The sequence below is a fragment of the Sphaerodactylus townsendi genome, linkage group LG08, assembly GCF_021028975.2.
Source record: "Sphaerodactylus townsendi isolate TG3544 linkage group LG08, MPM_Stown_v2.3, whole genome shotgun sequence".
NCBI classification, from domain to species: Eukaryota; Metazoa; Chordata; class Lepidosauria; order Squamata; family Sphaerodactylidae; genus Sphaerodactylus; species Sphaerodactylus townsendi.
The window spans coordinates 69,318,282-69,458,157 of NC_059432.1; the positions used below are offsets into that span (position 1 = coordinate 69,318,282).

At 42.9% G+C, this 139,876-nt stretch overlaps 4 protein-coding genes and 1 long non-coding RNA gene across 16 annotated transcripts; 1 reads left to right on the forward strand and 4 right to left on the reverse strand.

Moving 5' to 3' along the window:
* Window positions 1–280: 280 nt before the first annotated feature.
* On the reverse strand, window positions 281–8,008 carry TMEM41A (transmembrane protein 41A). Of its 4 annotated transcripts, none has more exons than XM_048505001.1 (5): window positions 7,932–8,008; window positions 5,872–6,025; window positions 5,067–5,228; window positions 3,413–3,551; window positions 281–1,343 (listed from the first exon to the last, which is right to left on the reverse strand). In XM_048505001.1, the coding sequence occupies exons 1-5, from the start codon at window positions 7,988–7,990 to the stop codon at window positions 1,111–1,113; spliced, it is 747 nt and encodes a 248-aa protein (XP_048360958.1). In that variant the 5' UTR covers window positions 7,991–8,008; the 3' UTR covers window positions 281–1,110. The 4 variants fall into 4 exon arrangements, with proteins under 4 accessions (XP_048360958.1, XP_048360960.1, XP_048360957.1 ...); XM_048505003.1 differs by lacking the exon at window positions 7,932–8,008 and adding an exon at window positions 7,570–7,651; XM_048505000.1 differs by lacking the exon at window positions 7,932–8,008 and adding an exon at window positions 6,946–7,079.
* Window positions 8,009–8,093: 85 nt separating this feature from the next.
* On the forward strand, window positions 8,094–25,169 carry SENP2 (SUMO specific peptidase 2). Of its 3 annotated transcripts, none has more exons than XR_007245296.1 (17): window positions 8,094–8,241; window positions 10,938–10,993; window positions 11,621–11,730; window positions 13,214–13,289; window positions 14,634–14,715; window positions 15,247–15,403; window positions 16,963–17,066; window positions 17,642–17,727; window positions 18,573–18,618; window positions 19,005–19,065; window positions 21,021–21,185; window positions 21,473–21,604; window positions 21,767–21,970; window positions 22,074–22,153; window positions 22,680–22,760; window positions 23,181–23,276; window positions 23,696–23,741. XR_007245296.1 is itself a non-coding variant. In XM_048506380.1 (17 exons), the coding sequence occupies exons 1-17, from the start codon at window positions 8,141–8,143 to the stop codon at window positions 23,756–23,758; spliced, it is 1,704 nt and encodes a 567-aa protein (XP_048362337.1). In that variant the 5' UTR covers window positions 8,094–8,140; the 3' UTR covers window positions 23,759–25,169. The 3 variants fall into 3 exon arrangements, 2 of the variants coding, with proteins under 2 accessions (XP_048362337.1, XP_048362338.1); XM_048506380.1 differs by having other exon boundaries at window positions 22,676–22,760; window positions 23,696–25,169; XM_048506381.1 differs by having other exon boundaries at window positions 17,645–17,727; window positions 22,676–22,760; window positions 23,696–25,169.
* Window positions 25,170–27,888: 2,719 nt separating this feature from the next.
* On the reverse strand, window positions 27,889–103,768 carry IGF2BP2 (insulin like growth factor 2 mRNA binding protein 2). 3 transcript variants are annotated; one of them, XM_048506378.1, is made up of 17 exons: window positions 103,246–103,768; window positions 101,876–101,936; window positions 68,463–68,511; window positions 64,249–64,300; window positions 54,896–54,959; window positions 49,755–50,027; window positions 46,021–46,155; window positions 44,449–44,571; window positions 43,141–43,276; window positions 42,061–42,189; window positions 38,491–38,559; window positions 33,887–34,003; window positions 32,040–32,114; window positions 30,987–31,118; window positions 30,647–30,760; window positions 29,397–29,500; window positions 27,889–28,657 (listed from the first exon to the last, which is right to left on the reverse strand). In XM_048506378.1, exons 1-16 carry the CDS (start codon window positions 103,418–103,420, stop codon window positions 29,405–29,407), a joined length of 1,800 nt encoding a protein of 599 aa, XP_048362335.1. In that variant the 5' UTR covers window positions 103,421–103,768; the 3' UTR covers window positions 27,889–28,657; window positions 29,397–29,404. The 3 variants fall into 3 exon arrangements, with proteins under 3 accessions (XP_048362335.1, XP_048362334.1, XP_048362336.1); XM_048506377.1 differs by having other exon boundaries at window positions 27,889–29,500; window positions 103,246–103,766; XM_048506379.1 differs by lacking the exon at window positions 38,491–38,559 and having other exon boundaries at window positions 27,889–29,500; window positions 103,246–103,762.
* Window positions 88,794–92,010, reverse strand: LOC125438152. The gene is made up of 3 exons (XR_007245297.1): window positions 91,872–92,010; window positions 90,988–91,063; window positions 88,794–90,743 (listed from the first exon to the last, which is right to left on the reverse strand). It is a non-coding gene; the product is annotated as an uncharacterized LOC125438152 (long non-coding RNA).
* Window positions 103,769–113,735: 9,967 nt separating the features above from the next.
* TRA2B (transformer 2 beta homolog) lies at window positions 113,736–137,093 on the reverse strand. 5 transcript variants are annotated; one of them, XM_048505167.1, is made up of 9 exons: window positions 136,943–137,093; window positions 127,721–127,854; window positions 125,629–125,791; window positions 124,034–124,222; window positions 120,404–120,519; window positions 119,779–119,862; window positions 116,007–116,084; window positions 115,070–115,143; window positions 113,736–114,121 (listed from the first exon to the last, which is right to left on the reverse strand). In XM_048505167.1, the coding sequence occupies exons 1-9, from the start codon at window positions 136,976–136,978 to the stop codon at window positions 114,111–114,113; spliced, it is 885 nt and encodes a 294-aa protein (XP_048361124.1). In that variant the 5' UTR covers window positions 136,979–137,093; the 3' UTR covers window positions 113,736–114,110. The 5 variants fall into 5 exon arrangements, with proteins under 5 accessions (XP_048361124.1, XP_048361122.1, XP_048361126.1 ...); XM_048505165.1 differs by having other exon boundaries at window positions 125,590–125,791; XM_048505169.1 differs by lacking the exon at window positions 113,736–114,121 and having other exon boundaries at window positions 115,062–115,143.
* Between the last annotated feature and the right edge of the window lie 2,783 nt (window positions 137,094–139,876).

Consider the following 139,876-nt stretch of genomic DNA (forward strand, 5'->3'; position numbering starts at 1 on the left):
TACCCTTCCTATTTGATTATGAGCATCTCTTCAATTATTTTGGAATCACAAGTAGGGCTGCAGCTAGTGGGAATTAGCAGGGCTGGCTTCCCAATTCCCTATAGAAGAAGAGGATAAGAGTTTGGATTTATACTCCACCTTTTTCTCCTGTAAGGAGACTCAAGGTGGCCTACAAGCTCCTTTCCCTTCCTCTCCTCACATCAGACACCTTGTGAGGTAGGTGGGGCTGAAAGAGTTCAGAAGAACTGTGACTAGCCCAAGGTCACCCAGCAGGAATGTAGGAGTGCACATCTGGTTCACCAGATATGCACTCAGGTGGAGGAGTGGGGAATCAAACCTGATTCTCCAGATTAGAATCCACCTGCCTTTAACCACACTGGCTCTTACATGGTCCTAGCCGTATAAGAAAGGAGAACATATAAAAAATGGTACTCTGGCAGCAGCTGCTGGCCTCCTTTCCTGTGAAGTGACTGCATTTGTTAGCATAGTAAGCACCTTGTTGCTGCCATGACAATATCTAGACTCTACCAAAATCTTTTTACAGTGTACAAGGAAAGGCAAGTTGCTGCCTAGCCTACAAATCTCTCCAGTTCTCTCCCCTTGTCACAAAGTTCTGGAATACTTAACAGGGGGACGGGAATGGTGCATCACAGTCACCTTCATCAGTCGTATTTCCCCATTAGAAGACATATAAGCAAGTAAGTGGGTCCACACTTTTGGCCTGTCCACACATCCTCAGGAATGAGAGTTGCAAATATCAGCACTTGCAATGCTCTCCATGTAGACAGCAGCCTGAAGAGGCACCACTGATTTCACACAGCTGTGCCGTTCAAAATTCCTGAAGGCTTTCAGCATCTCTGTGGCTCAAATGGTTTCTTATTCTCCTTAGCAGCTTTCTGGTGGCAGTACACAACAGACTAGTCAAATGCACCACAGAAAAATGCAGCTTGTCAAGCTCTTTTTAAAAGAAGACAGCATTTAAGAATAATTGTTGTCTGCCACCTATTTTGGATAAGATGCCCAAACCAAATTGAGGTGTTTCAAAAACAAAACAACCAGTAGAAAAAGAATTGCACCTTCCCCATAAGACTCTCAGTATCTGTCCTCCTCCTAGTCTGTTTTATTGTGCTTCCATCCATTGAGTACATGAACGCTCTTGTCACTTTTGTCCAAGTTCAAATGCTTTTGACTGAATTTCTTAATGATACTCCCAGGAATTAATGCCACCATGGCTGTAGCCAGCATCTTGAGCAAAGTACTCCAGGAGAAAATTGCATCAAGGGAGTTGATCTGTGAAAGGATTGAACCTGTCTGGACACAGATGAAATTATATGGCATGAGACCTGCAAGAAAGGGAAAATACTTGAATTAGTAAAATCTTGTACCTCACAAACTCATCTTGGACCTATGTCAAGAGGCCTGCTTAGCTACACAGTCTGACCAATAAATAAAGTTCTGAAACTTACTTACAGCTGAAGACTACAGTGCATAAGGTTAGAAGGGCTTGAATACACGGGTGCCAATGGAGCATATTTGAGGATCATGGAAGAAAATGAGTACATCAAGACTTTGACAGTTCAGCAGAAAGGACTTGAGCTTTTGGCTGAGCAGTTCCAAAGATCTATTTCCCCAAAAAGAAGCTAGAAGTTTTTTGAGGTGCACAAAGAGTTGGACCATTGCCATAATATTTTATGGGTAGGGAATGTCTTGATGTAAGCTTGGATGCCAGTACCCAAACTGTGTCATTGCAGTTCAGGTAGCCTCTATTTATCGTGATCAGGGGGAAAGGGTGTGTGTGTGTGTATCAGAACAGACTTCCTGGCACATAAACACTTGCTCAGTCGATTCCGTATTTATGCTTGCCCCTCCTGGTATTCCTGAACACAATGGGGAGTTTCGGTCATGTCCTTAGCTCACATTATTTCACAATATTTTGCTCTGCAACATGGTATGGGCACATCAATCATTTTTCTGGGCCATGCAGATACTCATGGCATCATACTCAAAGATAGAGTAAGATAGGCCATATGCACAGTTCAAGCTGCTCCATATAATTAACAGCATATTGGCCTCAGAAGTATTTCACAGCAAAACTTGATTACACAGCTAAGAACAGGGGCAGCTAGCAACAGCAGATGCAATCCCTCTTGACCTGCTCTTTCAGAAGCATTCTTGATCTCTTTTTTTCCCTTGAGTTCTTTTAGGAGAACTGATGTGGTTCTGAGATTAGGAAGGAACATTATCCCTGCAGCAGATGAGTATGTCGTACTGTGAGAGAAGTTCAGATTGCATGGACTTTATAGAAGAAGAATTTGTATTTTTTTTCTCAACTGTAAGGAGTCTCAAAACAGCTTATAAACTCCTTTCCTTCCTCTCCCCTCAACAGGCACCTTGTGAGATAGGTAGGGCTGAGAGAGTTCAACAGTGACTAGGCCAAGGTCACCCAGAAGGCTTCATGTGGAGGAGTGGGGAAACCAACCAGGTTCACCAACCAGGTTTAACCGCTGCACCAGGGGTCTTCAAACTATGGCCCTCCAGATGTTCACGGACTACAATTCCCATCAGCCCTGTCATTGGGCCATGCTGGCAGGGGCTGATGGGAATTGTAGTCCATGAACATCTAGAGGACTGTAGTTTGAAGACCCCTGCGCTACACTATTAGACCATACTGTCAGGCAGCCCAATCAAGACTGGGCTTTCCTGCAGCACAGGAAGCCCCCAAAGTTTTTTTTAATCTACCTGAAAATTCCCTAAAGTGGAGATACACCACAGAAAAGGGCATATCTCCAAGCCTTGGCCCGTAGGGGAAAAGGGGGCTAAATGGCTGGTGGAAGCCAACTAAGATCAGTTTCCACCCTGGGAAAACTCTCACCACACCGGCACAGCTTGGGGCAGCGTGGGGGTGAGAGCTGGGCATCCCAGGGCTCTGCAGCAGCTGGGTGCTGGTAGATTTGCTCCTTCACCAGGGTAAGTGTCCTGGAGAGGGCAAATTCGCCAGCATAAGCCCGCACCACCTCCATAAAGGGATTGTGCTGTTAGTCTTCTATTTTTATCTGTATGTAAGTGTATACTATGGTTCTTACTCCCTTTTAAAATTGTGGTTCTTCCTGAGACAGGAAAGGAGGAGAACCCATAGAAACAGTAATCTCTCACTGTTTTACCAGTGACCGATGGATTTGGTAAGAAATGAAATGTTTAAGGGGTTTCCAGCAATTGAACAAGCCTTCAGTGACAAACTGCATTTCAGATTCCACGGTATGACTCTTATCAAATCTGTATACCCAGGATGGCTGTGCAGTGGAGGTGCATGTGGATGGCCAAGTATGCACTACCATGCCACAGCTAACAAGAGGGAAGAGAATGTCTGGCTAATATTTTTACACACAGCCCCCCTTTGCCCCTCTTATCTTACCTAAGAAAACAGAGAAGAAAAACTGAGCCACAGGGATGTTCAGGATTGGAGATGTGAGATTCAGAAACCAATTTGGGGACATAGGAAATAGCCTCAGAAATAACAAGAAGAAAAACAAGGAACTTCTGTTCTCTTCCACCTGCACAAGCAAAAGAAAGGCAGACTCAGCTGAACTGCTTCCCACTTAATTTTAATTTTCAAGTTTTTACAAAGTTTTCATTGCAACCAAACAACTTTGTGGTATTTAAGATACTTTAAAATGACTTCAATGAAAATAAAGACTTTTGATTTGAGGAGCAAACTGCACTTGCACTCAGATTCATGAACAAAGATCAGGGTGAGCCAGGATATCCTTGGCCTCACATATGGAGGTGCAATTGGAGACTTCCTGGTTTGGGAAGAAAACGCAGTTTAATGTTGACACTTGGGTGCTTCAGTAGATTATGGTTTATTTCTAGGCTACAAACAATAATTTTAACCCCAGTATAGAATTCTGATTTGTAGGGGGGGAAACCAAACTGGGGCTGCATGACGCCAAGGATTTCCTGGCATGTGCTCATCCTGAACAAAACAAGAGTGTATTATACCTGAATGTGGCTTACATGAATGTCCTACATACATACAATAAACTGAAAACGAAACAGTAAAGGGATTAAACTCCCTCTCCCCATAACACAATCAAGCAAAATATTTAACAAATAATATTTCCAAAGCTTTCCTCCTATACCGATGGTGGCTGAAAATAAGGAATTCTAAATGGATAGTCTGATTGCAGGCTGTCAGACTGCAATTCTATTAGTGGCCTGTTGGTAGCAGCAAAAAATAAACCATGCTTGTAGAAACGAATGAGACGGAAACTAAATATGATAGTGGCCACAGGTTCATCCCATGGCAGATACTATTTTAGATGTAGCTACAGTTCTCTAAAATGGCTGAGTGTAATCCAAACTGGGCATGTGGCCCAGCAGCCCCAAGAGCTCTGTCCCCCTCCCCACCCCCCAACAGTGCCCTTTCAGATGCAGCACTTGAAAAGCTGGTGGGAGTGGGGACAGAGCCTCTGCATATCCAGTCCAGACTGGGGCCTCATTTCAATTGTTTAAAAACTGCAACAGCTTCTAAAACAGCATCAGCAGCCACATGATGGACCTCTGGCTGCTGTCATGGTTACTTTGGTTCTCAGAGGGCTAAAGCTGGATAAGTGAGTTCTTCATTGTTGTCTACTGACTTGAAACCTGTACCAGCTTGGAAAATTCCTCATTCTCCATGATAAAAGCAAGAATATTTGGGGTTGTTTTACAAAAATCTGGTGATTTGCAGTTGAATAAAATTATATATTGAAACAGATCGAAACAAAAATGGGTCGAGAGTAACTGACTTGCTTGCCATGATTGGAAACTTCTGTATTTGGTGTTTTATTGTAGGTCTGAATTTAGCCAAAGAAAGGCAAAATAACCTTCAAATTCCACTCTTGCTGCAACCTACAACATGATCACACATTCCCTTCCAATGCTACATCTTACTGGAAAGATATTTTCCAATTACAGCTCATGAATGTTAATATTTTGGGTGCAGGTGACAGTAGTCAGGACATGACACTTTGTCACTAAATATTCATGTAGTGACTGAAAGTCAGTTGTGATAGGGGCCTTCTTACCTTTCTTTGAAGCACAGCTACTTTGTCAGGAAAATAATAGATGACAAATTGTTTTCCAAAGATGTTGGACAGTCCATAGCAACAAGTAGCACCCACTGAAGTCAGTACACAACACAGTAGGAGACCCATCCATGGTCCAAAGAGAGCCCCAGCAAGGATGTTCTGTTAGGAAAAAACAGACAATGACCAGCCCACAACAAAACTGCAGAGAAAGCACCCAGTATTCTATGGATCATAACAGCAGTTTGGCCTGATCAGACCACAATGTGCAGTATTTTAATGTGAGGCATAAAACAGCACTTTCGTGAACAGAAGAAGATAACATCTTCACATGTAGTATCACACTTTTCAATCCAGGCGATAAACTTCAATTCATGTCTGGTTAAATACCAGACATAAAGAGATCCCAGCCTTGTGACAATGTTATGTTAGAAACTGTCTACAGAAGGAGAAAAAAAGGATAACAGCGAAAGTTAGCGTTTACAAAGCATACTGGCCTTTTTTCAGGAGTTTTAGGACAACAGTGGAATATGAACTGCAAACCTTTAGAATTTTTTTTTAATTATTAGTTTTATATACCGCCCTCCCCCTGAGGGCTCATTATGTACAACCTGGTTCTAGAAAGATTTCTATTAAAACAGTGACAAGATCACATTATTTATAGATAAGTGATAACCCAGTTCAGGATATTACTGGACAAACCCTTCAGACCTAAGAACAGCAGGGGCAGAGAAACAGATAGATGTCTGATTTGACAGCAAGCTGCAAAACTAGCGTCTTGAAGATTTATGGATTGTATACATACCAGAAAGCTTGAACCAGGAATGGCAAAGCACTGTTTATATAGGTAGGCACTGCAGAACAGCAACAGCACATATGCATGGTGCTCTCTGTTGTAGTATTGTAGAAACTGTGCAAGCTCTCGAAGTTCCTTTAGGTCTGAAGGAAACTTTAAAAACCTGATAAACAGAGAGGGCTATCAGTTCAGAAGGAAATAAATCATGTGCTGCCCATGAAGTGTTTATTCTACAGATAGATCAATGGGTAATTATAAGGTATGACAGGAAAAAGCATTAGGATATCTTAAATTATTAAATTATTTATGGCAACATGGGCTTTCAAATTACAATATACAGTTATGCCTCAGAGATGGGAGCATTTGTTGTCCTCTTGCTAAAAACCTAACATGCCCACTCTTCCAGAATAAAGTTAATGAGAACTATTACACTAGGACTCAGTTTACCCTTTTCTAGAAACTGAAGATTACCTGTTTCTGTATCACTTCAAATCAACCAGTGTACCCGAGGCCCTACAAGAATCATTTTATTTATTGACTGTGGTGTTATTGTGATGCAACAAAAAAAACAAAAACTAATCTCTGGGCATCTTGAAGACTAATTAAAACCTTGTAAAGCTTGCTCAGGTTCACAGGAAACCTGCTAGACTTTTGGGCAGACCCCTTACTGGGAGGAGGCATCAAATCGCTTCTGCTTAAATTGTCAAACGCTTCTCGCGAGGGGGTTTCATGGGTCACCTAAGCTTGCTTTAGATTATACTCGCGACAGCACGTTTTTGCGCACTGACCTTGTCAAGGCCAGCATTCGGTTTCGACGGGGGATGTATTATAGAATCGCAGATGCCCTACTCCTAAGAAGACCCCGCGCGACGCATGCCAAGAGGGCCAGCGCTCTTTGCACTCGCCGGTCCTGCCAAGGCAGCGGCCCTCCCGGGACTGATTTCACCTTGAGGCTGGTTCAGGCAAAGGAAGCCGCCAGTCGGACTTCAACCTCGTCCTCCGCCACCCGCACCTTTCAAATGAAACCTCAACCTAGCTCCGTCGTGCGGTCCAGGTGAAGTTTTGCCCCAAATAGCCACTCACCCACTTCCTGCGCGTGGCTCTCCGGGCAGCCGCAATGACAACCAATAAAGGCTCGCCGTGGCCGTCCCCAAAACCAGCAGGAACCCGACCACCGCCCGCATGGCTTCGCAGCCAGCCTAATAACTGATAGGAACTGAAGGACACGTGGAACGAGCAGCGCGGGACCGGGGAGCTCGGGGACGGCGCACCTGAGCTCACGTGACACGTTGCACACTCACCCACTCACTGTTGAAATCTCTCCCCATATTCTGGATTTCTAGTAAAAACCCAAACTATTGGGCATAGTTCTGTCTTCTGTGGGAACTGTGAGAGGTGCCGTTTCATGGGCTCTAATACTTCATATGGTAGTTTGGATGGGAAACCAGTTCAGTTTCAGATCGGAAGTGCCAATTAGGCGTGTAAGCCAGAGTTTGCTGTGCCCCTTCCCCGATCTTCCGCTTGGGACTTCACATGTGCAACAGAACCAGGTGGTAAACACCGGGCCCAGTAAAACAAACAAAAACAAACAATGCAGACGTGGAATCTCATTTAAAAAATGATTTTCTAAGTTAAAAACTTCATGCAGATGGAAAATTAGCACAATTTACTACAGCATGCTTTCCTGGTGTGTGTGTTTGTCCTTACATGACTTTTTTTTTAAGAGAGCCAGCGTGGTGCAGTGGACTCTAGCCTGCAGAACCCGGCTCAATTCCCCGCTTCTCCACGTGGAGCCAGCTAGCAGGCTGACCTTGGGCCAGTCAGGAAGTGTTTCTATGTTAAGTGCGATTCAGTTGCTTCCGACTAATTGGATGAATGTTCTCCAAAACGTTCTGTCATTAACAGCCTTGCCTCAGGTCTTGCGTCCATTGAAGAGATTAACATGCTTTTGACTCACGAAAAATGTATGCTGGAATAAATGTTGTTAGTGCCACTAAACTCCTGTTTCACCAAGGAGGGTGGTAGTTCTGGATCAGTGTGGTGCTTGTATAACAATATTCAGGACTCACTGTGATGCTTTGACAAATAGCAGCATTCTGAAAGAGCGCCTCCCGCCCTCAGATCCCATGTATAATGTAGGGAGCCACTTCTCGTGACAAAATTAGTTTACTCTGTGCATGCGCCAAAGAAACGCCATCCGGGTCGAAGGCGAGAATCGATGACGTGTTTGACGCGGAAAAGTTAGGTAATTCCGGCCCGGCTGTTGTGGCCGAAGCCTATGTTCAAATGGCTCCCCGAGGGGCTGCGCTCTTGGTGGTCCCCATCTTCCTCTTGCCGCCGGGAAGTGGAGCCTCAGTCGCGGAAAAGACGGTATCCCAGGTCAGGACACGGGGAGGCTCGAGCCGGGGGATCAAATAGTGGGAAGGGACGTTGGGCCTCTTGCGTAGTCCTATAGCGAGGGTTGCCAACCCCCAGGTGGGGTCTGGAGAGCTCTTAGAATTACGGTCCCTCTCTAAACTCCTTCTGCCCCAGGCCGCATCCTGAAATCTGGAGTTGTCAACCCTATCTGCAGCAGGCGTCTTCCGGGTCTTTTTCAGGCAGGGCATTTTTAGACTAGTCAGAACACAGAAATGGGAAATTAATTTAATTCAGTCCCCAGTCATGAGCTTTCTCTGTTTCAGTTCACACAATAAACTTAGTCTGATTTTATTTAATTAATTTCTGAAATCCCAGTTAGAATAATAAAAGTTTAAACATACCTTTAAAAAAAACTGCAAAAACAGAACTGGATCCATAGAGCCGGAAATAGATTCTCGTTTAATTCATAGTCTGCTTTAGAGTTCATTATTTTGCTTAATGTGATGTAAGAAACCTTGGTGTAGTGTATCGGGCAAAGGGCTAAACTTGGGATTTGTGAGCCACTGCAAGCTACATTAGGTTGAGTCTGTGATTTTAGGGAGATTATCTGCACATTAGTGATTCCCTCAATAAAATACTGTTTTGCAGATCAAAATGTTTTGATCAGGTAGCTGGAAATAACTCTTGAGACTTTGGCTAATTTATTTGGCAAGGTGAAGGGGGTCTAAATTTAGTGCTGTGTTCCTGTTAAACTAAGCAATTACTTCAGCCTTGAGCAAAGTTTTTTGTATATGGTAAATCCTGTACATATCTACTTGAGAGGAAGCCACAGAGATTTGACTGGGTTGCAGAAGTGTCACGTAAGTAATTATTTTCCATGTGTGGAGGAAAGAGCCCCACCTCCTTTTTTGTCCTCCTGGCCAGTGTAAGTGCTGCTTATGCCAGCCAGGAGGACTAACATGTCGGTGCAATTCCGTGCAGACTCCAGTGACTGTTCAGCCCCCGCACCCCATCTGGATTGAGTCCAAGTTCTGCTCTAGGAGTAAGTACTATAGAAATTTGATTTTTGGAAGAGTAGGCAGCCACTGTGTGGCACTCTGCATAAGAACAGGTTTCAATTTATTCTGATATTATTTTCAGGATAATTGGGACTGGTATCTTTAATCAAAAATAAACGGGTACTTTGATCTTTAATCAAAATAACCTGAGGCGCTGGATTGTGCACTTCTGATTTGTTTTCCGTGAATTTCTTTTTAATTGAAATCCAAAGCAAAACAAGCTGTGTAATAGATTTAATGATTCATGAAGCTTAATTTAAATAGCCTCTTCAGACTTGCTTTATTTGAACTGTTCTGGTCAAGGATAAGAAAGCTTTGGAAATGCTGTGGGCAAGCAGTAGCTAACCTGTCTACAAGTAACATATAAAAATTAGACTCTCTCAGCTTTGTTACATACCCTGCTCAACAGACCTCCAGATAAATTAGAAAAAGGGGTATGAAAAGGGTGGGGCCTAGTGCTACGTATGTATAAGCCAGGTTTATATATTTGTGCCCTGCTTTCCCATTAAGAAATTTTAAAATGAATACTCTACCGAGAATCATGAAGTATTAAAATGTCCAAGCTTTAAAATAATAAAACATTCAGTTTTATTATGTTCAAACAATTTTTTAAACAGTATAGACTGTTTTACTCTGTTGTGCATAAATATAATAGTAATCGTTAACTATCTGAAGTGCTCTTGCTTTAGCATTCAGAAGTATCCAGTTATTTGCCAGTTTTGGTTATTTTCATTTTTCCCCATTCTCAATATACCTGTGTACTGAAGAATAAGCGACAGTGAGATCTAACTGATATCTGTTTGTGGAGGGATTTTATATTTGTCCTGTAGCAATATTTTAACTCATGAAAAGAAACACAGGAGCAGATATTGCTAAATGAAAACTTTTTTTCTACAGCTACTGCATACTTTCCTTAGTTGGGTGTGTGCATGTGTAAAGTAACACCAAGTCACAGCTGACCTGTGGTGGCCACATAGGGTTTTCAAGGCAAGAGACATGCAGAGGTTTGCCATTGCCCATGTCTACGTCATGACCCTGGTATTCCTTCAAGGTCTACCATACAAATACTTGCCAGGGTTGATCTGCATACCTTCTGAGATCTGACAAGATCAGGCTAACCTGGGCTATCCAGGTCAGGGATCCTTAATTAATAACAATTAGACTTTGACAATCTTTTCTTCCCCCTCTGTAAAATCATACAAGCATCTTGAGTAGATCTCAGTGTAGTGTTCGTTGGGTGTCAGGAATACAGTTGTCACTGCTTACTATTGCTGGTTAAAGCTTGCATGTGCTTGTTACCCTTTGCCAAAACATTGCAGTACTGTAGTAATTTATTGCAAATGGACAAAGCCTGCTCCTGTTTTATCTGAAACAGAGAATACATAAAATGCAATTTTTTGATAGGAAACAATAAAAACAAGTTAGATAAGAAGTGATTATGAAAAGCAGAGGTAGAATTTCCTGTTCTCTTCCCAAAATTCATGAATTGGTATGTATATACATGTGTAACACTTATTTTATGGTCAACAATAAAATGTTGTTTTAAGTGGCTCTTGAGAACTGGTAAATCAAATTTGGGGCAAACAGGGAATGTCTGCTTCCTTACAATATGTTGAAAGTCTTGTTTCTTAAAAATATTTAAATATTTTCTATCCGTAGTACTCAGTTAAACAAAGAAGACCCTGACCAGGAGCAGACGAAACGGCAGAAACTTGGTAATGCTTGTTCAGCCACTTCTCATGTGATTTGTTTAGCTTTGGCTGTATGTCTTGAAATGAAATGAAAATGTATTTCTGAGAGCTTGCGTTCACTTCAGATTACATACAAGTAGATCTTTGAACACATCTCTCTGTACCCACACTCTAAGAGATTTCATATCTGTTTCAAGAAGTGACTATAACTGGTTTGTGTATTAGTATACCACTTATGGAGGATCTCAGTTTATTGTTAATAAAAATCAAAATTGTTCAACTAATTTTGAAAAGTTAGCTTCTGCATGTACAACAGCCAAATTATTTAAATATTATTTTAAAATAAATTGGTACAGCAGCAAGAGAGACCTTATTTTAACTGATTCTGTCCACAGAGGAACCCTTGTTTGTGTCTTGTTGTGAATGGAATTACTTTGGGTAACTCATGGTACTTTGGCAGGATGGGGTAAAATTGTAAATCCATGTGAACATTGTGCTCTGTTAAACAAATAGGCTATAGTTGTAATCTTGTGCTGCATGTGATTTAAGAAGTAAGTTTCATTTTAATTGGAATGCCAGAGTTTCTAGACAGGAGAAATGTCATTTCAATATATTTAAGGAGTTTCAGGGTCATATATTTAACTTCCCTAGGAATTGTCTGTGCAATAACGCAAGGGATTGCCAGTCTACTTAGGCTACCATCCCAGTTGACGGCTATGCATTTTCGGACTGGGAATCAGCGTGTGGAAACTGCAAATGAGGTTGGTAAGGATTTTGGGGAAAAAAACATAAATACATTTAAACCAAATTAATTTAGTAAGATCTTTGCTGTGTTTTCTGCGAAATGGCAGCGTAATGACTGGAAACCCCTTTTACTATGTAGCTGTAGAAGAGGATAGTTTTTTGAGCATCTTAGCTGACCAAAATCCCATCTCATGAAGTGGGCTCAGACACTTAGCCTCAAGTATTTGACACCTGGGTCAGCGTTAAGTTCATTTCCAAGAGAAGACAATGGAGAATCCACTCACATGGGCAGTTCCATCCAAACAGCAGGGCACCTGGCTCCAGTGTCGCAACCAACCGCTCTGCTTCACTGTTCCCAGAAGAGCTTTCTGGCAGCATGGGGAGCCACAAGCAAACCCCACCCCCGCTGGAAAGTCCTCCCTAGGGCTCCCACAGACTTTCTCCACTGAAAAGGTGGTGTAAGCCCAGGAGTCATGCACTGGCATGTCCAGTGGTGAAGTGGGGATGGAAGCTGACTAATTTTGACTCTTCCCCCGGACATGCCCCTAGACTGCTCTTGCATCGGCAGTGGCAAGAGTGCAGGGTTGCTGGTGCCATATCTCCAACTATGATGGGCATAAACTAAAATCCTGGTGCAGCATCCACTGCAGCGTCCCACCACCAGGAAAGGCTGCAGCGGCTGCCCGCCAGTGGATTCACCCCTCCACCAGGGCAAGTGCCCCAGGGGAAGCAAATCTGTCAGCCCAACCTCACACTGCTCCCGCTAGAACAGGGATAGGGAACCTGCGGCTCTCCAGATGTTCAGGAACTACAATTCCCATCAGCCAATTCCCATCAATTCCCTACAATTCCCATCAGCCCCTACCAGCATGGCCAATTGGCTATGCTGACAGAGGCTGATGGGAATTGCAGTTCCTCAACATCTGGAGAGCCGCAGGTTCCCAACCCCTGCGCTAGAAGGTTCCCCGCTTTGAATGGGGCTGTTAATCTTCCATTGTAGGGAAGTTTCCCTCAGTCTGATGCCTTGACTGTATATCCTCCAGGAGACGTTTGCAGTTTCTCCTTGGTGTGATATGTTGCATGAGTAATCCTTATGGCTTATGCAGGCAGCTCGAAATTTTATGCCATAGTCATCAGAATCATAAAAGAGTAGTTGTGGTGGGTTTTCCAGGCTGTGTGGCTGTGGTCTGGTGGATCTTGTTCCTAACGTTTCACCTGCATCAGCGGCTGGCATCTTCAGAGATATATCCCAGAGATAAACCTCTGAAGATGCCAGCCACAGATGCAGGCGAAACGTTAGGAACAAGATCCACCAGACCACAGCCACACAGCGCAGAAAACCCACCACATCCAGTTGAATCCGGCCGTAAAAGCCTTCGACAATACATAAAAGAGTAGAATAATTTGAGTACATTTTGTGTTTAACCGATAGTATTGGGTGTGAGGACAGTGCGGGTGTTGTACATTTGGAATAATGCTTATTTGAATACTTTCTTGAAGGTGGTTCTAAATGCTTCTGATGCTTTGAACGCTGAGCCACTTGAACCTCCCTCTGGGATGCAAAGGGTTGAATCGGGTAAGTTGGACACATACTGTAATTCTATGTAAGGTCGGTTTGTTCTAGCCAACTGTTGCATTTCATTCAGTGTTATATGCTTCACATTAATTGAGGTGATGACATATTCAAAGCTCTGGATTGTGTACTATCTTTTCACAGCAGCTGCATTTTCTCTTCATTGGTAGTTTTTATAACAATTCTTATGAAGTACTTGTGCTTATGTAATGTTTTATATTATGGGATGAACTACAGGAGTGCTAGGCTGTGTCTACATTCAGATTTCACATCTCTATCTCTGAGAGCCAGTGTGGTTTAGGTGTTAACAGCAGGTAAATTCTAATCTGGAGAACCGGGTTTGATTCCCCACTCCTCCAACTGAGTGGTGGAGGCTTATCTGGTGAACTGGATGTGTTTCCGCACTCCTACATTCCTTCTGGGTGACCTTGGGCTAGTCACAGTTCTTCAGAACTCTCTCAACCCCACCTACCTCACAAGGTGTCTGTTGTGGGGAGAGGAAGGGAAAGGAGCTTGTAAGCCACCCTGAGTTTCCTTACAGGAGAGAAAGGTGGGGTATAAATCCAAACTCCTCCTCTTCTTTTATTTGTCTGTGGTGAGAATGACCCAGAGAGTCCTCTGTGTTTTAGGTGCTACCATTTTTCACATGCTATTGAAATATTTTTCCAGACTAGGAAATTCAGAGTGCAGCTGGTTGTGAAGTCTGAATCAGCTAAAATTGCTAAATCTGTGGCTTGCGCTTTTTTGTTGTTGAAATTTTCAGATACCCACCTTTCTCTCGGGCATGTCAAGACTTATGTGTGTGGTAACAATGTAAAAACAATAGCAACAGTTTAAGTACATTTACATTAAAAACAATACATCAAAAACAAAACCATGGCCAGCCAGCAGGCTAGGCTCCAGCTACCCCCAAAACTCACCAAAACACCTTTATTTTGCTGTCTTTCTGGAAGGCTAGCAGGTGGAAGGTCTGCTGCTTTTTCTGGGAGGTTTTTTCCAGAGCCTTGCAGAAAGCTGTAGGATTGTGGAGTTTTCCTTGCAAACCATTCGCTATCTGGAAGAACTTTTGTGCAGCAGACTTCGGCCCTAGTTTGCCTGTTGATGTGTTCCAAAGTAGTACTTTATCCTTCCCTTTGTTGTGGCCAATTAGAGCCCTCCTCCTTATAAGCAGATTTGCTCATAGGTTGACTCACTGTCTTTCCCCTTAAAACAACAGTCTGGTGCTTCTCGTGACAAGCTTAGAGGGCTCAAGTGGTCTCTTCACAGTGGAAGGAAATTCGATGATGCTCTGGGAGCAGTCCAGCAACAGAATTGTTAGTGATTCTTCTTGTTATTTTTTTCCACCAGATAAAAAAGTTGTTTATGGTGCCTGGCGGAATTCAAATGAAGATATGGCTCCTAATGGTAGCAGAATTACACCCTTTCTAAGGTAAACGTCTCTTTTTTGTTCATCACTTTACAATTCAAATTTAGTGGTGGATTAAGCATGTATTTCCAATACTTCTCTTGTAGTTTACAGTTAGTATTTATGTGAACTGCTGATTATTGCTGACAACCTCTCAGGCCTGCTGTGTCCTAGGCAGATGTCCCACAATTCATTCCAGTTCATTTGGGGAGGGACTGTGACTCAGTGGTAGAGCAGCCGCTTGGCTTGCAGAAGGTCACAAGGTTCCGTTCCCAGTGTCTTCCATTTAAAAAGTTCAGGTAATAGACGATGCAAAAGATCTTTGCCAGTGCCAGTCTAAATAGACAGTGTGATGGACTAATGGTCTGATTTGGAATAAGTCAACTTCGTACAGACTGCAACTTTGAAATCTGTTAAATCAGCCATGCAAATAAATTGAATCATGCTACTGTAGTCTGCATAGAAATTCTCAGACTTGTACATTTCCCAGAACACAAACGTGCTGGTACAAGTAGGACATTTAATTCTGCAATTTTTGTTGCTGTTTCTTGCCAGGAATGATTACGGTACCAGAAAGAATAGCAAGACAAATAATAATACTTCTCCAGAGGCCTTGCCATCCTGGGGAATTGCAGTTCACAGATGTTTGTCAGATTCTCCTCCTATAACTGCAGGAAGGCTTTTAAAGAAACCTCACTATACAGTGGAAGAGGTAAGTCCAATTACATGTAACACTTGTATTCTGGTATACTTTTTTTTTAGGGTGTAGTATTTTCTTTTTTATTTACTAGATATCTTGCCTGTCTTCTATCGTGGAAATCAAGGCTGCTTGTATAGGGTTCCTTGGTGGTTTCCCATCCAGACAGTGAACGTACTTAGCAGTGTTTCTGTGTCTGGTGTCTTTAAATGATCCCTGGGACAAAGTGATATACCTCCCACTGAGCATTTAAGATGTGGTGCGTAAATCTATGCTGCTTGGCTGGAGTAATTGACTTCTGACAAAATTAGTGTCATGATTCCGTAAAGAATGGTCTATTTAACTCTCAGTTTCCTCAGCTTTCAAACCTCAAGCTTATACATGTAACATTTCCTGTACCATAGTTCTGTTTTAGTTTTCAGTTATGATGGGTCTTGCAATCTGAACTGTCATATGCAGTGGGGTGGTGGGAGACACAGTGACGTCCTTCTTTTCACTATAGCCGTGGTGGTGAACCGTTGGCACTCCAGATGTTATGGACTACATTTCCCATCAGCCCCTGCCAGCATGGTCAACTGGCCATGCTGGCAGGGGCTGATGGGAATTGAAGTCCATAACATCTGGAGTGCCAAAGGTTCGCCACCACTGCACTATAGCCTCCCACACTACATCTGTCCCGTGCCATTCCTATGTCTCCCCACTCTTCCCAGTTCTCAGCAGTTTTTCAAGGGGCACAGAGGGCTGCCATTGGAAGGGAGGGAATCAGCAATTAGTTATGTCTTAAGCATTAAGTAGTTGAATGGCCTTCCTGTTTAAGGCCTTCCTATCAAGTTCCCTGATCTGCTAGATCTAACCGAGATCCATTTAGTCCAGCATTATTTACAAGAAGCAGGCTCTTAGGTGGTCCACTAGGAATTGGCTAGTGTACCACAATCTGATTAGTCCTGGCTGTGTTTTAAATGTTGGATTTTAATTAATATATTTTCGTGCTTCATTTTTTTTGGCAAGCTGCTTTGTGCTGGTCCTTAGAGAGACGACATAAAAAATTACAGTCCCTACCCTTATTTTAAATATTTGCTGCATTAATGGCGAAATTCTTTATGTGCAAACTGTAATTTCTCACTTTGGCTATTGCACTATCTGATCTTCCATTTTTGTGTGTTGGCTGTTGACAGAATACAGAACTGTATTCTGTAAAACAGCCCAAATCCTCAGTTTGAACCAGTGAGACAGAAGGATCATGGTTTAGAGACTTGTTTCTGTCTCAGCAGACTGTAGTCAAGTTCCCTGACCTGCTATAGATATCCTGTATGATATGGGAGAGTCAGTTTCACCATAATGTATGTATGTCTATTCAGAACTTCTTGATTCATCGTTCTTAGAGTTGTGCTTATAGACCTTCTGTATTTCCTATCAGCTGAGTAGGAGCAATAATATTCCTCTGTTTCAAATGGCAGTCATAAGAATGGCATGAGAAATGCAACAGAAGTATAGTTATCAAAACAGGCATGCATCAAATATACATGTTATCACTCTTTTATGGTAACGACATTGCATTCATCTTTCTTCCACAGGGAGTTCAAAGAAATGAGAGAGAAAAATATAAACAGCTACTTGAACAAGAAAAAGAAAAGAGCCCTAAAAATGTCTCCAGTCCCAGTGTTACAAAGCACTCAAAGTAAGTCACTTGGTGCTATATGAAGCATAGCAATTAAAGGGAGCAATTGAAACCGATACAGATTCTTGCGGGTTCTTGCATTTCATTTTGAAGCGAAACTTGGTACTTAGTTGTACCAAATTTGCCTTGTAATTTTTAGAAACCTGGTTTTAATTCACACAACAATAATGTCTTTAATGTTAAGGAACTAGTGTATGTGTTATTGCAGAGTCAATATGGTAGAGGTTGTGCTGGTTGGTTGAACCTCTACGACTAGGACTTTGGTGTTTGGAGTCTGCGATCATCAGCTGTAATAAGCGAGTGGAGAAAAAGAACAGTTAGCACCTTACATACACTTGCTTTAAATAGCCAGCAACTTCCCTAGTCTCTTTACAGTTGGAGTTGCACACTCTTATGTACCGGAATTTAAACTCCTGTTGGTTTTATGGAACTATATTGATGAATTGTTGTCTTTAATATCAAGTATGGTGATGTGTTATGTTCAATAAAAACGTTACTGTGTACCTGAAACTTGGGGATTTTCTAAATTGATCAGAAAATTAACTTCTCTGTGTTTGTTTTGCATGTGCTGTATGAAGCGTCCAACGACGTGCAGGTGGGTTGTTAATGTCTAGTCACTGTGTCGAAGTGGATGTCCCTCCAGTTGTGACACCAAGAAATGGCAAGTATTAACTGAACTTCGCATCTGAGCAAGTGTTCATAGCAGGAAGATAAGTGGAGACCTCTAAAGTTCTGCTGCTTTAGATGATATGGGAAAGACAAAGGGTACAAATGGAAGTTCATTTGTCTCCCCAGTGAGCAGCATATCCATTCCTCCCTTCCTCTGCAGATCATCTCACTGGGCCCGCTCTTTCTTGCCTTAGGACAGGATTTAAGGGGGGGATGGTAGATTGACTCTGATGGCATAATGACAAGTGACTCTGGATATAACACATAGGACCTGGGATATGGATCAGATGGTAAAATATACCAGTATTCATCTTTGAGAAGGAAGCTGAAGATTGCAAATGCAATTCCATCCAGACACATGGAAATGTGTCTCCCCCCTCTTTGAGGGGGACAAAATGTATACCCCCACCACACAATCACTCCACACTGTGTTACAGAGAGAAATACATCTTACTTTGACATGTCTCTAAAGATGCCAGCCATAGATGTGGGCAAAGCATTCGGAGCAAGAAGTACCAGATCGTGGCCACACAGCCCAGAAAACCCACAACAGCCAGGCCAAACAGAGTTCATTAGAAATAGGATTTTATTTGTAGCCTTGTAAAAAGGAATACTTTACCGATGGAATGGGTGTAATAGAGCCTTCATCTTGCTTTAAAGTTTGCTGTGCAAATGTTATGATGATGCTGTTCTAGGTTGACCTGAACTTTATGAAAGGGTGAAATAGAATTTTTAAAAATATAATAAAGAGAGCACTCATTCTTAGCTGAAAATGTAATTTTGTGTGGTCATAGCAAGACAGTAATTTTACTGTGTTCCTGCACATATTTTTCAAAGGTATCAGAAGCTTTAATTCCATGTGCTCTGCTGAAGATGTAAGCAGGTAGGTGTGAAATTTTGGCATGGCTGACAGTATTGGCTTTTTGAGTAGGGATCTTAACTGTTTGCTGGGAAAGTTTTTTTGATCCTGAAATTTTTAATGCAATACCAGTGTAATTCTTCAGCATGTAACTTTATTGTGCCTTTGTGTGTGGGGGTGGGGGTGGGGGTGGTGATGTTCTGGGTATTTTCTGGTTAGCTGCATGGAGGGGTGTACTGCTAAGTCATCCTCTCCAGAAAGTGAAGCAGCTGTTGCTTCTAAGTATGTCACTAGCATTGATTTAGAAAGAATAAAATGCCAGTGAACTTTATTTCTATTGGGCAAAAAGCGCTTTTCCCTCTCTCCCTTCTCCTCTCACCATGGATTATTTCTGCACTTGTTTCTTTCAGCCCGGTAATGGTAGCCAAAAGATCTGCAGAACTTGAAAAGCTTGTAGCACAGAAAAAAGAGGTGAGTCCAGGAGAAATACATGCCCTATTAAGAACATTTTCTACCTAAAAAGGTAAAGGTAATCTGTGCAAACACAGGGTCATTTTTGACCCATGGGGTGACATCATGTTTACTAGGTAGACTATATTTATGGAGTGGTTTGCCTTCCTCAGTTATCTATATTCATTTTATTGACCTCAGAAGGATGGAAGACTGAGACACCTTTGAGGCAGCTGTCTGATACTGACTTCCGTTGAGCTCCAACTTAAGTTGTGAGCAGAGCTTTGATTGCAGCACTGCAGCTTATCACTCTGCACCACAAGACTCTTACCTGTAGACATTTATTTTTTTAACTTCATGTAGCACCCTTCTTCCCAGTGGGGAGCCGTAGTAGTTTCTCCATTTTATCCTCGCAACAACCCCGAGAGGATAGGTGTGTGTGTGAATGTATGTGACGGGGGTCAGATCTCCCAGCCAGCCTCCCTGACAGAATGGAACTGTGAAATTGGGTCTCCCAGATCTTAACCCAGCATTCGAACAACTATACCATGCTGGTCCTCAGCATTTGCATATTATGAACTTTGCATGCTGCTTTTCAACCAAAATTAGATACTTAAGTAATTTAGAATGCTTATTGTCCATCACAAAGGTATGGTATAAAATATCAGAGATAGGTTAAGATATAAAGGAAGAGGCTGCACCTTCCAGATCTTGTCTCCTTCTGCTTTGAATGTTTTGTGTGACTGTTGTTGCACAAGCCTGGCCTGCCTGTTCCTTTGCCTGTAGTCTTCTCTCCTCCTGTCCACATACCCAAAACCTTCCCAGTCTTCCAGCCTGCCTTTTTGCTGCTTCTCTCCTGGCCGCTTGCCCCCTGCTTAGTTGTCTGCTTGCCAGATCAGTAGACATTCAGAGGAAGCAAACCAGAATCAGTTCTAGCTTCCTTTTCAGATCTGCTCCTGGTGCTGTTGCTGCCTTGTTTTCCCCCAGCATCAACTCAATATGCAACCAAAAGTTTTTGTCTACAACTACTCAGATTCTGTGTCGTAGTTATATGTTCTGCTAGCAGGCAGGGGCGTGGCCAGTTCTGACCCCATAGGGCAAAGCAGGTGGCAAGCACAAGCATGGTCAGGTCACAGTCCAATGGGTCAAGGCAGGCAGTAGACAATGCATAGTCAGGTCACAGTCCAATAAGTCAAGGCAGGCAGCAGGCAAGGTGTAGTCAGGTCACAGTCCAATAGGTCAAGGAGAACCGAGGATCAGGCTAGGAATCAATGCAGAACCAGGCACACAGCGGCGACAGGTAACACACTTGTTGCACCCAGGCAGAAGCAAACTCACAGCGAGGTTTGGCTTATATAGAGACCCTTGTTCAGGGGGCTGGGATTCCGTGAGGAGTTAGTCTTGTCAGATGCAGAGACTTTGCTGCTAAACGAACACTCCTGTGCTTCTGCAGTAGCAGCCTCTGCTTCTGCCTCCTATGCACAGCTGACTCATCACTGGGTTCCTAGGAGGATCTTCAGGCTCCTCCACATGTATGTCAGCAGGCAGGGAAGGACTGGACGTTGGCTCTGCTGCCTGGTCTTCCCCAGGAGCAGTCAACTCTGGCTACACTGTATCCTCTGGGTCCTCTGTGGCCTGGTAAGTACCCAGGAATTGGCTCATGACAGTTGTGTTACCTCTGTTCCTAGTTTTTTAAAATGTTTCACATTTATCTATGAGTCTTGCCCCCACGCCTGGCTGGTTTGCTGAAACCTGTGCCCTGGCTGTGCTGATGCTGTTATGTGGTGCTGTTGTTTTTGTGTGTGTGTGTGACATGGAAATCATTCATGACTGTTAGAAAATAGATGGTACTGAGATTCTAACTCTAGATTCGTTTGAATTCTGCCTTCCTATGAAAAAGCCAGTCACAGGAGGGTCTCCAAACATCAAGATGCACTTAAAAAAATTAAATGGTAACATTTGTTTTCTTTTAACAGTATGCAAAGCATCCCTCAGAGAGTGACCTATCAGAGGAAATATTGCTTAGGTTAAACCTGCATCATGAAAGTTCTTCATGTATGAGAAGCACTCCAGTTGACGTGGAAGAACAGAAGTATCTGAGTAGGGACAAGACTACGCCGTGCCTTCCTACCCTTTCAGAGGTATCCTTTTTCTGGAAGGGCTGCTCGCGGTCACATAGTAATATCTGGTATTTGGAATGGTCCTTTTCTGTCCTCTGTACTGTGACCCTTTTACTTCACCAGTCTGAGGACAAAGCTGATTTTTAAAGCAAACGGTCATGTTCAGTATGCAACATTTTGTGAGCTTTAGATTTATAGTCTAAGGGTTAGAGCAGTGTAGAGAATTCATTCTTTTCAGTCCCTCCTGCTCCCTTAATTCTCTCCCTCTTTTAGCTCCTGGGGCTCAGTGTATAAACTTGTTCTTTCAGGATATGGAGAAAGAAATAGAAAACGTGCTGAGCCATGGATCAGAGGATGAGGTTTTGAGTAGAGCCTTCAAGCTGAAGATCACACGTGGAGATATTCAGACACTAAGAAATCAGCGCTGGCTTAATGATGTGGTAAAACAGAAGTTGGGGTGAAAGTTCTTTAGAGATTCAGTATAAATTCTAGAATCCCTCATTTTATCCCATGACAACTGTAACATCTCTCCTTCTCAAGAGACAGACATCAAAGCTCTGGTTTATTTTCCTTTCCTTTTTGTCTTCCCATTGTGTTCATAGATCATTAACTTCTACATGACTCTTCTGGCAGACCGAAATAAAAGGCCAGGACTTCCAGTCCTTTACGCTTTCAGTACTTTCTTCTATCCCAAACTATGTTCTGAGGGCTATAATGCAGTCAGAAAATGGACAAAAGAATTAGACTTGTTTCAGTATGATATGATCTTGGTACCCATTCATATCCAGATACACTGGGGATTAGTGGTGAGTCCATTTCAGCTTTCTGTAGTTATTTCTTTTAGAGGAGAGGAGGGGTGTAAGGTGCCATAGATTGTGACTTTTTCATTAACTCTTCTTTTAATTACAGGTTATAGACATGAGGCGAAAGACAATCAAATATTTTGACTCAATGGGACACAATGGCTATAGGATCTGTAAGAATTTGCTGTAAGTAGATGCTTTCTAACAGCAAATTACTAGAGAAGTGTATTTCCCCCTACCATCTCTTCTAGGTTTATTCTTATTTCTTCATAAAACTTGTAATTAAAGGTGTGGGTTTATTATTTTAGGTACCCACAAATAACCAAAGACCAGCTGCTGTTTGACGTGGCATTGCTGCTACTCCAACCCTGCAATTGCTGATTATCAGTTGGTATATAGTTTTCACAAAGCTACTGTGAAAAACATTTTTAGTAACTTTTGACTCTCCATTTAATCTGAATGAGTAATTAGTGACTTTCCAGAAGGGGTAATGCATTAATTTGATGAGACCTGTGTACAGGTTAGCAGTTACATGGTTCTGTAAAATGGCTGTTGTAAATTGAATACTGCTCTCTGTTGCTGTTTTGAATCCTATATTTTCTATTGATGGTATCTTTTCCATTGAAAAAACAACTTGCCTAACTTTATGTAGTGACACAGTCTATGCTTAGAAGAATCTCTAAAGTTGTGTCTTATTTTATTGAACAGACAGTATCTGCAAGAGGAAAGCAAAGCTAAGAGAAACCTGGAAATCAATGTTTCATCATGGACGCTTCACAGTATGAAACCACATGTATGTGAGCATCTTTTAAAATGTAGAATGTAGGATTTGTTGAAGGCTTTCTGTTATATTGCTTAAGTGGACCTAGAACAGTGTTGGGTACAAACTTTTCAGCCTAGGAATATGTTTCTGTTTGAAGTTAAATACTAACAAATGAGATCAGTATGGTAGCAAAGGGAAGGTTTGAGGTGGTGTAGATGTCATAGAATGTCTTTTTGGGATGTTCCCTGTCTTGAATTCTGACCCCAATATTTCTGTAAAGAGAACATGTTAATATAGAAGGGGAATAACAAATCCCTTTCTTGAGGTTTGGTTGCCAGTTATAAGCTTGGCAGTTTAGGGCCTCTGTAATTTCAGTAAAGATGCAGTTTGAAATAAAATTTAAAAAATTAATAGCTAACTCTGTATCTTTACCACCCCCTTTCCATTTAGGAAATTCCTCAGCAGCTGAATGGCAGTGACTGTGGAATATTTGTTTGTAAATATGCAGACTTTATCTCCAGAGATAAGCCCATTACATTTACTCAGGTGAGTAATATGAAACACTTTAGGAAAACCTAGTCCTTTCTTCCTGCTCAGTTTAGTTTGAGAGGGGTTTTTGTTTGAGATTAGCGCCATAATGTGTCTTCTTTGTAACCTATGTTCCATATTATAATGGGTATATTTGTACATGTGTTGCTGAACTGGTAATGTGAACAATGACAAAAAGGGACACAATGTGATTTGTGTCCTTCTTTGTGAAATGTTTCATAAATTCAAGCCTGTGCCCCATTAACTGCAGAATAGGTTATTGCAAAGCTATCTTTCATGGGGAATAGGGAGAAGTGCAAATAACTTTTCTCCTGAACACTTTCACAGTTGCAGTATGTTTGAGTATTGACTTCTGCATAGACTGATGCTTGCCTTAATGAACATAGGGAATAATTCATAGTATTTTTCCCTTGCAGCATCACATGCCTTATTTCCGCAGAAGAATGGTATGGGAGATACTTCATCAGCAGCTGCTATGACACAAGATCTCTGACAGAGGTTCACTTGCACAGTGCCCTTGATGACAGAAGAAGGGCTGTGTTCAGCTGCTAATACCTTTCAGAGATGGGTGATGCTCTGAAGGCTTAGTTGAAAAGCAAGTTTTGCATGAGCTGAAACTCCCTCCAAAGGAAGTAAAGTAATGGGTTAAGAATGGAATTTAACAAGATTCATGGTGCCAGCTTAGTGACAGACTGGCAAATGGCTAAGAATAGTACTTTGACATTTACTATTGAGTGGCCTTTGGATTACCTGAAAAGCATAAAGAAGAGAACAGTATATATATTTTTCTCTTCACAAGGACTATACACTACTGTGCCAAGCTACTGGTTCCACCCATGGTCTTCTCTGAATCGTTCTTCAGAAACTTGCAGTAGTCCTGCGTGATCCATTTCTATGTTGCTGAGATGTCCAACTTGTCAAACGGTGATCAGTATTTACCACAGTCAATGTTAATACTAGCACTTAACCCCAATTTGCCCAATTTGGGCACCATGGCAAGTTGTGATTTGAAGCACCCAGAAGCAGAGTGTGGAATTCATGTGCAAGAGGGGGAGAAGGTAGTATACAAGCCCCTGGCATGTTCCCAGTCCTTCAAATGAAGTGCGTTCTTGTCACTGCAAGGCAGAAAACTAGTTTTGTTTGTTCTAAAACTTACAGTGCAGTCCTAACCAGAGTTGAAATCAATGGACTTCGACTGCATTAACTCTGGTTAGGATTGCACTGAGATCGATAGCTATTTTGGAACAATGGGAACTTTTTGATTTGTAACAAATCCATAGAAGCAGCCCTAAAATGAGGGTCAGTCTTTATTTAAAAATCTATATATTGTACGAGTCTTATTTATTTGTAAATTGATCACTGGCAGGTCAACTGTGATAGACAGCTAAATACTGATGAGTTGTCCTGGTCATGGAACCTTGAGTGACAGGAAGTTGGAAAAAGGAAAAAATGCTATAGGTGGCAGTTGACTGAGAAAGGTTGGCAGTCAAAGTGAGAGGAACACAGCAGTGTAAGATCGTGAAGGATTTTGAGTAAGGGAGTGAATTGAGTGTCCTTCCTTAAGGGAAATAGTTTCAAAGGAAACCAGGTGATCCCTTCCTGGTTTGACAGAAGAAAATGGGAAACTGTGTGTATAGTTCCTAACTCAACCAACAATAGAAATATTGTTTCCAAGGTTGTGTCTATTCAACTAAGCATTGATTGCCAAGTGTTCTCTAATTCCATCTTAAAAGTATCAATACCTGTCTGTGAAATACAACAGCTACATCCTAAATACAAAATATCTGTTGTTTGTCAATGTTGTTTATAAGTATTTTCTATCCTCTCTGACAACCCAACGCTACCATTTCTCCAAGTTAAAAATAAAAACAGTTTTGAGTTTTTATTTCATTAAGTTTTGGGGGTGGATTCCTCATCAAAAGTGTGGGATGGGAAAACAACAGGAGACAGTTGGTAAGTCTCTGGAGTCCTAGAATCACAGAGCTGGACGAGATCACAAGGGCTATCCAACCCCCTGCCATGCAGGGATACACAGAGCATTCTTGACAGTTGGCCATCCGGCAAGAAAGGCTTTTGGTAGTGCTGGTTGGTGAGGAAAATACATAAAACGAAGCGATCCATCATAGCAACATTCAGTTAGTCTCTGAGCTGATATAATTGGAAGGGTGAGGGCTAGTGATTCCAGTAGTTTGATGGTTCACCCTGTGGCACCCCCTGTTGATGGGGCTTCCAGACTGTTTTTGGGAGCTGTGGCGGGGGCACTGGTGCTGGCTTCACAAGGCAATAGGGGTCCTTGGCTGTCATAGGGGTCCTTGGAAGTCATAGAGGTGTCCCAGGCAGCGGGTCTGGTTGCTGCCCCAGGACATACCCATATATCCAATTCTCAACGTGATGCCATCTGTGAATATTTAAATGTGGACATAAGAACTGTAGACTAGCAAGACAGAGCTTTCCACAATCCTGAGAAAAGCCCCAGGTTTTCAGAAAAATTTGGAATCTAGAAACAAAATATATGGAGGCAAATATAAAGTAGCTCTACAGAAACCAGTAAGGCACTTCAGTGACTGAACAAGCTTGATATACAGCAAAAGAGGTAACAATGACCTTTGAAAAACCAGCTGGGAGGAATGGCGTATCTGCTAGATACAAAACTACAAGTGGATGTGCTCTGTAATTACAGACAGCCTCATGGCCAGTGCCTCATGTGCCCCACACAAATGGACAATATTCACTTATTCAGTACTTTGAGCAATTACTGTGAGCCTGCTCACAATTCACATGCTTTGCAAACAGCAAGGCAGCAGTTTTCATGCAGCACAACTAGAAAACAGTAAAGCAGTTGCTCCGCCCAGTTATAGCAACTACTATATTGGGCAGTAAAAACTGACATCTATAAAATCATAAAATTATCTTGCATGTCTGTTTGTGATACAAATGATGTTTGGAAGCTGCATTTGTTCCTAGATTCCCATTCCATGTATATAATTGATATACAATAAATTAGTTACATGTATAAAATCATACTGCCAGTATGACTGGATTCCTCCATGTATTCTGCAAATTATAATGGGCAAATCTGCTTCACTGTTAAAGAGAACAGAAATAACGGGAGTGTGATTTGAAGCCGATAATTCTGCAAAAGAGAATTTAAGGCATCCCTTCAGGCACACTTAAAAGTCAGTAGACATGACTTATTTATTCTCTGAAGTCTGTTTAGAGTGGAGTAAATTGGGCCGCTTATTAAGGGGGTTTGAAGATAAAAGGTGTAAACTCAATTTGCTGTTTCTTGCTGTATTTTATGTAAAGTTCATAAACGTTTATAACCTTGATCAATGTTTAAAAATATTTAGTTCAAGATGATTATACGTTTCCTCTGCAGTCTTCGCCATGCCGCTGTTAAGACAGGTCAGTCCCATCTCTTAATTGCTGCAGTGCAAATTTAGACTTTTCTGTTAAAGAAACAGTGTGTTTACATCTTGGTCAAATTCAAACAAGGATTCAGTTGGTTGAGTTTTAGCAGCTGAGTAAGAAATCCTTGACAGGTTGGTAATAATGCAAATAAAGCTTAAGTACTATTTGTTAGAGACCGGCATGCTGAGGTTGCTGTTCAGAAGCCTATAGCTGCACCAGAACTACTTTGGCCACTGCCCACGAGGGCATTTTTTTGTTGATTTGAGAATAAACAGCAGCAGGATTCTGATCATCGTCAATGGCAACAACTCTCCCCTCTGTTCTTTTTTCTCTTTATGTAGGGTGACAACCTTATAGTTGAGGTAGTATTAAAATCAAAATCAAATTTTTAAAAAGAACAGCAGCAGCTATTTGAATACAAAGTTAGCTTGCCTTGAATACTATCCTAAAAGCCCTGAAGTCTTACCTATACCATTTTGCCAAGTGTTAGTTGGCAGGTTATCTTCTAGCAGGTTATCTTATGGCAAGTTATCTTATATCTTATACATGTTTTATCTGTTAAGTCTGTAAGAAGTTAGCCTCTTTGTTATTTTTTCATGTTAACCCTCTATACCCATGAGATGCCCACGAGCATTATGCATATATGATAGAACAGACAATTGTGTGTTCTCTTGTATACCAGTTGTTGGTTCAGTCCTATTTAGAATATCAAGATTTTAAAAAATGGAGTCTGCTTTATAATTGTGGCCCTTATGTTGCCTCCAGTGATATATTAAGTGACACTATAATGCAAGTACCCTGACCTGGAAGACCCAGGCTAGCCTGATCCTGGATCTTAGAAGCTAAACAGGGTCAGCTCTGATTAGTATTTGGATGGAGACTACTAAGGAATGTCATGTTTGCTGTGCAGAAGGTGGCAATGGTAAACCACCCCTTTTAGTCCGTTGCCTTGAAAACTCCGTAAGGGATCACCATAAGTTTGCTGCAGCTTCACACTTTACAAACGCATGTACGCACACACGCACAATGCAAGCAAGTCTGAAGATACCTCTGTTTTTGCTCTGCACTTTGACCTTGCAAGCTTACTCATGACCTTTCCTCTCATAAAGACAGGAGAGAAAGACTCTAGAGTGTTCCCATACCACCCAATTTTTGAATTTTACAGGTAGTTAGTTAAATAAAACTACAGAGGTCAGGCTCTTGTTAGCTGGATATATTTCTTTTTTTTCACAGAACACTGGTTGAAGTAGAGAAAACTGGCATTGCACTCTGTTGGTACAACAATATGTTCACAGAAACCAGTAAAACATCCATCTGTTAGCACAGAAAACTCTAATGGTGTTCAACCTGTCAAACTCAGGAGTTCTGCTCCAGTGTCTCTTGCACTTCTATCCTTTTATTATTAACTGTTTCAAGGCCAGTGGCTTTCATCTAGCAGAAGGATAATACAGAATAGTCATCATGCAGGATGATGCTTTCTCCCACCTGCCAGCTGTCTTTGTCTAAATTTATTTCCAACTCATTTTTATTAAAAAAATAAAAAATGCTCCAACTCTCAGTTTTACAAGGCATACAAAATCTCAAAAAGGGATACACAAGAGCAAGGTGCTGAGGTATGAAAACACCTGAGGTAGTTTGTTTTTTTTTTCTTTTTGAAAAAAAGTTGCAATTTTCATGCCCTGGGCCAACAACCTCTTGTCAATCCCCATTTAAAAAACCCATTTCCCACAGTATTGGTGGCCGCATCCTACATGCAATAATGTACCAAGTGTGTGCAGTTTTCCTGTGAGCTGGGTGAGATTTCCCCCCAAAGGAAATTGGGTCTCACTGAAGCTTGGCATTCTGATAAGCAAAGTGGAAGTTGTGGCTGGGTGGTTTTTGTTTTTTTCTATGAAGTGTGTATGCGGAGCACTGCATTGTTTGGTGGTACAAAAGTAGAGACTGTATGCAAAAACCAGTTTTGAGATCTGTGAAGCAAAGAGAAGGTCACATGAGCTGGAGAAAAGAAATGCATAGAGATTCCTCTGCTAACGAGACGGTATCCCTTCTGTTGGCACATACAGGCGATCTGAGATGGCATGCAGATGCCATCAGTCTTCCTAAAATCCATCTAAATAATGTTCATTTTTAAAATTCCTGTTTTTTAAATGTTGCTGCTGGCAATCCTATCTTTCCATCCTACTTTCTGTTAGAAATTCATAATTGACTAGTTTCTTTCTGTTTAAGTCTAGAAAAGCCCGCATGTTCTAAAAACAAAACGTTAACTGTTTTAAAAAGAAATTAAAGACTGGAGTTAGTTCAGTTAACTATATTAATTCTAAAATATATTAATGCTGTCCTGTACAACAGTTCATGCACTGTGTAAAAAAAGAAAGAAAGAATGCTTTCCTAGTATGTACACACGTGTACAGAATAGATTCTGAATGGGTTTGTCTGCAAAATTTCCGCCTATGTTAGTCCAACTAAAGGGATAGCGTTGTACTGTTAGACAGACTCCATGTAGGCTGTGGCATGAAGGAGGCAGTCCCTACTTGCTGAAATCCACCCCCACCCCCCCACCCCCGCTGACTGTGTTACTGGAAGTCCTTTGAAGAACCCCAGCCCCCTTGGGCAGACTTTAATGCCTCCATAGTCTTTGGTTTGCTCCCTGTTCGGTTATGCTATTAGGTGTTGGAAGGGCTACATTCATCAGTTGTTGGCTAGCACCTGGAGCCTCATTTGTTGCGCTGTGAGGCAGGGGCTCCCTGAGGGTGTTTCTGTTCTTGCTGTTTCACCTGCTGGACAATTTCCCTGATCTTGCGCTGTGCAGTCTGCAACAAAGAAAAAAAAGGAACATTTTAACATTCTAGGGTTAAAAATGGGAGAGTACAGTCCGTAAAAGTGGCACCCAGAATACATATGATAAATCCTACACAGAGGCTCAAATTAAGATTCTTTATAGTCCATTCTAGAGGAGGGCAAACATGCTTGGAGAGTGGCACAAGTCCCACCCCCACCCCCGAAGTCCAGGCCATTGTGGAGCTGTACTGGTGTCTGGAACAGATGCCAGCCGGGGTGGGGGGTGCAGGGCGTTCTTGGGGGTGGAGCTGATGTTAGTCAGCTTCCACTTCAAGTTTGTGGGCACTTATTTTGCAGCCCCAACCCTAGACTTACGCTACCAGTCTATTGGGGCCCATGGAAGACTTCCTGGCGGCAGGGAAAGTTTTTGTCCCCCACCCCCTCTACACCTCTGTAGGGCCCACTGGAGGTGGTGCAGCAGGGAATCTGGATTGTGTTCTTAGTGTCACTTCAGCTCTATGGGAAACACAACAGTGTGTGAGAAAGCTCCACCATGCAAGGTCTAGAAAGCCATATATTGCAGCAAGAACTCTATCATATAGTCACTACTTGTACCTTGCTGAAAAAAATGCTTCTAGGTCATTATCCTGCAACCCAGCAACATACTGCATAAATGCAGAAGGATTTTAAAAGTTGGGGAGAAAAACCCAGTTGGAGGAAAGCACGCCCCCACCCCCTCTCATTTGGGGGCTGAACTGCCATGGTTTTCCTCAGTGTTTTTTCACTTGTTTCTTTGCTGTATTTTTGTATTTTCCTCATCGTTTCTTGCAATGCCTTCTCAAACCATATTTGCTTCAACTTGAGAAAGAAGAAAACCACAGAGAAGCAACAAAATGAAAATGTGAAGAAACTTGGGGAAAACTGCTGTTTAGCACCCAAGGGGCAGGAAAATCTTTGTGTGAAAAGGCCCCATGTTCAAAAGAAGAGGCTTCAATTCTGCATTGCCCCCTCCTGATCTTAACATCACTGAATTTCTTAATCAGTTTGTTGTACTTTCAAATGAAACCTGTGTTAGTTTGAACATTCACAGTTTCACAAATCCTAAGCCACTTCCAACTTGTCTTTCCTTGTTAAAATCATTTTTTTAACAAAAAAAATAAGCTTAAGTAGTACTGTACCTGACTGGCAAAGAAGTGACCTATTATTTTGACGACAACTTCCTCATTTTCGTCAGGTGTTTGGTCACGGGGTACAATTACTTCTGCACTAGTTAAGTTCTGTAGTTCATTTACCTGCCATAAATGTGGAAAAGTATTTCAGTTAGCCTTCATAGTTGCATTTTAGCAGCTCAATTTTAGCATCTTGCTGATGAATTATATGATGAGCAGGGAATACAAAAATGATGGGGTATTCAACCTTTCCCTGACCCTACATCCAGCCAAACAAATCAATCCATATCCAAAGCATCACCAGCTGTCAGCTGCTTTCCTTGATTCTCACAAGAGCTGCCCCACCTACCGTTTTGCCACCTTTTCCTATCACGCGGCCTGCTGCAGAGGAAGGCACCTTGATATGGGCTTCAAGCTTCACTTCTTCTTTTGGATTGAAGAAGTTTTCTTCTTTCAGTTTCCCAAATATTCGTCCTTGGGCCTGAGAGAACAAATAGGGTAGCTGGTAAATTTCCAGATGTGTCTTGTGGCCTCAATAGCATCCATTTATAAAGTGGGCTGGTAAGAAACCAATTTGACTTTTCTGACTTAAGGAGATGAGTTCCCAGCACCCAGATTCATATTAACAATGGGAGCTACACCAGTAACTGTCTCACTTTGAATCTAACTGGCCTTAGTAGCAAGGGCACAAATATCATCCCCTCAAATCACTGCTCTTACTGTTTTGGCGTTTACCTTTTGTAACCTGCTGTTTGCATTATGTTATATCATGACTTATACGTTGTTTGATTTGTTTTCCACTTCTGTAATTCTATTGCATTGCTTATTGGATATCTTATACTGTTCGGCTGAATTGTTTTCTATGTTCTGCAATCCAACTGGAATCTCAGTGGATCATAAATGAGGAAAATAAAATTAAAAAATAATATGATAAGCAAATAAAAGAATCTTTCCACAAACAGCTCTTCTGGGTCTTGCTCATATGAAGCAATGAAGCCTTGTCGAAAGTTAGTATCTTGGGACTCAGTGAGATACAACAGCCATATTGTACTTGAGGAGACCTGGAAGACTCACCAAAAAAGGAAAACCATGTGCTCAAACACTGGTTGAGTCAGAGCTCACTAACCTGTAAGCTCTGCAAGTGCATAAAACGGCAGTCATCCTCAAGCTGCTCTTTGCGTTGTTGGGAACTAAGACTCCAGGGGTTGTACAGTCCCAATATTTCTCCACCCTGGATCTGGAGCTAGATTCAACACTGGACTACTTAGTCTTGCTGGGTCAAGCCAGCAGTACTAACTCCTCCTCTTGAACATTTGCCCTCTCATGAATGGTACCAGGGCCTAGTGTACGTAAACAAGTACTATTAATGACATTGTGTGACACAAATATGCTATATACTGGCCTTGAACTGGGCTTCTGGAGGCCCAGTAATGATAACCATCCTCTCACTGGCATCTGGACTCTCAGCTGGGGCAATCTGTAAGCCACAAAGAACACGGTAGGAACAGCAAATCCCCCATCACTGCCCACAGAAAAGGTTTGGTGAAGTTGTCACATTTTATTTCAAGACAAAGTTTGGATGAAAAAGGTGCAAGTAGGGAAATCAACCAAATCCACAAACTGGTTTGGAGGGGTTTTCTTTTGTTAGAATTGAACCCAAACCATTAGTTGCCTTAAACTTAAACCAAACCATGAATTTTTTAAAAAATCACAGTTGGTTCCACTTCAGATTCAAGGCAGCCAAGAGATTTAAGGTTCAGGTCCAGTTAACGGAGTGGGAGAGGGGGGAAATCCTAGTTTTCAGGTAGCATTTGCCTCCTGCTTGCTGGGTTGGAGGGGTAGGGCTGCCCCACCACATTCACACCAAGAATGTAAAATCCAACCCTTCTCTTGGCAAGTGATTCACCAAGAAAGGAGGGGGCAGGCTGGTGATACAAAAGCTACTTTAAAGAAAGTGATCCACAGCATGATCGAAATGCTTCACCTTGGCAAAGTACTTCTTATTAGTTTGTACATAATTAGAAGGAACAGTGAAATGGGGCTTCACTTTGAAGAAATCAAAGGGGACTACAAAACAGCCTCCTGTTTTGGTTCCCATTTTTGCACAACACTAGTGAAAAGCACCCAGTTGATTTGGACTTTCACAGTGTATACATAAACAAAAAAATAAAAATAAAATATACTTTTTACATGTGTTTGATTACCAAATGTATAAGTTGCTCCTCAAAATAGTGTATAAAAGAAGGAGCAACACCAATGGATCAATGGACTGGACTGGATCCTAAAGTGCTCTTGCACAAGCAGAAAATACTTCTAATTGCACAAGAAGGGACCCAAGATTTTTGTGTGTTCCCTACTCAAGTTTCAACCGGTATAGCTCCTGGGATTCCCTGAGTCCCCAAGGGCAGCAGAGGGAGATCCATTATTTGGATTCAGTCCCCCACCCCCAATAAACAATTCAAAATTATTTTTTTTTACAAAAATACAATTCCAGACATTTCATTATTAGAGACCACAGTAGAACAAGACAGTTTCTGCAATAGTTTGGTGCATCCTGGCTGTTATCTAAATATACCAAAAGCCCTAATTCTTGATGATTCATCCACAAGACTCCTCTGTTTGGCCACGTTTAACCCAAACCTTACTCACTGGTGACATTCAGAGTTGGCCAGGCCCACTCACCAGCAACCCCCAAGAGTAACTTGAGTCAGTATCCATCCATGAGTCATTTCCCCAGCAAATCAGTTGCGCTGTGTAAGCAAACAGCTGCCTTCTCTGCATTCACATGAACATTGGGAGAAGACAACAGATTTTTCAAAGTAGTGCATTCCTGACCAGTGGCTACCTATCTGAGAAAGGTGTTCAGCCTGCCTCTTTTCTTTGCCCCTTTGCCAGCAGACCCTTCTTGTTGGCAGAATGTGTGGATGGCTGATAACAATTTCAACAGGTTTTTTTTTTAATGCAGCCTCCAGTTCCTTGGAAGAAGAGTGGGATAAAAATATTATTAATAAAAATGGATGCAGAGGTGGTGGAGCACAAAAGGCAGCCCGTGGTGCTCCCAGTAGGTGTAAAATAAATGACAAATTGATCCCGGCACTCTTTGCCATGGAACTTGCTTTGATTTGAGCAAGAATTGGCTATACAGGGTTTCTGGGGCAGAGAGAAGATGGCACTGGAGGGACTGCAAAAGATAAGGCAGGAAGGGTTCAGCACAGAAAGGTTTCCTAAGTTCCTAAGCTTGGGACTTACCTTGATAGAAGCCCCTGCAAATCTTGCCAGCTGCTTAATGTGTTGGCCCTTCTTTCCAATAATGGCACCCACTGCCTGCATGGGGATGAACAAATTCACCACCTCTTGCTCTGGCAACTGTGGACAGAAAAAGTGACCCAAAATGTCTCCTGGGAGTGAAGAGATGGTTCCATCTGTGAAGATTTAACATCCCCCCCCCCCCGGTCCTGTGAGCTGATCCAAGCTGATTTGAGGGCAATACAGCAAAGAAGCAAGCATTTATTGGCTCTCCACAGCAGGAGACATGTCTATTACTCAGTAGTAAGCACACTGATGGAGTCACAGGGGGAAAACAGTGAGCACTGAAGCCCTTTCAGTGAAGAAAGGAAGTAAAAAGCTGCCACCAATGACTAGCAGTGGGTGTGAAATATATCTTGAAAGCACTGGAACTTTGGTCCATAATTAAATGCTTGATTGGGTACTCATCCTATTTTATTTCAGTTGGACTTAGGTGGCTTTGGAGGTGAAGTGGATACAAGGAAGAGGAAGCAGGAAGCACAAAAGCCTCAAACTCCCTGTGTCTCCTTGTTTATCTTTGAAATGGGACTCATCTTCCTTCCGGCCCTACCAAGTTCATGAACCTCACTACAGAGGCAGCTGTGAAAGATCCATTCTGACATGATAGAAATGCTTGGGAACAGGACAAGCGAAGCATCTGTTATTCCTTTTCTTTCTCAGCTCGAGAACAGCAGGGATGAATAAACTACTGAAACATATTAAACTTGGAGCACTGGCATGTCTGAACAAACTATGGAAGTACAAGCAATCTTGACAAGATGGTAATAGTGCATGGGTGAGGATCTATTTTGGATAGGGCTACACTCACTACTCCATGGATGATTTTAAAAACGGTTTTCAACATTCATGAAGGATAGGGCCATCAATGGCTACTAGCTATGATGACTAAAGGGATCCTCCACATTCAGAGGAAGCATCTGAATACCAGTGCTGGAAGGAAACATCAGGAGATGGTCATGGCCTCCATACCCTCTTTGTTGTCCTTATGTGGTAACTGGTTGACCACTGTGTGAAACACATTGCTGGATTAGATGGACCACTGGTCTGATCCAGCAAGGTTCATCTGATAAAAATCCAATAAAATAAATTATCAATGCCTCTGTACCTCCAAATCAGACACATTCTATATGAGGCTGACTTTGAAGACTTTCCTGAACTTGATTTGGCTCAAAACGTGTCCACTCCTTTGTTGTCAAGGGCTAGAGGGAGCATCTATCACCTCCAACAATGTCTGCATAGTTACTTCACTAACTATGCATAAGACTGGGTTCTCATCTTATCAGTTTTTTCATGACATTGGTTGCCAGTGTAAGTACTTCAAACTTTCTACCATATTGAACACTGATCCAGTACTGCCACAGCTTCGGTAGGAACTTGTTTCATAAATTTATGATTCACTTTTCAAAGTTACGAACATAATAATACAGCCGTGCTTTAAAAGAAACCGTTATACATCATAACCTGAAAACAAAGCCACTGGGTGCCCATTGCTTCATGATATGGGCATGCTAAATGTCATGTCTGCACACTCCCTTCCTGTCTCCTCCACACCATGCTCCCAGATTGCAGTCAGCTGAAGATTTCAGTCTTCAGTGAGTCATAATGTCCAAATGTGGGCTTCTAATAACCAGAGAGTCGTTTCCTTCCCTGGTAATGGTGGGAAGTGCCGTCAAGTTGAAGTCAACTCCTCATGAGGCCTTTCAAGGCAAGACATGTTCTCTGCCTTCAGTGTATTACAGCACTCATGACTAATTTGTGTTAGCTGAAGCCTTCTGTCTTCTCTCTTGGAGGCTGCACAAGGGAAGGGTGGAGAAGACAATAGATGCAGCAGTCTGACGCTTATCCAGATTTGTGCCCATCATAAACAAACTGATTTCTTCACAATATCTGACTGGAATATGAAACATTGGGACAAGTATTCTGCTCATTTGAGGCAGGCTAGAGCCTTAACATATAATTTCCACAATGGCATAGCGCCAAGGGGTGCGCACGACGCATTGGGGGCACATGCCAGTGCAGGGGCGTGGCAGGGGTGTTCCGGAGTGGGGTGGGGGTGCAGGGCACACGCGTGCCCCAGGCACAGTTCCCCCTTGCTCTGGCCCTGAATTTCCATTATTGTGAGTTAGATTGTTAGTTTGTTTGGAAGTGTGTAGTTGTAAATTTGGGAGAGCATTAACCCTCTTCTTAAACAAAAGGGGCTATTTGAAATGAGAATTGATACATATATGTTTAGGAATTAAAAGGCTTTTCTTCCAAACCACTTCAGCTTCTGTTCCTCTGCTAACAGCAGCTTTACAAAACACCCTCCTATTTAGCCAAGTGCAGACCAAGCTTTCCTACTCACAAGGACTTCACTGGGCCTCAAATTTGATAAGCACAAAAATCCATTCCTCATCTCTATGGCAACAGTTTTAGCTACTGTGACCAGTCCTCCTTTAGTTGCTGTGTTTCCTACATGGAATACTTTACTGAAGAGGCGCTGTCTCAGTTCAGGGGTGGTGGTTAAAAACTGCTTGTGCTGTGAAGCAACCATCCACATGTGAACAGTCTGGGAAGCAACTGAACTGTAGGATGCGAATAAGTCATTTGAAAATAAAATAAAGAACACATGGGCATTTAACTGTGTCTCTGCATGGTTTTTAAAGTGGGGATGAGGTTTCATAGATCACTGTTTTCGCTTCCAAATCTAGATTTCTACAACTTTATAGGATGAAGACTTAAAAACAGAATGCTAGAAAGAAGGTGCTTTTTTCCTCAGATGCAAACATCCAGCCTCACCATAAAACACTGAAAGTCCACCAAAAGCAGCATCAAAAATAAAAAAATCATTACATAAAAGCTTTCTGTTATTATTATTAGAGCGTAAATGGGGAGGGGGGAGGACAATTTCAGTCCACTGTTTCTCCAAAATTCATAACTGGTTAAAGAAATTCCCTGAGAACAGCCTCCCCTTCTAGCACAGGAACATGCAGTACGTTATTATCAACAGGAAAGCAGAACTGGGTTAACTACTAGGATTACCACCCTCTTATGGATAAAGCTATATAAAGGCAAGAAAGAATCTGTGAAAGGTTTTCACAACGTGGAGATGCTTAATGCTTGCTATTGCAAAAATGGAATGACATCCCATCTCTCTTTCTCTATAAAGGTGTCAACCAACAGTTTATTATGGATGAGGGACAGAACACACATTTTGCATGTAGCAATTCCCAAATTCAATCCCTGGTATCTCCCATTTAAAAGGTAGCAAGTTACGAAAATGTGGTGGCCAGACAACACTGGGACAAATCGACCAATATCTTCACAGTAGCATTTGCAACTTGTTTCCATGAAGCACTTGGTCTAGGCACTCTAGAACAGTGCCTCAGTAGCAATCACAATCCTGGAGAAAATGTGTAACCTTAGGATCACAGAGTTGGAACAGGCCATACAGGCCATCGAGTCCAACCACTTGCTCAACACAAGATCACCTAAAGCATCTCTGACAAGCATCCTGGGATGTTCATCCAGCTGATGCTTGAAGATTGCCAGTGAGGGGGAGCTCAACACTAGGTAGCTGATTCCACTGCTGAAGTAATGTTACTGTAAACCCCACCCCCTAATATCCAGCCAGTACCTTTCCACCCATATCTTAAATCCATTATTTTATTTATTTAATTGATTTCTATCCCGCCTTTCAAATACGCTCCAGGGCGGGTTATCATGAGTTCTACTGCCAACAGGAACAGCTCCCTACTCTCCTCTAAGTGACACTCCTTCAAATATTTGAAGAGAATATTAATGTCTCCCCTCAACCTTGTCCCCTCAGACTGAAAATTCTCAAGTCCCTCAGCCTTTCCTAACAGAGTTTGATCTCCAGGCCCCTGGTCATCTTCGTCATTCTCCTTTACACCTGCTCTATTCTGTACTCGTCCTTTTTGAAGGGGGGCCTCCAGAACTGCGCACAGTAGTCCAGGTATTAATGCTGCAGTTGTGCTGTATGTACTTTGAAAGGACAGCTCCACAGCTTGATCTGCCACAACAGAGTGATTTGTAACTATTAGTCCTGCATCTGCCATTCTCCAGTCCTGGCTGGCATTTTTCTTCTTCATGGCATTCTGCATAAACACATTAAGAAACAAGGCGGCAGAGATGGAGGAGCTGGCAGCCAAAGAGAGATATGGTTATGGAGCAGCAAAAGTGATAGAGTGAAGCATGCAGAAACCGGGTGGTATGGAAGGAAAGGATCAAAGGAGGAGAATATAGCCTTTGAGAAGCCTACAAAGGGACACTAACTACAAATGGGAAGGGATGGCCCTGTCAGGCAGACACAGGAATCAAGTACAGGGGGAACTGGCATCTGGCTCCCCATGACACAGAGGACAGGAAAGATGCCCCTTGGTGGTCCCTGAGGTTTCTTCAATAACTGGACTCCCTTCATCCTCAGGATGCAGGAGGGAAGTGTTTCAGAATAGGGTGTATAAAAGCATCCAAAGCGACAGGCAGGCACAGTGCAAAGCAGGGCGCATGGAGGGCCAGCATTGGAAAGAATGGGGCAAGGCACTTACGGAGTGCTGATGTGGGTATGCGCCAGTTGGCAAGGCTCCATAGAGGCTCGAGAGGTATGCCGCTTGATTCTACGGCAGGAAAGAAAGTGACAGTCAGTGGGGAGGGGCCAGGAGCAGATGGCTTCACACCCTAGGTTGGAGATGCATGCCCTGTCTGAGAGGTAGGCAACATTTCTACAACATGACAGCTCCTCTGTTCCCTCTGCTTGTTCATAAGACTGGGGGAGGGATTGGTTCATATTGGCATATATGTCTCTTGGCCTCTCGGTGGTGCTTCAATCAACACTTTACTGTACTCAGCTGAATCTTTGCATAATCTCTGCTGACAATGTTGTACTTCTGTTGATATGAAGTGACATGTGATGAATGTAATGGCTCACTGGAGCATGAAAGCCATCACCCTCATGCTACAGTCAATATACAACAACTATGTACCCATAAAATAACCCAGATAAACCTTCCAGTGACACACACACAGTCTCTCTCTCACGCATAGTTCACTAACACAGAGTGTACCATGGAACATCAACATGGTGCTCCCAAATTAGATCAACTGCTTCTTAGTACTCATTAATTGCTGTTACTTCTATTTCACACAAAACATGTTGTGTTTAGTGTCAGACATTTACAGACTGGGTGTCTTGAGGAATGATAGATTTAGTGTACTGGTCTGTCAGCCCAGAATGGTGCCAATCTTCTTTCCTGCCTGGTTTCCTCAGAGGCACCCCAGAGGGGAGAAAGAGCATATCAGACAGTGGAGTTCTTGGCCTTGATCATCCCTTCTGCACTAGGGAAAGGAAAAGCTAAAATGATTCAGCAGTGTTGTACACGAACTTAGGTCTCCCTTCAAATTGTTTCAGGAAGTTCTGATCGGAAGGGAAAGTGGATTGCCAGCTTGGAGCACCAGGGGAGGGTAGATGGGCTAAAGGGGCTACAAGAGTTCAGGCTCGCACTTCCAGAAGCAACTTACTTCTTTGGTGGGAGGTGTCCAAAAAGAAAGGAAAGATATGCATGAGTCAGTGTAGTCCTTTGTAAATGTCTGTTCTCATTGGGGTGGGGGGGGGGCTGTTAAGTCACAGCTGACTTATGGTGACCCCTGGAGTGGATTTCAAGATAAAAGACATTTGGAGGTGGTTTGCCATTGCCTGCCTCTGTATAGGCTGACAGAATCCTGAGAGAACTGTGGCTGTCCCATGGTCACCCAAGCAGGCTTCATGTGGAAGAGTAGGGAATCAAACCTGGCTATCCTAAATTAGAGTAAGCTGCTTTTAATCACTGCACCATGCTGGCTCTCTTCTCATTGGGGTGACTTCACCCAAACAACAACAGCTCAGAGCCGGGACACAGGAGCCATAGATGGGCAAGGCAGGGACATTGGATTGGATGCTGTAAAAAGGCACAAGGGTTCTGCAGCCATCATAATGTGAAAAGGGAGATCCTCCCATTCTGAGATATTTCTTTATGGAACACAAAAGTAACTTGTAGAATTAATTGCCACAGGAAGTTGTGACAGACACAGGCATAGCTGACTTTAAAAAAAAGGTTCAGCTGCATTTTCAATGATTTACGTCAGAAAGATGTGACAGCTAAGAATGGAATACTCACATTCATTGGAACTTAAACTCTAAATAACAGATTCTACAGATAAACAAAAGGAGATGAGCTTCACAGGGGTGGCAGGCCACCAGCTGTTGGAACCAAAATTTAAGTTTTTTTAGGATCATTACATTCCTAAGTTCACAAAGTCTGGCTTTATGAGGTGGCAGGAAAGTTCACCCAGAATGACCAGTGAAGAGGCAAAATGAGAGATGGGAAGGTCCAGACCCCCCCCCCCCCAAATTCAAGAATATTTCACTTGTTAAAAATTAACAGTACAAACCTAACAACATTTTCCTGGAAGTAAACTCCACTGAATAGTCCTTAGTAGGATTTTGAGCAGAACTGCGTAGGGTTGCTGTCCAGGGCATTTATGCTTTTACATTTCATAAATATGCCACAATACAATTTTGTACGTTAAAATAAGGCCACAAGTTTGGCATTTTATGCTATAAACGCAGTAGAATAAGTTTATGTTTTATAAGGAAGAAACTATTTATATATTTTAATTTTCTTCAGAATTTCTAGATTCAACCCCCAAAACAAAAAAAACCACACCTTTTTCTATACTTAGCTTCAGAATTTCTGGAAATTTCATTGCTAGGCAGGATATAAGTAATTTTTAAAGGACCAAATCCAAAAAGCAGTAACTATAACACTTGGAATTTTATGTATTACTGGTTGTGCCTATGACCAAGATCTCATATAACAGATACATGCAGCTACTTATACTAAGTCAGACCTCTGGGAGAGCTCTGAGTTCTGACAGCCTGCCTTGAGTCTCAGCAAAAAAGGCAGGCTACAAATAAACGACATCTCTAAGATCCTTTTAAATCAGGAGATACCGAAGACTAAACTGGAACTTTTTGATGCAAAGAACGCGCCAGTCCCCACTGATGTTTGAAGGACCAGTGAAAGATTCAGACAAATATGTTTTTGCACAAAAACATTGCAAAAATCTGTTACGACCATTCAGCAAGGAAACAAACACAGGTAGCCAGTCTCCTCTCTGAAGACTGTCACAAATGAAAGTCAGGCTGGCACCATATATACAGAACACAGCCTTTCCCCGCAACTAGGTCTTTCAGGAGTGGCAGAACTGGGTGGTGTTTGTAAGGGAGCAACGTCTAAGAAAAATGTAATAATCCTTGCTTCTGTGAATAAACAATTCGGATTTATGGTGCTCATCACACTGGGAAGGCATTCAAATACATAATGGACAAACTACCACAGCTCAGAGGTGTAGCTTCAAGGGGATGGGGGTGGGGCACGATGCACCGAGCACGCTCCCATGTGGGGGCGTGGCAGGGGCGTTCCGGGGTGGGATGGGGCGTTCCGGGACGGGGGCGGAGGACGCACTGGTGTACCGGACGCTTTCCCCCTTGCTACGCCTCTGCCACAGCCAGCTTGTTTTCAACAGATTAATACCCTGTTTCCCCGAATATAAGACATCCCCTGAAAATAAGACATAGTAGAGGTTTTGGTGAAGTGCGAAATATAAGGCATCCCCCGAAAGTAAGACGTAGCAAAGTTTTTGTTTGGAAGCATGTCCGAAGAAACAGAACACAGAAAAATAAGACATCCCCTGAAAATAAGACATAGCGCATCTTTGGGAGCAAAAATTAATATAAGACACTGTCTTATTTTTGGGGAAACACAGTAGTTGTTAAGGCAACCTAATATAAGCTGCTACTCAATATGAACTAGAGGGAGACTTACCCGAATGAGAGAACCACATCATACCTCCCATACATGCATCAGTTCCCAACTGTGCAGGAGGGTATACTTTCCAGTGCTACCATAGCAATGAAGTTAGACCTATTGGTTTATATAGGGTACAGAGCTGTAAAGCCCTCCCTGCAGTGAAGAGCAGTAGCTGCCCCCTGCTAGCAAGCATCCTCTTCCCACCTTGTCTTCCAGGGGAATCATGATAGTGCACATTGTACAGAAAAACTGGGCATACCAGCTACTTACAGCAAAAGGGTTATAGGGGGCAGAAACAGCAGGTCTGCGGGCTCCAGCTCCAGAGGGAAGCATGGATAAGCCTGTAGAGAAGATGCCCAAGGCATTGAGATTAAGTCCAGGGATGAGATTGGCTTGTTGCTAGAAACAAAAACAAAAGGAAAATGGGAAATAATGAAGATGGGAAACCACATAGCTTTTACCCTGCATAGAAAGTTGTGAAAACACCTCTTCGGAGTGGAGAGAGAGCATTCCCCTGTCTCCATCTTTATTTTGCCCCAATAGGTGGACTGTTTGACTAATACCTAGGGCAGGGGTCGGGAACCCGCGGCTCGCGAGCCGCATGCGGCTCTTCCGCCGCTGTTCTGCGGCTCCATCAGCCGAGCCGCGGGCCCCCTCTTCACCCGCCCTGCAAGGAGCAGGGCGGGCGCATCATTCCCCCGGCGGCCGGCAAGGCCGAGCCGCCGGGCACCTCTTCACCCGCCCTGCAAGGAGCAGGGCGGGCGCATCATTCCCCCGGCGGCCGGCCAGGCCGAGCCGCCGGGCACCTCTTCACCCGCCCTGCAAGGAGCAGGGCGGGCGCATCATTCCCCCGGCGGCCGGCCTGGCCGAGCCGCCGGGCACCTCTTCACCCGCCCTGCAAGGAGCAGGGCGGGCGCATCATTCCCCCGGCGGCCGGCAAGGCCGAGCCGCCGGGCACCTCTTCACCCGCCCTGCAAGGAGCAGGGCGGGCGCATCATTCCCCCGGCGGCCGGCAAGGCCGAGCCGCCAGGCACCTCTTCAACCGCCCTGCAAGGAGCAGGGCGGGCGCATCACTCGCCCGGCAGCTGGCAAGGCCGAGCCGCCGGGCCTATCTACGCCTGCCTTGCAGGTGGGGGGGGGGGTGTGAGCGGGCGGAGGGGGGGCGCGAGCGAGCAAGTGGGCGGGGGAGCGGAGGGGGGGGCGTGCCAGCGAGTGGGGGGGTGAGCGGGGGAGGGTGAGCCAAATGGCTCTTTGAGGGGAAAAGGTTCCCGACCCCTGACCTAGGGCAACTGAGCTCTTACATGACAAACACACACAGACACACAAAGGATTGGCAAAGAGGTAGCTTACATTGACTGCCACAATATCATTCTCGTAGGCTTCCCGAAGCTTGTTCATGATCTCTGCCTCAGCGTTCGAGCAGGCATCAATGCTACCCTTCACGGTGATGGTCCTCTCAGGGTTATAAATTGTTAAATCCTGCAAACTAGGCAATCACAAAAAAACAAGTGAAAATCCTTCCAGGGTAGTTTTATTTCTTTGGATTTAAAACCTGCAGGACAGGTAATAATAATTATTTTTACAAACCAAAACCAGCATGTCAAATATATTGATCAAGGTGGGAGATAACAGGAAAGTAAACTATTTAGGCTAGAAGGAACTGTGGATGCAAGAATTAGGGGCTTGATAAGGGCCAGTCTAGAGAACAGAATTATCTGTCAGTGACAGGAGCTGTTGTAACCCATTCAGGACTTCTATCTATCTAATACATTTTTATGCTGGCCGTCCTCCAAAGATTTCAGGGCAACATACATTATTCTGTCCCCTCCAAAATTTTATTCTTGTATCAATCCTGAGATAAGTTAGGCTGAGAGACAGTGACTGTGCCAAAGTAACTGACTAAATTCCATGGCAAGTAAGGATTTGGCCCTTAGTCTCCCAGATCCTAATCCAACACTGGAATCACTACACCACACTGGTTGTACATGTGGAACTGACTGAAAGTGGATATACTGATGGCCTAGAACAGAGATGGCTTTAAAAGGAGACTGTACAGATCCATGGAGGACAAGTCCATCAATGGCCACTAAAGGGAATTTTTGCAGCCAAAGGTGGAAAGCTTCTGAATACTAGTGCTAGGAAACAACATCAGGGGAAAGTCCAGGCCTCTATACTGTGTTTATGTGAAACAGTTTTCTGGATTAGATGAGGATCACTGGTCTGATCCAATAGAGCTCATCTTATGTTTTTCATGTACAGGCTTGTAGAACTGTGTGCATATTGTACTGGGCAGCATATGTTGTGGATTAGTTGCATAAGTCATTCAGAAGCTGCTGTTCTATACACTCCTTCTGTGTGTCTGCCCTGAGCTTGTGATGCATTGTAATATGATTTCTGCAGGTTGTTATGTGGGGACGGGTGAGTATCTCTACCTCTGAGCAGGGGGTTAGGCAATGATCTGTTTGGACCTGCTGACCTCCAGACTGTATGAAATTCAGATGCCTCTCTGAGGGCTTGGCTGGGCAGCCTGTGTGTCCTGCTCACAAAAGGCATCACCAGGATAAATGTACACAGTGTGTATTCTGCTGGATCGAGACTTGTGACAACCCAACATGATAGCACTGAGATGCCACCCTCCACTAGGTCACTAGTACTTACGGAGAAATTGTGATCTTGGTCCCCGTGTCCTGCTCAATTTTTTTCAAGTTTCGTCCTTCTTTACCAATCAATCTCCCAACCAGGCTATTGTGTGCTAAGATTTTCAACGGAATCTCTTCAGCTCTAAGAAATGTGGAAAAAGTACTTAATCCTTTGCTGAAGTTACTTCTTTCCCAGACTTTCTGCAGTATGTTCACTAAGCATTATTTAAAGAGGTCTTTAAAACACAGGGAGGTGAAGCTCTGAAGTCTTCTTTGCTGGCCCTTCTTTGCTGACACTGACACACTTTCCACAAATTCCCCTATTCTGTAAGGGCCAAAGGTCACTACCTGCAGACGTAACGAAGCCAGTTCAAACTGATGGACTCCATCACGTATTTCAGTTCTGAACAGGCTACACATAATTTTTCCAGGAGCAAAATCAGAATCTGAATACAGAAAGAGGAAGGCACTTGTCTCATCCAGTTTTTCCATGTTCAAGGACTAAGTAGCAATATGTATAGAAGGGAATCATTATCTATTTATATTCCTGATGAGTATGAGTACAGTGCATGACACATACTTCACAATACCTCCCATCCTGCTCCGGCAACTATTTCATTTGAGAGATTAGCAGAGCAAACCTAAACAGATTTGCACTCTTCTAAATCCACTGAAGCCAATGAGCTTAGAAAGGTATATAGACCACAATGCAAGCAGGACTCCTCCTCTGAAGTTCCTGCTGATTAGAAAGCACAGCTAGTGGTTTCCTACAGCTGATTGTTTCAGTCACCTATTACACTAAAATCAAATCGTAGCAATGCAGAATATGAAAAGATGTATGACTTCTCAAATGCTTACAATGAAACCAGTGTGCTAAAATTAGCAGTGGCCAAAGAGGTGACATATACACCAAGCCCCTCGGGGACAGGGCGGTATAAAAATCGAAATAATAAAATAAATAAATAAATAAATAAGGGTGGTTTTATTTATTTAATTGCTTTAGAATGAAAGACTGACTACAACCTTAGCAAGGATCCAGAAGTTCCATGATCCAGCAAGACCCCTCCCATCCCATGAAAGGGCAGGAGGGGGGTTGTCAGAAAGAAACATAAACACTCTAAAACAAAGGAGCCTTTTCAGCCTTTTGAGCTAAGCATGTGAAGGCCTGCACTGTTGGCATGGGCATACATATATGGTGGTGGAAAGTGCTGTCAAGTTGCAGTCAACTTGTGCCAACCCAGCAGGTTTTTCAAGGCAAGACACTAAGAGAGGTGGTCTGCCCTTGCCTTGTCTCTGTGGAGTGACCCTGGACTTTCTTGGAAGTCTCTCATCCAAATACTAACAAGAGCCAACCCTTCTTAGCTTCTGAGAACAGACAAAAGCTAAGCAGGGTAGGCCCTTGTTAGCATTTGGATGAGAATTGATACATAAAATATTGCAAAAAAAAGGCAGCAGCAAAGTAGGCAAAGATATTTATTAATGCCTTATATGTTTTAAGCCTTTGTAATCAAGATTAAGTTATTTGTGGTGCTATTTTTAAAAAAAATAAAATCACTTTCCTGCTTTTCCTATTACCAATGGAAATACTTACGATTTGGTTTCTTCAGCTTCCTTCTGCATAATATCAAGTATCATGCGACATGCTTCTGAACACCCCTCGGGGGTGGCGTGAATTGTGATTGGTTTTTCTGCAGCACCAGCATTTTCCTTTCGATGAATATCCACCCTGTAGCAACAGAGTCGACACAAAGGAATTCACTAAAAGGGTCAGACAAAGGTACCCTAACATGGAGACCTAATACAATATCAAAGGAACTGGACAAAACTTGTATTTTACATTTCCCCAGGGCTACTGATAACTATAAATCATCAACCAATCTTCAAGGCAACACTGAATAAAATCTAAAGGAAATAACTAACATTTAAGACTGAGGACTGAAAATTTAAGCATGTATTGCATGAGGGTTCCTGGCAATGTTCTTGGCAGTCAAAGTAGAATTGTAAAAAATGTAGTGACTTCCATGGTTCTTTAGAATTAGTAGACTTTGTAGGATTTATTAGAATAGTTAAGAGTTAAAGGCGCACAGCTATAACCAGTCCTATACATACTGACAACAAAAACTGTTACTAAATAAAGGACTAGAACCATATATCAGAAATAAGAAGGATCAACTTTGAAATGAATCGCATTTAAATAAAGGGCAAGTGGAGACTGTTTGCTCGGAGATACTCAAGCACATCTCTAGTCCCATGCCACAATCAGAAATAAGAAGGATCAACTTTTGATATAAGTTTAGATTGCCTTTCTAACACATCTCAATTTTCTGCAGAGAACAATGCTCCCAGCACTGAAGAGGGAGACTTCTAAGAATGAGCCAATCCTAGAGGTCTATTCCCTCAACAAATAGGGATTCTGAAATGGATCACACTTAAATAAAGGGTAAATAGAGATTGTTTGCTCAGAGATACTCAAGCACATCTCTAGTCCCATGCCACAATTACAGGATATGAAAAAGGATCGCCCTTTCTAGGAGCACTATCAGTATCACCATTGATGCAGAGTGTTGGTTCATATATGCAATGGCCAGCAGAAGTAACCATTTTCCAGAGGGATAGTAAGAGATAGTAACTACATCAACTCATAACTGTTAAAGTAATTAAACATCCTGTGGCATCTTACTGAATGGATTTATGATGGCATGTAGTCATGTTTTCAGATGTATGGTCCCAGTTAACCAACCTATCTTGCTTTCCCAAAACACCAGCCAGGCCACAAGCAGGGCCCTGCATGTTTCAAAGACAACTGTGCATGCACCAACACATGCACAACACTTAATTTACTGACACTTGGTTATGCAACTTTTCACAGAACTAAAACTCTGCAAGATCTTGTCTGCCACCTTTGAGGTTCAGTGCACAAGAAATTATCACAATGTGGAGGCTGCTTTGAACAGTTCCTTGTGGGCATGACAGGCCATTCACCACACATCACAGGCAATTCTTCTCTATTCCACCATAAACTTTCAACCCAATCCCAACTACCTGATCTAGGGAACAAAGGACTGCACCCAAAGGACAAGCAACACTAGGCAATTAGAAGCCCCACGTTCCTACTGTTTCATTGGCATTGGCCTTCTCTGAGGGCTCAAAGTAGGAAATTTCTGGATGATTTGGGAGCAGCAGTTCAAAAGGAAAACAGATCTCAAATGGCAGCTTAGAAGAGTTGAGTGGCTCAACTGATTGTTGCCAACATCTCAGTGCATACTAGTTTAAGACATGACTATAGCAAAGTTCCGCAGGGTCTGTAAAACGGAGCTGTTCCGCCTGGCCTTTGGAGAGTCCAGCCACTGAAACGGTGGCCCCCAGTTGGCTCTTATATCTGGGCCTACCATCTAACGTGACTCTCCGCCTCCCCCTCTCTTTTCCCGGGGAGAATTTTAAAATTGGGGTTGGCGGACGCCTCTTTTACTGCTATCACTGTTTTAATGGTTTTAGTAACTTAATTTATATTTTTGTGTTGTACACCGCCCAGAGCCCTTCGGGGATGGGGCGGTATAAAAGTTTAATAAATAAATAAATAAAAATAAATAAATAAAGGTACAGCACACTATTTCAAAAACAGTTTAAATTGCTGCAGGAAAATATCAACAAAGAACTGTTTGGATGAAGCTTTAAGAATGTAGAGCATATGTGGAGAGAAGGAATATTATTACACATACCCAATGGACATGGGAAGTCAGCTTTCAGGCCCACACATATTTGCACAGGACTTAAATGTGCAAAGTTCAGCGAGGCTATGTCAGAACCACAGGGTAGTTTCTGAGATTGTATACAATTTAACGATCATATGGTTGGCACCTGCACATGACTTTATGCCTGTACGTTCCATGTAAACATTATTCCCAAAGCACAGAACACCAGTAAGTGGGGAAGTGGAATGGGCTTAGTGGGCATAACTTTATCCCACCCAGACTCTGCACATTTTAAACTTTATTTGAACCAGCTGGTATGGAAAAAAAACCAGTGAAAATATGCACAAACCTTAATGGCACTTGCAGAATATTTTGAGGGGAAAACCCCCTCAAAGACTCAGGGGCTATGATCAAAACTGTACTAGATACATATCAATTCAAAATATTACACTTCCCCTCCAAAGACTTCCATCTGATTTAAGAGAAGGTCCTGAATGAAGGCAAAATTCAAATCCAGCACCAACATGCAACGTTTATAGAACTGTATTTGCCATATTCTGCTTCATTGACAAACTATGGCACCGTTAACATCAAGAATCATACTACCTTCTGATAATCACCATCTTCTCATTATACACCCATGAATAAATCCAGAACCATCAACTGAACATAACTGGATTTTAAAATTCTAGTCACACTACATTAGGACCTCAGCAAGGGAGACTAAAGAGGAACCTTTTCATGCGAGGAGTGGTAGACAACATAACTTTTTTAAAGAAGGGAAATGACCACATTGGGGAAAAAGCTGAATACATCTAAAATGGTATGTCTATTTTGATATTGTACTGAGAATTTTATCTCAACATTCCACAGTGTGGAGAATGGGTTTTTAGCTAAGAGTTACACTTTTTCCAAGGAAAAAAACTATTTAAAAATGCACACCAAACATTACAGAACAGAAACAAAGCAGTTCTTCCATCTTCCTGTCAAAAATAGATGAAGGCTGTTCAATTTATTCTGGATGACCCAGGTTTGCCTTCAAATGTAATTTACACAAATATGACTGACTACAAAAAAAACCCCACCAGAAATCGCAACAGATTACTTTTGATTTTGATTATGTTTAATTAGTATAGCACAGATGAGGACAAAAGTCCAGGTACTGAGCTGTTCTTGAAAGACATATGGGATCTCCCAGAAACGCAAACAATGGCTGGAGACATTTGATGACAAAATGATAAAAATGTTTTTGGCCCCAAGTTATGCAGAAGATATTTATTTGATTCTGACCAGCAGCATTTAGCTAAAGGTTGCTACGAACAGAATAGAAGAGAGCTCTGGGGAAGGCAGCTGGGTGACAGCACACTGCAGAGTAGAGCAGTCTGTCCAGAATCTCTGTGAAAACACAACAGGTATCAAAATGACAAGATAATTGTCATGGCTGCAGTCACTATCCAACCACAACCTCTATAGGTATATACCAAAATACATCATTAAAGTCACACTGATGTAAGAGACACAAAGGGTTTTTTTGTCACACAATACAAGTCAGAATCCACTACTCTGCATTAGGGATGTAAAGGCTACAGACAGAGCCACTGTGGAAGGAAATTAAACCATACGTGGTACTTACTTGGACTGGGTTTGCTTAGTAAGGTTCTTTATGGTCAAGCCCTCCTTTCCTATGATCGCACCAACAAACTGCGTGGGGACCAGGATCCGTAGTGGGAAATCGAGCTGTTTGGGCTGCGAAGAGCCCCCGGGGGAGGGACCCTGCTCCCTGGAAGAGTGGCCCCCACGCCGGGATCGCTGAGGGGGCTGAGGGGAGCTCACCTCTTCGTCTGGGATGTAGGAAATCTTGAAGGAATAGTTCTCAAACTGGTGCCCACTAAGCTTCTCAATTGCTCTGAAACACAGAAAGAGAACAAAATTGCTAGGATTTTTTTTTTGCATGCTCAAAAACTCTGTACACATTTTACACTAATTTACCTCCATTTTTTGTAAAGAACAGAATAGCTATGAAGTTGGGTAGATATATCTACCATGATTTTCATTTTAATATGGGCACTGCATAAAATAGAGATGTGACTTTTGTGCTGAAAAGCTAGAAGAGGGGAACCTCTTAAAATTCAGTGCATTTGGAGTAGAGAAGTCTTCCATCAGGTGAATGTCTGTTTAGTGTAACTACCTGTTAAGAAAGATTAGAGAGGTATAGGGCCGTGGCCAATTGGCCATGCTGGCAGGGGCTGATGGGAATTGTAGTCCATAACATCTGGAGTGCCAAAGGTTCGCCACCACTGAAACCAGCCCCTGCCAGTATGGCCAATTGGCCATGCTGGCAGGGGCTGATGGGAATTGTAGTCCATAACATCTGGAGTGCCAAAGGTTCGCCACCACTGGTATAGGGGGATTTAGAGGCCCTATTCCTTTCATAGCCTTCACCATTGCACCACAAGAAGAGCACTGATGGATCAGTACTGTGGTCTATTCAGTGCAACATTCTGTTCCACAGTTTCACACAGTAGCAAAACCAGTTGCTCTGGAGGGCCAACACTCACGGCATATAGGCCCCCTTCCCCTAATGCAGCCTCACAGTATTGAAAGGTTTGCTGCTTCAGTATAAGGAGGTTTCCTTAACTCACCATTGATGGACCATGAATGTGTGTAACCTCCTTTTAAAGCTTTCTAAATGCATGGCCAACACTACACTGACAGGCAGAAAATTCCGCAATTTAATTACTCATTGAATAAAGAGGAGTGGTAGAAGGAAAAGAACATGGCACTGGGTCACAACTAGCGCCCACCCCATCCACGGGGCATTCTAGGCAAGATGTGAGAAGAGATAGTTTGCCATTTTGCATTCCTCTGTGTAGCAACCCCAGTCTTTCTTGGCAGTTTCTCATCCAAATACTGATTGTGATGACCTACCTGATTGGACCTAGATTCAAACCCCCACTCAATCATGGAAGCTTTCTGGATGACCTTGGGTCAGTCAGTCACTCTCAGTCTAACCTATGTCAGAGTTGTACGGATAAAATTGAGGAGTGTGAGCCACTTTGGGTCCCCACTGGAGAGAAAAGCAGGGCAGAAATTAAATAAATAATAAATATTCACTTTCCTCACCCAATATGTAATTTTATACACCTCTACTATATCATCCTGTATACCTTCTCTCATTTTTTCCTTTGTGTAGTCCTTCCTCATAGAAAATGAGCTCTAAATACTTAAATTGTTAAGGTTGTCCTCTTCTGTACTTTTTTCCAGCATGTGAAACCCTGTGTTCTATCGCTCCCCTTCTATTACTGGGTTAGGATGGAAGCAATAAACCCTCTCTTCGCTGGGATGGCTGAATCTTTCGGAAATTCTGTCACCTCTGAGCTTGTTCTGGCCTTTGTAAACCATACAGAAGTTAGAATTGCTGACAATGCACAGCATGAGCATTATGCATGCCACATGGAACAGAACATGTTGCTGTTGCTTCAGGAAGACAAGAACAGCTCCATCCAGTATTCCTTAGAACTGAAGCAAAGTTTGATCTAAGAACAAACTTTGGGGGGTCGGGGAAGAAAAAGACTCAGCTGCTTTGCTCAAGACCTTCCTGACCTTCTCTGCCAATACAACACCAATAGGAATTTCACAAAAAGGAGCAACTATAGGTCCTTACTTGAACTCGGGCGCTGCTGCTGCTGCTGCTGCTACTCCTCTCTACATATTTCTGTTCAGCTGTTACCTGGAATTTCATGGAAACCAAGCTCCCTTGGCTGAATGAAGAAAGGAGAAACTGGGAAGGCTTCTCCTTTTCAGGAAGAAATTTATTCATCCTTGCTTTCCTGAGGTTGACAAAGGATTTTTTTTCCTGTGCTTAAGTGGCCTCCTGTTTGGGAGGATACAAAAATCTCACCAGATCACTGTAAAAGGGAAAATGTTGCATGGTAAAATTCAATCTTGTAAGCTACACTTAAAAGCATAAGAATTTTCTCAGGGACTGAACTGGTTAGCCTGCAGAGTCATTCTTGAGTGTTCTACGTTGCCACTTTTGCTATAACCCACTTTGTATTTCCATTTCCCTCTGTATTTTTGCATAAACGCTCTGTATTCTGTATGGTTTTCAGGATGAAAGGATATTGGTTCTTAGACCCTTCAAGAATAGATGTGTCAGAAGAATGTTTGCTTTGCAGCTGTTTTGAACATCTCTTAAGCTTGAATGCTAATGATAGATTGAAACACAACCAGAAATTCAACCTTATTTTGGAGAAATAAGCGTGCTTTTGTCATCGTTCCATAGAGTACTGGGAGAGTTTCCTTGCTTGAACAAAGATGTAGTACCATAATTTAGTAGCTCCTCTTTAACACTAACTGTTAGAAATTAGTTAGAAGATTCAGCAATCAATGTAGAATTGGATAATTCATCCACAGATTACCACTACTGGTTTGCCTCAAATCTCCAATGGCCAAATCTAATTTGCTCCTCAAAGGATCAACCCAAAGAGAATTTAGCAAATGTTACATCAAAACATAAACTCAGTGTGCGTTTAGCAGGAAGAGTAAATTGTTTCCCACTCTTTCTTATGGCTCTTTCATGCAAAATCCATGTGGATGTTGTACTGTCAACATTTTAATGGATATTTCTGTATGGAGGAAGAACACTAAAGCAGAATTTGGTATAAATCAGGCTCATCTAAGCTCCCGTGAAACCTATGCTGAGATTGCACTTGTCTACAGTGGAAAAGAAAGTTGTGTGTGTGTGTGTGCAGTGTATTTGAGAGAATCTTACAATACATTTTTCAAAATGAGATGGAAAGATAACATTGGGTAAAGTCTGGAAGCTGAGAATGCTCCTATTCAGATGATGGAACTTGTTTGGTTAGTTCAACATTACATAGTTCAGTTTGGTGTTGGGCTCATACAGATTAGATTGGATGTTTATGACACAAGAAGATGAGCCATATAAATTAGCACCTTTTCCATTAACATTCTCTACGAAGTAAACACTTGTATTAGGCACCGGGGTGTGTGTGTGCGTGCGTGCGTGCGTGCGTGCGTGTAAAATTCTGCCTTGCCCTAAATGCCCCAGCAACTGTTTATACGCCTTGCAGTTTGGGAGATGCCATCATTTTTGTAAGATGTTTAAACAACCAAACTTTCAGTTCCTTAAGAAGTAAATTATTCAGCCTAGATACTTAAACTAGCAGCTGAATTTGACCACTGACAAAAGCACACTTATTTCTCCAAAATAAGGTTGAATTTCTGGTTGTGTTTCAATCTATCATTAGCATTCAAGCTTAAGAGATGTTCAAAACAGCTGCAAAGCAAACATTCTTCTGACACATCTATTCCTGAAGGGTCTAAGAACCAATATCCTTTCATCCTGAAAACCATACAGAATACAGAGCGTTTATGCAAAAATACAGAGGGAAATGGAAATACAAAGTGGGTTAGTGCTGGGAGTGCAGGTAGTATTTGAGAGAAAATATTAGTGCACTGTGTGCTGGAAAGCAAGGTATTACATTCAAACAGGTTTCAGTTCTCGCCCCCCAAAATTAAAAATTCTGCCATCAGTATCCATTGCATAGGGTGAACAGACAGCAGGCCATATGGACTAGCTGGCCCTGTTTTCATACAAGAATTAGATTAGTTGACCTCCTTGGACCTCTACCCTCTATGTCATCAAGAGCATTTGCAAAAGGCTATTCAAAATTCTTCATATGCTTTCACAGAGCACTGGTGTAATCAATACCTTGCAAGCAACCCAATGATAACTTGCCATGTGTGGCATGTGTCTAAGGTGCTGTCAAGTCACAGCCAAGTTATGGTTACTCCAAAGGGTTTTCGAGTCAAAAGATGAACATAGGTGATTTGCCATTGCCTGCATTTGCATAGCAACCCTGAACTTCACCAGTGTTCCGTGATGCATGTGTTAACCAGGGCTGTCCCCAGGCCCTTGGGACAGCAGGAGACAGCCTGCAGGGAGGCGGTGGGCAGGGTTCGTGGGGGGGGGGGGGGGAAGCAGTTTCATCATGTGGGGGGCACATCAAAATGCATGCACCCGGTGACATGGGTGACCCCATTTTCCTATAGGCCATACGACACTCTCAGTCCTGACCCTGGCTAGTATTTGGATGGGAGATCTCCAAGATATTGTCGAAGGCTTTCACTGGTTCTGGTGGGTTTTCCGGGCTGTGTGGCCGTGGCCTGGTGGATCTTGTTCCTAACGTTTCGCCTGCATCTTCGCTGGCATCTTCAGAAATGTATCACAGAAATAAGTCTGTTACACACTGTGTCCAGAGAGAAGGAAATGTTTGGAATATACATTGTCCATGGTCTCAGGGAGGGGAACCAATTAGTAAGTGTTTTGGTAGAACTTGTTATGCAAAGATGTGGTTGATAGTATTGTATTGCAGGTGGGGCTTATCAGTCCAGGGAGTGATTCACATTTTCATGCCCTGCAGCAGCAGTAGTCTTGGTGAATGCAAATCCTATGTTTGGGTGGAGTCCATTATTCATGAACTTAGCATGCCCTTGGAGTTTGCTTTTGGTGTTTTTAAGTACTGGTAGCCAAGCTTTGCTAATTTTCAACGTCTCTTCTTTCCTGTTGAAATTGTATTGGTGTTTGTGAATTTCAATGGCCTCCCTGTGCAGCTGCTGCCGTCAATGAATTCTAACTCAACTGCTCAGCAGAAAATACACGAGACATTGTAAGGTAAGAAAGCCCCCAAACGAGAGAGAAATGGTGATGGACTGGGGGGGGGGGGAGGGATCCAAACAGCTACTTACACTTTTGCTTCTTCTTTAGTTGCATATGTAACGTTGACAACTGCTGTTTCTGAGTCGGTATTAACTACAAAAAAACACAACACATACTTGGATTACCACGGAGGATCTTTTTTCCCTCTGGAATAATTTTATATTGAGATTTCTATTTTCATCATTTACTAGGATTGGGATGCTGGTTGAATAACTGGTCAAATATTGGCAATTGGTCCATGAAGCCCAGATTGGCACGCCAAAGGTGGGGGGTGTGTGTGTTGTATAATGCCATTTCTTATTAAGGGCAAAGTGAAGGACTGCTTCTCCTTACCCTTTAGCCCTGCAATAGTCAATGGCAAACCCAGCAACATAGCAAAACTTCAGGCATCTCCGTAAGAAGGCATCACTCAACAAGGACCACCCATGTTAAAAGTCTTCACAGTTCATCATAATCCTATTCTTTTGTATCCTATAAAAAATTCTGCCTCCCCTGGCACACTGAAGCCCCAATGCAAATCAAATCAAATCAAATGACCGTGAAATGCTGCTACTGGGAGGCACCTGGGAACTGTGTGAAGGGAAGAATCCATGAGAGGGAGGTATCAGCAGTAATTGCCTCCCAAGTGCATATGGAAATGATTGGCAGAATACAATTTTGTGCTTTACAACAACAGCTTAACCAAATTCTTTTGTTGCAGTGGGCACAAGTTTCACACCTGTTGATGCTTAAAGTGGGCAGCATCCTAGCATCCATGTGTGGAAGGGAAATGAAGTTCCCCATGATCTTCATAAGACCAACTGGGACAGGAGTTGCAGGATCCATGTAGAGGAAGATCCACAGGCTGGAGAAAAGATGGTCAAGGGTCAATCTGCCTCCTCCTGATAGGAGTTGTGCTTGCAAAAGAGAAAGGAGAAGTTCATGGACTACAATTCCCATCAGCCCCTGCCAGCATGGCCAATTGGCCATGCTGGCAGGGGCTGATGGGAATTGAAGTCCATGAACATCTGGAGTGCCATAGGTTCGCCACCACTGATGTAGCCGTTCCTTTACAAGGATCCTGCAACCCCAGGAATTCTGCTGCTAAGGCTTGGAAAGAGTTGCAGCAATGGAGAAGAACACAATAAACTACATCTTCCACAGATAGCAATAGGATGTGTGTAAAGTGCTGTCAAATTACCACCAGCTTATGGCAACCCCATAGAGTTTTCAAGGCAAGAGACTAAGGCTGTTTCCAGACGCCGCCGAGGCCCACGCCCGGCAAGAATTCTGCCGGGCGCGGAGGCGAGGCCGCTCACATGCACAACATACGCTGGCTGCCTCCGGAGAGGCCGGCAGACGGCAGGCGGCTCCGCATGGAGCCACCTCTTCCCCCTTCCCCGTCCCACTCACCTTGTCCCCGTCGTCGGCCTGCTGGCCGTCGAAGCCCCGCCCATGCTGCCCTCCGACCTCCAGGGGTCGGAGGACAGCGTGGGCGGGGCTTCGACGGCCAGCAGGCCGACGACGGGGACAAGGTGAGTGGGACGGGGAAGGGAAACAGCGTGTTCCCGGCGGTGCTGTTCGCACCGCGCCGCCGGGAACACGCTGTCGGGGGAAAAACAACCCTTTAAAGGGTTGTTTTTCAGGGCGGCCTGACGCTGCCCTGGGGGAGGGGGAGCGACGCCAGGTTGGCGCTGCTGCTTAGCAGCAGCGCCGCCTGTGCGAATGGCTCCCTGGGGACGGCGTTTATCCCGTCCCCAGGGGGCCATTAAAGGGCCGTGCGGAAACGGCCTAACAGAGGTGGTTTGCAATTGCCTTCCTCTACACTACAACCCTGACATTTCTTGGTGGTCTTTCATCCAGTTACTAACCAGGGATGACCCTGCTCAGTTTCTGTGATCTAATGAGATCAGCCTAGCCTGGCCCAGCCAGGTCAGGGAGTGGTGGGATACAATCTGCTATTTTTATTGTATTTATTTATTTGCATTTGTATCCCACCCACCACAGTCAGACTTGGGGGGACTTTTCATTTAATAAATACTTTACAATACTTGACCATTATTTAATAGTATTTTATCAACATTCTTTTTTTATGAGTTAAAAATCCCATATAAAGCATTTTTCTACAGTCTTATAACATCAAAGACTTGACCATTTCAGATCTCAGTGACTGTGGGAAAAATACAAACAGCAATTACTTTCAGCCATGTTGACCCATGTAAACATGTCTGGGAGCATATGGGGGAAGGGCAGCAAATGTAGACTTTTAGCTGCTTCACCTGTTCATGTGGACATGGCCTTTCAGGTTGAGTTCAGCCTAACTTCAATGTTTGGAACACTATTCTGCATTGTAGTTGACTTCGGGAGGCATATACTGTACCCAGGCAGAGTTCAACTTGTGAGCCCAGTTACATCGCTAGCTGAAAGTCTACATTAGCAATCTTTTCCTTACAGATGCTAGGGACTAAAATGCTCCCATGAATCAGCCATAAGCATAAGAAACGTCACCTTTCAGTTCACTGACAGTTTTGGTAAGGGTTGAACAAGTTATACTAATGGATAAATGTACCAGTGTGAAATGTTAAAAGGACAGAAATTATTTATTTTACAAGGCATTTGTTAAAAGATAGGACAGAGCAAGCTATGACCAGACTGCTAATAATTTATGATCCAGAAGTTTGTTTAAAAATCTTGCAACCTAACAACAGAGGCAGCTCTGCTGAAAACATATGCTAGCTAAAGCCTACCTTAAGTTTGCCAGTCAATGACTGGCAGTTGGCAGAAATAACATTGGTCTTACCTGTGAAGGAGACTTCTCCATTGAGCAATTGAGGACATCTGGGTAGTTTGGATCTCCATTCAGGAAGGCAGGGGTTAATAAAAAATTTTCCCGGGCTCCTCCTCTTTCTGAGGTCGGGCTCTTCTCTCGCTCTCCCAGTTCTGGTTTCTCCAACAAGCAGTGCATGCCTGAGTAAAGAAGGGTCCGAACCAAAACTTGCAGATAAAAAGGATTCCTGGAACAACAACAGCCTCCCATAACCAGGGGAAGGTACAAATAGTCCAGGAAGGAAAAAACCACAAAAAAAAAAACGAGAACGAATCAATTTAAGCGGTCCCTCAGAAAAAAACCGAGGATTAGTTCCCTTGGGAAAATGTAACTCTAGAAAAAACGACTATATAAACTAGTGGAGAGGATGTATGACTATTCGGGTGGGCAGATGTCCTCAATTGCTCAATGGAGAAGTCTCCTTCACAGGTAAGACCAATGTTATTTCTCCATTGAGCAAGAGGACATCTGGGTGACCTCCCCTAGCAGTGTCACTGACAAATTAAAGGGTGGGGTCGAAATCCTCTCCTATGATGTGTTGTAACACCCTCACGGGCCGTAGGGTCTGCATCGTAGGCGCGACTGAAGACATTCAGTCTGTAATGACGGACAAACGTGGAAAGAGAGGACCACGTTGCAGCTCTACATATTTCAGACACGGGCACATTATTGTTAAATGCTGCATTAGTGGATGCGTTACGGACAGAATGAGCCGTAATCCCCACTGGGACTGTCAGTTTTGTACCCGATATGCCTCAGCTATGCATTCTCTCAGGCACTTGCTAATAGAGGGGAGGACAATTTTGGCCTCTATTATGATTGGCAATGGAAATGAATAGGGATTCTGATCGTCCAAACTCCTGGGTCCTAATCAGAAAAGCCTTCAGGGCCCTTCTGACATCAAGTTTATGCCAATACACCTCCTTGGGGTGTTTTGGGTCTGCACAAAAAGTTGGCAGAAAAATTTCCTGACGTCTATGGAAGGTGGAATTAACCTTGGGGACGAAGGCAGGGTCCGTCCGCAGCACTACCTTATCCTTGTGAAAAAACACATAGTGGTGGCTTGATCGAAAGGGCTGCCAACTCAGAAACTCTTCTGGCAGAAGTAATGGCAATTAGAAAGACAACCTTCATTCTGAGGTATTTGAGGGAAATGTCCATAATGGGCTCAAAGGGAGCCGAAGTGAGTGCGTGTAAAACAGTGTGTAACCTCCATGTGGGAAAATGATGGTTGATTGGCCTACCCTTAAGGGAGGCTCCCCTAAGGAACCTGACAATGTGTGGATGAGAACTAGGGGAAAAACCTTCTACTCTAGGGATCACTGAGGTTAGCGCTGCCACCTGTCTGCGGAGTGTATTTGTTCTAAGGCCAGTCTCTAAGCCATCCTGTAAGAAGGCCAGAATGTCACCAATCTTGGGCTCCGTAGGCGAGACCTTCTTCCGCCAGCACCATCTGACGAAGGCTTTCCGCGCATTAGTGTTATATATTCTTTTAGTGGAAGGTTTTCTAGAGGCTAGCATGGTGTTTAATACTGCTGTAGAGTAGCCTCTGGAAACTAGTTGTTGCCGTTCAATCTCCACCTTGAGTCCAAGTTCAAGCGCTTTGGATCTGCATGAAATATCGGACCCTGGCTGAGCAGGTCCTGATGAGGTGGTACGCGGATGGGCCTGAGTACTGACATCTGTAAGATGTTGGTGACCCATGGGCGCCTGGGCCACCAGGGGGGGGGCCACAAGAATGGCGATCCGCTCGTTCCTGCTTGATCTTCCGCAGGAGCCTGGGGATCATGGGAAAGGGAGGAAAGGCGTAAAGAATTCCGAGAGGCCATTTGGAGGATAAGGCATCTGTGTCCTCCGCTTCCGGGTGATAGGAAACGTAGTGACATGAATCTGGGAAATTGATTGTTCAGATTGGAGGCAAAGAGGTCCACGATCGGAGTTCCCAGTCTCTGAGAGATCCATTGAAAGATCTCCTCCTTCAGATGCCATTCTCCTGGGTGAATGCTTTGTCTGCTCAGCCAGTCCGCTTGAATGTTCAGATTGCCCTGAATGTGCTTTCGGCTCTGATGGAGGATATGTGAGCCTCTGCCCATTGAAAAAGCAAGACGGCTTCCCTCTGTAGGGCTGATGACCTGGAACCTCCCTGTCTGTTCAAGTACGACTTGGCTGACGTATTGTCTGTCGAACTAGAACATGGGCTCCTACCAGCAAATGTTGAAAGCGATTGAGGGCTAAACGAATTGCCCGCAGCTCCAACACATTGATGTGGGAGATGAGTCTCCGCTGCTGCCCAGGTCCCCTGAGTAGGGACGCTCTCTAGTGTAGCTCCCCAACCTTGAAGGCTGGCATCTGAGAACATCTGTTTGGTGGAGGTATCCAGAAGGTCTTCCCGATGTTTAGATTGGACCGGTCTGGTCCACCACAACAGGCTGATCTTGACCGGCCTCGGTACTACAACCTGCTGATGAATTTTGTTGGAAATAATTTCCTGAAAAGGTAGAAGGAATCTCTGTAATGGTCTGGATCTGAACCGTCCCCACTGAATGGCTTCGAGTAGGCTACCAACAGGCCCATCAGGCTGGCCAGAGTGAGGACGGAGCATTTGTTTCTGGTGAGAACCTGCTGTATCTTGGTCCTCAGGGTCCGTTGTTTCTGCAGAGGGACCAGAATCTTGCATGACTGGGTGTCTAGGATGAAACCCAGATGTTCCAATCATTGGACCGGGTTTAAAGAACTCTTCTCCCTGTTGACTAAGAAGCCGTGTTTCTCTAAGCATAGCAAGGTCTCCTGAACGTCTGAAAGTGCTTGATCCTGAGAGTTTGATCGAATCAAGATATCGTCCAGGTAGGGGTACAGTCTGATGTTTCTTTCCCTGAGCAATACCACTAAGTTGATGAGCAGTTTGGTGAACACTCTTGGCGCAGTGCAAAGCCCGAATGCGAGAGCCCTGAATTGAAAATGATCTTTTCCTACGCCAAATCGGAGGAATTTTCTGTGGCCCTCGAATATGGGTACATGAAGATAGGCTTCGGCTAGATCGATTGAAGTGAGGAACTCGTTGGGTTGCAGGGAGTCGGCAATGGAACGCAGAGTTTCCATTCTGAAGTGTTTTAGTTTGACAAATTGGTTGACGTACTTTCTTGGGTACCTTGAAGAGTATGGAGTAGACTCCCTGCTCCCTCTGTTCCGATGGCACATGCTCCACAGCTTCTATTTCTATTAGATGTGAGATGGCTTTCAGCTTTCTGTACCTCTTTTCTGGAATTTTGGATAATGGGGACATCATGAAGCGACTTGGAGGGAGAGAAAGAAACTCTATTACATATCCCGAAGTTACTATCTCCAGGGACCAAGCGTCTGTGTGAGAGGATCGCCACTCCTGGCAGAATTTTTGAAGTCTTCCTCCCACTGCGTGGGGCTTGGCGTCATGCCTTGGATTGGCGATTGTCCTGGTTGTAGCGATCGGAAGCTGGATTCTTCTTGTATGGGAATCCTTTCTTGTTCTGGTGTCGTCCTTGGTTTCCGTAGGGGCGTCGAAAATTGTCTCTCTTGAACTGGTTGGCTCCCTGTTGGGGACGAAAATTAAAGTTAGAGGATGGTTTCCTGTCGGGTTCCGAGAGGGCTTTGGCTGGTGCTTTCGTTTCTCCTTGTGGTCCACTAGAAATTCTTTTAGGTCTTCCCCAAAACAACTTTTCTCCCTGGAAGGCGATTCTGAGACCATGGCTTTAGATCTCCAGTCCGCTGCCACGCTCTCAGCCATAGCAGTCTACGCGTGGCAACGGAAGAGGCCATTGAACGTGCTGAGAAGGTGACAGAGTCTAGGGTGGCATCAGCGGCGAAACTGGCAGCCTTCAACATCCTGTTAACTCCCTCTGTGGCTTTGGTCTCCGTGGGAGGCAGAATCTCCAACACCTTCCTTGCCCAGACGATCGATGCTCTGGAAACAATCGAGGCAGTGGCAGAGGCTCTGATGGCCATGGCAGCCGCTTCGTGAGTCCTTTTGCAGAATTGCTCTGCCCCTCTATCTTGTGTCTCTTTGATTTGTCCTCTACCATCCTTGGATACAAGACCTGAGCTCTGCAACGCAGCTACTGGGCCATCTATAATCGGGACTTGTAAAATATTATTAGCATATGCAGGTAAATCATACAATTTTCGCAAAAAAATGGGGCACCTTCTGTTAGCAGCTGGCTTTTCCCATTGATTAATGACTTGAGTCATTAATGACTTGAGTCATATTCTGGGAAGGGAAAAACCTTCTTGGAATCGGGGTTGGAAGGAAAAAATTCCCCATCTCCCTTGTGTATGGAAGTGGATTTACGCTTAGAAGAACCCTCTCCACTTTGCGCTTCCCCAGGTGAAGCGAGCAACCATTTAGATAGCAAATATTGATAGTCATCCATCTGAAACAGACGGGAAGATTGTGCCGTAACCTTCATTTCCTCCAGATCCTCCTGATCTGATAGGACATCCCCTCCTCCCTACTGGGCTGCTCTGAATCTGAGGAGTTGCCAGAGGGTTCAGGAATTAATTTTGGTCTTTTTAAGGCTGCCTTAGTTTGCCAAGGGGTGCCAGCTCTCTTTATTATCTTTTAAGCCCTTGCTTGGAAAGGGTTACTATGGAACTAGCAGGGGACTAGCTGGGCAGGTGGTTGAGGATCTGTAAAGTTCTAGCATTTCCTCTCTCATAACAGCTCTTTCTTGCTGCAATGGCCCTTTAAGGAATTCAAAAGCTCAGATTTTAACTCTCTCACCGAGAGCTTACCGCCCTCCTGCAGTTCCAGCGGAGCCTCCCTTGTCTCCCTCATGTTGCGACGTGGCCACAGAAAAGCCCAGACCCGGGAACCCACGGTACGGTGGGCTGGAGCGGAGGCGGGCGCCAGGGCTGCTGGCGGGTATGCGCGCTGCCTCCTTTGGGCTGAAAGCTCCACGTCGCCTGGGAGCCGCCCGTTTGCATTTTGCCTGCAGCCCCGGCTGCTTTCTTCTGTGGCCCTCCTGCGCTGCTAGCCCCAGGCTGGGAGCATTCGCAGGGAACCTTCGCTGTCTTCCTCCGAAGACAGGAGAGCCTCCCTCCGCTTCGGCATGTCTCGCGGCTCATGCGGAGGGGAGGAAGCAGCGCTGGCGCCAAAAAGCCTCCAACGCCGAGTCTCTTCTCAACGGGACTGGAGGGCAGGAGAAGCTGTGCCGTTTGAGGCAAATGGCTATTCTCTACTGCCAGTCCTATTCCCAGCGCTCTGAGTTGAAAAAAGGATGAAAAAAGAATGAAAAAACAAACTTCAGTGGCTGAGAAACAGCCACTGAACCTGCTCTTCCTGAGGCAGGGAACAAACTGGGAGAGCGAGAGAAGAGCCCAACCTCAGAAAGAGGAGGAGCCCGGGAAAATTTTTTATTAACCCCTGCCTTCCTGAATGGAGATCCAAACTACCCAGATGTCCTCTTGCTCAATGGAGAAGACTCGAGGGAGTATGGGGATGCCACTGCATCAACAATGAGATACCATTTCTTGGGCAAACCTTGTAGTAATGGAATGCTGCTCTAGGATTAACCATAATGCTTCTGCTGAATCCTAGAGCAATATGGTTTACCATAGAGTTTTCCTTGAATTTTAGAGTGACATGATGCAACTTCCAGGTTCATCTTGGAAATGACATCATGCTGTTGATGCAACAGCAATTTTTGCTTTCCCTTTCTACCATCACCCTACTCAACAGTGGCAGGAGCTGCCAGCTGCCAGTGGGAGATCTCCAAGTATAGTGGGAGACCTGGCAACCCTAGCCTATCTTCAGATCAAATTTTAGATCCAATTAATTGTTTTTGTATTTTACTGAGAAAATATTACAAAAATATATGATCTGAAACCCAGAGAGCAGATCAATAAAAATAAAAATGCAGAGCAGGGCTTGAACCCTGCAGTTTTTAGGAAGAAACTTAAAGGACCTGACGCGCTGATGTGCATGCAACTGCAGTGGCTTTTATGAAAGAAAACTCAGTTAAACCTCAGATTTCAAAGTATTGTACCTGGCATGTTAGAATGCTATTTGAAAAGATCTGGGGACCAGAAAATGAATTGAGGTCCCTCTGTCAAGCATAACTTGCCAACAGCAAATGTACACACAGCAGTGTTCACAAAACAATCTGAGGGTTTCTTTTAAAACAAAAGATATCAAGCATCCCTTAGACATGTCCCCCCGCCCCCGCCCAGTTATTGCAGGGGTGGCCAACCTATGGCACTCCAATTGGCCATGCTTGCAGGGGATGTTGGGAATTGTAGTCCATGAACATCTGGAGTGCCATAGGTTGGCCACCCTTGTTCTAGGGTAAGTATTTAGTCCTGAGATGCTTGCAGCATATCAGTGGAGTAATGGGAGGAGTTTTCCCTACAAAAATATCCCTTAGTACAAAATAGATAGTAAGGTAGACTCATATTATGCCACAAAATGGCAGAGCAGATGCTGAATGTGAAGACAGGTAACCGATCTGTGGAGTTCTTAATGTTATTAAAAAGCATGTTGTGCTATATGAAAGGCTTAAAATGGTATAATAAACAACAGAGCGAGAACAAACGGAATGTCCTTACCTTGTTCCACATTCTCGACTGTCCCATGCTCAGCTAAAAGACCATCCAGAACCTGAAAAAGAAATCAGAGCGCACAACTTGTGTTAAGAGAAACTAGGATTTCATAAAGATGGGTAAGAATGGGAGAAGGCACAAATCCTTGATGTGAATGAGTGGACTGCAAAAAATAAAGATCAGGCAACTGAATCCATAATAAAATAAATAAATTATTAACAAAACACCTCTCTCAGGGTTGTGAAATAGATGCACTAGGGGTGAGCATGGATGAGCACTGGTTCCTGCAGGAGCTTTGCACACAAGTTCAGGATGGTTTGGTGTTGACATTCTAAAGGGACAAAGCTATTTCCAACACTTGCTGAAGGAGTTACAAAAACAAAACCAGATCTTCTTTTATCCAAAAACAGTGAAGAAGTTTAACCTGTCTCTTCCCTTACCTAGCATTCCTAGCTAGCTAGATCAATACTTCTCATTTTCCCCAGAATCCAAGAATCAGAGTTAGAGCTCTCACTGATGATGATAATATGTGAGAAACAAAAGGGTTCACGCACAGAGTTATTCTAATCTTTTTAGCCTGGCATCTTTTATCTGACAGTGGTCGACAACAGATGCTTCAGATCAAGAGAATGAGAAGCTGAAGACAAGCAGCCAAATCACACAAATATAATATATTTTCAGGCTATTTGGAATACCACAAGGATCCTGCATGAAATACACAAACTTACTGTCTCAGTCACCCACCCAAGTAGGTTATATAGAACTGTATCCTGTCTTACAGGCAACTCTGGCATTAATGTACCTGGCTATCCCATTGAACACAATGTACTTTTACAATTGAGGTAATTTATAGGGACACATTTGCTGGCTGTTAATCTTACTTCAAAGCACGATCAGATTAGAGGTCTACCAAGACTCCTCTGTGCTGTGCAACTCTAGGAGCCTATAAAGATTCCTCCCACAACTGCCCTGACTAACAGCCACAGCAGTAAACTTTCAGGAAACATTAAAACAGTGACTTTTCTCGCCCAAAGAAATCAAAGAGGCACAGGCAGCTGCTTTCCCAGAACTAAACGTTTAAAGCTGCCTTATTCAGTCAACACCTGAAAGCAGGAATTGACTCACCGGTAGTAAGTCAGGTGACTGAATTTCCTACCATACGAACTTCTGTACAGGAGCAGCAAATGGAGCCTTTTAATCAGGGTCACATTGTCATACTTGTGGGAATGATGACTAAGAGAAACAACAGTTACATTCAGTCATTTGTGAGGCTCTATATACCCAGTAAGGAGAAAGAAAGGCTGCAAATCTGTTTAGTCATTCATAAGAAAATTAAAGTCCATTTCAGCATGGTAATGAAAATTAAGAACTAACAACACTGGTTTCTATTTGTTATCCTGGGCTGTCTGGTTTGGAGAGTTCAAGATGAGTTCAGATCCAAAGGAATGGGAGATGAGTCAAGGCAGCATGAAACTAACAGACTGTTCTAGTCTTGGGCATCTTGCAAGGGAAGAGGTTGTTCCTGACAACTTGTTTACTTACGTACTTCCTTTACAGTCCCCCTTTCTCCCTGGGACTCAAGGCTGAAGTCTTTTCTTCCAAAGTGTTTCCACCAATCATCATTGGCATGGGGAGATTTAGATTATACACACATAGCACTGCCCCAAGCATCTCTTTGCAAGAACCTACTTCTGTTCTCTTTGAAAATGAGGGTGGTGATTCATCGGTGAATATGTCTATGAGGTGTAACCTTGTGAAATTTCCCTATTTCCTTTACTCCAAGCATAAATCTGCCACTGTGCAATCCTAAACAGAGTTACAACTTTCTAAGCCAATTGACTTAAATGGATTCAGTGGTATATCTCTGCTTAGCATTACAATTAACATGCTGTTCCTTAGTGTTACTATCACAGTTTCGTGATTTACTTGCAGATTGCTTGCAGAGCATACAAACAACCAGTAACTGAGTAGATACACTTTATATTACCCATTCCTGTATTGGTTTTCCACTAAGTACTCACACACTCATTGTCACAGAATCATAGAGCTGAAAAAGACTCCAAGGGCCATCAGGTCCATCCAACCCCCTGCCATGAAGGAACACACAATCAAAGCACTCCTGACAGATGGCCATCCAGCCTCTGTTTAAAAATCTCCAAAGAAGGAGACTCCATCACACTCCGAGGTAGTGCATTCCACTGTCAAACAGCCCTTACTGTTAAGAAGTTGTACCTGATGTTTATGTGGAAATCTCTTTTCCTTCACCTTCAACCCATTACTCCTGGTCCTAGTCTCTGGAGCAGCAGAAAACAAGCTTGCTCCCTCACCAACATGACATCCCTTCAAATATCTAAACATGGATATCATGTTACCTCTTAACCTTCTCTTCACCAAACAAAACATACTCAGCTCCCTAAGTCTCTCCTCGTAGGACATGGATTCCAGATCTTTTATCATTTTGGTTGCCCTCCTCTGGACCTGTTCCAGCTTGTCAATATCCTTCTTGAATTGTGGTGGCCAGAACTGTGCACAATATTCTGCGTGAGGTCTAACCAATGCAGAATGGAGAAGAATAATTACATCTCTCGATCTAGACACTATACTCCTATTGACTAGAGTATTCTACAGCCCAGAATCGCATCTGTTTTCTTGGCCGCCGCATCACACTGCTGTTCTGTTTGTAGTCTTCTAAGACTCCAGATCCCTTTCGCATGTAGTGTTGTCAAGCCAGATGTCACCCATCCTATGTCTGTATATTTCATTTTTTTCTGCCTAAGTGCAGTATCTCTGTTGAAATTCATTTTGTTTGTTTTGGCCCAGCTCTCTAATCTGTCCAGGTCATTTTGAATTCTGACTCTGTCCTTTGGGGTATTAGCTACCCCTCCTATTTTGGTGTCATCTGCAAATCTGATTAGTATGCCCTCTATTCCATCATCCAAGTCATTGATAAAAATATTGAATACCACTGGGCCCAGGACAGAACCCTGTGGCACCCCACTAGTCACTTCTCTCCAGGATGAAGATGAGCTATTGATGAGCACCCTTTGAATGTGGTCAGTCAACCAATTACAAGTCCATCTAATAGTAGCATTGTTTAGTCCACATTTCACTAGCTTACTTGCAAGAATATTATGGGGCACCTTGTCTGTACAATGCAAGACTGCTCTACAATATTGACTGCCCTTCTTCCAGGGCTAAAATACAAACTGCCTGCTTGCCATGTGATGCCTCTCTACCTCAGAATTAATTAATTTATTATTTTAATTAAATTTAATATGCCGTCCCTTTAGAGCTCAGGGTGGCTCAAAACATCCATAACACACACACACAATAAATAATACACATCTAATAAAACCATAAACTACCAAGATAGTGTGTGTATTCCAATCTTTCAGTGAATCACCACACTGAGGAGATCTCAATTGACGTCAGTGGTGTTGATAGTGTTAGTGTTGGTGGGGGAGGCCTAGATGTTAATTGTAGCTGCCTCAACCATATGCCTGGCAGAACAACTCTTATAGGAGCTCTGTAAAACTGCATTAGGTCCCGCAGGGCTCTGGTCTCCTCAGACAGAGCATTCCACCAGGCTGGGACCATCCTGAAAAGGATGCAAAATTCCTGTCATTTTTGGGGTGCTAAATAGGAATTCTGAAATAAAGCTGTAAGTGTGTAAAGTCCTCATTAGAGTCTAGTGATTTGAGACTGGACAAGATGATTACATTCTCATATGTTGTGGGAGAACAAGCTGTGTGCATGAACAATTACTACAGCATCTACTGTGCCTTTCTCAGGATTCCAAAAATGTCTGCAGGGTCAAAATAGTTGCAGGCTGCTACTGCAAGGAACTACAAAAGCCATTCCTAGTCTCACTATTTGCAAGATGTAGGGCAGGTGTTTTGGTGTGCTTGACCGTCAAGTGTGGTGTTTTATACTTAGCTACATATCATCTAAGCAAAAAGTAACAATCAACAAAGTTTCATTCTCATCTTTCCACAGCTTATTGCGAAAGAAGACCAGCTACACCTAATTGGGTAGATCAGCAGCACAGAAATATTTTAAACAAACAACCAACCTAGAAAATCTCAGTGTGGAGTTGCACTAGGACAAGGAATGAATGGATACTGTTAGATACATAAATAATATTAGTGTGTGTGCGTGTACAAATACAGCTATGGGGGAAGGAGAAAGAAGGAAATAATAAAAACCCTTTATTCACTTACCTCCCACTGTAGATGAGGGGGGATATTCCGGATCTGAATCTTCCTGCTCCTATGAAAGAGTCACAGAAAGTAGAGATTATGTGAGTGTAGAACATGGGGAATGACAGGCAGTGGCCTTCTCCACATAAAGCACCAGAATTTCCCTGTAGTTGATGAACCATTAGCTGTGGTGGAACCTGGGGAGGATGGAGAAGGGGAGGGACCTCCGAAGGGCATAATGCCATAGACCCCCACCCTCCAAAGCAACCGTTTCCTCTATAGCACAGGTGTCAAACTCGCGGTCCTCCAGATGTTATGGACTACTGTTCCCATCATCCCCTGCCAGCATCTTGTCCATAACATCTGGAGGGCTGCGAGTTTGACACCTATGCTTATGGGAACTAGGATCTCCAACCTCCAGCTGGAGGCTGGATGTTACCTGGAATTACAGATGATGGAGATCAGTTCTCCTGGAGAAGTGATCCCAGATAGGGACTGGCAGCCCTAAGGAGAGCAGGAAAAAGGCTATGTGGGCTTTCAGGAAAGGGAAAAAGGAAATAGTGTACACTGGGGGGGGGGGGGAGTGAGATGCCTCCCGCAAATTCTTATGGGTTCTTGCTTGTCAATTTATAAACTTCAAACATGGTTCTAGAGAGATTTTCAGTCTAAAATGCATCAGGCACTGCTTGCAGCACTATCTGACATGCAAGTGTGATTTTGTTTTGTTCACTAATATCACCTTTATGGGAACATAAGCCAGCAGTGTTAGCATATGTACTGTCTGCTCTTAGTCTGCCAATTATTTTTCCCTACTAGCTTATTCTGATTTCTCATGAGATCACAGATGATAAGAAGGGTCAGCACTTGTTAGTACTTGGACGGGAGACCATCAAGGAAGTTGAGGGTTGCTACACAGAGGCAAGCAACGGCAAACTTCCTCTGAATGTCTCTTGTACTCTAAGTCGGCTGCAACTTGATGACACCTTACCCATGTACATTAGGAACCAAGTACTATGTTGACCAAGGAAGGTGAAGAAAATATCATCCTTATTGCAAACAGCTTGCAGTACCTCTCACCCCAAGGATTAAGTATGAACAATTTGAAAGTCAGAGGAATTGAAGCTCAACCAGTGCATTGTGATTTGCATTGAACACAGTTGTGTATTGGCAGCAAAACAGAACCCGAATTATTTTTTGATACCTAATTTCTTTTTTAAAAAAAATGCTGTAATTTATCATCCAGTACAGATGCTCTTGCCCGCTTCACATATAATCTCCCAGACAATAATTTAAGGAAGACAGGAGGCAGCCCCCTTCCCCTGTGTTTCAGACCATGTCTGACTATTCCACTTATGTTTCCAGTTACAATGAGGTTTTTAAAAGAGGGTTAGTGAATTGTGCGATTAGTGACTAAAATTAAATGAAGGGGGGAAGCCACCGCATTGCTCATTTGTAAAAGTGAGTCACTTCCTCCTTCTGGAGAGAAAGCAAGCAGCCAGAGAGAAAGACAGTGACCCAAGTGTTTAGACTGAACACTCTGGTTTGCTCCTGCTGTAGACTCTTGTGTAGCCATGCCCATCTAGACAGAGAACAACAAAGTCATACAAGCCTTGCATACGTAATTCAAAAGTAAAACCAAGAAATTGTAGGTATGTAAAATCTCAGCACTATTTTTCACATATAACAGTTTTCATACATGGGTGTATGGGGAAATGTGGATACCCAGAAATACTGCTAAATGTGAATACAGCTCATGTTTTAAATCCTCTTAACAACCTGTAAAGTAGGTTAGTCTGAAAGAACATCCTAGTTCGACACTAACCACCGCCCTTCACTGGCTTTTATACATGATTGCATAAATATAGGATACATACACAGTGCAATAGCACTGTGCATTTTCTATCAAGTGCAATTTCTATCAAATTACGTTGGCAAAAATATGAGCACGAGTATGGGTCATACAGTCTTGCCTGCTGTGATAAACAGAACTGAAGGTGCCCGGAATAAGCTCACCATGGCACTGGCCTGCTTAAAAGAGAGTGTCCAAGTTAAGGTGGAAAAAAGAACATTGCCTGAAGCCAGATACGTTCTGAAAGCTTTTAGGAGTAGGTGCAATACGCTCAAATGAGTTCATTGCCTACATTTAGCACTACTCCTTCCTGACTCAAATGCTCCATTGCAGTGGAAACAAAAGGCAATGTGCATCCATGAGTCTATTTGCATCACCAAGGAGATACATCAAGGCTTCTAAAAAGAAAGGCAAAAAAGGCATCTGTTCTAACGTCAGACCAAATGGATCAATAATCTCTGCTCAATCATGCTTCTCATCACTCAGCCAGCAGCAGATACAAAAAGTAAACACTTTGAAGCACAACCAAGCACACTAGAGTACCACCCAAGCGTCAAATCATCCCCCCCAAACCTACACATTTGCTCTTAAAGGTCTGTCAACACAGTGATTTCCCATTATGTTAACATAGGAAGCAAAGTTTCAGGAGCATAGCTGTGTTGGTTAGTTGGGTGAGTGAGTGAGTGAGTGAGTGAGTGAGTGAGTGAGTGAGTGAGTGAGTGAGTGAGTGAGTGAGTGAGTGAGTGAGTGAGTGAGTGAGAAGAGCAAGATTTGAGTCCAGTAGCACTTTAAATCCCAACAAGATTTCAGGGTACAAGCCTTCCAGAGTAAAAACGTCCTTCATCCATTGACAGAGGAAGCTTTGACTCTCCGAAGCTTATACCCTGGAAATCTTGTTAGCCTTTACAGTTTCTTCTGCACCAAATATTAATCTTTAATATTTTACTTAAGCACTGGGCCATTAAGCATCAAAATGAAATTAATTCTTTAACATCATTATTAATAATGTCTCATTTCTCTCTATTGGATCTTATTTTAGAGTCTCATTTCTCTCTATTGGATCATCTAGAGTCTCATTTCTCTCTATTGGATCTTATTTTAGCAAGTCTTAAGACTTCAAAACCACTAGTCACCAATCTATTTCTTCTGTTTTGTCTAGGCACTCTATCAAGGGTTTCCAATTATCCATGAACTCAATTCTTTTCTTTAAGTAACAAAGTTAACGTGGCCATCTCAGCCAACTCTAATATAATCATCTACCATTCTTCAATTGTAGGTATAGCTGGAGTTTTCCATTCCTGTGCATATACTATTCTTGCTACTGACATCATATAAAAACAAAATTCCATGTTTTCTTTCCAGACATCTGCCCATAAGTCCCAACATATGAGCCTCAGGTTTCATCCAACAATGGAATCCTAAGGGAGGTTACCTGGGAGTAACCATGATTTCAGTAGGATTCTGAGCAGACATGGTAGGCTTGCCCTACCAGTACTGGATACATTTGCAGGTTTGCTTGTAGAAAACAAAGCCATTTACACTTGTAAATTTTATAAATGTGTTAAGTAGCACAAAGTTTTACAGTGCAATCCATAGGAGCAGGGACAGATTCATCGGGAGGAGGGAGTGCCGTGGTGCTACGTCCAATGGGGTTTCAGGTGGTGCAGGAAGAAAGGAAAAACAAAACATCCTGAAAAACCCCATGCAGTCCAATGGTCTCAGCCACACTTTTTAGTGACATGTCAGCTGCCAGTGCAGGGGGCATTCCTGGGCTGAAAGTCTTTTGGAAGTTGACTAACATCAGTTCTGCCTCCAGGAATGCTTCCAGATTGTTCCCACACAGACTGGTGCAGGTTCCTGGTTTGGATGCTTCCAGGTTTGGATGCTCCACTGCCAGTATATTTGCCCCTAACTCTGGATGAGTGGATTCCTGCATGGGTGCAACCACGCACACCATCCATTACTCAATTTGTGCTCCCTCCCATGGATTGCACTGATGCATTTTATACCTTTAAATCAGTAAAATAAGTTTAGTTGATAAGTAATTAATGCATATATTTCAATCTTCTCAAAAATTCTCTTTCTTTTTAAAATACAAAATATTTTCCCATGGCTTCAAAATTTCTAGAGGACTGGAAAGCAATAAATTGTGGATGTCATGAACTGAAGCCTAGACATGAAGTTTAAAGAACAGGTTTGCCGATTGCAGGTTGAAAAATTACTGGAGATTTGAGGTGGAGCCCATAGAGGGCAGGGCGCAATACCTTACTGTCCACCTTCCAAGCAGCCATTTACTGGATAAACTGATCTCTGTTTTCTGGAGATTGGCTGCAATTCTAAGCTCACCAGGTCCACCTGTAGGTTGGCAGCCCTATTTCAGCACTTCCTAAAACAGCTAGTTTTTGTCTCTTTGTAATGTTTTCTGCTGAAAACTGTCTGCTGATACTGCAAGAGAATTAAGTTTTATGCCCAACTCCCCTGTAGTTTCACTGCAGGTATTTCCAAAAATCTACTTCCACCCATGCACCTGCTCCCAAGACATGTTGACTCCTAGTGTCATCTCACACTTTAAAAAAAAAGTATTGCTTTCTATATTTGTAATCTCCTTGTCTCACTGCGGCTTGATATTGTCACAGGTATCCTGATGTCCAAAACCTAAGAAGCAAGTCAAGCAAAACTAAGGGGTCACTGCACCTGCAATCTGAGAGCATGAACTGAAAACTAAAATCTAAGACAGCAGCCATTTTTTTTAGATCAGATATAATTTCTACAAAGTTTACATTACAGGGTGTCAGAAAAGAAACTGAAAGTGAAAACAAGGAACCAGCAGGAAAACAGATCTGGAGAAGCTGAAAGCAAGAAGTTGTACCACACTGTAAGTACAGCAGATAAAGCAAAAATCTCAGCCAAGCCAAGTGAAGTGAAGAAACAAGAAAGAGATTAAATAAGGTACTTTTCAATTTGATGACAAGGCAAATAAGGGGAAAAGATGTAAAAGCTTGTTAAATAAATTAGCATAATATGGAAGTGATGTGTACAAACAGAAAAAAATCCTTACTAGAAGTCAGAATAAAACACACCACCATGTATGATTAACAATGTTTGGAGAATGGTGCTCACCACTCATTAAACACCATATAATATGCAACATGAAATTGTACCGAGAAACCTGGTATCTACATTAGAGGGTTGCAATCCTCCAGGCGGGCCCGGAGCTCTCCTCAAATTACAACTGATCTCCAGACTACAAAGATCAATTCTCTCAGAAAAAAAAGCAGCTCACAAATAGAGGCTGGTTGTGATAGTATCATATCCTTCTCCTCCCCAAACTCCATCCTCTCTAGGCTCTGCCCCCAAATCTCCAAGAATTTCTCAAGTGGGCAACCCTAAGAGAGGAAGGGGCTACAAAGAATTTAAGCAGAGAAGGGTAGATCTACACTGCTAAACCCCACATTTGCGCCTTGGTTGGGCAGAGGAGTATAGAAGCTGGGAGTGGCTTGTCCAGGGCCACCCAGTGAGTTCATGGCACAGCGGAAAATTCAACTGTGGAGTTCTTGATTTGTAATTCATAGCAACTATATTACACCAGCAATAGCATCAGTCATTGTTTAAACTCTTGTGCAAACAGGAAGGAATGCAGAAAATGTGGAAAATTTTAGATATGTTATGTAGAATGTGTGCTCAAAACATGCCTGTCCATTCAGAATTCTAACCCCAATGCAACAGTCTCCTCACAGCCAATCCCCCCCACAAAAACACTCATCTTTCCCCTATGCCAATGTAGTCCCCAAGAGCATGCTTTGCCCCCTACAAATGCAATACCCACTGTTAAATCTTGAAAGCATCTTTCTCACCTCATATGGCTGGAGTCCACTTGCCACCTTCCTGCTACTCACTCCTTCAGAAATTAAAAATGAACAAGCACTTACTTGAAGGGGATCCTAGAGTACTTCCTGAGCATGCTCTCTCCATTTAATAAGGAAAAAAACCCAGTTCATGCTAACATTCACTGAACTAGAAGATAGTGGCGGGATTCAGAATCTTCGGCATAGCCTATCCCCTACATTAACAAACTGACTTGCATCTGTGGCTCCAGTCCCTTGAAAGCTTTTGCTACAATATAAATGTATTAGCCTTCTATCGTGTCACCACTGTTTATGTTTTCTGCAACAGATTAATATTGCTAATTCTCTGGAATTATTGAACAGACAACAATTGGTTGGAATTCAGACACTTTAAAATATCTCCCAGCTTCCCACCCAAGAAATCATCGTGTGAAATAAGTGAATGGAAGCCTGCTGGGAGAGTCCAGTGTTTTGTTTTGACAGCCATTAAATCAACTCTTGCTAGATTACAAGGCAAACCTGGACTTCTAGTATCAACAGTAGGGATTCAAACCTGGGTCTCCCAATTCCTACTCTGAACACCACTGTAGCCTCTCAACTATTGCATTTCAGCTTTAAAAAGCAAGACAAGCCCCAGCCAGAGGTACATTCAATCACAGACCTCAAATGTAACAAGTAGTGAAGTTTTAACTGATATCTGCCTAAAGCAAAGAAGTTAGCAAACAGTGAACCTCACCTGGCTGGAATCCTAGAACTTTTCTATTTTACCACAAGAGGGCATACAACCCATTGTTTCAACACAGCGAAGCATGGCTGCTGCGGAAGTATTTTTTACTACAAATTGTATTTTCTTGAATCCACGCATTTGGCAGGTATTCAGTAGATGGACTTTTGTGTTACGCCTCAAATGACAGTGACACAGATGCTTAGCCTGATGGTAACTCCAGAGTGGTTCAGTGCAATTAGCTGTGAATATAGCCAAGATCCAATGAGATAGGATTAGCCTATATTTATACTAGCAGTTTATTACTACTTTCCTGCTGGACCTAATCAGCATAGTATAGTTGTTAGTGCACTGGAATAGGACTGGAGAAACCTAGATTCAGATCCCCACTCTGGCATAACGTTCATGGCTTTACTATATGTTAACATTGCCTTGTGTCCTCTCTGGGTCCACCCTGGGTTCTGTCAGTGTGAACTGCTCAGAACTCAGTTCCAAGGTGCAAAGTGTCTAATTCAGAACCATGGCATACAGGTAGAAGTGGCCACTTCTACCTGTATGCCATGGTTCTGAATTAGACCAAGCCATTTTCCCGATCCTTATGTGGTTCTGATGGACTAGATGTGTACTGACAGCTACAAATAGATTTCCCCAATCTGGCAAACAACAGTTTCTCAAGGCCATTTCAGGTTGGGAAAATGAAACAGTGGGAAAGATTAAGCCTTCTCTCCTCATGGTCCTGATCTGGATTGGCCCCCACGTGCTTGAGAAGTGAGTTCTGAGCACAGAGCTTGCAGGATGGGTCTGCGATAGGTTTTGGGGCAGACCCAGAGAGGACACAAGGAAAAGGTAATATACATCAGGGCTCTCCCTTGGGTGGCTTAGGGGCCTCAGCCTCTCTAATGTCTTTTATTGGTTTTAAATTTTGATTTTAATTATGATTTATAAGCTGACTTGAGCTACAAGTAAAGGTAATATTTAAATAAATAAATAACCCCACCTGGCAAACTACATGTGTCATCCTGAGGTACTCTGAGGAAAGGCAGAATAAAATGTAATTAAAATATCAATAATGTTGCTACATCTAGAATACCTGTAGAGTGGTTCAGGAGTAGGGCATGACCATTTCCAGCTTCCCAGCTAGAAATAGTAGAGGAGTACTGTACACTCTTTTGCTATAAGGAACACATACTGTTTTTCTTCTCAAATTCAGAAAGGAACTGCAATGGAGCAAATGTCAGAGTTGTACACAAACAGCACTTTCCTGTGGAAGTTGACGTGATTATCGGACAGCTATGGTTTGAAAAGATAGGTATAAATATTTTAATGAAGAGGAATAAATATGTTAGTTGGATTTCAAGTTCTGCCCTATTGATGGAAATTGTCTGACAATCCTAAACAAGAACTGCTTTTAATGTTTGAGTCAGCCAGTTTATTTATTAAATTATTTGGGTTATTTACAGTCTGCCTTTCTCAATGACTCAGTATGGATAACCCAACTTAAATCAGTGCAATCAGTAGGATGATACATTTAATAAGCAAAGTAAAAGGACTAGGAATTACAGGTATTTGAAACTGAGCTAATGTCTGAACTAAGCATAAGTATTACGCATGATGTGCTAAACAGTGCAGAATATGGTATTACAGCATTAGAAACAGTGCATTTTCCTGGGCCAGTTATACTATAACTCTATTTCTTTTACAAAAATGCCCTCCTGAATAATACTACTGAGGCTGAGTAGTAATGGTTTGCCTAAAGAATTCATGATTCAAATGACATTTTCTGAACCCAGGACCTTGCAGCTGTGTATTGTATCACACCACCCTCAGAAAAGCAGCCATTTTCTGATTTCCAATGAACTAATACAATCATTCTGCTCAAGTTGTGCCATTAGATAATGTTTTCAAATATGCACAAAATGCATTATAATTCTAGTTTGCAGCTCACAGATACTTCAGGAGAGATGCTCAAGGGGGAAATAATTCAGTAGCCTAGTAAAGAGGCCCAGACACATCTTCAGTCACATTGTCAATGTATTAATCAGTTCCAAGGTAGTAACAGCAATTTTGCAGTAGTTCACGACAAAGGATCTGACAAGCTGCAGGGTGTGACTTAACATGATAGCTTCTGATGCATCAGCATAATTCATGCTTCTTAAGAGCAATTTTCTGAAAACAGTCCAACTATATATCCAAATGCTCCCTTTAATGGATTGAATAGAAAGGCCTCTGCAAGACTACATACGTACATTGAAATTTGGCTTTGAATGATAAACCCATCAGGCCTTACTCAGCAACACTTAGGCCAATCCCAGAGTTACGCTGGCACCTGGCTCAAGTAAAAATTGATACTGTGCTCCCCAGAAATGTAACAGGGAGCACAGTGCGCATCCTGGCATTTGCAGTTAAACCTTTCATCTACTGCCCTACAAGCAAAGTGCCAGTGATCATTCTTAATCAGGTTCCCTAATTCCAACTATAAGAATGAGAAACAGGTGACACTGTATTGGGGCCAATAAACCTCAAATGGAAGTCACTAGCAGATGCTTCCTGCCTGCCTCTTTTCCCACCAGTCCAGGAGAACTGAAAAGATGATGCTGTGGTCAACAAAAGCCTCCCAGACAAAACAGCACTGCAATAACTTCTTGTAACAGCATAAGTACAAGCAGGGGCAATCTAGCCCAATGCTGCCTCTCTTCTGCACTGCCCATAGCCCAGTGGCATTTTCAACATGAGGCTCCCACAACCTTCAGTACCAGAGTTTTGGGTTGGGGTTGTTGCTTTTCTTTTAAGATTTCAGGGTTTCTGTGGAAGGGAAAGTGCAAAATCCGCTTCCCTGAACACCAAAGAACTTGCAGACCCAATCCAATGTCCCCTATATAATTGGAAAAATGGCAGAAACATCGCTAATATTCAGCTAGGGGTGGGGATAGGGAAGAGATGATCACAGCAGCCTACTTCAAATCTACTTTTTTCCCCCTGAACACTTATAGTAAGCTTGGCTGCATTTTAAGCTTGTTGTTCTGTTTTCAACTCTTTCTATCAGAACTTAATGGAAGGTAGAACTGATATTGCTCTCCCTAAGAAAAAAATCCACAGGCACTTCTGCAAACAGTACACAGGGGTCTCATTTTCAAATTCTTAACTGGCACCCTTGGGTGTCAGAGATTTATTACCCTGTTTCCCCAAAAATAAGACCTAGCATGATTTTTCAGGATTTTTTGAAGGATGCTTGAAATATAAGCCCTACTCCAAAAATAAGCCCTAGTTACAGATTCCCCAGGGCAGCTGATCTGGCCACGTGAGGGGTGCAAAATCATGGGGGAAAAATAAGACATCCCATGAAAATAAGCCCTAACGCATCTTTTGGAGCAAAAATTAATGTAAGACCCTGTCTTATTTTTGAGGAAACACAGTATTAATGCTATTCTACCTTCACACTGTCTTCATAACATGGTCTGCTTCCACCGATAGTCTCCACCAAAAAACTAAGCTTGGGTAAATGCTAAAGGATATCCTACTGGGCAATGACATAGGTATAGATTATTTATGGTGTGGGTTTGGGGGCGGGGCCCTTACCCACCCCTGGGGGTGTGGCCACACCTCCCCAAGCCCCACCCCGACCTCAGTGCTTATAAAACCAGCTCTCTGAGGCTGGGGACAGCAGACTCTCCTGCCCCCACCACCCCTCCCCCACCGCTGGGCTCCCAGCCGGCAGCCCCTTCTGCCCTCCCTGCTGGGCAGAGGTGTAGCTAGGGGAAATGGAGCCCGGTGCATGGGTGGCCGCTGTGATGCTGGAATCCACCCCCAAACAGCATCACTTTCAATGGTGTTTAAACTAGAGAGCCCAGATTCTCCTTTTAAATCCACCTTAAAGGGAGAATCTGGGGTCCCCAGTTAAAACAACATTGAAAGTGGTGCCGTTTTGGGGTGGATTATCCCCCACCCTGAAACAGCATCATATTCAATGTTTAAACTGGGGTCCTCAGATTCTCCCTTTAAATCCATGCCAAAGGGGGTGGATTTAAAAGGAGAATCTGGGAAAATTTGGGGGTGCCTGCTATCATGGGTACAATTGTCAAACTAGCAGCACCAAACTTTCAGGGTATCTTTAAGAGACTCTCCTGATGACACCACCCAGGTTTGGTGAAGTTTGGTTCAGGGGGTCCAAAGTTATGGACCCTCAAAGGTGCAGCCCCCATTTTCTATTAGCTCCAGTTGGAAACAATGGGGGATGGGGCAACCTCTTTGGGACTCCATAACTTTGGACCCCCTGAACCAAACCTCACCAAACCTGGGTGGTATCATCAGGAGAGTCTCCCAACAAATTCTGAAATTGTGGTGCTGCTAGCCTAAAAGCCATGTCCACTACAGGCCAAAAACTGAAAAAACACTAAAATACAAAAAAAAACCCAAATGGGGACAGAGCTTTGGACATGTAATGGGGGGGGGGTTGAACCCGGGGAACCCCCCCCCCCCTTACCTATGTCCTTGCTACTGGGGATTATGTCTCAGTTTTCATACTTGGGTAAAGATGCCCAGTTATGCCTCACATCAGCTGGTAATGACACGTAAGCAACTGAATTACTATTTGTCCCCTGACAATATTCACCAACGCAGCAAAGGCATTCTTCCTTGCTTCCATCTATTTTCTGAGAAAGGCAATAATTTAAGCACATTTTACCGCTCTCAACTGATGAGATTTCCTGCCTGGATTTCCTGTAGGAGCTATGCTGGGGTCTGGTTTGTTGCCTATGGAAACTAGAAGAGGGTTCTTGGGCTTCTCTGGAGTGATGGTAATTTTCTATTTCCTCCCTCATTGCCCTTCCAAAGCATTCAGTGATTAAGGAGGGAGGAGAAATAAGCCACCAATCTCCCCTGCCTGGGGAGGGCAGAAGCCTGCCTGCAGGGACCCCGGGAGGGTGGAGCAGAGGTATATCTAGGGAAAATGGAGCCCAGGGCATAATCTGAGTTTTCCGCCCATCCACCCCCCCACCCCGCTTCATTTTCCCTACAGTGGAGGGAGGAGAGAAATCAAGCCATCTGCCAATCCCATGGCGCAGCACCCAGGTCTACCACTGGGCGTGCAGTCAGGAGCCCAGGTCTACCACTTGGGCAGGCAGCAAGGGGCCCAGGTCTACCACTTGGGCAGGCAGCAAGGGGCCCAGGTCTACTGCTTGTGAAGGCTGGAAGGGGCCCAGGTCTACTGCTGGGCAGGCCAGAAGGGATTGAGTCGGCGTGCTGGCACGGGCTCTGGCTCCGGAGGGCCAGCCCCTCCCTCAACCTGGAAGAATCTGGGGTCCCTAGTTTAAACACCATTGAAAGTGATGCTGTTTGGGGGTGGATCCCCCCCAATAGAATCACTTTCAATGTTGTTTAAACTGGGGACCCCAGATTCTCCCTTTAAGGTGGATTTAAAAGGAGAATCTGGGGAAATTTGGGGAGTACCTGCTGTCAGGGGTGTAATTGTTAAGCTAGCAGCACCAAAATATCTTTAGGAGACTATCCTGATGATACCACCCAGGTTTGGTGAAGTTTGGTTCAAAGGTGTAGCCCCCGTCTCCTACCAGCTCCCACTGGAAACAATGGGGGATGGGGCACCCCCTTTGGGAGTCCATAACTTTGGACCCCATGAATCAAACCTCACCAAACCTGGGTGATATCAGTGGGAGTGTCTCTCGAACAATTCCTGAAATTTTGGTGCTGCTAGCCTAAAAGTGCACCCCCTGCAGGGCAAAAACAGAAAAAAACACTAAAAATACCAAAAAAAGATCCTGAATTTTTTGCGCCCCCCAGTGACCAAATGGGGGGCACCTGGGGACATTTGACTCCCATTGTAAATACACCCCTGCCGTCAGGAGCAGGCTACATTATCTCCTGCTCGGATGGTGGCTGGGAGCTGTCTAAGCAAAAGCAGGGGTTGGAAACAGCGGCGGTGGCAACCCTCATCCCCTCTGCGGATGAACGGGTGAAGGTTTGTCTCTGCGGGGAGAAAGACTTGGCAGCCATCTTGAGCGTTCTCGGATAAGAGCGAAAAAGGTGGGTGTTTTAAAGGTGCCTCCGGAGCAGCAGGAGGAAGCTCTAAAGACTAATTCCCTAACTATCTAGCCAAATCAGATAGAGCACAGAGGACATACAGCGGACTGAAAAGAAACAGTAAAAGACAAGTCCTATAGGAGCCTATATAGCCACTCTTAACCACTGAACCACCTGGCATGATACAGTGATTAAAGCTTCAGATTGGGACCTGGGAAACTCAGTGCTGAATCTCCACTTGTGCATGGAAGCTTACTGGGTGACCTTGGGCCAGTCACACACTCTTAGACCTGACATTGGCTAGTATTTGGATGGGAGACCTCCCAGGATTGTGACTTGGAGGCAGAACAAAACTCTACAGGGTCACCATAAGTCAGTTGTGACCTGACAGAAAAAAATAAGCTTCTTAGCTTCATCCAATTTCTTGCTCTCCAGCTTTTCTGGAGTATACTTAGAATTCAGTACAAGAGTTAAACCTAATAGATAATCTCAATTGTTATAGCCAACTCAGCATAGAGCAGTGATGGTGAACCTATGGCACAGGTGCCAGAGGTGGCACTCAGAGCCCTTTCTGTGGGCATGCATGCAGAGTCCATCATGTGGAGGGGCGGAAAATCACACACACACACACACACCCACACCCACATCTAGGCTGGCCTGGGCGCGATCGTTTACCTGGGAGTAAGCTTTGTTGCTGGCAATGGGGCTTGCTTCTGAGTAAACCCTCCTAGGGTCGTGATTCACCCATTTGAAGCATTGCATGGTTGCTTCACCAAGCTTACTTCCGAGTAACGCGTTTCTAAATGAAAACCTCAGTATTCAGATTAAATTGCCGCATTGGCACTTTGCGATAAATAAGTGGGTTTTGGGTTGCAATTTGGGCATTCGGTCGCGAAAAGGCTCGCCATCACTGGCATAGAGGATGGCAGTATTAATGTATACAAATCATAGTGATCTAAAACAACAAATTAGAACATCATTATTAAATATTTATATTATTGCAATGCTTAAGAGGACAAAAACTGACCTGGACTCTATACAAACTGCTCTGCTGACATATTCATATTTCTGAGTTTCTGTTCTGGCCACTCCACAGTCAATCACAACCCCACCGTGGTATCAGATACAGATGGAATATTAATAGTCTGGAGACAATTCCTGAGGGAGTCATCAGTCACCATGATCTGGAGTAACAAGGAGACTCAAGAGCTAAACGCACAGACCAGCATGGCGGCAGTCAGCACTGACAACCTCCCTCACAAGCCACACATGAAATCAATGTTAAAACTTAGCTAACTGAACACAGAGTGCAGTATTCAGCTTAATTTGCCATTTGGGTGCTTACATGACAGAAACTGTCATTTCCCCAGTGTTTTGTCTAAAGAAACTTTCATGAGGAAGCAGGGCAGCAATGAACTCAAAAAGGCATTTTCTAAGAAATATCTTTTATTTTTTTAAAAATGTACAAAAATGCAATTCCATTCAGTTTTCTGAAGTATATATTTAAAGCAATTCACTATTCGTTTTAAACAGTCTTTTCTGTCAAATCTCACATTACTTGCAGAAGTTAACAGTCTCAAATAATTCCAAGTTGGAAATGTTTTTGAAAGGTGTCTTACAACAAGCATGAAAAACAAACTCCTTTCTCATTTGAGGGTGGTTCTTTTTGCATATCTTGACCAGCTGTACTCCCTTTCGCTTGCTCTCTTTTTCTCCTGGCACTGTAGTCTGTCTTGTTGAAGAGATTGGTTTGTCATTCTTTCGATAAGGTATTCTGTGCTTTGTTCAAGGTATATTACTTTTGGCCACAAAACATGTCTTTCCAAGATTCAAGATGGCTGCAGAAAGTAGTAGTAAACAGCAGTAGTGGAAGGCTACTTAGCCAAACAAACAAAACAAACCTGTCAATTCAAAAACATTTTGTAGCAGCTTGTTCCAGGCCTTCTATGCAGTCTCTAATAGGTCTTCTCATTACCCCTCCCCCCTCACTCAACAGAAAGGGCGGGAACAAAACTGCTTATATTCTGACAGACTTTCTCACTCCACTCAGTTTTCCCTAATGTCCTGTGGGGCTGCTTGTCTGGCTAAGTTATGAAAAACCTGATTGCTGCCTGGGTATACGATCTGAAAGGGAAATGTGCATACTGGAAGTCTCCATCATGTGAAGGCCAGAAAATAACAAGTTGTGAACGTATAAACTGAGTAACTGCTGCACACAAGGTTTCCAGCACAGTGGTAGAGATGTCAAGGAGGAATAAGTAGCAACACACAATTAAAGCCTTGTGAGGAGGGTGGAAATGAAAACTGATTTTACTTTTAACACAGACAGCAATTTCTCTTGCAATTACTGTTTACTGTGTTCTAAAGAATATCCCCCACAGTTTCAGTTGTGCATCTTCTAAGGTTTAGCGTCCAGTTGTACAGTAGGCAGGAATTCCCCACAGTGTTGTAAATCACATGAAAGGTATTTGCAAACACTCTGTCAATGATGCTTCCACACTAGCTGTTGAGCCTGGAACAGACATTATTTGCTCACTTCATTTTTACTAGAAATTCAGATGACATCTTTGGCAATTTGTTACACTTTCATATTTTCTGTGTTGGGTTTTTAAAGGTGTGATTTTTAGTGATTTTTTTGCACTTTAAATACAATTGCCATTTATCTGCAGAATGATGCAAGCACTACTAAACATTTTCTGGGTCAGGGACCCTTTGAGCCTCTTTCCACTTTAAACCATCTTCCATTTCTCACCTTAATTGCTTCTTATTCAACTTCTTGCCCAATTTTTTCTAGCCAACATCTCTGGTGTGGAACATTTTGATTGCTGGTGTTTCTGCAACCAAAGAGTTCATTTTTTTCTGATTTGGTGTCTGCTAATATTACAGCCCAGTTCAAATGTTGTCTTGTGGAGGCAGCACTGGGCCACGCCAGCGGATTTGCTCTCCTTGGGGCACTTACCCTGGTGGAGGGGCAAACATGCCAGCAAGTATCCCTCTAGGATACAGATGCAGTGCGCAGGGCCACGCCAGTGCTTCCACACCACCCCCAACCTCACCTGCGCAGCAGGTGCATTGCAATGGTGTGCCTGGAGGTGGAGTCAACGTTAGTGGAGAAGTGTGTGGTGGCCCAGGCCTTGGACCTCTGCCGCACTTTTTGGTGGCACAAGTCCACTGAGCTCTATGGAGGGCTTTCCAGTGGCAGGGAGATTTTTTGGGTTTTCCTTCCTCCTAGTACCACTAGAATGTCCTCTGGAGGCAGGAGGGCAGCTGTTTGACAGTGTCCTCCTTGCCACCCAGGGTTCTATACTGGGCTGCCCATCAGTTGCCTGCAACCAGGTCTTTGTGATGCTTTTATGGTGTATTTGTAGCATTTGTTACTGAAATTCCTGATCTAGAATAAGTTGAACATTGAATTCTATGCATGGAAACATATAACCACACCGATCATGGGATGCAACAAGTAACTCCACTTTAAGGTACTGGGGTATTCATTAACAATTAACAGGTAATCTCCCACTAGTGGAGTCCACAAAAACCTATACATACAGTTTTTAGGATAGTCTTTGTGGGGATGTATTTTTTATTTCATTTACCGGTATATCCTGCTTTTCTCCCCAATGAGGACTTAAAGTGGCTTACATTGTTCTCACCTCCACCATTTTGTCCTCAAAGCCCCTATCTGAGGTAGGTTAGACTGAGTGTGTGACTGGCTGAACCTCTAACCTGCCTGTTGGAGGAAATAGATGACTTTACGCAGTACCAGTGGAACTCAGCTGGGTGGCAGCCACTTTCTGAAGAACCACTTTAGCGCTAAGGGGTGCAAGCCACAGTAGCCCATGCCTGGGCGTCCTGACCCATGGCTTGCTCCACCCCAAACCTCTTAAGGAGGTACCTCCAAAGAAGGTTAGCACCATAGCTCCCCTCACCATCAGATCAGTTCCCATGCGCCAACCGCCGGCTTGACTATGACATCAAACACATGCATTAACACTGGTCATCCAACAAGCTTTAATGGCAATGTGTGACTTTGAACCTGGATCTCCACATCCTAGTCCAATACTCTAACTACTACCACATCACCTCTCTGAGTCATTCTGAGTGGATCCACTGTTGAATGTGGAACTGTGGCAACACCATCCTGTGCCCTTTTTCCTAGCCACTGTATCCACCTACTGAAATGGAAACTGAATCTTTGCCCTTGTAATTCCTCATCGACCACTGCGGGCATGTTGATGTGCTCATTTTTGCAGTATTTATGGAAGGGACTCTCAAAATGGCTGGAGTTTCTGGCAGTCTTCTTTGTATATAACAAATAAGTTAGTATAATTTAGCCTTGATCCATCAAAAATAATTTGGTTACATGAATAGTTATTTTCAATATGATCTAATTGTGTATGTGGTGAGGAGGTGTGCAGCCAGGGTATAAATTAGTTATGTAGCTCTTTGGTTGATAGAGACAATGTTGCAGGCCTTCCTAGACTATTCAGCAAGAAGCCTGATCAGTTGCCTTCTATATCCACAAGACACTTTGTAATTTTATGTATTGTTGAAGGCTTTCTCAGCCAGAATCAACTGACTGATGTGGGCTTTCTGGGCTGTGAGGTTATGGTCTGATGCCACTGGGCCACAAAGAGAAAAACCTCTTACAAACATGCCTTGGAGATGCCAGCCATAGATGCAGGTGAAACATTATGAGCAAAAACCATCAGACCACAGTTACGCAGTCCCGAAAACACACAACTGCCAGTTATAGCTTTACTGCCTCCCATGCATGTAAGTATTTTCCTCTGAATATACTAGTGTGACAAAGCAGTGTAATATGCCTTGAATTACACCCAGGGGACCTAAATCTCAGGGAAAAAACTCTTTCCCAGGGAAGGGAGTAATAAACTGATTAAATTACCAGCTAAGCAGAGATCAGTTTCCTGCAAGGGGATACCCATTTGCCCAACTGCTATGAAGGGGCAAAATGGATGGCTATTTGATGATCTGAGAGGGAAATTAAAGAACCAGGAAGCACTCCAAGTTGATTGGAGAAAAAAGAGCTCAGTGACCTAGGAGGGGCATCACCCCTCCCAAAGTCAGGATGAGTAAATGGAAACAGATGCAGCTGGGACTGGAAGGGTTAAAACATCTGCACACCCAATTAGCAATGCTCAAACCACGACCAGGAACAAGCAAAAAAAAAAAAGACCAGCAACTGCTCTGACCAGGCATTATTTTATATGTTCCAGCATGCTTATGTCCATCCCAAGAGCGGGATGTTAAGATAACATCTGTGACTCTAAATCTTAGAGTGGGCTCATGAGTTTTATTTTCTCAGACTGCGTTCAAAGAGCCTCACCAAACATCTGACTGCTTCTTCCATGCATTAGCTACAGTTCCCTGGCTGGGCTGGGTACCAAACAGGAGAAAGTGGCATAGGAGCGATGACTGACTACAGCACATCCCTTCAACAAAGTGGCCAACCAATGCCCTAAGATGCAGGTAAATGAGGGAGAGGGCAAAAGTGTTTGGGTGGTGGAATTCCCCAAACACCTGATGGGAAGTGAGGGAGGGGGAGAAGAGGGATGAGTTGTCATGCATGTATACACAGCCCTCACCCTCAATAACATATACCTCTATTTTTTATTTTAATGTCCACAACATAATCCTTGTTCTTGATGTACTTGTTTTAAGGCTTATTAACTGCTTTTCCATCAGTTTAGCAAAATGATATCTCCCACTTTTGCATTTTTCTGAGTACAGTTCAGATCACAAAAATATCAGGAACTATCTTTGATAACCGATTTAGAGTTAGTCATAGGTTCTGTTGCAGACAGGTAGCTAAGTTATTCTGTTGCAGCAGGAAACAAACAAATAGAACTTTGACAAGTACTCATAAAAACTAACTAGTGATTATCCTAGAATAAGATTTTTTGTTAGAGCCTTCAGACAGATCCATGTCCTCACGAGGCAGGCACATACAGGCATGCACAGACACACAAATGAGAGTATGAAGAAAAGAACCTGTGAACAGCAAGGTCAAAGTAGCCATGAAATGCAGAATATAGGATGAGAGGTAATTATGTAAATACAGTGTAATCAAGAAAAGAGACCACCAATACTAGCAGTAATCAACAATCTCTGTTCTAAGCTAGTTTTCTTCTATAATGTCTGGTATATGGCCAAGTATCTATCCACTTGTTTGTTTATGTAGGTCCTTGTGGCAATGTCGTTTGTCCTTATTAATACATTCTTTTGGTGGATGATCCAGAAGCTCATCAAGGCTAGGTACACTGCACTTCGTTCCAGTTAGTTGCTGGGTAGTTTGGCCTCTTGAGTGAAAATAGGTGCTGGTGTGTCAATGCCGCACAGTTCTACAGTGCCCAACCCCAGAAGTGCATACTGGGTTTGGGCACTGCCATTCAAGAGCAAGCTGACACATTGGAAAGTGTGCCATAAATCATCTTCTACAATGGGGCTTTTCAGGCAACAGGAGGTCTCTCATTTTTGCCTCCTTTCTATGTCACCTGAAACCCCTTTGGCAACATGGTGGTGCCTTCATTATCCCATCTACGACGCTCCTCCCCATCTGGATTGGGATGCCATCTCCTGGATGCACTCAAACTTGTCCATTATGACAACAGCCCTTTCTGTCAGCGTCTTTGAACATGATGTCAGAATTGGGGTTTTTTTTGAGGTTGTTCATTGCTTCACTTTCCAGATGGCTGAAATTGCCTTGTAAGCGATTCTGTTTGCTAATTACTTCAGCCTGGGCACAGTAACAAAAGCATTTTATGTAAAAAATATCCAGTGAGGCACTGCAGAGACCATGTAGACTTCTTCCTGCTATTGAGAAAAGGCAATGAATTTTGACAGTTAGTGCACTAATTATTGATATGCTGAGAAAATGGCAGCCTTTTGGCAGTGGCCTGTTCAGTAGAATGCAGAGAAGATGGGTTCTGTCTTAGAGGGCATCGTTCAAAGGTAAAATACTTTATCAATAGTAGACTATTGATTTGAACTACAATGTTGTATGCTTTGTGATTTCATCTCTTTACTAGTGTTTCCAAATGGACTGTTTGTAGCTAATTCCTTATCTAGATGTAGCAATCATCTGTTGTTTCCATAGCTTGCTGATTTGTTTGCTTAAAACTATATACCACAAGTCCGATGTTTGTTTTAAGGTTGTGAGGTATCATAAGGGTATTTGGAAGTCATCTTCATTCCCTGTATCCAGGAGAATGTCAAATATACCTTAAGTGTTTCCTGCACAATGCAAGAACAAAGCTATCTTTCTAGTATAATCAGTAGGACCAAGAGCCAGAAATAATTTTGAAGTCCCCCCTATACACACCATTTGCATGTTCTTCGAACTGTGGGAAGATCAGCAGGCCTTGAGTAGCCATTTTAGGATGAATAAGTTTCTCTCTTCAATTCTGGTTCACAAAACAATGTTTATCAGTTTGATTTCTAGCCTTTTGTGGAGATTCTATTGTTTTTCATATTGTTACCAGATATACTGGTGATCACAAAGAACTGCTTTTAGTGACTTCCCATTGCAAACATAATTTTGTTGAGCAAAATTGCACAGCCATTCATCCTTGTTCCCAAATCCCCCTCCTTTTCTTTTCCAATCCTCTTTGCCTATAGAAGAGCTCCCATAATTGCATGAAAAGTGAGGTGGAGGTCAGACAGGTAAGACAAGTAAAACAAACTGGCAGCCCACACAGCTGTTCTGAAATAGGTAAGATGTATTCCCATAAGATATTCCCTGACAATAATTGGGCTCCTGAATAAATGACAGTACTCTAATCACAGGGTTACAAATGCACGGATTAGCATGGCCAGGTCAGCTATGTTCAAGAAAGGGGAGAGAGCTGTTGGGCACTGCTTTAAACAAGTGAAGAGATGAAGAGTTGAGGTAGGCAATAAACAGGAAAGAATGTGTTCCCTAGTGACAGAAGGAAGTATGAATGAGCCACTCAAACAGATGTGTTAAAAAAATTCAACCCACCAGCAACGGTTTTTCTGCAATGGTAGGGAGGTCTCCTGCACCTTCATTTGGGCCCCCAGTACATTTGCATTTATGCAAATACAATATGACACAGCAAATAGGGTTATATGAATTACATGCATCTACTGAACAATAGTTATATGAATATAAAATGGAATGGATGAAATGGAATTCAGCATTCTGAGCAAGTCAGATGCACATGACTGAGAAAAATTAGCTCTCTAAAGCCTGGATGATGCTGGGCATAGTTGCTCACAGGCAAGGTCACCGCTTCATGGCTTCTGTTTGCTGAATGGTACCCCTACCTCCCACTAGGCATCCAGACCACAACAGTCCCAATGTTTGAATATCTGGATTTGGAAACAGAATAAAAGTGTCTGGCAAATACACAGTCAAAGCTGTATTTGAGTAGAGATTTTTTATTACTGGGGGCAGAGTTTGCAACCCCCTGGTACAAGATGGTTCCCAACATCACACATACATTTCCCCATATCTCTACACGAGCAGTACCAGGTTTGCCTCTGCCATTCTTTGTAAGCAATGCTTGGGCACTGGATCAGCAGAGGTAGATAGCAGAGACTCTGTTTTAGGGCTGTTGCCATGGCATATGAGTACCTGCCACCTCACCTCCCAGGCTCACATGGATTCTTCTTTAGCAACTATTCAATTCAATGTTCTTACAGGATTTCCTGACAACACAACCACAGTGTCCAGGAACGGGGGCAACCCCCTCCCTAGACTCCCACCAAAACCAGCGGACCTCCCCCAAACTCACCAGCTCGGAGGGGGGGCAGATGATGGATAGCAGCCCCAAGGATTCTCTGGGCCACTGGAGCCATCAGAAGTGACCCAACCAAAGAGAAAGGGCCAACTCAAGACCACCCAGGCAGCGGCTGCCGGTGGAGAAGCCCCAGACTCCCGGCAGCCAGGCAAACCTGTCACAGCTCGTAGCAGGGAAGAGCGAGCCAGGCAGAGCCTTGCTGGAGACTCGGGGGACGGAGCCAGGAGAATCAAAGCTGGTACCGGAGTGGCCCAGCTCTGACTGGGCTGACTTGTCCGAAGGGAGAGTGGGGGCGGGGCCGCAGACTCTTTAACTTGAGGGGTGGGATGGCCAGAGAGGGCCGAGGGCATAAAGGGGGAGGAGAACATGAAAGGAGGGGAGTTGGTATTTGGGAGAAGGAGGGAAGGGGGGTAGGAGAAAATGCAGAGGAGAAAAACAAACTGGAGAAAAAGGGGGAGAAACAGGGACGGATTGTAGGGAAACAAAGAGAACCAGGACCGAGAGCAGAGTCCAAGTGGACCTGTAGGGATCTCAGTTCAGTTGGAGTGAGCGTGGGAGAAGAAGGCAAAGGAGGTGTCTACTCTGCCACTGTGTGGCAGAAATGTCTGGCAGGGGTGAACCACTCCCCTGAGACCAGGGGTGAGGCCGGGGATTCCAACGCCTGGATAAGGGATGAAGGGAAGGCACCTGAACCCTAGCCAGGAGTTTTGCAGGGGGAACAGGACACACAGTCAGTTCGTGCCACACACAAACAATTCAGGTGTCAAAAATGAAACTCAAAAATTCCCATCACTCACTTCTGCATAAAGGACTCAGTGAAGCTTGCCAACAGAAGTTGGTCCAGCATGCAGTACCATATAACTTGCTGTGTTTCCCTGGATCAAATGCTCCAATAATGTTCCAGTCAGTCTCCCAAAGCTGCCTGCTGTGTTATCTCTGGCCCACTCATATAATCAAATGGAAGTTTATTCAACACACAGAAAACCTAGAAAACATCCTCGTGCTACACAGTCAGAAATGCTCATGGAAAAAAACATGCCTCGAAATTCAGTTTCCAGTAGGCTGCCAAGTCTATAAATAGAAAAGAAATAAAACATCTGGTTCACAACTCAGCATTATCTCACAGTAGTGGCTACATTGCTTCAGAATCACAGATTTCCTTGGGAAAACACGCTAAATGTAACCCTGACTTCGCAGAGTTTGTAGACAGGGATAGGAATGGTAAAATTGGCAGGTGCTACTTGCATTGTACTTCCTAATTAGCCTGTTTTTGTCATCAGGCACTTTCAGACAAAGGCCACATAACTTGCTTTACCTTCAAGGAGAAAAATCGAAGGAGAAGTCCCTAGAATGCAAGGACTTCAACATCCACTCCACATGCTGCAGTTTCTCTATTAGAGAGAAGGGAAACAGGGACAACTTGAATCCTGCAATGTTAAATAGTTCCCGGGTAACAAGCACAAGATCAGATATAATCATTTCACTAAGACAATTTCTTCCTCATCTGCTATGGACCACTCTACTACCTTAGTTTATTGCTTTCTGTCTGGTATCCTAGTACTAACCTTAGTATAATGGATGTGTGCATGGTGATGTCAGGGAGGTGAGATTTGGCAAGTCAAATAATGTCGGTACGCACTACACCCAACTGGGTGCAAAGAGGGCTGGTGTCTACGTGAGAAGGCGTAATAGTTTATGTAAGTTCAGTTTGTTTATGTGCTACTGCCCCTTTAAGACTGCACCATGTGGCATCCTAAAGGAGATGGAAACAGACTGCAGTACTGAAATTATTTTAGTTTCAACTGTCTTGCAAGTTCATGTTTGGTATGCTCTTCAAAAATAAAAGGCAATGTTTACTACATTTCCTGCCTCCCCCCATGAAGTGTAACACCTAGGATTTTACAACCTGCACTTACTGAAGAAGTGACAAACGCTATATATGCCTTTTTAATAGCCATTTGTGCCACCTAGACATTTACTACATACTTTACAGCCAGATACATTAAATAGGTACCTGTTTTCTTATTATATACACTAACTTCTGATGTGTTCTGAATCTGTACCTCATAGCAGAGCTTCATGACTAATTACAGCTTTTTGTCAGGCAAAATACGATCTGTCTGGTTCTGAAAATATTAGTATTTTGAGTGTCCATTTAATCTAAGTGTTTAAACAGATGACACTTAAGTGAAACAGAACCTTAGAAAATGCAGAGATGTACTGGCAGAGCTGTGTTTGGTGCACATGTGTTGTCTCTTCAGGAAGTTCTAATGAAAGTTGTCACCAAATTCCTCTTTTAAGCTTGGGAGAGTCCAAATGCAGAAGCTGTTTCCAAAAAGGTGTTCCCTGAAGACAAAAAGATTATATTTACTGGGCTCTTCCGATCACCTCTTCCTTCAGTGAGATGGAGAAAATGCCAGGAAACAGGTTCCAGAAAACATACCTGTAGGTGCCACGGCAACCGTAAGTGCCTCAAGAACACACTGTAGGTATTCCAGACACTGTGTGGAACACAAGTACATTCATCTGCCCCCCTCCCAGCCGGACTTCATTTCAAGTGTGCAGAGGAGTATTTTCTTTGGACAACATTTTTCCACTGATCACCTTTTGCTATTCCACCTGACCAGCCTTCCTACTTTGTGTGGTTCTACAGACATCTTTTCCTCCTGCTGAAGGCCTTATAACATGTGGAATGGCTTGTAGAATATTCTAGAATCATGATAGGTTTTTCTCACATACTATTTTGGGACCAGCTCTGTAACCCACCACAAGCAATTGCTGAATTGTCCTTTTACCCACTGAATTATCTCCATGCTTAATCCCTTGAATTTGAATCTAGCCCAGTTAATTAAAAAACAAACAACCAGCAGCATGATAAACCAGCAGTAAACTTCAAACTTTCTTCCTGCATCAGCATTCCAGCACTGGTTTAGAATCCCACTACACTAAAAAGGCAGACGTTTCATTCACGGAGGTTCTGCAGCTAATCCATTCAAATAGATGTTTACAAACAGCTGGATTCCTTCTTTACTCATTTCCGGTGAAATGAAGGAAAGAATATTTCAGAAGTGTCCAGAATACAATATTCTTTGCTCACTCAGGTCTCCTGCCAAAATCCTAAATCAAGTAATTCGCTCCAAGAATAGCTGTGGGCTGGCACTGAAATTATTGTCATGTACTTGGCAATCAAGAAGTTGCTTTTAGTTTTTATATGATCTTCTCTCTTTTTTGAGGATGAAAAGAGGAGTATTTAAACCATTCTGTCCAATGCATAAATGTCCCAAATGTGATTCTGTGTACCATTTAACTATTGACGTACCATTTAACTATTTAACTACTGATGTCATTCTACAGACACAGCAACATCAGCGCATAACAGGATTTTGAAGCCTTTACTAGATGCAAACTTATAACATCAAAGATCACATGCTACTACCTTCATTTGCAAAGTGTCTGATGTCAGCAAATCTATTTCATAAAACTGTGGGCACATCACTAGCTGCTGAAATGTTCCACAACTGAAAACGTCTTTTGATGGATTCACATTTTACTGTAAGTACCATTCACTACTACTCCAGTGACAAATAATGGCCATAAAGACTCTCCAGTTCATTCACTAAAGAAAACCTGAAATGTGCGCACAGAATGAACATAGGCAAAAGAGCCATAGGGTGGGACAATAGGTGCAACCATCCAGAGCATAGCTCTCTTGGGATGGGGGTAGGGGAAAACACTGCAAAGGCTCTCTAAAATACAGGGCTCTTGAACCGAATCACTGCAAATACTACTTTTTTTTAACTGAAGAAAAGGAAGATATATTTTCATCTGCCTAGGGGCAGAAATGTGTAACCAATGCTTGGCAAATGCATAATTTGTAATCTCTCTGCCCCAAAGAACTATCAAGAGGCCGTTCTATCACCAGTGCAAAGTCAATTGACTGTTTACCTTCAACTTTTGGGAGTATAGAAACTACTTCCTCACACCAGTTCTGCCCCAGCCAGACCTGCACATGTGAATGCAACTGGATAGAGCTTGGTAAAGAGAAGGCGTGGAGGTAGTGGAGTATTTGCCCAGGGACATGAGGTTACCCATGTCCCTGGGCACAACTAATCTGGTCATGTGGGGAGTGCATGACCAGATGCCTTCCGGCCCAGCAGCCACTGCGCCTGCGTGAGTTTCTCTCATGCTGTGGCTGCTGGGCCGGGAAGAGGGGCTGGCTGGCCACAGCTCCTCTTTCCAGCCGTGGAGTAAAAAGCACTTACTTGTAAGAGTACTTTAAAAGCGCTTACTTGCGAGTAAGAGCCAGGGCCAGCCCCTCTTCCCAGCTCTGTTTAGGCGGGAAACGGGATGACTGTTTTTGCCAACATTTGCCAACAAGCTACTTAAGTGCATGCAAATGTGGGGGATGCATTGCTTAGGAACCTTGCCTAAGACAGCAAGAACAGATAAACGAACAAATCCATACTTGAAGGCAAAAGCTAGAAATAAAAGCAGTAAAGCTCAGATGTAATACTGGCATCCATCAGCTGAATTTCTGGCCTGTGCAAAGTTCCGTTTGCATTTGCAAAACAATCTCCAGTGGGTAGTCTCTGTAAATTCAAAAGATGAGCATTATGACCCCCTAAAGCTCATGAACAGTAATTGTCCCCAAGCAGATTACTGTAAAATGGCATGATTAAGCCAGCCTCATGATTCCTGACAGGACTGAGTCATGCCATTCAAGTTCTCAAGGCTGGCCATACCGCAGCTGTGATCACAAATGGAAAAAGATATGAAGTTTGGGGGAGGTGTTAAGGGAGACAGGCAGCCTCTCAGATTAGAGCAGACTGGGACATTTTCATGGACTGAGAAAGAAGAAAGGCTGGAGACTTTCTGAACTGAGTCACAGAAGCAACATCTTGCTTTCTGTCAGGATGAGCCAGATTTCTGAAGAGGGCAGGGGTTGATGACAAGATTACCTCAGTCTCAGATATTATGGATTACAAACCTTTTTTCAGTTGTCAGCCTTTGAATGAGAATCCTGGAGGAGGAGGAAGTTGCACAAATGTGCCAAACATGCCTCAAGCTAGTGCATGACTGGAGAGAATAATGTATGTGCAGTCCAGGATTTCACCGTCCCTGCATTTTAAATTTTCCAACTTTGTGAAAAAAATTAATCTTGATTAAGTAAACAGTTCCCCTCGCTTATTCTGCTGTAGCCGCAGGTGCCTATTGGTGGGGGTCAGGACATAGCAGTTTTATCAGTTACTTTAGGGGCAGTCAGCCATCCTTTTTATAATCAGAAGTTCAAGTAGCAACACACCAAAACTCCAGCAGCTCTCAAAGTCTGCGATGACTCTCTCTGGTTTTTTGGCTACAGTTCAAAGTGCTTGTACTTAACCTATAAAGATATAAACAACCTGCTCTATGCATAACAAAGACATTGCTTCCTCTCATGTGCAATCTTTTCCATTAGCCAGAAGTGCTCTGATGCCATTATCATTTTTGCTTTATGCACAATGTCACAACTTTTCATATTAGGGATGCCAGAATAGGAAAAACAGTCATCCCGTTTTCCTCCTTTATAAGTCATCCTTCTCTGGCACCCCTTTATAAGTCATCCTTCTCTGGCACCCCATTGCCTTTCCTCTTCTCCTTCATCCCTGATTTTTCTTCTTTTTCTCAGTTCCTTTGTACACATACTACACAGCATACTATACAGACCCTCACATCAGTAGAGCTCAAAGAAACAAAGGGGGAAAGTTGTGAAAAGAATGCTGTCTTGAAGTCATCCGTGTGACAAATCCATGAGATTAGGGCATTCATCCAGACAGCCATTCTTTGTGGCTCCTCCACGGCTACCCAAATCGTCATTTTAGAAGTAGCAAAAGCCAGAACTTGGGCATCATCTACCAACTCTACCAGCCTTTTCTATTTCACATGGTAGTTATGTACTGGGGGTAAGCGTATGCTTAATAACTCTAACCTGCCATTTATTATATTTTATGAGAAGTTTAAGTGTTTCAGAAGCATTTCAAGTCTTCAAATAAGAAATATTGAAATAGTCATGAATATCACAGAAATTTACCATAGATCATTATGATGTAGTCAACTAAGTGATTTGTGCAAGTACAAAAACAAGCTATGGACCTTTCTAGACTTCACAGAACTTTTGTTGAAAATATACAAGGAAATCAAAAAGCAAATCTTCCCTAAGGGCTTTAACTCTAAGTATTTCCCCTTTCCCCTCTAAAGTATAGTCCAATGCCTCTTAGTTACGCGGCAGTATTCTAACTTCAAGTCCAGACTACCTCTGGTGAGAAACTAACTGTGGCTTTGAAAATTTCATGGGCATGCTTATAAAATAAGGGTAAAAATGTTCAAAGAATATCTGGGTAATCCTTGTAGCCCCCCATTTTGTATGAGGGGAAATGTACATAAGTACATATGTACACTTTTACAAAATCTGAATTTTTTTTTATAAAGCATCATGGCCATTTACTACAGATTTTCAAAACAGGCTACATATAACCATGTTGGTCTTGTCTACTTTGTTGCACTTTTTTGCTCCAGTTAATAAAGGGGAAGATCGACAAGGAGTTAACTGTATAGTGGTTCTCAACCTTCCTAATGCTGCGACCCTTTAATACAGTTCCTCATGTTGTGGTGACCCCCAACCATAAAATTGGTATATATAAAATATAAAAAGACCGTTTTCTGATGGTCTTAGGCGACCCCTGTGAAAGAGTCATCTGACCCCCAAAAGGGTCCCGACCCCCAGGTTGAGAACCACCATTAACAGCTATTTTATTAACTCTTACAGAAGTGTAATATAGACAGAACTAGAACATATTAATAGTCAAGATCAGAAACATACTAACCCTTAAAGTAATGCGGAATAAAAAAATGCAGCAAGACTGCCCAAAAGAGAAGGACACAACCATGCCATCAAATTTAAATTCAATTTTGTAAGTCAGTAGAAAACGTCAGTGAACACTTTTGTACTAGCAAACATGGTGAATTCAGAGTATTAGAATTTGAGATGCTATAATACTTTTGAATATGTCTATAAAATAATATTTTGGTCTAAACAGATTTAGAAGACCAGCCAAATACCTATTAGTTAATTCAGGAATTAAGCACAGTAAGTCACATTAAGTGGATGTAACGAATACTCTGAACTGCATATATGTGGTTGTGAATGTCATATCCCTTTGAAAGATATGTTATGCACACTAGAAGTACTTTCAACACATATTCAGCAACCCAAAATCTATTGCCAATAGAGGTTTCAAATACAGACTAATGTCAAATTTTTATTTTTATTTTGCAACTTTTTCAGTTATGGTTTTAACACAGAAAGATACACAGCCATGCTACACCTTTTCAGAATTCCCATAGTGGAAAAGCTGGCTCTCAAATAATGGATTATAATTTAGGGGAAAGATACTGAAGGATACAGCTTAAATAAAGTACTTTGGGTCAATTAATTTATTTTCCTTGATCATATGGATGTGGTCTACTCTGCTGATGGTAAGAGAAGAAAAGAACGAATCAATCTAGTGGGATTGATCAGTATAAAAGAGACACTCCTGTCCTTCCTAGATTAAGAGTAGGAATTTTAGTTTAGAAATCAGTAAAACTTCTGTGCAAGCATATGTTTTATAAAGAAGTATCATGTTCAAAAGGCAGGAAGCTAAAATTATGTGTGGTCCTTCTTCTGCATTAATAACCCATGATCCCGCTAGAGATATTCAAGAACCACTTCTATCACAGCATCCTCAACCTTTCTACAGTTTCCTGGACACCCAAACTTTTGTGATGCTTTACAACTAATAACTACCATAAAAGTGACTCATAGGAACAACAGAACCCAGAGCAGAGATTCCAGTCACTCCTGGAGAACCCATTTTATAGTTTCAAAAAGTAATCTATTTAATAGGGATTGTGAGTGACTCAACGTCTGACAATCAAATAGAAGTTACTATCATAACAAATTATATATTTGTTTGGGTGCTGTGTGGTTTCCGGGCTGTATGGCCGTGTTCTAGCAGCATTCTCTCCTGACGTTTCGCCTGCATCTGTGGCTGGCATCTTCCTCTGAAGATGCCAGCCACAGATGCAGGCGAAACGTCAGGAGTGAATGCTGCTAGAACATGGCCATACAGCCCGGAAACCACACAGCACCCAAGTGATTCCGGCCGTGAAAGCCTTCGACAATATATATTTGTTTCTCCGAAATGTATAGTTTTCAGTTGCTCCAGTAATCCTATAATTAAAATAACTTGCTAATACTTGTTTACTGGTTATTTTTTTCTAAAGTAAGGGTGTAAAATTAATTTGTGAAATGATATCATAACACCTCATACAAAATAACTGATAAAATACTATTTTATCCTGGCAAAATGACATCTAGTATTTAGAATATGAAAAAGCTAATTGTTTAATATAATAATCTTTTAAAGATCAGATCACAAGAATGCCATGTGTTCACTGAGTAAGTATCTATTCCAAACTCTCAGAAATATACTTTAACCCAATCGTAAGCAGAGTTACACCCATTTTTTATGTCAGTAGGCTTATAAGAGTGTAAGTCTGCTTAGGATGGGAGTCACTGTATTGCAGGAAATTATCAAACTTGGGAGGAATCTTTAAGAGGGCAAACAAGAATACATAATTTTAGAAGTTACTAAAGTATTTTGATCTGTAATGTTACTTAAGCATTTTCATCTGTAGCTACAAATGCTAGAAAAACCATTTTAAAGTTTCTATTCAATTATAGTTGATGATTTTCTAATTAGGTTTGTTGTTTTGTGTTCTAAGTATTTTTCAAATAAACTATAGGAGAATTTTACACTAGTTTTACAAATTGTTTGCTACACTGCTGCTATATGTTTTTATGTTAACAATAAAAGATTTGGGGAAGAAATGCTGCCAGTGCTGTATTATAGGAATGAGAATATTATATAACATAAACTTTCTACTTGAAATGTGTAATTAAACCAAAATCAATGTATTCATGTAAAATAACTGTGTAAATTGCTTAATTCCAATAATAATTGTATATGCTAACTGAGCAGTTTCTCAAACAGACTGCATTAGTTTGCCACCAAACAAATATTTATTTCACCTAAATTTAAAGTGGATATTGGAAATAGATATTTAGCACAATATTTGCCTTTTGTACCATGGCAGATACCAAAACAAATGTAAACAGGAGACCTTTCCAAAAATTCTTTCAGAACAAATCATTTGCATTACAAGACTGAAAACTGTAGACATTTAACTCATGAAAGATGTTCTAGTAATAGCCTTTTGTCTGCAAGTATCTCTGGCTGTATGACCCTTCTAGCTTTCAGCTCCCCCTCCCCCACACTATCATGTGGTGACCACCCATTTTCAAAGTAACCTCAAACAGCTTCCTTGCTAAAGAAAGGCCTTCCAGATAGGAAGCAAACCTTTACATTCTTTTAAAACCCCACTCCATATGAAAACCAGAAATAGCACAGGAGCTTCATATACACCAAGATTGTGCTCCTAACCCACTTAAAGGGGCATACATACAATTATAGGTCCTAAAACATGCTTAACTAGAAATAAGTCTGGCTGATTTTAATGACTTAACACTACTCCTTCCTTTCAGTAAAACTCAGGTTAAGATGCAGAAGGGAGTTCTGTCTCCCAAAAAGCTGAATACTGGAACAAATTTTATTAGCCAGTAGGCTGCCGCAGGTTTTCTTTGAAACATAGACTAATACAGTGATCTCACTGGAAATGGTAAGAGGGCCAGTTATGATTTGCAGCAAAATACAACAGAGTTCTGTGGCACCTTAAAGATGAACCTATTTATTGTTACATAAGCCTTTGTACATGCATCAAATGAATTTTATGAATTTCACTCAAGCACATACTGCAAAAAGTTTGTTGGCATTTAAGTGCATTTCTTGGTTTTTCTCATTTTAAAAGAACACACTTCTTAATCAAAATGAACTGAAGCCTTAAGTCCAACCTAAAGAACATTTAGAAACAAAGTTTATTAAATTCAGACTAGATTTGTTTGTTTCCAACTTTTCTGTGGCAATTAATGTAAGCGTAAAAGATTATTTTAAGTGTACAATAAGTTATTTGTAGCCCACAATAGATTCCAATACAGAGTTCTTTCAAGAGTACTTTTGTATTTGATCACTAATGTCACCACATAACTATAAATTTTACATACTCAGATTACACAGGTATTGATAAAATTACTCCTCACTAGAATCTGAAACATTTTTCTTTTAAAACCATCAGAAGCTAGTTTTCTTAAAGTGAATATTTCATAGAACCAAACTCCACACTCCACAGGAATGTACAACAAACAAATGGTAACTGGACTGGATTCTGGGCATTCAAGGATCCATTATCACAAAACCTGATTTTAGTTAATTCATGGAAACGTTATTCAGATTCTGAAAATCAACTTTAAACACTAACATTCTAACTAAAAGACACAAAGATAGTTTCCATTCACAGACCAATGATGCTGTCCCATGACACTTACATGAGCTTGGATTTACGAGCAAGAACAATAAGGCAACAAATTTAGAAAAGCTACAGAAGTTATTCAGAAACAACCCATACATGGAAGTTAAATCAAGTAAATTCAGTGGAGCTTATTCCTAATTGTTACATTGTTAGAATTCAATACATGGAAAGCTATACAAACGCTGAATCAAAAGTGATAGCAAAAAAAGCCAAACATCTCTGAAAACAGGTTTATTTTCTCTCTCTGGTGCCATTTCCATGGAATCTCAGAATGGCATCCATTTCATGGGTATTTCTCATTTTCAGAAATTACTCACACAAATGATCAGTGTGACCAAGCTCTGGACAGCTATCAATTTCTGCGTGCTCATACACAATTCTCACAATATGATTTTGTTTCACAGATAAAAAACTATGAAAAAGAGAAAGTATTACATATGTGGGAAATTTTATGCTTGTGTTATTCAGAAATTTCCAAACCTGCACTTTCAATTTCACATTTTAAATTATGTGCGTGAGAAATTAAAATACTTTCTGTGGAGTGAGGGGAAGCACAGTATATTTTCACTATTTTAAAGGCAAAACACTAACTAAAAAGTGAGACTTTCATAGCAATAGTGAGTTTTAGTGTTAGCAGTTTTTTGGTAAACTATATAAAACATGCTACACTACTTGTGATAAAGAATTATTTTCACTGTTAAACAACTACTAATCAACAACACTCCCTCTACCAAATGTGCAGGAAAACAGACTGCAGCAGAATGTATGAGTCTGTGTTTCAAAGCTGGGTTAAACAGCTGTGGTGGTAAAAGAACCGTTGTTCATGCTGCTATACTCACAAAGTACATCAGAACTCTACAGATCAAAAACATTACAGTTGCTGCCTTTATAGCCTGAATCATCACAACAAGTTTTTGAATCTGCTTGAGTGACAAGAAGTATCCCATGAGGAAATAACACAGCAGGAAGAACAAAGACAAACTGTGAGATAACAAGCTATCTCCATATAAACTGTGCCCCATAGTATCTATTCCTAAGCATTCCAAAGGAGTGTACATGCATGCTACACAATAATCTCACTTTGCAAAAATATTTCCCTATTTCAGAACTGTGAGGTATACATGAACTCAACTAATGCTGTGGCTTTAAACATTCTTAGTGCTGAAGATAACCATGGGGTAGGTTCACGCAGCTGGCTCTGTATCAAGTCCTACTCAAGGGACTTTTGGGGTTGTCACAGCGAGAAAATTAAAGGAACTTGCTAGGAAACTCTCATTGAAATTCAAGCTGTACTCCAAGGCACACTTACATGGATGAAACACCCACCAGCCCTGAAATCAACAAGGGTCTTACTTCCAAGCAGAAGTGTTTAGGCCTAGGCTATAAATGGTTATTTGAACGTCACAGGAAGCCTTTTGCTAAGGTATCATGATAATAAAGTGATTGCTCTGAAAATGTCTCAACCAGATCTATATTGGAGTAAACACTGACTGTTAAAGGAAAAGGAAGAAAGGAACATAAAGAAAAACAACTCATTCAGTGGTAGGTGACAACAGCAAAATGGAACTACTAAACTACACTGAGCCACAGAATACTTCAGTGACGCAGTCTCTCTCTCTCTCTCTCTCTCTCTCTCTCTCTAATGGCTGGTAAGGAATTGATCAACTGTAGTCAAGCAGAAGAAAAGCCAGGTCCTTTACCTTAGCTTTTTAGGAACGGAGTAATCCACTTCCATGACTTTGCCATGTAATTCCGCTTTACCTTCAAAGCAAAGAAAAAGAAAGAAGTTTCATCTTGCAAAATTATGCAGGACTCAGAAATGAAGCTGTGCTAGGACAGAGGGATACAGTAGCCCCACTCTGGGGTTACTGGGAACAGAGACTAAAGTGGGGGTAATGGGAGAGCAGTTTGAGGGGGAATGAGTCACAGCTCCAGTGTGGGAACTCCCCAAACCTCAGAAAGAACTGGGGCAGGGTGTGAAAGAAAGGGGTATTTTGACTTAGAGCAGCCCCCCTTTCCCAGCGGCCAAAGGAGGGGTCTTTGAGGTAGACCCTTTTTTCTGTTCGGACCTAAAACTGAGGGGCATCCACAGCGGGAACATTGCAAGGGCAAGACCACCGCGCTGCTTGTTCAGCTCAGCCCAAATGTAGCCCCCTCCTATTCCCGTGAATGCCAGCAAAGCGGCCAGGAGTCAAGAGGCACCTCGTGTCCCCCGCCAGGGGCTGCTGCCGGGGCTGGCCACGCTCGCCTTGCCCGAGCTTCTGCCACCCAGCCTTGCACGGAGGAAACAGCCCGGCTGCGCGCATCACCCACGGGCCATCGGGCTACAGCGGCGTCCTCCGGCCGGCCCTCCCCAGGGCTCCCAGGCCGGCCCGTTCAGTCCCGGTGCCGGGGCTCCTTCCCGGGGCTGCTCCGTTCCCCCCTCCGGCCTTGGCTCAGCTCGCTCGTGGCGCGGCCGGCCGGCTCCAGGGCTGCGCGTCGCCCCGGGCCCCCGGGCACGTCTCGGGCTCTTTGCTCGGGGCCCCAGCCGAGTTGGGACAGGGCACCTCGTAGAAAGGTGCCCGGGAGCGAGCGGGTGCCGAGAGGGCTGCAAGAGGCCGCCCCCCGCGCCCGGGAGCCGCTCAATAAAATCGGAGAAAAAAATCAGCGAAAAATCCCTCCCTCGCCCGCCGGGCCGCCTGCTGGAGCGCAGCACGCTGCTGGGCAAAGCGGCCAGGAGGAGCGCACGGGGCGCGGGCACCGGCTCGGGGGTGCCGGCGGGCGGCGGCACAGTCCGGGGACGGGCAACCAGGGCGCCCCCCCTCCCGACCCTGAGCGGGACACCGGCCCTCCCCCCAGGAGATGAACTGCGGGCTGAACACGGGGGACCTCCGGAGAGTCCCCACCCCCGCTGGGGTTCCCCTCCCCGTGCCTGGCGCCTGGCGGGCTCGAAGGGGCCTCTCTCCCAGGCCGACAGAGGAAGGGACGGGTGGAGGCGGCCCTGGGGTGGGGGTGGGGACGGGGCACCAGCAGACCGATCTGGCCGCACGCCCCCCTGGCCGGTGCGGAGTAGCGCGCTCCCCTGGCTTACCGGAGAGGGTCTCGATGGCGCGGATGGCCCAGTTCTGGTCCGGGTAGTCCACGAAGGCGTAGCCGGACTTGAGCAGGACCTGCCCGGTGAGAGGCAGCTTCCTGTCCCCAAAGAGCTGCCGGAGCTCCTCGGCGGTCACGGCCGCGCTCAGGTTGCCGATGTACAGCTTGTTCATCGTCCGCCTCTTCGGGAGGAGGAGGAGGAGGGGAGGGACGGAGGGAAGCCCAGGCCGCGGCCGCCCCCTCCGGCTCGCCTGCCTGCTTGCCTGACTGCCAGCCAGCCGCCCACCTACCTAGCGAGCTCCTCCAAGAGAGCCGGAGCCACCTCCCCGTCCGCCCAGCCCAGCCCAGCCCGCTCCTCTAGCCGCTCGCAGCAACAGCGCCCCGCATCCGGGCGGGCAGCGACCGAGCGGCGGGCGGAGCCCAGCCCAGCCCGGATCCTCCCTCGAGGTCCGGACCGCGGGTTCCCGCCTCTCTTGCCCGGGACGGCTTGGAGGCGGCGGCGCTGTTGCTGGCTGCTGCAGACCTCGCCCGAGCGCCCACCGGTGGCCTGGCGGGGGGGGGGGGGTGCGGCGGGCGGGGCTGGAGAGCCAAGCAGCCCCCCCATCCCCGCCCCTGCTTCCCTCGGCCCGGAGCACATGGCCACGTGCTTGCTGGAGCGCGCCCCTTCCTCTCCCCTCTCCTTTTCGGGGACCCCTGTTGGCCTTTCCGGGCAGTGGTGGCAGCAGGAAACCCTGGCCCACTCCCACAGCTGCCCGGCCAGCCGGAGGAGTTTCACCCGGAGCCGGTGGGTGCAAGCGACGCCTTCAACATCTTATGGCCCGAGTGGAGGAGGAGGAGGAGGAGAGGGGCGCCTTTTCCGCTGCGTAGCACGTGCAGCAGGGAGAGCCTGGGCTTGGGCGCTCCTGCCTGCAAGTCGTGCGTCTGAAGACGCCAGCCGAGGCGCCCGCATTCCGGCACAGGGTCTCCATCCCGAGTTTCTGAACGCAGCTTTTCGAACTGCGCCTCTTCGTCCTCCGCGGTCTTTTTGTTTTCTGGGCATGCCATTCCTCTTCGCCTGCCACTCGCCGACCCAAAAAGGCCACGGGCCTGCAGCCTGCTCGCTTCATTCATCCCCGCTCTCTTGGGATGCTTTACGATTCCCACCTTGATTGCAAGACGCCATACTTAGCGCGGTAACCGAGAAGTGAATCGCAGGCGCAGCCCCTCCAGTTAATTTGTGGAGGTTGGTGTCAGTTAAGCCGAATTAGCAAGTGGGACGGAGGCGGCACACTTGACCTGGCGGGAAACCCACAAAACCTGACCCAGGGCGTGTAGGATGGGACTGCGGGTCTGTTTGGGACTGCTGAGCGTCCCTTTAAAGTTTAAACCATGCCTCCGATCCCAAACGTATAGGAAGGGAAGGGCAGCTGCATTGGCGTCACTGACGAGCCTATTGCTTTAAATCTCAGAGTATGGGGGGGAGGGGATCGTCGAGGGCAGAAGTGAAACCCAGCTGCAAACGGCTGGACACCCCAAAAGTTCATACTCCGCGGCCGAAGCACACGTCGACGAATACTCGACGTGCTTTCGGATTTTTGCGTCTGTCTGTCAACCCTAAGTGGCCCTAGAGGACAGCAGCGTTACGGCCACCTCCATTTGTTCCTGCCAAACTCTATTCTCGTCGACATCGCCGATGGCTCCGACTTGGGACCCTTTGCTGGCAGGTACTTGGAAGCGCAACACTGCTAAGATTAGACGACGGCCCCGCTACTCCGGAAACCTCTTCTGCGCAAGCTCCACAACAACCTTAGCGGATATGCGGACAGGGAATTGATGGTTCAGGAGTTGGAGGTTCACCGCTGGGACTGATTCTGGGTGTTAAAATCGCGGGAGTTGGTAATATGCCTTTCCTTGGGGACTGGCTCCTTTAGGAATCCTCCCTGGCTTTCTAAAAAGGTTTTAATCTGAAAATAGGTGCAGAAGACCTGCTCATGGAACCATTGCTGCTTGCATATTGCATGGAGACTACAAAGAAGGGTACCCTTTATACACTTTATGAGCCTAGCACCTTCCAGTAACATGAAGGAATGAATACAAGTGGGAATAAGCAAGAAACAATGCAGGACAGAGGTATCTAAAAGTTGATAATATGATAAAAACCAATAATCATCTTAGTGTTGCTTGACTGTAGCTTCTTACCGATTAACAATGTGATTTCATTTATTTAAATGTTGCCTTTCCTGCCCGAGTCACATAAAATACATATTGTGTTTCTCTCTGTGTGTGCACATGTACATTTAAGTATCCATATCTTCTTCAGAGTTACCTTGTTGACTTGATTCTGTATCTAGCATTTTCATTCACTGTAACTGTTTGGAAAAGGTTATATCTTACTTTAAAAAAATAAGGCACCAGTCTCTAAGCAGGCTGTGTAATTAAAAAAAATTGCTCCTTCAGATAGAGCTACTTTTTTGGAAGCTGACATACTGAGGCAGTTATTGCATGGATGGAAGATTTCATCTTTTGGGGAAAATCAAAAACATACTCTCCTTGCTGAAGGGCATGTAGGAACAATAAAAAATGACATAATACCTGCACCCTGTAACCCACACTTTCCAGTGCCACTACCGGAAAGTCATATACATTACCACCTTTACCCAGGTTGGTGACTCAAATAAAACAAACACTCTGAAATCCAGCTCCAGTAGTAAGGCAGAGGTATTTCCTAGAATGTAGGGACAAAGTTTCTGGAGTTTTTTTTTTTTTAACTCTGCAGGAAATCAAAACTCTAAGTAGGAAGTTTTGATGCAGGATTCTACCAGTGAAGAATCTAAATACAGGTATCTTAATTAGTTTTTTAGTGATTCAGTTTATTATGTCTTAATATTGTTACAATTCAATTACATACTGTGTAAATTTTATGCAATTTAGAAAGAATGTTCAGCTATCCCAGTGCCTTCTGCATTCACTGGCCAAACACTGGATGAACAGTTCTATTTCTTACTGAGAAACTGTACAGAAATCTTCTTCTTCTTCTTCTTCTTCTTCTTCTTCTTCTTCTTCTTCTTCTTCTTCTTCTTCTTCTTCTTCTTCTTCTTCTTCTTCATAAGAGACTAAAGACTTAGTTTTTTGAAACAGCAGCTAAAATTTCAGAGAAAGGACCCATGATTCCACAAGCAGTTGTGTGACTACAGTCCTGTAGAAAACTGAGATTAAAATGGCTATGAAAGTTACTGGATGATGGCTTTAACCACTCTTTTTCATGTTAACCCTTTTCACAGTGGGGAAAAACAAACATTTGTGATGGGCAGACAGACTCTTGTGGTACCTTAACGACTAGCAGCGGCATAAGTTTTTGTAGACCTCAGTCCAGTGCATCAGGTGCATTTGATGAACTGGGACTCTATGTCACAGACTTTGGCATGATTACACAGATTACGCTTCTGGATATTTTTCACAGGGCTGTTAGAAGGATAAAAGGCTACTCTGAATTCCTTGGGGAATGCGAGCACACCTCTCAATTCAAGACGGGAAAGGGAGAAGATCTCCACACATACATAGTGTTATTCTATCACTATGACCAAGACTTAACTCAGAACTGCATCAGTGAAATTATGTAGCTAGGGTGAAGATTCAGAATTTTTTAATATTTAACACAAATGAACAACTAATTAAAACATAAAATTAATACAAATTCTATTCAGTTGCATTATAGAGTTGCCAACCTCCACCAGGTGGTTGTTGGAGATCTCCTCGGATTACAATGATCTCCAAGCGACAGAGATCTGTTACCTATAGAAAATGACCATTTTCAAAGGTAAAGTCATGGCACTGTAGCCCATTGAAGTCCCTCCCCAAACCCTTTGTTCCTCAGGCTCCACCCCCAAAATCTCTAGGCATTTCCCAACCTTGAGCTGGCAACCTAGTGTATTTAATCCACCTCATATTGTGACTGGCCTCTTGCACTGACATTTGTTTGATATATGGAAAGTCAGTGTCCATTATGGAGATGCTTTTCTGACAGGACTTTTATAGGACCTTCTGATGTACAAGTGATGCTGTGTTGCCTTTTAGTATAAAATGAATCACTAGTAAATGGTGTTAACATAATGTAGACCAGGGGTGTCCAACTCTGGTACTTCAGATGTTCATGGACTACAATTCCCATCAATTCCCATGGCCATGCCAGCAGGGGCTGACGGGAATTGTAGTCCATGAAAACCTGAAGTGCCAGAGTTGGACACCTCTGATGTAGACAATTGAAGGCAATCTTTATATATTCAGATGCATTCTAGTCAATCTACCATGGGGCTTGTGGGAAGAAGGGGCACCTGGGCACATATGAACTACTCCGTGGTTCTTGCTGGCATAACCTTTGACAAGTTTGAGTGGGCATTCCTGGGTAGTTGACTAACTGCTTTTACACACATGGGTCTTCCCCTTTCCCTGCAGATGCAACAGCTCCTCACCCATGCTACACTGGCACTGCCAAGGCAATATGCTGGCAAATTTTAGATATATGCCAGCATATCTTAGAGAGAAGGCAGTGTAGTGTCTTGTCTTCTCCCTGTGCAACTCCTGTTCTGGACTGTGCTGAATGGGTCTGTTAGTATAGTATAGTATTACAACTGCAGCATCAAAGATTATAGGTTTGATCCAAAGCACTGTGAACAGACCTCTGCATGTAGAAAAGATCTTTCCTGTCTCCCCACTCTCTGGACCCAGCAAGACTTCCTAAAAATTACTCGCATTTGTTGTAGGATGTAGCTGCACAGCATATGAGTATTCCCTCTATATTAAGGAGTTCGTACGCCCATTCAAAATTTTCTTTCTCCTTGTAGCACAAAACAGTGTATTTATAGAACTCAATGCAGATGCAAATTTATGTATGTGGAAATGACATGTAGGATGATGAGACGAGTGTTATAGCATGCCTCACAAATAAGGACTCCACAAACTGAGGCGCCACTTGTCCACCATTTTATGGACCAACATCATACATGTAGGAATATGCATTTCTTTGTAGTGTATAAGTTCAGTAAGAGACCATATACAATAGTTGATGTAAAGAAGCATTAATTGCAGGAAGAACTTAAATGGATGAATAGATTAAAATGTCAAAAACAGTGGGGCTTGAACGCCAACATAGGCTTTTCCTGCTTTCTGTAATTTGTTGGAAGATTTTATCTGAATAAGATGGAATTATTTGTCTACTTCTGAGATTGAACTGTGACATTTTGCGCCTGGTTTAAATTACTATGGTTTGCTTAAATGGGAGTTACATACATACATGTTGTATCACAGGAAGGGGTTTGTGTTTTCTGCAAGGAGAACTTGCAAGGTCAACCTAACCTAACCTGTTGTAAGTAGTGATTTTTCTCTTATAACTTGTTTTCCTAAATGTGTATATTAAGTATATTCTCTAATATACATATAGACTCGTTACTAATAATGACAGTAGCTATGGAATAATACTGAAGGAATTATTTCCCAAAATGCCCTTGAGGACCGTGGTGAGTGTTCTGGCAACAAGAATCTCCGCCTCTTTAATTTTTTGTGCTTGAAGCTAAGCCATTGGGACTTGGACATCCCATTTGGTGACTAATATTTATATAAGTCTCTGAGAACTGTTGCAGAGTTATCCACACCTAGGTTGGGAACTTTACTCTGCCTGTTGAGAATCTGTTATGGGCTGGCAACTCCACAGGAGATGACGGGAGGACTTTGGATAAGACTTATCTCCTTTACAGTGTGTGTATGTGTATGTATGTATGTGTGTGTGTATCTCTCTCTCTCTGTGTGTGTGTGTGTGTGAACTACATTTAAGGTTAAGACACTAGGGTTATTTTTGCTGTGTAGTCACCATGTCACACTGACACCGAGTTGATACTGTGAGGATGGTGGGTGCCTTGTCATGAACCATTCCCATAATTAAGTACTTAAATTAGTGATGAACGGTGCTAGCAGTAGTGCTGAAAACAAAAATGGCACTTTTCATGATTTGACGGGTAACAAACGAGATTAAACCCAAAGATGTTTTAAAACTAGTTGGAAGGCCACTTTGCAACATATTCCTGCCTAGAAAAATGGGAAAAAGAACTAGATCAGTAGTTGTCAACCTGGGGGTTGGGACCCCTTTGAGGGTTGAATGACCCTTTCACAGGGATCGCCGAAGACTCTCTGCATCAGTGTTCTCCATCTGTAAAATGGATAAATGTTAGGGTTGGGGGTCACCACAACATGAGGAACTATATTAAAGGGTCGCAGCATTAGGAAGGTTGAGAACCACTGAACTAGACCATGTGCACTCAGTTAAAATATTTAATTGCTTCAAGAATAAAGCACCTCATATTTGATCTCTAGACTCAGAATCATCCAGTCAGTCTTGAGTTATGTCCCATGTAACCTTTCAGTGTCTCTAGCTGCAACTGAAACCTGCTCATCAGTACCATGACGTTAATTATCCATATTTGCCTCATAACTGCTCTAAGTTAGCAGATAATTAAAAGGAATAGCAAGCGGGGAAACAAAATCAATTGGCTAATGATGTTATCTTCTTAAATAATTGAAGTGGAGAAGTACTGTACTATTTATGAAAGCCAGACTCTGGCACATGGAGGCATTAATCACTATACTTCGGTAGATATATAGAGTGTCTACTCTACAGCAGACACTAGCAAATCTTAAACTTACACTTGTGTCCATTTAACATTAGGGAGAATAAAAATGTCAAGCAGGTGAGACCAATAATATAATTTAATTTACATTTTTACCAATTTTGTTCCCTGCTTACTTACAAAAAATTCTGAGTAACGGTTGGAGACCCAAGTCTTCATGGTTGCTTAACCTACTCTACTTGTATGGATTCTACAGCAAGACTCTCTAGTGTAATATCTACCTAGAACAGGGGTCAGCAACCTTTACCACCCAAAGATCCATTTGGACCCGTTTTCCACGGCCCCAAAGATCTACCGAGCCGGAGGGGTGGCTCCACATGGAACCTCCTCTGGTTCGGTCCCTCCACTCACCTTTCCTTCCAGCGCTGGAAGGCAGAGGCGCCGGACAGGGAAACCCCTCTGCCCGACAAAGCAGGCAGCCGCCTGCTCCGTGGGGTAGAGGGAGGATGGTGTATGTGGCCTGCCTGGTGCCACCGCTTCTCGCGCTGTGGGAGGCAGCAGCGCCGGGCAGGGAAACCCGCCTGCTCCATGGGGCAGAGAGGGGATGGCAGCCGCGGCCTTTCTGCCCTGCGCCAGTGGGTTTGGTGGGAGGGGATGGCAGCTGCTCCGGAGCAACGATAGCCGTGATGGAAGGTGATGGATGGGGGGATGGCGACCGATGCGGGGGGCAGAGGGGGAATGGTGGCGTTGCGCGAGTCAGCAGCGCTGGGCAGGGAAACCCGCTCTGCTTGACAGAGCAGGCAGCCGCCTGCTCCATGGGGCAGGGGGATGGCAGAGGGGGGATAGCGGCTGCTCTGGAGGGACACGCACACACTACCCTTCGACCTCCAGGGGTCAGAGGGCAGTGTCCCTCCAGAGCAGCACTGGAAGGAGAGGTGAGTGGAGGGGATGCAAAAAGTGGCTCCCTCATGCACGGAGCCGCTCCGGTCCGGCCCCTCCACTCAACATTTCCTTCCAGTGCTGCTCTGGAGGGACATGCCCACACTACCCTCTGACCTCCAGGCCATGCGGAGGTGCAGTATAAGGCTGAAAGAGCCGCAGCCGTAAGACTTCTAACCTAGTCAAGTAATTTGAAGCGAGTGGAGCCGCGCCCTCACAAAAGTAACTCTAACCTTTCACTTAGACCTAACGGCATGAGGAAATTAATCAACCCGTGCCATGCGCTGCTTTGGTTCCCCTACTGAACTTTTTATTCCCGTTTCTACAAAAAAGAAAACCAATTTCAGGTTTGCGCCATTATCATTAAAATACCGCTCGCAGAATCCCAAGGAAAAATACTTTGAGGCCTCCCAAGAAAATGTTCTTATTACATCGCGGCTACGGTCAGAATGATACTAATTGGGATAAGGAGCTGCCACGCAAATACCGGCTCTACTGTTTCCAGTAATTGGAACGTCCTGCTCTAAAAATTTTTAAAGGTAAGAACCAGTACTCTGAACTAGGCTTCAAAAACAACGTGGAAGTGGACATAACTGGTACAAAACTCACACTAGCCCTTTAGCTGCTGTCATTTGAACTAGCTGGATTTGGCCTGAGCTGACACACTGCAGTACTCTGAGCTGGACAATACCAAGGCAGATGTAACTGATCAGATCAGTTTTCTCCCAAAGTTACAAGCAATAAATCAACCTGTTGGTGAATGCAAACCTAAACATGTGGGATGGTATGAACTGAGGTAAACTCCTAAAATGCATTCCTTTAAGCCCAGTGTGTGTATGTATGCAATTCCTTAAGCGTGAGAAATACCGTTGCTGAAATGTATTCCTAGTTTTGGGAGTAAGCCAGAAATTAAATGGCAAATGGACAAAGATATGAACCTGCTGGCATTCACTTTATTACATGCAAAATGTTGCTACTTGAGTGCGTGCGTGCACCTTCCTTGGTTTTTTTTTTTGCAGAAAACATAACTTGCTTTGATAATTCCTTATACTGAACATTAAGCAAAAGGGTCTTTGTCAGAAGAACGCCAAAATTAGCTGCTATTAACTCAGAAAACTATCAGGATAGTCTGTACTAAATCCCTATTTGTTGTCTATTTGTTGTTGCGATTACATAAACATAAACAGACTACTTGCATGAACAAATGGAAAGACAGCTCCCCATTCTTTGGTAGAAAGGACTGCTGGGGGGTGGGAGTGGGGATAAGATAAATGTCAGTGGAACATGCTTGATCCTACTACATAAAACACTATAACTTTAGTTCCTCTTGAGCCATGCCATTTGTTTCATTGTACTTTTTCAAGCAATTTATAGGAATTACAGTTTTTGCACAGTCTAGTCTAAGCTATGCAGATAGAGATAGCTATACTTTCACATAAAAATGAGTTTGGTTAGTTGAGGTGCAGCAGTTGAAAAAGTCCTGAATGAATGAGAATATCATTCATTTTTACGCACTGCTTGTCAAAACCATTATTTTGCGCATTATTCAACACAGCACTTTGATACAAGAGCATTTATGCCAAAATGTATTTTTATTTTCAAACGGATTGGGGGAGCAGGCTAGGTAGGCACTAGGACCCAGGCAGTGCATTCGACAACAAAGAAATTCCTGCATGCTTTATCGTGGTGCGGATAACATACTGTTCAATGCATTTGGAAGAGAGTAGTTCAGTTGCCTATTCGACTTCGATAAACCGCAGGCTGTTAATCCCCTGGCGATGTATTAGCGCAGGCAGCCGCCCCATGTTAACCAGACCCTGAGCAGCAAGAGATGCAGGCATGAGGTAAGGCCTTAGAACAGCAGTGAAGGAAACAGAACCCCCATCCCTCTCTGCAGTAATTCCTTCAAAGGCTGGTTGGTGGCAGTGGTGTACTGAAAGGGGGAAAGAAAACTCCTCCAAGAGCTGGGGAAGGAAGGAGTGGCACATTGTCAAGTGGAGACATGGATGGCCAGCGGTGCCCTGACTGACATCTCAAATGGCAAGACAAACCAGGACCCAGTGGGTCTGTTTTGTCACATTCCAGAAGCTCTCCAGGACCTCAAAGGTCTTTGTCAGCTATCCAAGATCTCTTGAAACAAAGTCATATTATCCATTAGCAACAATGGCTCCACATGTCAATTCTTGAATGTTGACAAGCTTTACTATTAGAAATAGCATAATTCAAGAGTTCGACTTGAATACAGCAAAGGCTTGCAAGGTGATTTACTGACAGGACTTTCAAAACTAACTTACAGTACAGCGTGAATGATCTGCTTTTCAAAGAAAAAAAGGTGATCCTTTTGATCTCACACCAAGAGTTGCTCTTTCAGAGGACTTAATGTCATCAATTTGCCTATTTAGAAGAGGTTTTTAATATAAATTTGATAAGCTGGTGGCTCATGAGGAATTGTTGGCAGGGGGTATAACTCTGAAGCCTTCCACCAGTCCCTTCAGTGGCTCGTGGAACAATCCCCCATCCTCTCACCTCAGGCACTCTCAAAATTCCCTTGCCATTAGTCTTCAAAAAGAGACATTATAGCCAAACTATTTTTCAGCTTTAGTAAAGCATTTTACACTTGTACATTATGGATCCTGGACCCAAAGACAACTGGACCGCTTTGTAAACTGCTTAGCAAAATTTCCAAGTCACTATATTTATAACTTAAATGTACATTTCCTTATCACAGTTTCCAAGCAGGTATATTGCAACTTGTAACTATTAGTACCCAAAGAAAGCATAGTCCACTGAAAGAAATAGAAAGGTACAATATGGACTTTTATTCATACTTTATATTATATTATCAAGGGTTACTGAGAGGGAGGGTTTATAGTACAGGACTGTGGATGTTTTAAGCAGTTTTGTTCCGTCTCCAACTCACACTTCATTTAAGTATGAGATATGGGCTTCAAGGTAAGTAAAAAAAAACTTTATTATGCCACCATTTGAAAGCATATTATACAGGTTTTGATCTTCAAAATACCCTGAAAACTGTAAAAAAAAATTAAATGAAGAACTTTGGACAATAGAAATTTTCCTGCAAAGTTCAGACTAACACATGCAGAAGACATACTTTTCTCAAAACACAACTCTGAACAAAGCACCAACTACACAAATATGCAGAATGAAACAGCATCTTAAAACTTCACCAAAAGTAGTCTCCATAAAAGATGTAAAAGTCACCTATTCGCTAGGCACTATTAGACTTGAACAAAAGTGACAAATTATTGTCCACAAGTTTGCAATTTCAATGCACTGCATGTAGCTACAAAATCTTCAGTTTCACACTTCAATAACGACCTGCAAATAAGGAGATTATAAGTTCCGTTAGAATCCTGAAATTCTGCAAAGGTTGTACATTCACACAAAAAATTTAAAACCACCATATAATTTTTAAAAAGAGGGAGAAGGAAAAAAGAGAAAAGATGTTTTATGGCAGGACACAAAACCCTGCAGTTTGCTGTGGCCAATTATATTTTTGCATTCCCGTGGCCTTCGGTGCATTTTGAGGCTGGTTTTCCTTCCAGCATTATCTGGCCTAGTTGGATCTCCTGTGTCCTAGATTCCACGTTAAAGACTTTTTAGTTCTGTATAAGGTACTTTCTCTACCCTACTGTGAAACTCTTCCTTCCTCTAGTCCTCTTAAATAACTAACCTGATTAAGAGTTCAAGGGAACAAATGTTTGCTATGTTGTGATGTTTGATTGCTCCTAATAAAAAAGGCATCACACAGCTGTTTCTGAAGCCTTGTGTAATTCTGTATTCTCACACAGTACAGAAAATGTGTATTTCTGAAAACAGGACAGTGGATGAAAACTAGGAAAAATAAACTTTACAAGTCACAGGCATTTCCCCACGTGCATGCTACCAGAATTTTTAAATATTTTGTATATATAATAATGTACATTATTGAAGGTAACTTCTGGGAGTCTCAAGTCAGCTTTGTTAGCTGCTGCAGATTGTGAATCCCTTAGAAAACCCAGGAAAATACCTGATCTGGGCCTTTAAAAAAAAGCTAATAGCTTCATTGTGCTTCCTAGTCCATGTCCCAGTCTGTTTATAGGACTCAATTAAACTTAGTAACATACTGGGAGGGAGTAACTTGTGTTATTGTTCAGTACTCAGAAACAGCTCATTAAAAAAACTTATTTGCGACCCCTTCTTTTATTAAATTAAAAACAGTGCTCATGTTTATTTGCACCCTTTCCAAAAGGTAAACTTTTAAGTATAGTGCACTTTGTTACTTACGAGGTGAATAGGATCGAGACCGGGAACGAGATCTGTAGCCTCCTCGGCTGTAATATGGAGATGGTGACCGTCTCCTGCACAGGAACAGTAAATTGTCATCATTCCTTACTGAGATTTACTTGGTACCCTTTCATGTGTGCACATGTGAACAGACCATTTCTTTCTGTCACTATATATGTGATCTCTCATCTATACCAAAAGTAAAAACTGAATACCAAACCGTGATAATTCCCATATTACAATTTTATTCTTGTTGAAGATTAACAGTAAAAAATAAAACAACATAAAATCCACTGTGTTAAAAAGAAGAAGCTCAATTTAAAGCCCAGGCAGTTTACTCTGATAAATTGGGGGATTTGACAAGCAGAATCCAAGACAAATACTGGTTTCAAATACAAACATTAAACCATTACAACTGCAGCTAAACAAGCATTTATCATCCTTAGCCAGCTTATCACAGAGACACACTGATGAATGAGCAGGGGAACGGAAAGCCTCTGCTACTTATTTTTACAGGAACATGCTTGTGGGCTAAAGTTGTTCTTGGAATACGTCAATCTGACTAAAGTAATTGTCATTTTTATTGCACGTTCGCACCAGAAAATATTATTCTTGTTTGAGCATGTTGCACTTGTGGTAGGAGCACTGTTTACCTTTATGCCTAAATTCTACTATGTTTTGCCACTATAATTTTCTGGGTGACTATTAGGTCAAACTGTTAACTCCTTGGCACCAATTATGAATTTTCCAAATGTAAACTCCAAGGCTGTTAAATGCTTATAGAATTATTAACAGAAGAGTTTTCAGGGGTGGCAATACTGCCTATTGAAATATTCAACTTCCCCATCTTTACTGCCTGGGGAGGTACAGAAGGTCCTAGCAAGTCATCTCACCATTTGGACTTTTAAAAAAGGTACTGGGACCTCTCCTAGCGTACCTGTACATCTGATCCCTGTCTTGGGCAGCTCGCCACCCTCCTCCTCCTCCTCCTCCACCTCCTCCTCCACCACCACCTCTGTGAAGACATAAGCAGAACAACTTTTTTGAACTTTTAAAAAATGAGTTTGAATATATAAATGATATAAAGGAATACACAAGGGACACACTGGTCACACATAATAACTCTCAAGAGCAGCTGTACAGTAATAGCACTGGTTACCTTGATTCACAGAAGGAGTTATTTGTTCACAGCTACTGTGATTTCAACAGCATCACAAACTGCAGGGGACAGTCTGCTAATGTAGGTATTTTGAGTTCTTATAGTATGTGGTTTCAGCTTTAACATGACAAAATTCGACAATACCTGACTGTGCACTCACCTGTGACAAGGCAGAGTAAATTAGGAGGCAATTCAACATAGATGATAGCATACTAATTAAATACCACAAATACATCAAGAAGCCCCCACAATACATGTTAAGTGTTTGGATACCCAATAGAACTGAACTTGAATGCTTGTCCATGAAAATCCAAATTAAAGGAGAATTCTAGAAGGTACAAGCTACCACCAACTCCTAATGATGTTAAGTACCACAAAAAGTGAAAAAATGTCAGGCTTGCAAGTATCAACACTGAGTTCATGGAAGCATCACTGTTTTGAAACTCAATTCAATCTTACTTTTCCATTGGTGGGTAGAAATTTTAGCCAGTTCCCCTTCAAACAATGTATCACTCCCAGAGCTGCCTGAAGGGTCCTGATCTCTGGGGGTAATATTTCAGGGGTTGTAAGGGAGCAGGCAAGTTTTGTTCTCCTCATTGTTCATGTTACTTTGGAACCAAGCCAAGACTTTATCCAGAAACCAAAGAAAATGTATTTGCTGCTCTGTATGCTAGCTGATACAATTGTTTTCAATATTTAGAATAGTATATGCCCTTTTTCTACTTGATAATTTGGGAACTCAACAGGCAAAACTATGCTTAGCCCATATTTAACAAAGAAAGCATGTTATATATGATAAGGCAAAATGTGAGGGTAAATCTGTGAACCTCAACTGAGTGGCAATGGCTTATTGCTATACTTTCTGATATGTGTGTGTGTGGGGGGGCGGGGGGCAGTGGCTTATTGCTATAGAGCAGTGATGGCGAACCTTTTAGAGACCGAGTGCCCAAACTGCAACCCAAAACCCACTTATTTATCACAAAGTGCCAACACGGCAATTTAACCTGAATACTGAGGTTTTTGTTTAGAAAAAGCTGGGGTTGGCTCCAGGTGCACTGCACACTAACTTGGGAGTAAACTTTGGTGGTAGTGGGTGAAGCTGCCCCTCAGAAGCAGCATGGCTTAGCAAAACAGCAAGCTGCTCCAGTCTCCAGCAGGTTCTGTGTGCACCTGCAGCTCTGCCCTCTAGCGCTGCTCCAAGAAGGCCTCCAGCCCCACCACTTCCTGCCTCTGCACCCCCACCTCTACTTGAGGCAGGGAGTCCCAGCCTGCTCTAGCCTGCGGCAGGTCCCTCACGCACTGCTCTGTGCCTCTCTAGCATCTCCACCTCCTCTGCCCCCCCCTCGAGCAGCAGCCACCTGGAGCACAGGCACCAGGAGCAGGCCACCCAAGCCAGGGAGGTCCTCTCCCTGCTTTCGGGCTTGCACGTCATACCCAGCGGCCCAGGCCAGCCTAGGTGTGTGTGTGTGTGTTTTTCCGCCCCCCACATGACGAACACCATGCGCATGTGCCCACAGAGAGGGCTCTGAGTGCCACCTCTGGCACCCGTGCCAGAGGTTCGCCACCACTGCTATAGAGTGTGTGTGTGTGTGGGGGAGGGTAGGCAATTGAAACACCTCACCGGGACTAAATGAATGCATAAAATCTACTAATAATTTGAGAGACAGGAGGCTTGACGAGCTAGGCCACATTACGGCACACTCTAGGCAATCTTACAACCAGGCCAGCACTTTATTCTGCCAATTAACCATACAAGATTTTCAAGCTCCGTGGCAAAGAGGAACATTATCTCAGAACAGATTGTGTAAACGTACTGGCAAGGCATATTAAAAGGCTGCATATATGATGGAGAGAGAATGTATGAGATCAATATATACTATATACACCCCTCCCAATATATACTACCTACACATCACAGCTATATATGAACACGACCTACAGGAGTATATAGACACTGAATATTGCTTTCCCTTCCTACACGGTCAGTTCATCTTCTAGTTAAATCACTGCCTGTGTATCTCAACATTTATTTATGCATCCCCTTGCTTTTACTGCATTATATTCTACCTCTGTAACCCACTTTCTGCACTTTAGGCACTATGTCATGCCATACAGGTTTTTTGCACTGCTTCCTAATGTTGTAATCCTAATCCAATTACATTGTCTATCTGATGTAATGTGCTATTTGTTTTCTATTTTGCAATCCACCTTGGGTCTCAGCAAGAAAAGCAAACTGTACACGAAGGATATAAATAAATTTACTTCTGGCAATATAACATAATTTTGTTCAAACCAAACCACAAAAATAGACTACAACAGGCTTCCAAGTTAGACAACATCTTGTCTTGAAGCCGTGTGGAATCAAACGGGCAGGCTATAATTCCAATAAATAAATTACTTCCTAACTAGTTTCTCTCCAGTATCAGAGGAGCATGCTTATTATACTAGAAGCTATGAAACACAGACTAGATAACACTGCTGCAGTAGTCTTGCTTGTGGGTTTCCTAGAAGAACTTGGTTAGCTAGTATGTGAACAGACTGCTGGGCTTGATCTGATTCAGCATGGCTTTTCTTACATACTGATGAGAAGTGATAGACTGAGGTTTGCTGGATTGCACTGAGCAGAAGAAAACCCACACTTGCTTTATTATGGTTTAATCTAGTTGAAAGTATTGCTAAGTGCATCATTTAAATGTGTTTCCTGTTTTAATGTTCTTCCTTGTGATTCATGAATGACACTTTTGAAAATCTGTCTCACCCAAAGAACAGTTGGTTTTTATATACCAGTTTTCTCTACTTTTATGGAGTCTCAAAGCAGCTTACAATTACCTTCTCTTTCCCTCCCCACAACAGACACCTTATAAGGCAGGTGGAGCTGGAGAGTTCTAACAGAACTGCGATTAGTCCAAGGTCGCCCAGCAGGCTTCATGTGAAGGAGTGGGGAATCCAACCCAGTTCTCCAAATTAGAGTCTGCTGCTCTTAACTATTACGCCACACTGGCTGAAGCAAATATCTTTTGTTGGGACAAAGTAACTGGTTGTCATATGAGCTTTTTGTATGTTCTTTATCATTAACTTATATCCATCATCTCAGTTTTCTTTCTGAAACAAATTGATGCAAGTGTAAAGCACACCAGAATTTTTGTTTAGATTTATTTTCTACATCCCTGTTTGTGCACACCAGTAAATTCCAAGGAAGTTAGTAAAAGCAGAAATTACAAAAGGAATAATCCAACTATGGTGCCAAGGAGTTAGCCTTCACCAAAGTATGTGTAAATGGGTAATTTTCTGCTGGTGATTCTGTCAGAAAAGCATGTATGAAATCTATAGATTTTTTTGACTAGATTGTTTCTAATAGTGAGTCTACCAGTGTAGTGAGGAACAAGCAACTATCAGTCCTTTTAATGTTATATGTGAATATGGATGCCACTAAGACATTCATGACAACAAGAACATAATACAAACTTCACTGTATGGTGGAATTACAGTATAGATCACATTAAACTATATCATAAGCATAGTTCAGCAAAACAATGTTTAACAAGCTCACCTATACGATCTGCTGTAGTAGTCACGGTCATCATAGCCTCTGTCATAACCCCTGTCATAATAATCTCTTCGTCGGGAGCTACCACTGTAAAGAGATTCACAGAATAGTTTGCGAAGACAGACAATACATAACTAAACAACAACATAACAGAGCAGATACTGTAAATCACATAACAAGAACAGTCTAGCATAGCAACATCATGAACTGAACCTGTAACTGAATTTAAAAAATATGAGCTAATATTTGTGGCTGAAGGGAAATATTCAAATTTATGCATTACGCTACTTTTGTCTGAATCAGCTGCCTTTAGAACACATAAAGTTAAGGGACCTAAAGAAAATTGATAAATCTTAATAAAGCAGAATGGGAATTATGAAACACACTCCCATACATGGACCACCAGAGTAAAATGCTTCCCCAAGAATAATTGCAAGGAAGATTGCTTCAACTTTTCTGCTAAACTTAGTCCTCCATTGAAGGAGTCAAGAATCACAGATTCTATATTCACAATGCTTTTGTGAACTTGTATAAACAGAAACTCAGGGACATGCACCTACTTATTGGAAATACTCATCAATACTGTTAAAGTAGGGATTCTTGATAAGCAATAGCTATAAGAACTCACTAAGTAGGTCTCCCCATGTAGATTCCAGGAGTAGGTGTGTGTGGCCTTTTAGTTATTGAAAAATCAACTCGGATCCTTCGCCCATCAAGCTCCATTCCATTGGCACGCTCTTTTGCCTACAGTGAGTAAAAGGAAAAAAGAATTATACAGTATTCCCATTTAGATTAAAGCAAATTCAATCAGATACAAAGCTGAGTTCAGCAATTCTTACTACTAGGGCTCTCATGCAATTTCTGCATTTCTTATTTTAAAGCTACTTCATTAGTATATAAAATGGAGAAGTGAATGAAGCAAGTCACTTTTGACTCCCCACTGCAGATAAAGTTGGAGTATAAATGGACTACATATATACCACATTGGACTGGCATTTTAGCTATTCAGAACTGTGACTGCTTGAAAAATATTTACAAAAACAGAGCTTGATCTTTTCCACTCACTGTCTGCGTTTCAGAGGGAAGGGCAGGGACTTGTACATTTTCAATCTGTGTATCTCACACAATGTGTTATGTATGCCAAATGCCTAACTCATACTGTTTCAGATAATATGCTGAAAGACCCAAGTACCTGCATGTGCTTTATGAGACCTGTATCAAAATGCCCCTAATTAAAAGCAAGAGACCATCCACCTTCGCCAATGCTAAAATGGAAACTAGTTCGATTTACAGAAGTCACTAGATACAGCCTCATCAGCAATCCCATAGAATATGGATTTTGCTTAATTCAAACAATAATTCAGATCTGCAGATATAATACAGCTTACCATTTTGTGAGTTCAAATTTCAGTATAAGGTAGCCCCCATCAGCAACATATTTGGAACACCTAACTGTATTAAATTATGGCTTACTGATTCAAGTGGTCTAGCTTACTACCCTTGTCCATAAAGGGTCAAAGAGAGTTAACCAACACTTATACTCCTTTTCTCAACAGACGCAGTTATATAGTGCAAACATAACTGCATTAACAAAACGAGTCAGATTCAAAGGACTACCGTCGCCAAAGGAAATTAGAGTAAAAGTTCAAAAATCATTATAAAATCCCTAAAAACATAGCAATGGGCATAATTAATTTGAGCTTGGAGCGCAAAACTACCTGTACTGGTACACCTTAAAGAAATGTAAACATGGCGCCAGAAAGTCACTGTGGGGAGGAAATACCATCATATGAGCACCACTACCAATGAAGGTTCGTGTTTACCTTTGGTATGTAAGAGAGCACTAAGCTGGGACTCAGATGCTGACCTCAGTGGATTCATAGGTACATATGGTGGAAGGTGGTTCTTCAAGGACCCTGGTCCCTGCCTATATATAATGTTTTATCTACCAACATCAGCACAAAATTTTTTGGCTCTGAATCAAATGGGTAGCTAGTATAAAAGCTTTCAGACCTAGCAAGATATATTCCCTGTTCAGGTCTGATGTCAGTTTTGAACCAGTTGAAACTTTCAAACCGTTTTAAAGACTGACCCATGTAAAGTGAATGACAGTAGCCCAATCTATATGTAAGCAGAGCATGGATGGCTCTGGCCAAAGGCACGACAGAAGACATCTGCACCATTTCCATTCCTGGGGACTAAAAGCAACCCAAATGACACTCCTATTCTTAAGAGGGAAATGCAAAAACATCCTGAGCAAGCAGATCACAGAAACCTTGACTTGACTTCCTACAGGCCTTAAACTTCCTGTAGATTTAAGAGCTACTCTAAAAATTTAGGAGCCATTCATTTTTCTCATTTTATTTATTCACAATATGGCTGTTCTCTAAGACAGCAAATCAATACAAAATATAACTTAAACCCATTAAAAACTTAAGCAGCAGTTATGAGAATAAATACAGATTAAAACAACAAAAGTTGTTAAAAACAGGCGCCCAATCTAAAGGCCAACAGAGGGAGGGGGTAGGTAGGACCCAAGATGGAATCAGGACCCAACCAGGATGGAAAGCAGGCAGCCTCAGTGGGGGGTGGTAGAACCGTGGCCAGCCCCCCCAAAGGCCCGGTGGAATAGCTCTGTCTTACAGGCCCTGTGGAACTCACCAAGGTCCCGGACAGCTGGAGGTAGAGCATTCCACCAGGCAGGGGCCAGGGCTGTAAAGGTCCTGGCTCGGATCGAGGCCAGCCGCATCGTCGCAGGGCCAGGGGTCTCCAGCAGCTCTGCCGCCGCCGAACGCAGCGGCCTATGTGGGACACAAGGGATGATGCGGTCCCGTAGGTATGAGGGCCCCATGCTGCGTAAGGCCTTAAAGGTCAATACCAACACCTTGAAAACGATCCGGAACTCCACTGGGAGCCAGTGCAGGCGGCATAGTACAGGGGTGATGTGATCTAAATAACCACCACCTGTCAAAAGCCGAGCTGCCGCATTCTGGACCAGCTTTAGCTTCTGGATCACTCGCAAGGGAAGGCCCGCGTAGAGCGAGTTACAGTAATCTAACCTCAAGGTGACCGTCGCATGGATCACAGTGGCCAGGTCAGACTGGGAGAGATAGGGAGCCAGCCGCTGAGCCCTCTGACAATCATTTCCCTCCTCATCTCTATATCAAATTCAAATGTTAGGGTGGAAACTGGCTGTTTCTTCTATAATTCATCTCAACAAAGTTAGTTTGATGTCAACATCTCAAACCCACAATCAATTTGCTAGGTCTTAAAAATTAAATTTGGGGTACACAAAGACTAGAATTTGGAAAAAAAAATATTCATTTAAAGAAGTGAATCCTGGTACAAGAGTGGGAAAAACGGAAAATCCAAAGGCACAGGAGTGCAAGCTTGTTTTGTAGCTAAGGCTGCTGCCAGATTACCTCCTCCCCAGTAAACACTGCCTAGGAACAGTTCATAATCAAATATGATTCAGAAGTGTACATGGCTTGTTATTCTTAGGTCCTCTTTTCCCAAGCAAATTCTCATTACAGTCAGCCACAAGGGATAGAAAACAACTTCCATGTTCCATCAAGGATAAAACAACCAAGACCAAATCTCCATTGGGCAAGCCAGCTGGGTTCAGTTTGACAGCAGAAAGGCCAGTTGGGTTCAGTCAGTCAGAAGGCTGGGCTACAGACCACTCTGGTCTGATTACACAGCATGCTAACTCTGTTTCAATGGCCAGTGCATGTATGGTGGGGGGAGAGGTGCCATGATGACATTTCTAGATACCACTGAGATCTGACTTTTGGGATTCACCAAGCCCTACCTTACTATATAAACAGACAGCACCTCAAATTGTACATCAAATTTCAAGCACCTCAAATTTCAGTCTGTTAGCCCTTATCCAGTCCACTAACACCTCCAAACACTGATTCAGAACATCCGTCTCATCTGATCTGGACAGAAGTAATAGAAATGGGTGGCATCCACACGGCACTTCAGCCCAAGTCTCCACACAACTTCTCCCAGTGGTTTTATTTAGATATTCAATAAGTATAGCAAATAAGCATAACAGCAACAACATGTACAGAACTTTGTTCAAGATGTAAACTGTTGCCCATTTGGACAGCATGGAAATCACTTGTCTGAATCACCCTTTTCTTGGCAATGGATATTGCCTTTGATTTTAAATCTATTCTCCTTATACAGATTCTGATTTAAAAAAATAGCTTATAGGTTTTACAAATATTGAGCATTTTAAATGTTTACTTACCTCCTTAGCATCATCAACACTTTCAAAGTACACAAAGGCAAATCCCCTTGAACGTCGAGACTGCTGGTCATATACAATAGAAACATCAGCAATTGGACCATATTTAGAGAATACTTCTCTCAGATCTCTTTCTGTCGTATACAAACTTAACCCAAACACACCAAGACAACAGTTTGGGTCAGGATTTGCCTATTTTTTAAAAAGAGACAAAGGCAGAAGTTCTCAATTATAAAAATTAAATATATACGCCAAAGCGTTTTAAGCATTTTGTTAAACATAGCAGTGCTACTATTGCTACTAGAGGCAGAAAGCTCTGAAACATTCTAGGATACAACTGCTTAACTCCTATCACTACTGAGAAAGGCAGTGAAAAATACAAGGTCCTAAAATAATTTATCAAAGTTTACTGGTAACTGGAAATCCCTAATGGACATCTTACTTAAAACAAAAAAAAAAATGAATTGATGATTTGTGGATTCAAGGACTAGGAAAATAAGAAAATGGGTATAATAGAGAAAAGAGTGAATCTTAATAGCAATAATAAGAATTAACTGAATTATAATTCCATAATTGTAACTAGAGAGCAAGTGGTAAATCTTTAACTACTATTATATTTGATGCAGAGGGCATCAAGAGCTCTCCTTTTTCCTGTTTGTTGTTGTTTCTGTCTTTTAAAAAATAATAATTATAAATTAATTGAAAATACAAGATGGTAAATATATCCTCTTGATCAGGGAAGACAAGATGGACAAAACAGGAGGAGGATGCCAAGCATACCTCACCACCCAGTCTTGTGCTTTGGACTTCTTTCATATGCTCAAATATCTCATCAATCCCAAGGATCAATTTATAGCAAATTAATAAACTACAAGTGGAAGATCAGACTAACTTATGCATTAAGAGAGTTGTGGTTTGGATCAAGCAATTTTTTAAGTTAATGAGACATGTTATTGTAAAAGTAATACACAAGCTTATAATGCTGATAACAAATGATAGATTTAAGAATGTCAGGCATATATCTGCATTTATTTGCAGACATTATACAGCAGAGCAAAAACATCTGCAATCAATAGCTGTCTAGACAAAGCACTTTGTGTGAATGGCTATCAGCAAGGTTCAATTAACTTGTTTTGGGTTCATCCTTGGACCTATCTTTCTTAGGACTGTACCCTCAAGAAGCTACTGCAGAAGCTCAGAATTAACTCAAGGTTAACAATTTTAATGGAATATTTGGAGAATTGTGATATGAAAAAGGAAGCTAGGTTTATAATTTCTGGAAACACCATTTCCTCTACATAAAAGGTATGCCCAAATGACAGAGAATCACAACAAATTACTTGCAAGCAAAACTTAGTATAAAATGTTCTGAAATTGTAGAAACATCTTAAAGTTGCAGGTTCAAACTTAAACAAATGTAAAGTATTATGTAGCATTTTCTTAAATAGCATTTTCTAAAATAAAATGTAACATCTTTAATACAATACAATAATTTAAACTTCTCTATTAAACTTATACATTGAGTAATTTGAAACTTTAAAACTTTCCAAGACACACACAGCTGAATCATCTCTCAACTGCTGCGATGACAGCCTTACTCTGTTGCCAACATGACGCCGGCGAGTAGACATAGGAGAATGGCTGTGGCTGTGTCGACGACGATAGTCGCGGCTGTAAGATCTGCTTCTAGATCTCCTATGGGATCGAGAACGTGAGCGAGACCTTGTATAGTGTCTCCGAGAACTCCTCCTTGATCTGGATCTAGAGAATATGAAAACCAAGATTACATTGAACCACACAAATCAAATGTATGGCTCACAAGGCACATACAGATTGAAGCATACCATATATACTCGCGTATAAGCCGACCCACATATAAGCCGAGGCACCCAATTCTACCTCAAAAAACTGGGAAATTTTATTGACTTGCGTATAAGCCGAGGGTGGGAAAGATCCATCAGGAGGCAGGGTGCTGAGCCGGCAAAGGGGCCACAGCTGGAGGAAAGGAGTGCCCCAGAAGCCTTTGGGAGGCTTTTAAAGGAGGGGTGAGGCGGGTCTGGGGAGAAGGAAAGTGGCTGAAAGCAGGAGAAAGCGAAGTAGAGAATGCCTCCTCCCCCTCACTAACTCACGCTTTCTTTCTTGCAGGCTCAAAGTTTAAGGCGTTGTTTCAGGGAAGCTGCCGGCTTTCTAAGCTCTAAGTCTACAGGGAAGCTGCCTCAAGAGGCAGCTTCCCAGCAGCAATACCTTAAACTTTGAGCCTGCAAGAAAGAAAGTGTGAGTTAGTGAGGGGGACGAGGCTTCGCCACTCATAGGTAAGCGCTGTGGCTCTGCGCGGGGGGGGGGGGGGGTATAAGCCGAGGGGGGCATTTTTCAGCCAAAAAAAGGCTGAAAAAATTTGGCTTAGAGTTTATACGGTAGGTATCTCGGATATTTCTATGTCTACAAGTAATCAACATAATTGGTGCATACTTGAGTGCTGACAAGAATGTATCAGCAGTTTCTGCTCTACAGCCTAACCCAAGCAAGGCACAGGAACTTTCAGGCAAAAAATACACCGCTCTTTAAGACAGTTATTTCCAAAGAGGGGAGTACTTTAAAAGTTCATATGGTACACCAATAGATGAATAATTCACAGATCAGTCAATTTACATAGATTTCAAGTACACATTGGCTGGATAAGGCCTTGCTTTTGCTAGACAAATTTAGTCACACAATTTTAAGGTTTCACACTAGACCAGTGATGGCGAACCTTTTTGAGAAAGAGTTCCCAAATTGCAACCCATACCCCACTTATTTATCACAAAGTGCCAACTCGGCAATCTAACCTGAATGCTGAGGTTTTAGTTTAGAAAAAAACGGTTGGCTCCTTCTTCCTCCGCGCCACCCACTCAAGCAGGGGCTAGCCTCTCTACCTCCTCTGTACCCCCCCCCCCCAGGCAGCAGCCACTCGGAGCACAGGCACTAGCCCCGCCAGCCCAATCCTCCCTGCTCACTGCGGTGCGCACACGTTGTGCTCAGTGGCCCAGATCAGTCTGTGTGGGTGTGTGTAATTTTCCACCCCCCACATGATGAACTCTGTGTGCGCATGCCCACAGAGAGGGCTCCGAGTGCCACCTCCGGCACCCGTGCCATAGGTTCACCATCACTACACTAGACATTCCTTGGGGGGGGAGAATGATCTGTAAATTCAACATACCTTCTTCAAATAGTCAATTTATACAAGTTTGCAAACTAACAGAACTATTTTTCAGGAATGGTTCTCAGGGACCTCCACTTAATATATTTTAATTACTCTTTTGAATACTGCTTGATATTCATCTGTAATATCCAAGATATTGGTTCAACAAACACAAAAGGTCAGTCTGCTAATAGGACCCAACGTGAAGTTGTGTTACACTGAATAACACTGTTCCATCAAGGTCAGATACTGTCTGCTTAAACTTGCAGACGCTCTCGAGGATTTAAGGTACAAGTATTTCACATCACGAGCCATCATTTGCTGAAACAGTAATCTTGTGGTGCCCAAAAGGAACAGTTTCAACATAAGAATCTTTTCCTTGCTGTGCCTATAATGTACTCCATTGCATCACAATGGTTTACAGGCCTCCTTTTCTCATGAGTATTTAGACTGCCACTTTTAGATAAAATGTTAAGTTAAAAGAAAAACCACTTGTTCTATGACATACTTACCGAGATTCAGATCTCGATCTAGACTTTGACCTAGATCGTCTGGAACCCTCCTTGGATCGAGATCTAGCAGGCGAATGCCTTGGCGATTTGCCAGAACCATGAGCACTTCCGCTTCTGGAAGCGGAACGGGATTCCTGCATGTAGAAAAGGTAAGAGTTTAATCTGAGTACAACTTCTCCAATATTTTACTCTAAGCAAGCTCTGGTAAAAATGTCAAAGATCTCTGTCTTCATTATGTGTCCGGGCAGTTGCCAATAGAACTGCCTAGATTTATAGATTTTTTTGCCTGTTAAGCACTTTTTAAAAACCCTGTGTATGGTTTTTTTTTTCTATTAAACAAATATTGCATGCATGTTTAGCAAAATATACAGGGACACATAAACAGACTAGTAATTACTTAGCGTAGTGCTTTCAGATTCCAGATTACTTCTTATCTTAACTTCATTTTTATTTCTTTTCTTCATTCTTCCGTTTCAAATTCTGACTTCTTTCATCTTCCCCACTTCACACAAATTGCTCAATATTCTATAAGTGGGACTTCTGGTCTGATAATTAGCATGCATTCACTTTCTTTTTTTTCAAATTTCAGCTTCACTTATTCCTGAGCTTCAAATAATTCTCATATATAAAACTTGTCAAATGGCGACTTCCGCATTTTCCTTCTTCAACATTAACCTTAATAAAAAAAGAACAGGATGAAGAATATTTAAAACTCCAGGATAGATATTCTAGTGCCAAGACTGAAACTAGAAAAAATGCTATGTGTTTGTACTATTTTAAATAGATATGCAATTCTTGTATTGCTGATTCCACTTTACTAATTTTTTAAAATGTGATTTTAATTAAAAATGATTGACCAACTATGAACTCTCTAGTTATGCCTGCTTTACTAAATGTGCAATAGCTGAAATAAGATCCGATAGCAGAATGACATGAAAATTTCAAAACTCTTACAACTGTTCACATTTGCATCTAGAAATTAATATGCCCCAAAGTCATCGATCTTCATATTTCTGCTCAAGTTTGGTAGTTATTTAATAAAAAATGTCTGCAGAATCATATAACTGAAATGCAAAAATTGAACAAAAATCCTTTATTTTCTGTATTATCAAGAGTCATTATGAATTGCAAAGATAATAGCATGTGCCCTAACGTCTACAACAATAACGCAGAATGCTATCATTTCATTATGACACCTTTGCAAGAATTATTAGAATTTTAGTGAATTATTGAACTAAAAATCTGCATTGGTAACACAGCAATAATCGTGCAGATTTAACATCCTGTGACGTACTGTCTGAGGAAGTCTTAAGAAATGGGGTAATAGTGAGCTGAGATGAGTTCTTTAGACACCAGAAATTGTTCTTACCCAAAAGCAGGTTGAAAAAACAACATTTTTTTAAAAAAAGGAATGCTAGTGGAATGTGGTATTCAAAAATTAGATTTTCAAAAACATTTCAGATTGTGTCTCTCAAGACACTGGTTTAGATGTCATTTTAATGTAACTATTTAATCCAGCTGGATTTCTAAACCCAATCCATTATTTTATTTATTTCATTTTACCCTGTTTTTCTTCCCAATAGTGATCCAAAGCAGCTTATTTGTCTTCTCCTCTGTTTTATCTTTGCAACAATCCTGTGGGGTAGCTTAGGTTGAGTATGCGTGACTGGCTCGTCACCCAGCAAGCTTTCATGGCAGAGCAAGGAATTCAAATATGGGTTTCATAGACCCTAGTCTGACACTAACTACTAAGCCACACTAGCTCCCAAATGACCTTCAAGCAGAATAAAGCCTGTTGCCCACGTAAAAGAAAAAATTGAGAACAAAAATATGCAATCTCTGAAGTCAAGCAGTAAAAATGTGATGCATCGGGTTATTTATCAACCACATATTTAATTCTCAACATGATTCCATTTGTGGATATTCAAATCCAGAGACTAAAGCCATGAGTCTGAGAAAAGTCCTAAAACCTGAGAAAATCCCCAAGGTTTGCAGAAAAATATGACCTCTAAAAGTACATTCACATTGGTACCTGCACCCCCCCCCCCGCCAAAATAATACAAGCAAAGCCTGTAGCTGAAAGAAACGAATGTCCTCAATAGTTGTTACTAGGCAACCACAACAGTACTACCAGCACTCTTATCTTGCTTTCTATCAGTTTGGGGAGAGGGGCACAGCTCTCAGATTTTGAGCCAGAATTCACCAGGCCAGGCCCAGCAGCAACCACTGGACGTCTTGCTACCATGCCTTGATTCACACAGGCCCAGCTGCTCACTACTGTTCAACAGCAGGGACTGCATGGAAGCTGGTGTAGCGGCTAGAGAGGTTCAGAGCAGGACCTGGAAAGACTAGCATCAAATTCCCATTCTGCTACTGAAGTTCACCAGGTGACCTGGGGCTAATTACACATTCTTAGCCTAACCTACCTCACAGGATTGTTATGAGGATACAATGGAGAAGAAAATACTATAAACTGCTGTAGGTTAGCATAGTGGAGAAAGGGGATACAAATGATGTAAATAAATACAGCCGATGATGGGGAGGAGAAAAAATATAGGTTGGTTGGTGGGTTGGAAGGAAAGAAGGAAGGAAGCAGGGAAAGATTAGTGTATGGGGGATAGCCAGGAGCTAGACCATGCAACTGGACCTAACCTTCTGCTGGAGAGGCCTTCGGGAGAGGGCAGTTAAAAGTAGGATATCTGGTGGATATTAAGAGAGGAAAGGAGAAGGCAATAGAGGAAAGAGGAAAATAGTGAGGAAGGGGAAAAGGACATGCCCTCTGCAAGTCCTTGCAGGTCTCCTGATTGTATTTTTATGGTCATTTACTTTATGAACTTCCAACTGAACAGCATGAACATTTATTTTTCTGTAGCACCCCCTTTGGGGGTGAGGAGGCCTATAAATCTAATAAGTAAATAAATAAAATTTGTCCTTGCTTTTGGCAAGTTCTCAGGACAGTTATGAAGTGATTTTTTATTTGTGCTATATGTATACAGAAGAAGAACTAAAACAAAGATCTTTGCAACCATTCCACAGCAAAAAAGAATGCAGACAGAATCACCAGAGGTTTTGGATGATACTCATGGACAGTATAAGGGTTCTATTTACTTGTGAACAGATAAAGCAAACAATTCGTATATGCCCTGGTTGGGGCAAAATGAATTATAGTCGGTACCCAATTTAAATCAATCTATCCTTTTATTTAAAATATTCACTCTGTCATACTAGTAAATAAAACCAAAAGCAAAATTTGAGTTCACTGTGGTAAATGGCACAGATTATCAAGAACATTTGCTCACTGTAGATCTGAGGTCAAGGCTGTAATCCACAGGAGCTAGATGAGGTGTGGGGGGAGGGAGGACTATGACAGGCTCAATTACAGAAAATAAAAGCCATTTGAGTTTGCCTTTAGTAGCGGAAGCTGGCAGCCAAAACTTGGAATGACTCAGCAGAAGATATGCTCAACGTAGCACCCAAAGCTATTTATATCTGGATCAATTACTAGAATCAGGAACTTCAGTCCTAATGCTATTATTTAAGTGAAGAGAGCAAAATTTGCTTAAGTGAAACAGTTTAAAAAACAACCCTAGCAGTTAACACAAAATTTGTTTAGCTCATACTTTTCAGCAAAATATTACATACATATGAGTAATTCACCCAGCTCTTCTGCACAAATGTTACAAACATATCTTCAATTGTGCAGAGCTGTGCTTGGAGGACAGGCCCCAAATCTCAGAACTGATGATTTATCACAATATCATGAAATAGGCCTCCATAAAAGAGGGGAAGCAGTTTGTGAGGGGAAGCAGTTTGTAAGAGTACAAACTATTGTAAGATGTGACATAAACCCTTCCAGAATCTCAAATTATTATCTTAGCCAGAAGGTGTCACACTAGCCTTTTCTATTCTCTTTTCTGAAACAGAAAAGGAAATGCACAGACAGCCACAAAGCTATCCCATCTGATCAGTTATGTTAGTGGGGGAGTCCTGTATTTTTCTCACCTGGATTCCATAGGTAAGGATGCATACTGTACAAACGCATCTAGGCTACATTGCACATGGATTACATGCTAGCCACTAATCTCTAAATCTACAGTCAGCTCACATTTATGACTTTCTTCAGCTACCAGAATCCGTTAACTCTTAAAGGCTTAAGAGGATAGTCAGCCTTTATATTCTTTTTAAAATATGAAGAGCACGCACAAACTAATATCTTCACTAGGAAGGCAAAGATAGGATTGGATGGTGCAAAAAAAGTTCTGGGTTCACAGAAATTCTTAGCAATTGTTTAAAACAAAGACATTCAAGACATGCGTGCTTAACAGAGATGGGGAGGCTGCAAGGTACATTCATGGATGGGAGCTCCCCTTCAGCAGAATCATGCAAGCCTCTGTACCAAACTCAATTCTGATGGCAGAGCTAGGGACGTTCCACTGCTGAGAGATGCATGATTGAAGTATTAGTTTCAGCCACAAGGAGCACAGGGCTTGTTTTTTAAATACTACATTTCCTACACCATCTTCCTTCATGCTAAACTATAATCTTGTATATAACAGCCAGAGTCCTTTGCCTTCTCCACAATAATCTATCTTCTGACAGATGACTTGTGCTCATCAATTTCCTTTCTCCTTTGTACTCCGTTTCTCCCATCCTGGTCGTTGTCCCCTCCCCCGCCCAATATGAACAGATTCATCCAGAACAATTCCTTACTATTAGTAACCATGCTGGATCAGAAACAGAAATGAGACTATCATATTGTTCATAAAAACAAGGAAAGCAATGTTGCACTAATGCCAGATGCTATCTAACTGGATCAGAATAACAGTCTGAGTGCCCTACCATGTTTTCTCCCATCTTCAACAAGTTATTACATTTCCTTGTTTACAGATGTTCCAAAAGATTGAAATATCAATTGAGATAAAAGTATGCATGTTTAAGTATTAAGTTTGCAGCATTCAACTGTCCCCCCTTTTGTATCAGATTCTTTCTGAGCAACAGCTGCTTTTTTGAAATGCAGTTTTGAGCTACAAGAATGGGATCTTCTGTGTTAATTCTCATGGCCATCTTGAGGCAATTAATTTTTTGTCCCATGCACAAGACCGACTGGTCAAAATGAGGCTTATAACAAACAAGTTCTTCCTTTCCCATTTTATTCTCCCAACCACACTGAGAAGTGAGAATGGTCATTGTGCTTAACAGGTGCAGGAATTAGAATAGAAATTAGAAAATAGAAAATGGAAGTCCAGTTTGGCTGATGAAGAATATGAGAGGGAACACAAATGGTGGCAAAAGAGAAGCAAGTTAGCTGTAAGGGAGGCAAAAAAGGATTATGAGGAACGCATGGCTATGAACATCAAGACCAGCAACAAACAGTTCTTCAAGTACATCAAAAGCAGGAAGCCAGCAAGGGAAGCGGTAGGCCCGTTAGATGACAAAGGAACAAAGGGTGTGCTAAAAGATGGCAGGGAGATTGCAGAGAAGCTGAATGAATTCTTTGCATCTGTCTTCACCCAAGAGGAGGTGAGGAACATTCCTGCACCTGAACCAAGCTTCTTAGGAGGCGAATCCGAGGAACTAGCGAAGATAGTGGTAGACAAGGAAGAAGTTCTGGCAGTGCCATTGATAAACTAAATGTTACCAAATCCTCTGGCCCCTAGACTTGCATTCTACCTATAAGAGTTCTTAAAGAGCTCTAAGCATGAAATTGCTGATCTTCCTACCACTTTAATAATGCAACTTATCCCTGAAATCAGTGGGCTCCATCCCCTGAAGACTGGAAGATGGCCAATGTCACACCCGCTAATCTTTGAAGAAAGGGATCTTAGGGGGGACCTGAGAAATTACAGGCCAGCTCAGTTTGACATCTGTTCCTGGTAGAATTGAGTAGAATCTATCATTAAAAGATAAAATTATAAAACATGTAGAAAAGCAAGACCTGCTTGAGGAAGAAGAAAGGAGTCAGCATGGCTTTTGCAGAGGCAACAAGCCTGTCTTACAAACTTACTATAGAGTTCCTTTGAGGGTGTAAACAAGGCATGTGGACAGGGGTGGAACCGGTGGACATTGGTTCTACTTGGATTTCTAAAAGGCTTTTGACAAAGTTCCTCACCAGAGACTGTTGAGAAAACTCAGCAATGTGAAGGGAATAAGAGGGGAAGTCACTCCTATGGATTAAAAACTGGTTGTGAGAAAACAGGGAAGCAAGAGTGGGTGTAAAATGGGAAGTTCTCTACAATGGAGAGGATGTCAGGGAGTGGTGTCCCTCAGAGGATCCGTTTTGGGACCAGTGCTCTTTAACCTATTGTCATAAATGACCTGGGAAGTAGAGGTGGTGGGTAGCTGCAGTGGCCAAGTTCTACAGATGATACCAAATTATGTAGGGTGGTGAGAACCACAAAAGGATTGTGAAAGAGCTCCCAAGCCGGACCTTGATAAATTAGATGAGTGGGCTCAGAAATGGCAGAAAATGCAGTTTCAATGTAGCAAAATGTAAAGTGATGCACATAGGGGCAAAAAAAAAAAAAAAATCCAAAACTTCTACATTAAGACGCTTTACAGGGGTCAGTGCTATTAGTCAAGCAGCAGACCAGGAAAGGGATTTAGGCGTCTTAGTTGATAGTTCCATGGGAATGTCAGCAACTCAATGCATGGCAGCTGTGAAAAAAAAGGCAAACCTCTATGCTGGGGATCATTAGGAAAGAGGAATTGATAATAAAAAAACTGCAAAAGATTGTCATGCCCTTATATAAAGGAAAGCAGTGGTGCGAATTCTCGCACTTCTGGGAGTACTGTGTCCAGTTCTGGTCGCCGCGTGATCTCAAAAAAAAAAGGGATATTGAGGAGGATAAGAAAGAGAAGTGCAGAGAAGGGCAACAAGGATGATTGAGGGACTGGAGCACAACTTCCCTATAAGAGGAGAGGAGGCTGCAGCGTTTGGGACTCTTTTAGGTTTGGAGAGGAGGAGGCGGCTGAGGGGGGGATATGATTGAAGTCTACAAACCATGTATGCCATGGGGTAGAAAATGTTGACAGAGAGACATTTTTCTCTCTTTCTCACAATACTAGAACCAGGGGGCATTCATTGAAAATGCTGGGGGGAAGAATTAGGACTAATAAAAGGAAACACTTCTTCACGCAACGTGTGATTGGTGTTTGGAATATGCTTACCAGCAGGAGGTGGTGGTGATGGGCCACTAACCTTTATAGCTTTAAAAAGGGGCTTGGACAGATTTATGGAGGAGAAGTCGATTTATGGCTACCAATCTTGATCCTCTTTGATCTGAGATTGCAAATGCCTTAACAGACCAGGTGATCGGGAGCAACAGCCGCAGAAGGCCATTGCGTTCACATCCTACATGTGAGCTCCCAAAGGCACCTGGTGGGCCACTGCGAGTAGCAGAGAGCTGGACTAGATGGACCTTGGTCTGATCCAGCTGGCTTGTTCTTATGTTCTTATGAATCTGTTCTCCCAGGTTATAGACCAGTACACCAACTAGTGCACCAGTTTCTCCTACAGTTCCCTCAGCCCTAAATGTTGAGATCACTCACATGAAGTACCACTAACAATTTTTGATTAAGTTTTTCTGCCCCCTTGTTTACAAGAGCACAAGATGCAGTCAAAATATCACTGTGGTAATAATTAAATCATGTTCACAAATATTATTCCAAAAATATCAATGTAACTTGGAAGTTACCTTCCTGTTTGTAATACAGTGGTACTCACTTTGCAAAAAGCCATATTCACAAGTCTTATCTACCAAGAGCTTTATTACAATATGTACTGCCCACCACCTCAAACAAGCATAAAGAATAACACATAATATAACTCTTTTAATTAACACAGAAAACCTCTTATCTAGGATGTCTTTCCCCATTAACAGAGACTTTATTTTATGAGCCAGATTTTAACAGTGGCATGCCCTATTTCACCACCTGGCTCATAAACACAATCTCTACAGCTGTACAACCTTGAAATAATCATCACAGAAAAGCTGGGTTGCATTTTAAAAACTAAGTTTTATCTTGGCCTCCATAGTAATGATGAAACTATTCTAATTTCTAAAAAAACCCAACCCTGTTCACTTTCCTGGAATGTGCCATGTGGAACAGTACTCAGAAGAGCCAGAGTTTGCATATCAAAGTCACATGGCTTCCTGTGTCCCTATCACTGTTGTAGCAGTTATTTCATTTAGGTCTTTAAAGCATAAACAAAAGTTACCATTCAAAAATCTATAGTGTGCGCCATTAAGGCCCCTGGAAGTGCTTCAATATACTGCTTTTAAGAAGGAATGCAAGCAAGATTCAGGAGTCTTTGTCAACGGGACAAGAATGTTGAGAGGCACCACGAGGAGCAATTACGTTCCAATCTCTAGCACGGCATGCCTACTAGAAAATGAGACAGAACCATTTCACCATTCACACCCTGTTGACAGGGCCAACCATTTTCCTCATACGCACTCAGGCCCCTTCCGCACATGCAGAATAATGCACTTTGGAGATGTGCTGAACAGCAAAATCCACTTGGAAACAATTGTGAAAGTAGACTGAAAGTGCATTATTTTGCATCTGCATAAGGGGCCTCGGAGAAAACGGCTTTGTGATGCCTGGTCGCACGACTGGTTGCTGAGGAAGCAACACAGTGAATTCGCTATCCTGTCAGTACTCAGCAGCGGATTAAACTAAGGATCGTTCCACACAGGATGTTTGTAACGAGCTGCAATCGTTACACATGAGTTCGTGTTCTATTTATAAAAAAAGGGAAAACTAATTCATTTATAACAACTGCAACTCGTATTGAATGTGATGTGCGGAACGAGGCTAGGAGAGATTTCACCGTCAGCACAGTTTCTCCTCAGCAGCCATTTTGTTCCCGCGGCGGCGGCGGCGCGCGAGCTCACTTGGGTCTTGAGCCCAAGATGGCGCCGCGCACCGTTGGTGGAGGCGAAAAAGAGGGAAATCGCCATAGAGCGCTGCGTCAGGACAGCCTCTTGGCAAGAAGCGGGGGGCCATTTTCCCGCCCCAGACCCACATAAAGCGGGGTGGGAGGGGGGCTCACCAGGCCGCCTCTTGAGGGGGCGGCCCATCCTCGGCTTTCCCAAGCACACGAGCTCACCATTTCTCCCACCCCCGCCCCGAAAAAGAAAATAACGAGTCGAAACGGCATTTTCTCCTCGTCCTCCACACCAGCCGCGTAAACTGCGCACACAAGAGTTTGCATATTACCCGCTCGCCGTAGTTCTGCTCCCCGCTGTCGCTCATCTTCTCGACCTCGGAGCACCGGTCGCCGACCGCGGTTGCTACCACCAAACCTTCCGTTCTCGAGGCTTCTCCGCAGAGGAAGTGACGACACGCTGGAAGCTCCTCCTCTCCGCTTCCCGCGCGCGCAGCTCACATCCTCTAGCTTGGTTTTTTTGTCCCTCCTTTTCTGAGGCGCGAGTTTGTGTAGACCTCTGTTGGAGGGCAGCCAAACTGGTTTGCTAAAGAAACAATGTAGGAATCTTGTGGTAACGTAAAGACTAACGTTGTGCTTCTTAATTTTGATTATAATCGCATCCTCCCCAAGAATTGTAAAAAAAGACTTCAAAACAGCATTCAAGGCAACAAAATTATTTACCCAGGCATATTTATTAATATGCAGGCGAGGAGAAAACAGGTTTTCAAGAGATTGCAATTTTACTTTTAGCCCAATTGGTGCTTTTTGGAGATTGCGCTGAGCCCTTTCCCACTTTTTGACCAGCCCTTTCCCACTTTTTGACCAGCTGTTTAGCAGTGCTAGCAAGGCTGCACTGATATAAACCCACTGAACTGAATGGACTTAATAATTATTTAAGGTGGATTCCGCATGGGCTGTATACAGCGGTGAACAGTTGGTAAAAACACCACTGTGTGGGACAACTTCACACAGCTGCCACTGCTGGAGCAAAGCTGCAACTACCCATTTCCCCACAACGGGGTTTTAGTGACTTACTAAATGAGCAAGTCTTAAAAAAAACAGTGGCGTCTACCCCGGTTACGAGTGAACAGCTCCAAGGGAAGGTGCCATTTTTTGGCACACTGCTGTTTTTTTCACTTACCTCCTCTTCCCTGCGTAGCTCCATGGGGGCGAGGGGACACCTGATGTATTGTCATGGTGTGTCCCCTCATCTCTGGAGAGCTACGCAGCGGAGAGGAGGTAAGTTTAAAAAAAAACTGTGCCTCTGTCTGGAGGCTCCTCTGTAGACCACAGTGGCTTTGAGACTGCAAGCACAAAAGCGTGCGAAAGACCCCGGGGATGCACCGGCATCAAGTATGCCGGTACACCGCCACTCTAAAGGCCTGTGCGGAGTGGGCCTAAGTAGCACTCAACAAATACAAATTAAACAATCCACCTCTGCCAATCTGCCCGTAAATTCTTCTACCATCTATGGGCTAAATTCCAGAAAGAAAGTGGAGTGGGCACAATACTTGGAACAAAAGCAAACCAAGTTTTATTCTCAGCGCAAAGGCCCCACACCTCCTCCATAGTACAGTTCTTCACCCCCCTCATAAACCTCAAATAAAATTATCTCTCAAGTCCAGGTTCCGATGGTGGGATTCAAATAATTTAACAACTGGTTGTTTACAAGCACCATTTTAACCACCGGTTCTGCCGAAATGGTGCGGACCTGCTGAATCTCACCATTGAATCCATGCCATTTTAGTATTTGTGTTTTGTTTGGATCTTAGGGCCCAGGGAATAAGAGTTCACTGAGCATGTCGAGTTGGTAAGCTGGCTTACTTATTACCAACCACAAAAGCCCCACCCTCCTCAGTTGATCTGGCCTGCAGTAAGAGAAGGAAGGCCTACAGCTCAATTGAGGGAATTACTTTTTTTTTTTTACAGGTATGTGTTGGACCCAATAAGAAAGAAAAGTATATTAGAATTTCCCCAATGGAATGGAATGGTGTATTGTTAATTATGTAATGCTCCTAAGTTGATCTGTCCTGCAGTAGGAGAAGAAAGGCCTATAGCTCAATTGAGGAAATTACTTATTTTTTTACAGGCCCAAGTTGAGGAAAGACCTGCAGCAGCTATGCAGAAGACCAGATGAGATAAAGAAGCCCTGCTTTATTAATAGTTTGGACTTGCTTGCTGTTCTTTATTTATTGTGCACTGTTAGTAGTGGTAACTGTTTTGAGTGCTTTTCTTAAAAAACACTGAAGATTTTATACAATTGAGTTGTGCTGTATATATATACATAAAAGGTTTGTTAATTTGTTCGAGCAATTTCATATTTGTTTGTCAAGCCACAGGGCGCTGTCATATATTAATTTCCTAGGTCTCCAATGGAGATTAATGTGGCAAACAGTGAGTCTTCTCAGGGTGAAGATTAGGAGACCTATAAGAGGTTGTTCTTCTGAATTGTTTCTGCCTCTGTGTAGTCTGCTGCCTGGCTCTGCTCCCCTTGGCTGGCTGGAATGCTGAAACCTGACACCAGCTGTCTGCAGCCTGACTCACACAGATTCAGACTGATTATGGTACAAAAGGCACACAAATTCCTTTAAATACATTAAAGAGAGTTCCATGAAACAAAAACTGGAAGATTTAGAACAAGACCAACAATAAGTAAAACAGGGGAAAAGGTAAAATGAAGATCCACAGGGATCCTTGAGGACGACCATGATTTCTGCACCATGTCATCCCCAAACCACCATCATATCACAGCTCAAGACCTCAGCCACAGCTCTGATCACAGCAATCACGCATCACAGGCTCCCTGGCGCACCAGTGGTGCAAAAACATGTTAAAAACAGGGATATTCAAGGAGTCCCATGATTTCTGCACTAAGCCACCCCAAACCACGATCACAGCACACCTCAAGCCCTTAGCCACAGCTCTGACCACAGAAATCACGCAACACATGCTCCCCTGCGCACCAGAGGCGCAAAACATGGATCCTCGAGGATGACCATGATTTTTGCACCAAGCCACCCCCAAATCACCATTACATCACAGCTCAAGCCCTCACACACATATGTGACCAAAGCATCATGCAGCACATGCTCCCTGGCGCACCAGTGGCGCAAAACATGTTTAAAACAGGGATCCTCGAGGATAACCATGATTTCTGCACCAAGTCACCCCCAAACCACCATCACATCAAACCTCAAGCTCTCACAAACATGTCTGACCAAAAC

What these genes read in the sequence shown, in the direction of transcription:
- TRA2B (XM_048505165.1), bottom strand. Translation starts at nt 136,978, where the DNA reads ATGAGCGACAGCGGGGAGCAGAACTACGGCGAGCGG. An exon ending in AGTTGAGAGATGATTCAGCT is followed by an intron (nt 124,223 to 125,589) that starts GTGTGTGTCTTG and finishes TTTAAAAAATAG; the next exon opens with GCAAATCCTGACCCAAACTG. An exon ending in GTGTTGATGATGCTAAGGAG is followed by an intron (nt 120,520 to 124,033) that starts GTAAGTAAACAT and finishes TACTCACTGTAG; the next exon opens with GCAAAAGAGCGTGCCAATGG.
- IGF2BP2 (XM_048506378.1), bottom strand. Translation starts at nt 103,420, where the DNA reads ATGAACAAGCTGTACATCGGCAACCTGAGCGCGGCCGTGACCGCCGAG. An exon ending in ACTAAAGAAGAAGCAAAAGT is followed by an intron (nt 50,028 to 54,895) that starts GTAAGTAGCTGT and finishes TCTGTGTTTCAG; the next exon opens with AGCAATTGAGAAGCTTAGTG. An exon ending in TTGCAGGGGCTTCTATCAAG is followed by an intron (nt 32,115 to 33,886) that starts GTAAGTCCCAAG and finishes TGTGGCTTACAG; the next exon opens with ATTGCCCCAGCTGAGAGTCC.
- SENP2 (XM_048506380.1), top strand. Translation starts at nt 8,141, where the DNA reads ATGTTCAAATGGCTCCCCGAGGGGCTGCGCTCTTGGTGGTCCCCATCT. An exon ending in GTGTGGAAACTGCAAATGAG is followed by an intron (nt 11,731 to 13,213) that starts GTTGGTAAGGAT and finishes ACTTTCTTGAAG; the next exon opens with GTGGTTCTAAATGCTTCTGA. An exon ending in AGTTGTGACACCAAGAAATG is followed by an intron (nt 17,728 to 18,572) that starts GCAAGTATTAAC and finishes TATTTTTCAAAG; the next exon opens with GTATCAGAAGCTTTAATTCC.
- TMEM41A (XM_048505000.1), bottom strand. Translation starts at nt 7,046, where the DNA reads ATGCGGGCGGTGGTCGGGTTCCTGCTGGTTTTGGGGACGGCCACGGCG. An exon ending in TTCCTGGTTCAAGCTTTCTG is followed by an intron (nt 5,229 to 5,871) that starts GTATGTATACAA and finishes TTTTCCTAACAG; the next exon opens with AACATCCTTGCTGGGGCTCT. An exon ending in TAGCTGTGCTTCAAAGAAAG is followed by an intron (nt 3,552 to 5,066) that starts GTAAGAAGGCCC and finishes TTGCTTGTGCAG; the next exon opens with GTGGAAGAGAACAGAAGTTC.